A 135,636-nucleotide genomic window follows, 5' to 3' on the forward strand; every position below is an offset into this window, starting at 1 on the left:
AGTCCGAGTAGCTTTCACTCGGAAGGAGTTGACTCCCAGCTGGCGCCATTTCCGAGTCACATTTCATACTTTCCGAGTTATATTTGACTCCGCAGAAATAAGAGTGTAAGGCCTACTATTAAAGGAAAAATGAATGCAAAAGCTGCATAACAAGGTACTATGTGACATGATCAATTTAGATGCTTTTCGTTATTTCGAAGGTTGGTTCATCCGGAAAAAGAGAAAATGGTTCGTTATTCCAAAGATTTGCTATTACGATAATAACACACATATTCCGTATAATAGATGTTCGTTAATCCGAAGATTTTTTTCAAAAATTTGCTTCATTCCGATCATGCCAAAGGTTAGTTATTCCGTAAAATTATGTTGGTCCGAAAATGAAATAGACCTAAGGTTCGTTATTCCAAGGATTGGTTATATCTAAACATGTAAAAGGAGTCCAAATTATGTACTATATTTCATTTTCAGATAAGTGAACCTTCGGAATAACGGATCTTATTTCATTTTGGATGAACGAATCATCGGAATATCGAACTGTTACCATCAAATCTTATATCATTAAATCGATCACAAACGCGTAACATTCGGGATCATTAATGTGCACAGTTTTCCTGTCATTTTTTTTTTTCATATGAATTAGACCGAAAACGCAAAGCTGTTAACGCTTGGAAGAATGCCTCAAACAAAACAGTTTGTCAAAATAAAATAGAAATTTGAATTTTGAATTGTAATTTGGTTCCAGACGTTGCAACCACTGTTCATTCGAGTGATATCTAAATCCTACGTAAGCTCGTTTGTGAATGGCATAATCATGCAAGTGAATTGCAGTAAGATTTGTGCGTATTAGGCTTTTTTTTTCTCACAAATGCTAATGCGTTAACTGAAAATTGATCTAATGTCTGCATTATATCAATATTCTTGCAGTCTAATTTCTGCAAAACAGAGGTCATTAAATCGTTTACCTTTAAGTTTTGAGGCTTACTGAATCTCCAAAGATCGGGGAATTGCTGACCTTGGTCCTGCGGAAAAAGTCCGCCACCGCAGTCCTAAACCTCGGATGACGAAGAGTGTAGACAATGGGATTGATGCAGCAGTTGAAGAAGGCGACGGTGATCAAGACTCGATTGAGTGGACTCCGTAAGTAGGTCTTCGGGATGATGCCAAAGTTGGTCGCCAAGAAGGCCAGCTGCTGCGGGGCCCAACAGGCGACGTAAATCAGAACGATGGTGAGAGTGAGCTTGAGGATGCGGTTCCTGGCGACGTTGTGAAAGGACGCCGACGTCGCACTGTCGCCGCCCTCCGACTTGAAGCGCGAGGCCTCTCGACGGAGCGAGCGGGCGATGGCGAGCTGACTGGAGAGCATGATGGTTGTCGGGATGGCCACCCGGATGCAGAAGGTGTACAGGGCAAATACGATGAGGAAGCCCGACGACGGAATCAACACGGTGCACACGCCCTTTGCTCTATCCACTATATTCAGGACGAGATTTGGGCTCATCAGGATAGCCGAACCAATCCAGAGGCAAACGATGATGACGGAGACGCGTCTGCGCGTGACAGTCTTTTTGAAGCGAATCGGGTACACCACGGCAAAGAAGCGGTCGACGGAGACGGCCAAAAGACTGTAGATCGATGCGCTCACCGACGTCCACATCAGATAATCTCCTCGCACGATTTTACAGTAGAAGAGGCCGGCCCATGTGTACGGAACGCGACTTATGGCGGGGATGGGAATCAAGAACAGTGAAGTCAGAAAGTCCGCCACTGCCAGGTTCCCTACGAGTAAATCCGTTGAGCGACTCTGCATGCGACCACGGAATGTGACAATGATCACCAGCAGGTTCCCGAGTATTCCTACAATCGACGTCATCAGCTCGCACACCACGAACCAAGACCACGTAATCGCGTTCCACGACCACGCTGAGGATGAAATAACGGCAGACTGAGTAACATCGAAGCCTTCGTCGTTACCATTTGAAAGACCGTAGTCGACCACGAGTAGAGCTTCTGTACGCATACTGTCGAGAGCCATATCGCGTGTGTAATCTTTGCTCTGCCGCACGACCTGACGACTTGAGTAAGTATTAACGAAATAAATTTATTGAATAAGTACAATTGATTCAACAATCAATTTGATCAAATCATTACATGAATACCTTCACCTAAAGAGTTGAATAAGAATCAAAAGAAATTCAATTTATTGAATAAATACAATTAATTCAATAATCAATTTGACCACTTCATTACATGGATACCTTTATCTGATAAGCTGACTGAGAATAAAAAGAAATGCAAATTATTGAATAAGCACAATTGATTCAATAATCAATTTGACCACTTCAATAAATGAATACCTTTACCCGACGAGTTTACTAAGAATAACAAGAAATGTAATTTATTGAATAAGTAGAATTAATTTAATAATCAATTTTACATCTTCTTTGCACGTTCATGAGTATGATTATTTAACCTGCGTAGCATCGTTCGATTAAACAGAGAAGTTTCCTCCCTCCATTCAGGAATTGAAAGGCATGACGAACGGAAAAAAATACACACCGAGAGATTATACACCTGTAGATTAAGCTTTTAAGCATAACAACAATTTATTTCAGTATCTTTAATTGTATGGAATAACATTTTATCTCTTACCTTAAGTTCCAAAGCATAATGCAAGTTTTCTTAATGTTTTCACATCATGCACGATATTACACATAAATCATGGATTTGATTGCTATCCCTGCAATTATAGCCCTTTAAATATATAAAAACCAATATCCTAAGATTCTTCAGAATTACTGGAGAATAGTAGAAACAAGAAATTATGATAGGCTGGGTCTATAAACTACATGCCTTTTCTTTATCACCAACTAAATCCACAGTATAGATTTCTTTAAAAAATTTGTTGGTACTGTATTAAGTCACCTCTGTGAGTCTAAATGTGCAAAGTGACAAAGATAAGTGGCTATATTCTAAGCTACTTAAAGTGCTCTTTTCCCCGGAATAAACCTTCAGAAAAAACTGAACAAAATAACCTCTTTTGAAAGTGTCTAATGTCTCTTTAAAGGAAAGAAAAAGAACTCCCTAAGGAATAAGAATTCAGTGTTGCTTTTAAAGCAGTGATCAATGAGAATTAAGAGTCAAATACCCCCAAGGAAAGTTATTACCTCAGTAAGGATATAGGATGATAGCAGATGGAAAAATTTCCTCGAAAACAGGATGGTGCTCCAGTGACGACCATGTGTGAACGTACCTGTAACGACTGTTGTCTAGGACCTCCCAGGATGGTTGCATATTTATGCGATTCTCATCTTTTTTTCCCTCCAAGTTACGCAAAGCGTAATAAGATATCATTTTCACATATAGTTTCAGGTCGACTGCATCAACTTTCCCTATAGCGTCTCCCTTTGTTGCTGCGTAAATAATGCACGTATAAGGTTTACCTTGATCACTTGACGCTATTGGCTTGAACTCCATCCCTGCCTGGTATTGATTTCATGGTGAATGGGTAGGAATATCTTTGATTCTCACAAGGTGCGGGAATGATCCTAAACCACAAGAAACGTCAATATAATTTTTCCTTTTCTACATCTTGATGGAGGGGAAAATCAGCATGCTCAATGGATCGCGCTGCGCCTCGCTAATCGATGGGGGAACAAAAGAATGCTAGAAATGTAAAGAGAGGGCGATTCTCTCTGATTAATATCCGCAAGAGGTCACGTCAGAAATATGAGTGAGCAGTCAATTCATTGCGAATCAAAGTGCAATTGTAAGATCTGTTGAAGCATTGACTTCTATCAAAATAAAGTGATATAATGATAGACAAATACCGTATTGCAATATCGATTTCACCTCTTTTAATTCATGCGATGTATTTCCTTTAAAAAATGCTATACAAAAGGCTGGCGAACCTCAAAAAAAGCATGCAGTATACGACTCATTTCACCAGCTAGCAATAAGTTTAAAAAAGAAACACACACACACACACACACACACACAAGATGATAAGAATTATGATGGTCTTGGTAATTCGGAAGTTCTTATACTGGAGTTGCCCAACATCTTCTTCTTAACTACTGGCAATATAGCGTTTATTGTCTGTCCAAACGTGAAATTCATTGTTGAATAGTCTGACATTATGATTAATGCATTTTTTTTTTTTTTTTGTATTGAATGAAATCAAAATATCAAGAATCACGGAAAATGTATGTGTTGCTTGGCGGTGGTGGTGGTAAAGCGAGATGAGGAAAAGGCAATAGCGATTAGAAGAAATAGAATACAGAAACTTTTAGCAAAGTGGGAGGGTATTGAAACACAGCTAAAGGTAATGGTTACATTAATTATCTGTTTCTCTGATGTTATTTCTGATCTCACGTTTGAGTTATGTGAGATATGCTGCAAATGTGTGGTAATACACTGACTTTCTTTACGCATATAACGATAATGAGTAACTATGCCTACATCCTGGTTGAGTGAGGGTTTGTGCGTGTGTTTGTGTGTGTGTGTGTGTGTGTGTGGGGGGGGGGGGTGCAGATGTTTGGGTATTGGGGAGAAATGGAATATGCGAGTTTGTAGGTGCACAAGGTGAAGGTTGTTTTTTCCCCTCCCGGGGCGGGGTAGGGAATAAGGGTGGGATTAAGGAATAGGTGGGTTAAGGGGGATAAGAGAATGAAATGGTTATTAATGCATTAAGGGCAAATTAAGTTATTAAATGATAAAGAAAGATTATTGTTGTTGTATGTGATAAGGGGGATGGGAAGTTGGGGGTTTTATGCAAAATATTTTATTTGCGTTTCCTGTGTACTTATTGAGTGGGGATGTTATGCTTTGTATATTTGAAAACCGGTAGTAAATTTTGTTTACATGAATATCCAATTAGAATGATTCAAATGTACACCTTGACAGGAGGTATTATGTTGTACGCATATGTATATATATATATATATATATATATATATATATATATATATATATATTGTATATTTTGTATATGTGTCTATTTGAACACTCAAGTAGAAAGATTCATGTGCACTCCTTGACGGGAGATACTCTGTTTTTTATATTATACAATGTATTCATTTTTGTTTATCCACACATTCAGGCGGAATGTAGAGCAACGATTAAAATCAAAATAAAACAAAACTTTGGAGAGAAAAAAAGTCGTGGTGGTGATGATTAGTAGAGGGGAGGAGTGAAATGAGCTGACATTTGTTTGTTTAGTTGGGTTTTTTTTTTTGGCTTATTTTCTATCGTTTCTTTGCAGTGTAGGAATAAAGTAAACATATACAGAACGTTTCCCGCTCAAAGTGGTGAAACTGGTCGCGTGTTCTCCCAAAAGATTGTTTGTTTGTATTTTTTTTTTAAATCAATACCAGTGGAAATTCGAAAAATTCACACCAATAATCAAAGATCACAAGAGGAAGTTCGGACAAGATATTTGTTTGACAGGTTTAACCAGCTCTCTGGTCTTATCTTTCACGGTCACGTGACCCCCCCCCCCCCCGCCCCCCTTTTTTTTTCTTCCTTGAAGAATTGCTCACTAGCTATGTACGTATCCTGACTACTTGTATAGTGATTTTCAGAAATGAAAAAGAAACTACATTTCATAACGAAAATACAAATGGATATTGTGATAATGAACATTGTTTGCAATGCAGTGATTAAAAAATAACAGTAATCTTAACTACCTATGAAGAGAAAGACAAATAAACAAATAGATAAATAAAACAGATAGATAAAGAAATACATACATTAGCACACACACACACAAACATATATATATGTAATTGAGCAGAACTCAAGTTCAGGCTGTCAATATCAACAGTTTATTTCGATACAAAATTTTCGGGCGATTCGCCTTTTCTCAAGTATTCTTGTTCTTGAATCAAGAACACTTGGGAAAGGGCGAATCGTCGGAAAATTTGTATGTCACAATAAACTGTTTCTATTTCTTATATCATTGCCCGAACACACGGACTACAGTTACTCAATCGTATAATGCAGACAACAAACGCAAATAGGCCTACACATTAAACGTACAGCATCAGTACCTACATGTAGAATAATGTATGCATGCTCTACGCATGTACCTTCTTGTATCTTGATGTATAATAGAGGGCTGTATGTACACATGCTATCAAGTACATGTAGTATAAACGAGCATAACAACCCCTCACATACATTCATAAATGAAAGTAGAAACACCATACCACCACCTCTCCACCACCCCCCCCCCCATCTATGCACAGATAAATTGGTATGCATGTATAATATGTTGTGTGTACATACTTATCATATATAATAGACTTGCAAAATACACACATATACTAGTATACACACAAACACTTACACATATAAAATAATGGATGAACACTAATGCTTAATTGTAAATGTGCCCAAATACGTCATCTTAGTCTTGTCTCCTGTAGTAGCAATTCTTAACTAATGCCTTTACTTTCTGAAAACCGCGAATTATTCACTCAAAATTGAAGGAGCTTTCAAAAAGGCACACATTGCTCAATGTTCACGAATCATTTTATTGAGATTCAAAAATGTCACACCTCAAGTGCACATTGAAGATTTACACTTTTTAAGTACGAAAAGCCACTCAACAGCCACAGGTCACTCAACATAATCTAGAATATTTTGTAGACAGGAATTCAGTAAATATTTCAATAAATTACAAGCACACAAATGTACATCACACATGAAAATTACACAAATGATGGTGTTACGATTAGAGTACATGTACATGGGATATAGGTAGTGGTCTCAATGCAACTACACGGACATGTACCTGTATTTCAGTTAGGGTGGTATAGTCATATGTCATAATGTTAGGTGGTTTCATACACCATTTTGTACATGAAACAGACTCAAAGGGCCTGTGACAAAATTGTCTTTGTTCTTGTCTTCTTTTTATTTTCCTCATGCTTTGGACATATTATTTTGGTCAAATATTTCTGAAGCAGATTTTTTAGTTATTTATTCATTATTTAATATCATTATTATTATTTTTTGTCTCACGTAGTGATACATTGCATATGAATACTGTAACACAATACATGTATTACCAATACATGAAGGGGATTATCAGCTGTGGGTCTGGTATATGATTTGAATTGAGACACATAAATTTCAATATTACCAAACACGACTAGAGACCTACATCTTAGGTTGCACACAGAATACTGGAATTTCCCTATACACAAACTTGGGCCTGCCTTTATACAAACATAATTTTCATCATCTTTTTCCTTTTTTTTTCTGACATACATACCACATAAATAAACACATCCCACACTCGCGCTGTCGATCCCTGGACGGATAATTGAGAATCAATGCTAATTTGAATGCAAGGCAGATCTGCAACAGTTTCTATGTAATGCTGAAATAAATCAAGGTGATAGATGTACTGCAGTGCATACTGTACCAAAGTTTAAATACTTTTGTTTTTCGTTCCACCAGAGAACGGAGTCTGCATATTTCAGCAGTGAGAAAAGAATACATACATGTATACAACGTATGTACATACACTCAGTACCCAAATACGGAAGTATACACAAACTACCAGAATGAAACTACATCTCAATATCAACTGGTATGTCTGAACCTGCAGACATGACTCTGAAAGCTATTATGGTCTGCATTTAACTATTAAGCTATTAAAGGAGTCTGCATATGTCAGCAGTGAGAAAAGAATACATACTTGTATACAAGGCATGTACATACACTCAGTACCCAAATATGGAAGTACACACAAACTACCAGAATGAAACTACATCTTAATATTAACTGGTATGTCTGAACCTGCAGACATGACTCTGAAAGCTATTATGGTCTGCATTTAACTATTAAGCTATTAACCCTAAAGGGGCCGGGCTTTTTTGGCTATGCTCAGGCCGGGGGGGATGGATTCCGCCCCCCCGAGATCTCGGCCATCGGTGGCGCGATTGCGATGAAATTTTGCATGCGTGAGACCCGCGTCATAATCTACAAGATTGTGTCATAAGATTTTTTGAAACAATCAATTTCTAATTTTAATTAATTAATTACTTAGTATGCAAATTAAGCTCAAGATCATATTTTAGAATAATTAAAAGCATTGAGAGTCTAATTTTTGGTCTGTAAATCTGTTGCAGCATATTCAACGATTGTACATCACAAAAACTTCCAAAATTCATTTCAATTCTTATGTATTTTATTGTTTTCAGAATTTCTTATGTATTTCCTTGTTTTTCAACTTTTGTTTTTTCTTTGTTTTTTCATTGGAAATTGTCACACAATGTACATGTATACAAGGCATGTACATACACTCAGTACTCAAATACGGAAGTACACACAAACTACCAGAATGAAACTACATCTTAATATTAACTGGTACATCTGAACCTGCAGACATAACTCTGAAAGCCATTATGGTTCATGGGGTACAACACAACAAACAAGCATGTATACTGGTGGTTCGACACAAAATCTACCAACAAGAAAACAATGCTGATATTGACATGTAAAAAGACTATACTTAATGTAGTTCTCCCAAGCTCTAATAAACTTGCTTGCACTATGATTTACTCATTCACAGTAATAATTCCAAGTCTTGGAATTTCCAAACTGGACAGATGGGGTGGGACACTGCAGAGTACCCGGTAATTTATAGAATCACTCAAACACTGGTATTCTAAGGTAAGAGTGAGCAGCTATGTGCAAATGAACAAAGAAAAGTGCATGTAAACAAATACTTCTGAGTATAATGAACACTTTTGGAAATGGTACGTGTTCCGTAACACTACAAGTTGAGGGCACGCACTTCATTTGGCAGGATATATGTAGAAATGGGAATATTTCGCGCTCAGCTTGGTAAGATGAATTTCCAGCTGCTTGGGGTCTTTGGCAGCTCATACTACCATCAAAGGCAATTGGACTGCATTACAGCAACAAATTCACTCAAGGTACAGACGCAAACCCCAATACACATGCCTTGAAATAAGACAACAAAAAACAAAAATCATCACATGTAACAAGCAAAACGTGAACACACTTTTAAGTTGGTGCTAGCTTCATGTTGCACGGCATGCTGGAAAATGTCATCTAAGCGAATATGATCACTTTTACAGTAGGTGTCGGTGCTGAACAGGACACAAAGGTCGATGACCATGGTACATTATGCAAAACACCAAGGCACTTTGCAATTACAGTATGCTCTTTGACTGCACAGTTAATATTTAACAAATTCCTTATGTGACTACACCTCCATCTACAACAGTGCTGAAGATAATTAGAGTAAATATCTAAACCAAAGGAAACAAGTGAAAAATCAAGAGGAATCTCACTAAAGCAAATGGAACAAAGTGCCTGACATAACAGAGGCTTGTCCTTTGTCCTTGCGGGACAAAGGCGTGTGCTTTCCTATCACACAAACCATATCGCAAACACCATTTTATGCAATTGCACTTTAGTTTTCAATGTCTGCGATTCAATAATCTATCCTCATAGATTGTCAACACAAACACCTGTTTGTTTGTTACTCATCTGATAATTGCCCAGCATTGACTTTTCTCTCCAAAATACCACATACAATATACTGAGCCATTTTTTTGGGGTCATAATGACCTCTTCATACAGGATATGATGATTCCACCCCCCTTCCTTATAATGAGGTAGTCCCCTCTTCAATAGTACAGAGTACAGGGAATCTCCACAACCACAAGCTACCTCATAATGAGGTACTCCTTTTAACAAGGTGAATTTGGTGATTCCAATTTTCAATGATCGTATTTATCTGGGCTCTTTTTGGGTTTTTTTTTCTGTTGGTATGTTTACAATGAGATAGGGGAAGTGTGGGAGAGTTGAGCCACTGGGAGAGTTGATCCAGGCCACCTCACATCTTCATAGTAACTGACAGCAGTCAGCTGATGCCATTTCTTGTTCATGCCTATGATTAACTATATACCAGTGTATGAGGCAGCGATGTTGGACGAAGCATGACAAAATAGTCAAAGAAAAACCATTTTTGGTCACCAAAAGTGAATATCCACTTGTCAGATATGTGGTTTTCTCTCACACCTATGGTAGAGGATAAGGGCGAATCAGTTGGAGTAGCAGATAGTCTGTATATAATTTGTTTCTTTCAGCAAATTTCAACATGTTTGGAGTGGTCACTTTCGTAGGTTTTGAGGGTTAGTTTAAATGGCGACTGTGGGGAGAGTTGTGCCATGGCTAAACCCTGTATTCCAATGGCTCAGCCTTCAAGTGGCTCAACCCTCCCTTCAAGTGGCTCAATGAGTGTCATTTTTTGGTCAAAGAAACGGGTCTGCTATTGGATGAGGTGAGGAATATTGGAAAGGTATGTGGTGTTCTCGCCAGGGGTGACGCCCTACGGGCGGTTTCTTCTTCCTCACACCAACAGTTGACTTATTACGCAAATCCAATCACGGTGCATCTAGAAATCCTGATCATGTGATCGTAGGTGGACCCCAACAACATCCACATTATCCATCCGATGACCCGTAAGTCAAACAGACGCCCCGCCCCCTCCGTTACCATTACACCATCTTTCCTTAGATAGGTTTCCATAGTCATTTTCTTTTATAAGCCTGAACTTCATAATCTGATATGTAGGGCCTATAGCATAGTGGCTCAACTCTCCCAACCCCGTGGCTCAACTCTCACCACATCAAGGGAGACTTGAGCCATTTTGCAAAACATTTTTGTTGAAGTGTCACCCCCCAGTTGTTTGTGCTAGGTGTCTTATTGGGCTATCATATTATGCCTGAATAGTTGTAGTATATACCAGCGAACGAATAATCCATAAATTGTGTATAGTTATTGAACAATATCACTAAATGTAAAAAGTGGCTCAACTCTCCCACACTTCCCCTACTTATTATAATGAGGTAAAGTCGGCAGTCACGGCAGCCTCATTATAACACAGTGTCCTTATGAAAGAGACCAATACAGACTGCTGTTTGAAATCACTGTACTTCAAGCATGTGCATCTTCAGACGAGGGGAGCATCTCGTAAGATTGGAAACATAATGCCTCTTCCAATGGAGTGCTTTGAAGACCCCCTAGAGTAGCATGACAAGTGCAGAATCACTCTTTGATGGGTACCGATAGCTGAAGAACATCCAACTCCCGTCAGAGAGGTAAGTCCAGATTGTGAAGCCAAGCTCGGTGAAAGCCCCCTCTTTTCAGGACTGCAACATTCACTTCGCGAACACAGATGGGAATTGACCTGCTGGGCGTGAAGGCATTGTCGACTCTAGACTTAGACCTGGGATGAAATAAAAATTACAAATGGGCTTTCCAGCAGTGAATTATGCTTTGCATGAACTTGTGTCATCATCAAGATATCCTCCTATATGGCATACGGTAATGTTGAAAGGATTGCCTTTAACTCTCTTCTTCTTAAATGCTGCTTTTCTTAATACAATCATACATCTCTATAGATGTTACATGAAATCCTAGGCCCCGTCTTATAAAGACTTGTGATTGATTCAAATCAATTGCAACTTTACGATTGAATGCAAATCCATCTTTTAAAAAAGTTATGATTGAAATTAAGACGGAGAACTGCAATCAATCAATCACAGGTTGCGATTGATTGCAGCTATCAAGACATTTGTGATTGATTGATTTCTATCACAAGTTTTATAAGACAGGGCCCTAGATGAAAGAGACCTGCAAACTTTGAATGGAACATCTGTCTGTCTGTATATGTATCCATCGATCTATCCTTCTATGTATGTATGTATGTAGCTATGTATCTATCTATCTATCTATCCATCTATCTATCTATCTATCTATCTATCTACAATTGTATCTATCGATCTATCGATCTATCTATCTATCTATCTATTTATCTATCTATCTACAATTGTATCTATCGATCTATCTATCTATCTATCTATCTATCTAATCTATCTATCATCTACATGCATATAGATTTTTTTTTCCTGGGTGAAGAGGGTGCACAACAAACATTAGTATGTTCCTAAGAATGTTCCCAGAGAAAAACACTTGATTTTCAGGTGAGAGATTAAGTAACTACTTACAAACTTGTGAAAAACCTGAAATGATTATTGATTACAATAATTACGTAGTCTTGATATATAGACAATATCATTCTGTAAAAACAGACTTCTTAGAAGACAAAGTTCCAACAAATAAAGTTCCACGATGCCAAAGGACTTGCATATCTCCTTATAAAGTTGCTGGATGCATTTATGGAGGAAGATACGGGCGATCAAAGAACCGATGGGGTACACCTGATGTCGTGACACGACACTGTAATATCTACGAGTCAGCTCAGACATCCAAGGAAGGAACTTCAGGCCATCACGAGGACAGTAAAGTCCTTATGGTGGAAACTGCGAATGATTGGAATAAAAGTCATCATGGCTGACACACTGGGCTTAGCGCAGTGCCTTACAGGGCCATTTCAAATACCCGTAACCCCTTGAGGATGGGCTGATTTTGCTACAACACGCATTTCCCATAGACACTTGTCCGGGTATATTCGGGACTCGTCCTCACAGATTAATGCCAATAAAGCACCCGTAACAGTTGCACTTTGTACAAGTTTGTCTGGCGCTTTCATACAAACTCCATCCCTGAAAATATAAAGAGAGATGGACAGCTACAATTTCCACTTGAAAGTTAAGCTGTCAGCTAGGCTACACACATTGGTCTCTTTTTCTCTATGAGGTTGTATACCTACCCAAAGTACGAACAGAAACACAATAAAATGAAATGTGTGATCAGTAGCTAAAGAAAGAAAGAAAGAAATAGAACATGCACATGCATAGAGACAGAAAAAGTGTTTAAGAAAAAAAAAGATAAATATGAAAGTAATTACAAAGCATGAGTTCATGCCAAAACTAGCCATCAAAGGATTTGTTGGACCATAATATTTGGTTGTTTTATTACATATTTTTGTCAAACTTGTAGCAAAGGGAATACAACAGACAGACTCATTTCACTATTAAAAAAGCAAAGCATTTGATTATGAACGTCTTTAGATAAGATCTTGATGTATGGAGTTTCCGCATGACTAAAAATGTGAATGATTTATTGCCACTTGGTCTAAAATCAGATGGTCTACTTCGCAGTTTGTCTTTTACGCCACTATGGCTAAACTTGTTTGGTCTACCATCAATTTTGTCTAATGCCCGTTTGGTCTAATGCTCACTTGGTCCGATGCCCAATTTGGCTTACTATCATTTCGTCTAATGACCAGAAGGTCTAATCACAATTTTTTTCTCCTTGGATTTTTTTCTCATTTTGTCTAATAAACTGTGGGTACATGTATTAGACGAAATGGGCATAGCCCACGTGGAAGTAGACCAATTGGTAATGAGGTAAAGCGGCAATTGGACTAACTGGTCAAGAGACGATCTGGCTGTAGACTGACTGGGATTAGACCGTGTGGGTTGAGACTAAATGGCTATAAGATGAAATGGGAGTAGCCCAAGTGATAGATCACCATGTGAATTACCTCTCACACTTGCGATGTCATGTTTCCCATCTCAGCCTCCTGCTGCTCTTCCCACAGAGGTACGTCAGCATCGTGAAGGTGATCTGGAATGTGATATGGAGATTATGAAACTAACTTATTCCCTTTGAGACCCATAGTAGTAATGCAAAAAAAATAAAAAAATAAAAAATAATCTACATTTGGTGCCTTGGAGGAAGTAGTCCATTCTCGGATATTATGGATGATTCCTGTTAAAATTGAAATGGATCAAGTAGAAGTTAAAAATTGCCAAATGTCTATCTATTGTTATTTTCAGTCTTTTCTTACTTCACTTAATACCAACTATGCTGTCCCCCCCCCCCCCCCCCCCCCATTTTGGGCGTTAATCAGCCATCATTCTTTTCTGAGCTGAGATTTCGTGACCATTTTTCTCTCAAGTCTTGCGCTCAATTTGACACCATTTTGAAAAAAAAAAAATGGACGTATAGTTACGACATGACATTACGAAATGCCACGCAATAAATTGCCTTGCAAGTCTTTTTGTCCTGTTGCTATTACTCAGAAATGCGCTTTCTTACAAACTTTCGTCACATAATGTGAAATATCTACATGTATAGGGGTCAATCCACGTCAAATCATCCAATTTTCGGAAAAGTTGTCACCCGACCCCCTCCGATTTTCTTTAAAATCGCACCAAATGTTCCCCAAAGTGTCTGACGGAAAATCCCAAAATATTTTACCCCAAGGTCAATTGGTTGCTAAGATACAGCCTCACATAGCAACTGGTGCGCATTCAGAAAAATTAGTTAAAAGAAAATTAGGCATTTTTGATTGATTGTGGTGGCATGGATATTTATGCAAAAGTGTTCATTTTCAGGAAATTGAGAGAACTTTATAGTCTTTGCAAGAAAAACTGACTGTGACGTGAAATTGACTTTTCGTTAACGCGCACGAGGTCACCGAAAATGGTGTTAAATGTTAATTTCCCAAATTTTGATGCATATTTAGAGGCTAGTACTTCCACATTTTATCACCTTAGGTTCTAATATATTATGCTGTTGAAGGCTTTGACTTGCTCAGTAATTTTGAAAAAAATCGGCGCATTCATGCCCACCGTTTTTACGGAGAGCGCCCTCAAAGTTGACAAAAATGAAAAATGTGCCAAATTCAAGGTCACGGATCACCCTTCGTCCCACCTAGGAATGGCACCAATTTTTGTGTATTGATAGACATTTACCTATATTATCTTGGGTTACCAAAGAAATTTTGCTCCCGAAATGTTCAATGGCAAATTTACCCTACCGAAAATGGTCGTAAATGGCCAAATTCCCATGTAATATCACATATTGGGTTTAGAGGACATTTCAAATGTCCAGGCTTTCAAGATAAAAAGGCCTAGCCCTGTGATATTTGCAGTAGGGATAGTCTGTTATACATATTTTAGTAATATACACCACAAAACACTTTCATTACATAATAATGACCTTGAAATTTAATCCAAATTTTGATAAAAACAATAAATTGCTCCATTTCCCTCATTGCTCTGCATACAATATTATGTAATACGTGTTTTGTAACACTTTTCACAGAGCAATATTTCAAGAATTATGAAAGCTGACAGCCTACCACATTAAGGTTCTAAAGTATTTGTGCTCTTCTTTCAGATTTTGTGTCAATTTGATCATGAATGTTATACCCTTGACCTTGAAGCGCTTCTAAAAATAGCTGTAAATTTGTTAACTACAAACCTACACACAATCATGACAGGTGTATTATGGCATGCTATACTAAGCTGTGATTCTTTCACAAACACAAAAGCTTTTTATGGTGTAAATGTATATACTGGAATTAATCTATACATGCTTGCAAGATATGTTACAATGAATTACTTTGTTCTGACAATGACCCTCAATTTCAATCAAAAAAGGGGACAGTAATATTTTGTGATTTTGTGTGCATTTCCTATGGAAAACAGTGCTTTGTGGTGAAACTCATAAAAACTTGACCATTTTTACTATCTATCACTTTGATTGATTAATTCTATTGTAGTTATGTTAGAAAAGTGGGCTGTGACAATTTCCAATAAAAAAAAAACATGGTTATGATGTAGAAAACAGAAAAACAAAGAAATACATAAGAAATTCCAAAAACAAGAAAATACATAAGAATTGAAATGATTTTGGAAGTTTTCATATGGTACAGAACAAATCCCCCGAAAGAGAAGACTCTCAGTCCTTTTAATGTGCGTTTCACAGGCTAGAATAAGAGTCTCATTATGTTGGGCGCAATGTCCATAATTATCAACTATTATTACGTACTTAAATACAGGTCTTTATGGAGAGGAATAGGCATTTCTCATGATTTTGAAGGTCATAAATCGAGGGTCATTATCAGAACAAAGTAATAGACTGTAACATATCTTGCAAGCATGTATAGATTAATTCCAGTATATACATTTACACCATAAAAAGCTTTTGTGTTTGTGAAAGAATCACAGCTTAGTATAGCATGCCATAATACACCTGTCATGATTGTGTGTAGGTTTGTAGTTAACAAATTTACAGCTATTTTTAGAAGCACTTCAAGGTCAAGGGTATAACATTCATGATCAAATTGACACAAAATCTGAAAGAAGAGCACAAATACTTTAGAACCTTAATGTGGTAGGCTGTCAGCTTTCATAATTCTTGAAATATTGCTCTGTGAAAAGTGTTACAAAACACGTATTACATAATACTGTATACGCTATAATTTTCGCGTGCATAAATTTTCGCGAATTGCCGATGTCACACATTTTCGCGAGTGGTTAAATTCGCGATTGGGGGACCAGAGAAAATATGAAGTGGCAAAGAAAGTGTGAATCTTCAACTTACTAGCATATAAGAATGATACTAGTTATACACTGCATGAAAAAGACTTGCCAAACTCTGCGAACTAGTAAGTTAGAATTCAACATTTTTGAAGTGGTTAAGTCCATCGTGCTAGATTTCTGACGAGTGGTCCCCTTGCGATAATGGATTGGCTCTCTACAGTATTCGTAAGTAGACGTGGACGTGCGTAAACAAGCTTAGCCAGTATGGTCTGTTCGGTAAGCCGTGACATGGTATTCTAGTACTGAAATGTTCGTATCATCAAGGCAAGGGATTCATTTTGGAAGGTAATATTTTCGCGTGTTGTTAATTTCGCGAATAGCTCCCGACTCGCGAAATTCGCGAAAATAAAACCCCCGCGAAATATATAGCGTATACAGTATTGTATGCAGAGCAATGAGGGAAATGGAGCAATTTATTGTTTTTATCAAAATTTGGATTAAATTTCAAGGTCATTATTATGTAATGAAAGTGTTTTGTGGTGTATATTACTAAAATATGTATAACAGACTATCCCTACTGCAAATATCACAGGGCTAGGCCTTTTTATCTTGAAAGCCTGGACATTTGAAATGTCCTCTAAACCCAATATGTGATATTACATGGGAATTTGGCCATTTACGACCATTTTCGGTAGGGTAAATTTGCCATTGAACATTTCGGGAGCAAAATTTCTTTGGTAACCCAAGATAATATAGGTAAATGTCTATCAATACACAAAAATTGGTGCCATTCCTAGGTGGGACGAAGGGTGATCCGTGACCTTGAATTTGGCACATTTTTCATTTTTGTCAACTTTGAGGGCGCTCTCCGTAAAAACGGTGGGCATGAATGCGCCGATTTTTTTCAAAATTACTGAGCAAGTCAAAGCCTTCAACAGCATAATATATTAGAACATAAGGTGATAAAATGTGGAAGATACTAGCCTCTAAATATGCATCAAAATTTTGGAAATTAACATTTAACACCATTTTCGGTGACCTCGTGCGCGTTAACGAAAAGTCAATTTCACGTCACAGTCAGTTTTTCTTGCAAAGACTATAAAGTTCTCTCAATTTCCTGAAAATGAACACTTTTGCATAAATATCCATGCCACCACAATCAATCAAAAATGCCTCATTTTCTTTTAACTAATTTTTCTGAATGCGCACCGGTTGCTATGTGAGGCTGTATCTTAGCAACCAATTGACCTTGGGGCAAAATATTTTGGGATTTTCCGTCAGACACTTTGGGGAACATTTGGTGCGATTTTAAAGAAAATCGGAGGGGGTCGGGTGACAAGCACTGGATGATTTGACATGGATTGACCCATAGATAAACCTGATTTGCACATGTAGGGTTAAAGGGATGGTACAGTATTGATGGAGATGAGAATTGGGCTTTGAACGTTTTGTGACATACCAAGAAAAAATAGTACAGAGCATACCATTTTAAGAGGAATTTAAAGTTTATTTGACGAAATCGGGTTTAGAATGACTGAAACATCCAAAAACAAAGTAAAACAAAGCGATCGTAATAAAAGGTGGTTCCCACACTTTATTAGAATCGCTCTGTTTTGGATATCTCAGCCATTTCAAAACCAATTTTCATCAAATAAACGTTGAATTCCTCAGGGAATTACATGCTCTCTCATATTTCATAAGAGGTTTCTCATTACTTCACCAAAAAATGTTAGAAACCTGAAATTAGGTCTCAACCAGAACTATACGATCCCTTTAAGCAGACTATAATGTTATCATATAAAATGTAGTATGATGAAATTGTATCAAGTCATAATAGTTCTATATTTTAACAATCCATTTAAAGGACAAGTCCACCTTCATATACATAAGGATTGAGAGAATGCAGCAACATTAGTAGAACACATCAGTGAAAGTTTGAGGAAAATTGGACAATCCGTTCAAAAGTTACGAATATTTTAAGTATCTGCGCAGTCACTGCTGGAAGAGAAGACTACTACCGTGTATGATGTCACATGCGTACAACTATGTAAGGAAAATAAAAAGAGAATTTCACAAAACTTTACTTTTTGAATAAAGTGCACATTTCTTCGACTTGCTACTGACGTATGTTAAGGGTAATATTATTCCCCCTGCCTTCTGAAAGAAAGAAGTCTAGTGTTCTTTTGTTATGCGAGAAAAATGGAAATATGTTGAATTTTCTTTATTCTGTCTCTATAACGTTGTGCTCATGTGACATCACAAGCTATAGTAGTCTTTTCATCCAGCCGTGACTGAGCAGAAACTTCAAAAATTCATAACTTTTTAACGGATTGTCCGATTTTGCTCAAACTCTCACTGATGTGTTCTACTAATATTGCTGCATTCACTCAACACACATGTCTATGAAGGTGAACTTGTCCTTTAAAGTGTAGGAGTGATCTCTAAGTCTGCTGCCCAGAATTTTGTCCTCTGTCAAAGTAAAATTTAAATGCTACAAACCAAGAAAATACACAGCATTTATGAATTGATAATTATGTTTGGAGACTGATCAGGCTATTTACGTAATGTCAAGAAATACCCGCTACTTTCATTATGCAGTGGGATGGAGCAATGCTACCAGGGCCCTGTTTCATAAAGGTATTCGTAATGTTACGCATGACTTTACGAACAACTTTAACATGGCAAGCCAAGCACGTTTCCTAATCATTGGTAAGTTCAATAGCTAAAGTTGAAATTTGCAGATGATAAATGATTATTTTCAAAAGTTAACACACATTTTTTAGTTGAAAGTGTGTTTTTACCTCAATGTAGATGAAATATTGACATGCAGTTGTACTTTGTTATAAAAACAAGAGACCCGCGGGTCTAGCGCTCACCTGAGTATCGCAAGTTCACCTTTCACGCAGTCACTAATCTAAATTATTCACAGCTCTACCAAAATTTGACCAGGCATTCTGAAGTAGAAGATGAAAATGCACAATAAGGGCCCAAATTTTTAAAGATTCCTTAATTTGGGGAATTGGGGGCCCCCTGGGGCCCTCTGGGTGGGGCATGGTGCCCATTTTGATAAATTGAGATCCTGACCCCCTAAGGATGCTACCTGCCAAGTTTGACGAAAATCTATCATGAGGTTTTCAGGAAGAAGATGACAATGTACGATTCAGGCCCCCATTTGGACCTTCCTAACCAACCCCCCCCCCCCCCCCCCCCCCCCCCCTGCCCCCAAGAGGGGCACCCCTGGATCTCCTATGAACAAACTCGAAACTACAGTCATTAATGTACTCACTCATAGTATTATCTTAGCTGTATAACTTCTGATTCTAGAGAAATTTTTTTAACGATTCCTTCATTTGGGGGGTTTGGGCCCCCCTGGGGGCCCCCTGGGTGGGACATGGTGCCCATTTTAACAAATTGAGATCCTAACCCCTTAGGGATGCTACCTGCCAAGTTTGGTGAAAATGGGTCATGGGGTTCTAAAAAAGAAGATAAAAATGTACAATTTAGGCCCCATTAGGACCCCTCCTCACCTCCCTCCCCTGGGTCCCAAGGGGGGCACCCCTGATTCTGCCATGAACAAACTTGAAACTGCAGTCATCAATGTACTAACTCATAGTATTAACTTAGTTCCATCACTTCTGGTTCTAGAGAAGAAGATATTTAAAGATTCCTTAATTTTGGGGGATTTGGGCCCCCTGGGGGTCCCCTGGGGGCCCCCTGGGTGGGGCATGGTGCCCATTTTAACAAATTGAGTTCCTAACCCCCTAGGGATGCTACCTGCCAAGTTTGGTGAAAATGGGTCATGGGGTTCTCAAGAAGAAGATGAAAATGTACAATTTAGGCCCCATTAGAACCCCTCCCCACCCCCCTCCCCTGGGTCCCAAGGGGGGCATCCCTGATTCTGCCATGAACAAACTTGAAACTACAGTCATCAATGAACTAACTCATAGTATTAACTTAGCTCTATCACTTCTGGTTCTAGAGAAGAAGATTTTTAAAGATTCCTTAATTTTGGGGGGTTTGGGCCCCCCTGGGGGCCCCCTGGGTGGGTCATGGTGCCCATTTTAACAAATTGAGTTCCTAACCCCCTAGGGATGCTACCTGCCAAGTTTGATGAAAATCGGTCTTGGGGTTTTCAAGAAGAAGATGAAAATGTAAAAAGTTTACGCACGACGCACGACGGACGACGCACGACGGACGACGCACGACGCACGACGCACGACGGACGCCGGACGAAGGGCGATCGCAATAGCTCACTTGAGCCTTTGGCTCAGGTGAGCTAACAAAGTGAAAAAAAAAATGGGCACACGTATTTGCACTTCACATTCCAGTTGCTCATACGGTCATGCGTAACTTTACGAATAGCTTTATGAAACAGGGGCCCTGTTCCAGTTGATGTTACAATCCCAATGGTCGAATGAGTGCCTGCTGCCTGAGACGTTACAGAAAGTGACAGTCGAGACCTGCTCACCAGATGTGTAGTCTGTCGTCGGGGTGATGGCGATGATGACCCATCCCAGGACCGATCCGATGGCTCTGATGAGGTTGATGATCCGCCAGATGTTCAGTCGGGATGACGCCTCGTCGTCTGCCCACAGCTGACCGTCTTCGGGGCAATCTGTTTCACTGGAAAGGTCATATACACACAAATTATACACACACACACATACACACACATTAAATCAATTATTATTGTCTCCATACTATGGACAGTCACATATATCGGTGGAAATCTTAAATCAACAAAATCTAGACTAGTAAGTCGTGATAACTTTGCAACAAAGGGAAAGTATTTTACACAATGTACACCTTATTGTCTCTTTGCAAAACATGAAAACACATTTGCAAACCTCTCACATGTTGGCACACATTCAAATTGAAGCAACATGTCTAGAGTATACTTCGGTTACATCGAAAGAATCCCATGCACAGTTAATTTCGATCATCTAAAGAACATACACCTAATATTGATAAAATCCGGAATGATCTCTTTCTTCTGCTTTGGGATAGCTCTCAAGGAAACTTCCTACTTGCATGGATTCTCCTTCAAAGTTACACCACTGTAGAACCATCTACTGTTTCAATACTCGTGGCAAATATGTATCTGAAATCGATAAATCTTGTAATGAAAACAATCACCTGCATATATAGTTTTGTGTTTGCTTTTGTTTTGTTACTCCTTTCCTTTTATTTCCCCCCTGGTCTGAGCTCAGACATCCAAGGAAGGAACTTCAAGCCATCATGAGGACAGTGAAGTCCTTATGGTGGAAACTGCGAATGATTGGAATAAAAGTCATCATGGCTCAGACTGCCAAAGATGAATTTGACAGCAAACATCTGAAGCTATCTTTGGCACATTTTTCTGTAACTTGCAGAAGTGGAGCATTGCAGAGGAATATTGGTTGCCAAAACAGCCACTTCTACTGAAACATCTACAAATGAAAAGTTTTCACAAAATTATGTCTGTGAAATTCACATGTATGCCTTTTAAACAACAGGATCACTGCAACATTTGCTACAAAGTCATTAGAGTAGAAATATGAATCAAACCAAGGAACTCACCAGAATGGCATATCAGCTTTTAGATAAAGACTTATCCGGTCATCTATTGCAGCGATGCTCACAGAAAATATCAAGGATATGAGATAGACTAAAAGGGGGAAACAGAAGAAAAATATTCCATATGAAAAGTTGACTTCTTGTGTTGCAAAATTTACAGCGCATGACATCTAATCTGATCATACATCCTGTATAATAACTGCAAATTTATTTCTTAAAAATTTCAGGTCAGGCTTTTAGCATATGCCACGGATAATTTGCACTCAGTAGCATACGTACAAAGGGCTATCAGTTGTATATTCAAAGATACTTCTGGCCTGTTCAAAGATTTGGATTACTTTTAAAAGGGTGAAAAAAGGGGCACTCTGAGACACGAGTGGCATGTGAAAATCAATTATGTATGCATACCTTGCTCTAGAGCAAATTAAAGTATTTAAACAGCAATGCAGTTTGTGTGGGGAATGCTTTCCAATCTTGACAGCGGCACTCTTATCGTCTGAATTGAAAAATATTTCGGTGCAGTGCGGGGAAGTATAAACACAGTGCCAAAAAAACATGACAAACTAGATATATCGCTACGGCTACTGATATGCCTCTGCCATAATGCATGGTTCTCCTAATAGGTCTATAGTACAATGTCTTGACAATGTGTGATGACAGTTTCACACAATTGGCAAAATATTAAAATGACAGGTTTTACACAAATGTGCTGAATGTTCACTTTCCTAGAACTAGGTTCAATTGGATGAATGATTAAAATGTCAGAGTGCAGGTATTTGGGGAACTGATGATTTTTAGTTGACTTTTGACCCTTTTATAAGTTTATGCATTGAGTAATTTTCAAGGTATTGAGAAAAAGTATAATTTCAGTATCTAATGGGAAAACAGCATTATCTAAACCTGGCCTTTGACCTTTGACCTCACAGTTCCAAAGAGAATCACTGTTAGGTTGAACATGCATAAATATGTAAGTTTCATGATGATACCTTGAGTTACTTTCGAGATATGGAGGAAAAAGTGCAATTTAGCACTTTCACTTGACCTTTTACCTTTTGACCTTTGACCTTTTGGCAAGAAACTTCCCCCAAAATATATAATGGGTAATACATGCCTTACATCAAGTTTTAAAAAAAAAAACCTTCAGGCATACTGCATTTTAAGGAAAGTAGTGATATTTTGAGGAGTTGACCTTGACCTTTGACCCCTGACCTTTGACCCATGACCCCCAACTTCCCTAGATAATCACTGCCCATCGGTACAAGCATATATACTAAGTTCCATGAAGATACCTTGAACCATTTGCGAGATATGGAGAAACACATGAAATTTCAATTTTTTTTACACAAAATAACCTGTGACCTTTGACCTTTGACCCTGTGACCCTAAAATCCACACAAAGTATTATCCCCCAAGGATATACCCTCATACCAAGTTTGATGTAAAACCACCACACGGTTCTTGAGATATCGACAAAAACAAAACGGGACGGACGGACGGACGGACGACCCGAAAACATAATGCCTCCGGCCACTTCGTTGCGGAGGCATAAAAAGAAAGAAATCAAGATGACATGAGCACTTCGTCGGTTGAGAATGAGGAGGGCGTTAAGTTGTCTCAAACACTATGGGCTAGTGACAACTTCACGCCCTTCTCATTCTCACCTGACGACTTTATCCCTTCTCAATTCGGGATATACTACTACTGACTGCTTTTACTGCTATAAAGAACAATAATAACAGAAATGGCACTCAATGATGAGTATCTAATAAGTAAGCTAAAACATACAATGGCTCAAACTGTTTTTGTTTTTTTCCTCTCTCTATTAACTCAGCAAATGAAACAAACTGTTTGCATCACTGTGGGGGGTTACCTAGAATAGAGACTGCTCCAGACTGGAAGGTGAGTAATCCTCTGAAAAACTGCTTGTCGGGTCTGGCGATGTCAAATCTGTGGACGGCAGGTTATGGAAAACGGTGCAATTATAAAAAGTTAACAAAGTCATGAAAACAGGAATAAATACTTGATGGCGTATTAATCTTTTGCGTCCCACTAAATGGGATTACAGAGGAACACTACCAGGGATTAGTTTGGAAAGTAATCTTGGGCCATCAAAATGCTTCATTTGCTCTGAATAGAATTTTTCAATCACTGGCAAAACGCTAATCCTTCGGTGCCAGACTTTATTTGAAGACTTACATGTACGATGAAAGTGACACAAGTTGACTCCAGGAAACTACATACAGGCATACGTACATGCAAGACTGGAGTTCCTGAGACTAACAGAACACTGAATTCAGTCATGTGCTATACAAACCGAAGATGCTTAAGCATAGACCGGTACTTAACAGTGCACTCCTGTTATAACAATAAAGTGAAAATTTTGGTCCCAAAATTGTTGCCTATGTATCCTTGCATATAGTATTGTTTGGTTATCAGTATCACATTTTTTTTTTGATAAAACAAAAGAAAACAACCGGTCCCCAAGGAATTTGTTATAACAGGAATTGCCTGTATATCGTGATGACAGACACGAACACGGGACTACATCATATGCTTGTCGATATAAGCGTGACACTCCGTCAAAGGCATGTAAACGTGAGCACTGCGAGTTAAGAGTTAACGTGCCAGGAAAAGACAGTTTGTAACCCAAACACACACAAAAGCGTTCTCACCGATCGAAGGCAGAGACAGTGCAGAGGGCGAGAAGGAAATAGTAGACGGACGAGGCGGGCTGGGCCAGCCTGCTGTACTGCTCCAAGAACTGGTCCTGGCCCGTCTGGGCCTTGCCAGGGATCTGGGTCGCCAGGACGAATACCACCACACACTGCCAGAGGGCATAGCCTGCCAGCAGGCCATGACAGAAGAGGGTAAAAGTCAGGAACACCCTGTGAGTAGACTGGGGAGGACAGGAAAAAACCACGGAACAATCAAGTAAGTCCAGTATACACTTTCATTTTGGGTATGTATTAATGTTATGTACATACATGAGGATTGGTATAGAAGATCATAAGACATTGCACAAGCCTTTATATTATTCTTCTTCTTTTTTTTTAAACTGATAGGGTAAAATGAGTAAATGCTCCACACTTTAAGATTGCAATCATCCACCGTTTAGTGTTGGTGTTTGTAATCATTCACAGTTTAACTGTTATAATCTTTTGCCAGTATTCAGAAACAGGTTAGTTAGGTTATTGACACATCCTGATCTGCATGAAAAAGAAAAAAAGTCCCTTGACATTTGTGACCCGCTACAACAAAATGATCCTAAAGTCGGGCGAGGTCGATTATTTGAAAATTGCATGACACAATTCCCTAATCTTTCTGCTTTAAATTGATATATAACACATCTTATAGAAATAATCGGCTGCGGAGATATTGATGTTTAAAAGAGAGCATGTCAAGACGTCTGGGAAATCACTGTTTCGAGAAAAGCGCCCTAAAAGTTTTCCTTACAAGGGACATGCAAGTCAGTATTCACCTCCGGATAAAAGAAGGTAAACCCTAGCAACCCCAAAATGCTCATTCAAACACAGCGTCGGCGGTCTCCTCAACGACCAATCAGTGACCAGGATGCCAGGAGAAGCAGCTGGGCATAACGCACCCCGCCAGCACGCACCAGTCGACTGGGCAGTGTGCGAGCTTCACGCTTCGGGTAGCGGCAGGCAGCAAACTGACCAATGAGATCACTCTGGTCGTTGTTAGGGGCGGAGCCTATCTGTGGCACTCAATCCAAATGTTCAAAGCAGTTTCTGCTTCGTTGAAACGCCAAAAAACATGGCCCAGAAAAACGCTATTTTTGGTCTTTCCTTTCATCATTTTGCTTCAAAATTTCGACAGATGATAGAAGACATGTCATACTCTAATAATATGTCAAATTCAGAAAATCGTAAGTTTTGACCAATTTTGATGCTCTGACTTCAAACTCGATTTTCACGGCTTCGACCATTTTGTTGTAGCGGGTCACATTTCTTCTCATTTCAAGAATTCAAAACAGCCAAATTTTAGAATTATTCTGGAAAGTAATGACTTGCAGCAAACAGTGGAACCTACCCAGCTTCTCTCCTTATAGCTAACAGGAGAAATAACAAATTATGCACAAACAAAACCCATCCAACCAACAACAGATGGTATAGGTAAATCCTTAATTTGTTGTCTCTCCATTTTGATTTAATTCTATAAGTGACCCACTGCAACAAAAGGATACCAAAGTGGCTGCCGGACGAGCCAAGAAAATCGAGTTTGAAGTCAGATCATCAAAATCCATCAAAACGTTCGGATTTTTTATTCTGACATGATTTTGTAGTCTAATGTATCTTCTATCATCTGTCGAAATTTCGAAGCTAAATGATCAAAGGATAGGCAAGAAAATAGCATTTTTCTAGGCCATGATTTTCCAACTTTCAACAGAACAGAAACGTGTCCGAAGATTTGGATTTAGCGCCGCAGCTAGACTCCGCCCCTAGCAATGTGGGAGTGCTCTCATTGGTCAGTGTGTGGCATCCTGATTACTGATTGGTCGTGCGTAAACCACTGGCGCTAAGCTGGAATGAACATCGCGGAGGTTGCTAGGAGCGTACCTCATATTGTCAAATGGTGAAAACTGTCTCGCTTCCCCTTGATCACGATAGCATCGGAAGGAAAATTTTGAAGGCGGTTTTCTCGAAACGCTGATTTCTTAAACCACTCAGCATGCGCTAATGAAATCATCGATATCTCCACAACCGAGTACAGTACTTTTAGGAGTCATGTTTTATATACATGTATAACATTTACATTCAACTGTAAGTGAAAGAGTAAGGGAATAATGTCATGTCATTTTCAGAAATTGTCCTCCCCCGACTTTTGGAGCCTTTTGTTGCAGCAGGTCACATATTTCTCCTTTGAAAGGGCAATAACTGATATCAGTAACTATCATGCATTACAAAAATGCCGAGAACACAAGGTCTGAGCTCAGACATCCAAGGAAGGAACTTCAGGCCATCACGAGGACAGTGAAGTCCTTATGGTGGAAACTGCGAATGATTGGAATAAAAGTCATCACGGCTCAGTTACTCCGTTGAGGACGGACTGATTTTGCTGTAACACCCATTTCCCATAGACACCGGCCCGAGTATTCTCTGATATGCAGATACAAACACCTTGAAACACTATCTGCTTCAGATCTGAAAAGGCAGTGAACTGCTGGCGCAATTGCCGACACTTCTGCACATGACTGCAGTGGAAGTTGGCATGTTTCATAGTGGTCGCCCAAATTGTATGACCCGACAGTTTGATATAAAATCACACACACACACAAATGAAAGAGACTAATCATTCAAATTTAACTACTACATGTACAAGCACAATCCCCATAATCTGGAGCTTCGTGTATTTTACTATACCAAGCAGTGACATAAAAATGAATGTGCACTGTAATAACTCTGTGATAGCATTCAAGCCATCAGTTAAGTCAAATGCAACACAATGGAAGAAAACATTTAAAGACACTCGCTTTTTGTGCTATGCATTTCAAGCTGCATATGCTGCCAGAAAAGTGCTTACACAGATATGAATGTATGGGACTGTGTAAGGAGACCAACTCTCCAACTTAAGATTCTTGCCTTTCCGTTAAATCCCCCTCTCTCATATTTGACCAGAGTTAACCCGTTGGGGACGGTTTGATTTTTGCATTTCCCATGGACGCTTGCCCAAGTATATTCGGGATATACTCGGGACTCATCCTCAATGAGTTAATATATCCTTGTAACAATACTGTACATGTCTATCATCTTGTTCTAGGTATCTATTTCCTTGTAAAGAATATTTCATGAGTTACAACATTTACATTTCATCAGTCGGAACAATGCCACAATCTCCATGTTCCTTGCTATAAAACGGAAAATTGTTCACGGCTACAGGAGAAGCCCTAGAATTAAGCCTCACCAGAGCGCACTGGGTGGTGGTGAAGTTCACTTCTTCAGGAGCTTCTAACTGGAGTCTCCTCTCCCTGTCTCTCCTCTTAATCAGCTTGGTCTTATCCTCGCTGGCGAATCCTCCTGCCGGCAGTAAAGTCACATGAAGTGCATACATTTAGTTAATGTAACCGCGAGCTTAGCAAGTGAAAATCATGTTTCATATAAACTCTAAACTAAAACTTGCTACAGCAAGGATAGCATTTAACTCTTTATGTGCCATGGTGTAAACCCCCCCTGTGTGCCATATTATTCTGAGACTGCAACATAGTAGTGCTTTGGGAAAACATTCTGCTTTTTAAATCTACATAAGTTTTACAGAGTTTTGTTACCCTGGATGGGAAAGGAGCAAAGTGATAAAGAAACTTTGCTTTGATGTAAATTGTATGACAAATCTATGATTGCTTTTCTTTCAAGTGACCAGTAACTACATTATTGTAAAGAAATTACTCTTCCACACAAAACAGTGACAGAAAAACTAAGAATTTACTTGCAAATCCAGGAGGGAATATCCCTTGATAGCCAATCACCACATGTGACAGGAATGGAATCACGAGAAACGATTTCATTGTACTGGTGCATTTGGCGATTTATCGATCGGTTTGGGCGGGTTTGTGTGTTTGAGTAAAATATGCGAAGTTGGCACGCTGTCGATTTAGTCGGGCATGTGAACGCGGCACATAAAGAGTTAAAAGAGCTGATGCAACTGGAAATTTGGTACTTTATTTGTCAGAAAGGGGGAAGGGACATCACATGTTAAAACAGTTGACAAAACAGCACACAAACACTATGTAGTGGAAAAGGAAAGAAAGAAAAAATGTGACTGCCATCAGGAACATACAGAATACAATCAATCTTCCCATTTATTGATTGGCTGTGAAAATACACTGAATGGGACGCATACATTATAGAAGAGTTACCGAACTTCTGGACATGACTGATGCACATTTAAAGCATTTTCCAGCATGTGGAAAAAGCAGTTAAAGTTTGTGAGCTCAGACATCCAAGGAAGGAATTTCAAGCCATCATGAGGACAGTGAAGTCCTTATGGTGGAAACTGCGAATGATTGGAATAAAAGTCATCATGGCTCCATTAACCCTAAAGAGACTGGGGGGGGGGGGCCTAAAAGGCCCCCCCCTCGACATTTCGCGCGATTACTCTGCAACACGCAATGCTCTCGCCGCGATGCTCTATGACTTTTTTCTTTCGAGTTTCCCGCACATTTTGACACCAAATTTGTGACGCCCGGGGGTACGGTTCTGAAGTTACATAACTTTTTGTACATGCATGTGAGACCGAAAATGGCTCAAAAATGTGATTTTGTGTACAAAGTCAATACAAATTGAGTTTTATCACATGGTTCATATGAATATGCTTATTTTTACTCTCAATGGCTAAAATCAATTTGTTTTAGTAGTATTATGCTTCAAAAAGGGTCTGCCACAAATTTTGCTGAAAAAAACAACAAAAACAAAAGGTCGAAAAAACAAAGAAATACATAAGAAATTCATAAAACAATAAAATAAATAAGAAATCAATTTTGATACTGAATTTTTTTTCAAGTACATTTGCTAAGAATGCTACAAAGAATATCTAGACCAAAAATGAGCACTTTTGGAGCTTTATTTACTGATTTAGATAAAAAAGTCTGATTTCTCGCATAAATTAGTATAATTAATCAAAATAAAATAAAAGAAGACTATTTTGGAAAATTTAAATATACGATCTTGTAGATTACATCACACACTATCATTGTGCAAATTTCCGCGGCGATCGCGCGATCCACGGCCGAGATCTTAAGGGGGGGCCCTTTAGGCCCCCCCCCAGTCTTTCGAGCTACCAAAATAGCCCAGTCTTTTTAGGGTTAAACTACCTTCGGACTTTAACCCGTTGAAGACAGGCTGATTTTGTTACAACACCCATTTCCCATAGACACCTGCCCGAGTATACTCGGGACTCGTTTTCAACGGGTTAAGAAATGGGAAAATAATGTGACTGTCTTTCGAATAAATACGGACACTAATAGAAGGGGGAAAATTCCAATTCTGCACATGCAAAAACTCAACACTATTCTGCATACTTCATTTCAACTACGCAATATTTGATCAAATCTCCTAAATTAATCATTATTCATTTATCATTATAGCATTTAAGTATTTGCATTCAAGTCTGGTGGTACAATGCATGTTAATGACACATTAGTGAAGTCAGTGTTCTGTCAATCCTGGCAGGTGCCTAGTTGAATATTTTGACATTTGGTGTACAAGGAGAATTGCACTCTCCTCTAGTAACCAAAATAGTTTGTAGGCATACACTAGCTCTGCATGTTGGTATTTAGGTAATGAATGATTCTTTGCATATATTTGCTATAAAAAAAAACAAAAAACAAAACAAACAAAAAAAACCCCCAAAATCACTTGCCCACATTTTGAGGTACCAATGTGTATAAATCACACTCAATAATAAAAAGCCAAGCAGAAGTACACTCAGGGGGGTGTTTCATAAAGCTGTTTTTAAAGTTACGAACGACCCAAGAATGGCTGGAACGCGTTCTGACGTGCTATACTTACATCCTGTATCAGAATTTCAATAATTCAGCACAAGAACTGATCACCAGTCGTTCTTAAGTCGTTTGTAACTTTAAGAACAGCTTCATGAAACACTCCCAGGTCTGATATTGCAGAGAAATATAAATTTCCTGCAGTAGCTCTTGGACAGATCTACAGGCTCCCAGAAAAATGAATCCACAGCAGGTCTGCCAACATTCCCACATCCGTATCAGGGAGATTCCACACAGCAATTAGGGAAGATATCTGTGTGTTGCATGCATTTCAACGGGCAAAAATAATTCCCAAATCAGGGAGATCCTTATTCAGTCATGAACAGATTTTGGCATTGTCAGGGAGACTCCTGCAGAATCAGGGAGACTTGGCAGCTCTGCCACAGATGTTTACCTTTCCGTTCGGTGAAGAGCTTGGGCACTGGCTGGCTGGGGAGGACTGTAACCTGGGAGGCAGGGGGCTGCTGTGCTGTCTCAACCTGCACTTCGCCCGTCACCACATCGTCAGCAGAGAACAGCAGGTCTAAACCGGTTACGCAGTCGGGGGGGGGGGGGGGGGGGGGGGGAGGAGATAAAGATACAGGCATGATACAACAATCCTTACGTTCCTATTCTGCTGGAAGAGGCCAGTCAGGCAGTCTCCGAGGGGTGGAAGATAAAAAGTACAGGCACTATGCAATAATCTTTCTATAGTACCAGCAGGAACCGGTAAGGTGCCAGGTTGACACAAATAGGTACAGGAATGAAACACGCAACCAGAACATACAATATAATTCCTACCAGTTAAACTTAATCACTTCTTACCTAGTGCTCTCTTCTTTTTAAAGTCACTCATTAATGATTTGTTTGTTTGTGTGTGTGTGTGCATTTTTTTAATATTACTATACTGTAATTTGCACATGAAAAAATTTATTTGCTGGTAGAATCTACAAATTTATCAATGACTCAAACAATTTCTGAACAATGACAGTGGACGCTAGCATGCACAACATATATTTCAATCTATTGCACAGTCAAAATATTTTATCACCTTGTAGCATCTCCAATCCCATTGAACGAAGCTAACAATAGCCCAATTCATTTCAATATGGTCGACTGTCTCGATCCCAGATGGCAACTGAGGACTTTACAAGAATAGACACGGTGTCCATGGCATTTTGAGGAAGTGGTCCCGACAGGTATAAAAACATACGGAAACAAGAACTCACCTTCCCCATCTGCATGGTAGTTCTCATCGCCCGATGTCACCGGCCTAAAACATTATAAAGGAAGGGAACAAACAAATCAACAACAACAGGGAAATAAACACAGAGAAAGACAGAGACACAGAAAAGGTTCTACATTCTACAATCAAACATGAAGCATGAAAATATGAAATCAAACATACTGCAAGACATGAAGCTACAAAATGTACATGTAACATATCACTCAATGGCACAGACGTTGAAAAACTGGCACAAATGTTGAAAAACTGGCCCAAATAGCTGACTGGATTTGCTTCATGTGATGATGTCTGTTCGCGAGTTGTGGGTATCGGGGAAGGGGAGGGTTCTATGGACAATCAAAATATGAGCATACACTTCATTCAAATTGGATATATTTGGAACGTACACTGTATGTAATAACTTTGTCAGTTCTAACTTCTGAGGCACTGCAATTGTTCCACACCACCCCCCCCCCCCTTTCCTTCTTATTCTGGATTTTAATCCTCCCTGAAAGAAAGAAAGAAAAAAAAATATGGCATGGGTGCAGTATTACACATGCATCCATGCACAGAAATACATGTAGTCAAAAGAAATTAATGAAATGGCAAAATCTATCAATGACCCCTTTTTTGTCCCTAAAAATTGCTTTAATCATTACCTTTTCCCCCAACTACATGAAACTAAGCGCACGACTTAGCTCCCATACACAATTGATGACAAGAAATCAAATATGAGTGTACATGTTGTACGGCATGTACATGAAATATGCATCAGTTGGTATCAGCTCAGACATCCAAGGAAGGAACTTCAAGCCATCACGAGGACAGTGAAGTCCTTATGGTGGAAACTGCGAATGATTGGAATAAAAGTCATCATGGCTGACACCCGTGCTGCCTTTCGTATCAAAACCGAGATACTACTCAAAGGCTTACTGACAAAATATCACTAAAAATCTGCCTTTAGTTCATAATCAATGTGAAAAACAGCTCTTTTTATATTTTAAAGGTGCCAATTTGCGAGGACAAAATTAATGACAATTTTATGTTTGGATATGGGATATATGTAATTACTGACAAAACCTATGGATCAACAAGAATTATTTAGATCTTAACATAAATTTGTGCATCTAAAATTTAAGAGCACATGACCAACACAATATTAGTCTTGAATATCCTTACCAGAGGTTTAGCCAAAGTGTTTATCTGACAATGGGAAAATACAACTGAGCCATTCTTTCAACTCCTATTAGTTTGTAAATAGTTTATCAACATACAGAAATATTTCATGCCAGGGTTCCCAAACATCAAAGAATGATACAAATTGCCTTTAATCACCGTGGTGATAGATTAAATGACTGCAACAGATTGGCTGTCTTTGCACCAGCTGCCAGAGCACCTGCAATACTGTAATGTATAATTGATGTAATGTGCTCTATGAAATAGGTCCACCCAAAGTACCACAATCATTATCACAAGGGCAACATGTAGGCCATGGGGCCACCCACTCACCTCGCCTTCTTCTTCTTGGCCTTGGGCTTGCCCGCCGACGCTGGCCTGGAATGGGGCGACTTTGGACCCTCCTCTTCCCCATCGCCGCTGTCCTCTGAAATATGATTGTAAGTATAATCTCAAATTGAAGGGGATTACAGAGCACTCCCGTTATAACGAACAGGGTTACAACAAAAATTCCTGTTACAACGAAGTATAATTTCAGGTCGCAGCATTATCTGCTCTACGTTTTTTATTGTTTATTTGTTCGGTTATTACGAAATTCTAATATAACGAAAGAAAACTGCCGGTCTCGAGGACTTTGTTATAACGGGAGTCCAATGTACATAAAAAAAAAAATCTCAAGGTCAGATATATGGCACGAGAACACCATGATAAGGAAATCTTTGCTTTACATAATGCATGTATGACACAATTTTAACATTATAATTAAAAGAACTTATCTAGTACAGTTGCCCTCACTTGTATAATTTTCTATGATTTTCAATGACATCTCTTTCATCTGAAGTGTCCACCAAGGTTTGAAAAAGTAAAGTATCGATAATTTCCCTCCACATGAAAAAAGTGCCACGGTGAACACCTTTTCTCCGCTGTTAGCTCAGACATCCAAGGAAGGAACTTCAGGCCATCACGAGGATAGTGAAATCCTTATGGTGGAAACTGCGAATGATTGGAATAAAAGTCATCATGGCTAACGCAGCGAGAGGGTCACTATCACAGAAAATCCACCTGCCTTGACATGTCCACTCATATGAAAAATGCCAACGGTCAAGCTCTCTCACCTGGCAAGAACTTGGACCTGGGCCTCTTGGGCTTCGCTTTCGCCGTTCCGTTTGACTCCCTCAGCATTTCGTCGCTGACCGATCTCGGAATGTGAGACTTTCGGCTTTCTGTGAAAAAGTGAAAGGAGCCACGATTCAACAGGCTTAAATTGCAATATAATTTCATGCCTACTGCAATCATGGAGGTCAGCAGTGGACGGAGAAGTCAAAAAGTGTGCGCATCCATTCAGAAAGAAGGCATGCAAAGAATTAGAGGGCCTACTGGGGCCTACTTAACTGTATTAATCGTTTGGCATCTTGTTCATGTAATGTATACTGCACACCAACATGTATGTGCATGTCACATTCATGTTGGGATCAGGATTAATATTTTTATGTACTGTTAAAATTCATGAATTCAAGAATTTCCAAAAATAAAAACTATGCGAAATACATAGTGTATACAGTATACTATTTGACCTCATTTGGTTGCAATACCATGAAAGAAAGGCTTCTTTCATGGTTTAGACGAAACACGATTGATATTTTCCGTACAGTTACAGCACTGTCACCTCGTTTCCTTCTTGCAGCACCCGGCGAAGCTTTCAGATTTTCAATGGCTGGAGTTGAATTGTCTTCACCTGTTGTGAGAAAACAGAAAATATTGAAAGAGCATTGAAAGTGAGGAAGGGGGATTGAGACAACCATCTTGGAGCCGGCATAATTATTGGTATCAGCTCAGACATCCAAGGAAGGAACTTCAGGCCATCACGAGGACAGTGAAGTCCTTATGGTGGAAACTGCGAATGATTGGAATAAAAGTCATCATTGCTGACATCACTACATACAAAATTCCCACTAAGACAGGACCAGGGCCCCATAGCATAAGAAACTACGGTAACTTTATGATTAATGGTATCTCAGAAATCAATGGCAACTAGAAATGTCGCTAAGGCGACTGGTATGCCCCCACCATAATGCATGATTCTCCTAATAGGTCTAAAGTACATGTGGACAATGTGTGATTACATTTTCACAAAATTGGCAAAATATTAAAATGACAACTTTGTCACAAATGTGTTGAATGTTCACCTTCCTTGACCTAAGTTTAATTGGATGAATAGGAGAGCAGGTATTTTGGGATTTAAGGACTTTAATATAATAATAATAATAATAATAATAATAATAATAATAATAATAATAATAATAATAATAATAACAATAATAATAATAATAATAATAATAATAATAATAATAATAATAATAATAATGATAATAATAATAATAATAACCAATATTTACATAGCGCTTTTTCTAAACAGACACAAAGCGCTTCAACAATTGTAACAAAATACAAAAAATCTACAGTATTTACAAATCAAAACAGAGAAAGTACAAAGCAAAACAAATAAACAATGACTTTACACTTGTCAGATGTTGTCACCATTGCAACAGTTTCTGACACGTCGAAAAATATGCGTTGCACTTCTTCGCTCCAAGACCAATGAGTCACATACATGGTTTTAACTTTCAGGTCACCGGCTCAACAAATGTTCAAAATAATCATGAATTACCTTGTATTTGATGCATTACACAATCTCTACGTCAGATTGCTCATCTTTGCCAAATGTCAGTCGTATTTAGGGAAATAATTACATAAGTAACATGAGTCCATCCTATTGCAAAATGGGCATCTTAAATGTTTTCAGCACCCTTCATGTACAGGCACATGTAGGCCTTCATGAAAAAAAAAAAAAAAAAAATAGCCAGGAGGTATGTATTGAATCAATGTTCGCTTGTGAATTAAGTTTACGTAATTTTACCTTCTCCATCAACCATGTCAGGTGGTTTGCGCTTCTTTTTCTTCTTCTTGGTCCCGCCAGCAGCTGCATTGGCAATGTCTTCTGTGCTTGCTGTTGTTTGACCTCTGACCTCAGTACTCTCAGACATTGTCCCTTTTAGTTTACTGACATTGGAGACCTGTGAGTCACTAACGTCCACTGTGCCTTGTGTATGAAATGACAAGAAAACATAGGACGAACAGTATAACCACTGGGACACTATTTTAAGCCGTTCTAGAGATCAATATGTCTATGACACAAATGAACAATTCACACAGGTCAGAGCAGTGAAAACTTAGGAAAAATATATGATTTGATCTTGTTGGCCGAGTGTCAATTTGCACTTCCTCTTCCATGCATTATCATACCAAACACCAAATACTGTTTTCCACCTTTCACTTCAAAAAGGGTGGCTGTTGGCGGTCACTAATATAGTATGGAAAGAAACACACACACACACACACACACACACACACAAAGGAAATCTTACCCCTTCTGCCCCCCTCCCCCCCCCCCCCCCAAAAAAAAATAAATACCACTCAATAGTTTGTTCTGATTGCTAAAAATGAAAACTGTAGATGCCATAAGAACAATAGGTTGCTTACAGTCACAAATCACAATATAAACGAGTCAACTTTTCAGGTTAGAAACATTTTGAAACCATGTTTTGTGATTTACATTTTACCATAAGTGGTAGTTGTGATTACAAACATGACTTTGAAACATGGTTTTGAAACGCATTGTGGAAGTGTGATTCAAAACTGCGTTTCACTAGAAACGAGGCTTCAAAAGTCTTATAAATGTAACAACAATACCAAACACAGTTTCAGCACATTTCCCACAACTTTTTCTTTGAGACTGCTTGTCAAAGCTATGTACAATAACTGCAAAGTCAGTCCATGTCTTGAAGTCATTACGTTTCTACAGAGATATATTGTTAGATGAATTACAGCAAGCACACAAACCTTCAGTATTTTTCTTCTTCTTTGCTTTGGGCTTTTTAGGCAAGGCTGTTTCTGCAAAATAGAGGGAAAGGAATCATTAGAAACATGCATTTCACAGTTCAGTGATAGGTACATGCCTCATAGAATGTGTTAACCCATAGCATGCTACAATCAAAATGTACTAACTGTATGGCTGCTTGCACACTGAAGAGTGCAAGGTTCTGTTCATGATAACTCAAACAATAATCAGATTAAAACTCTCACACACATAGCTAGCTGGCAACAAGGAGCGTTTTCAGTGGCAAGTATTCAATGTAAACCCGGCACTAGGGATAGATAAATGTGGGGCAGTGATGTACACAGCACAGATACTAGAATAATAATAATAATGATAAAAAATGGCGTTTGCGCATTTCACACTACCATGGGTACTTTAAGTACCGTATCTCAATGTGCTTTACAGATTATTATTACCCTGGTCACTGGAAACATTATTTCTAACCAGTACTGGCAGTGCTCAATCTCCACTCCCTGGGGAGCATTCCAGCCAGTCGCAGCCAGTTTACAGGCGCGCACATGCTGATCAACCAACATAAGCTTTCTCATCCTACCGGACAAAGTGCCTTGCTGAAGGGCAAACGTGTCGGGCTTGGCATGGGCTCAAATCCATGAACCATACCACACTCATGTCGTTCACAGACGAGGGCTCTTATCAACTCAGCCACGACACCTCCACTTAATATTTGGAACTCAAAGTATCTAAGGGTAGAACAACTTTGATCATACCAAGCAAACTATCCAATGCTTTTTCTTTCTTTTTTTTGGGTTGGGGGGGGGGGGGGGGGGGTTGAAACTTGGCAGTTTTCTTCAATTCTTCCCAGATCTTGGTAAGTAAGCAAGCAAATTACCGAAATATTGTAGATCACAAATCACATGCCTCCAAATTCAATTATAATCTTTAATACCAGATTCATTGATCGCTGTGTTGAGCAGTGGAAGACTTCTTCTCTTTGTTGGTGTGTCCTGGGAAAAGAAAGAAAAATGAAACAAATACAAATTAAAACAAAAAATGGTGGGGGGTGGGATGGAAGGGCAAAATAAATGGGCTAGCTTTAATTTCTCGATACTGTCGACACCTTGCCATAAAAAGAAACAAGCTGCATTATAAAATTAATTTACACAAGATTCTACATTGTAGTATAGTGATACTCAGTACATCTTTTCTATCAGTTTTGACATTTAACCACAAATAACTCTCACTGATATGTATATAGCGAAAACTTTGAGCAAAGAAAATGGGTTTTCATCGGGATTCGAACCCGAGACCTCCCGATTACTAGACCGGTGCTCTACCGACTGAGCTATTGAAAGCCCTAGTGTTCGTCCCAAACCCTTAACTCTCTTTGCTCATGTGGTCAGAAGGCATAGTGTGTGTATGTGTGCCACACACACACACATTAACCTGACATAAACCCAAATTTGTTTGAAAAAAAAAAAAAATATATATATAGGGTTCCCTATATATATATATATATACACATTTTTTTTTTTTTTTTTTTGGGGGGGGGACATCTCAAGTGGGAGACACATTATAGGTAGAGGAAGAGAAATTCAAGCTCAAGCGGGACATTTTGAGAAAATGGCCTTAAAGCAAGAGGTCTCTCACCTAAAGCATGGTTTAATCTCTGTCTCTGGTGCTCCTAAACTGTGGGAAGACTCCAGCAATTCCCCAAAGTGCAGTGTACTCCTGGGTTGTTGTCTTTAAATAATTACTGAAGTTTATTTCCTTTTTTGTTCTCTCCCTCTAATGTCACTCTCACTATTAAGTATAAAGAGAGAGTGAATGATTGCACAAACAACACATACAAGGAAAATCTATAAATTTGTTCCATATTTGGTTCATAAGCATTTATTTGTACTAATGACACCAGTACTACTGCATCAGATGCCAGTTTACCCTGTTCCGGACAATTACTCATCACAGTGGCTGCGGTCGGCTAATTCCAATTTAGCAAGAGATGTGCACAAGCTAGACTGTACATGCACACAAGTTGAATTATATGGAAGTATCAAGCATGGAGGGGAGTTGGATTTAAATATGTACCAATACCTTTCTGTAACCTTAAAATGTTATCACTGAATATTAAATGACAATGAATGAGTGTCATGTTAAGCAAGATCATTTCACACAGAGCTACCAAGTCTCACGCATTCTGCGTGAGACTCAAGCATTTAGGGGCCACCTCACGATCTCGCGCATGACACCCATTTTTCTCACGCATTGGGCGAAGTCTGCAACTTGGGCCTATAATAATGGGCATAGCTCAAAAGATTAAAGTGATAGTTGCAATTGAAGGTATCTTTCCTTTTTGTCTTTCAAAATAACTATAAAATAGTCACTGAAGTATGCACCTGATCACACCATTAAGAGCTAAAAATTGAAAAAGCTCCCTACCGTGGGAGGCCACAGGGGGAAAAACACCTATGATAAGCATGCCTGATTACACTCCTCTCACGTCACAGATATGTAATTTCATGCATGTTGCCATGTGCAGCAAATCTCACGCATACTGTGCAGTTCTTCTTTCTGAACACTCACTTGTCTCTGGACTCTGCACTGGAGCTCCGGAGGCAAGCAATCAACCATCTCATTATCATATGCCTTGTATGAGGCTGGTGGCACTGGTGCATGGTGAAAAACTCACGTGAGCGCGCATGCAAGTAGATCTATATTAGTACCTTAGTCATCATATCTAGGGTACGACCTACCTACGTTGGCAGGTGTGAAAAATTCCATGCTTCCCACACGTACTGCACCACTCTGGCACTGGCACTGCCTGATACTGCATTAGTCCTACTACCCCTAGAATCTAGTGATAGTAGGCCCCAGCCAGCACTCAGCCCCACGAGACACGGCCACGTGATCGGTTTCGTATCGTGTAGACTACTGTTCGCTGTTTTTTGTGTATTCGCCTCGAATGCATTGATAGTAAGTTAGAACCAACTCCAGCACACTTGTATTTCTTACGTTCTACTTGTAATTTTCCAGAAGACTCGCCACGTACACGACGCTTAGAAATGCAATTCACATTTTTTGGAAACCAGCCTGTCTTTCGTGGTAACAAAGATAAAGACAAACGCCATTTTCACGAATCACTTCTTCTTCAGCGCAGGTGTACCGGCCAGCACGCACGAGGCGAGGGCGCGGCGAGGGCGACCCCCATGGCCAGCCTGTGGCTGGCCATACCATGCCGGAACCGCGTGTATGAGACCATTGGATTGCCAACATTCAAAATGCATGGTAGAATCTACTGTAGGTTCCAACACCTTGAAGAGTCAAGTAGAAAACGAGCAACTTGTTCCTTCCTTTCTCCTGATGAACTTGCTCTTTATATTATTAATAAAAAGAACCTGCAACAAGACAAGAAGAATCTAATACCTTAAAAAATATTCATATGGAAAAATAACTACCAGTTGGGAAAATTTTTAATCAAACTTACCATGTTTGAGAGACTGCCGGACACAGATCTGCGATTCATAAGGAAAGGAAAAATGTGAACAAAAATTAATGTATAGCGCCCTCAAGCGTTTGCGCTGGATGCAGTGTCTATGCAGCCGCGATTCCGTGGTCTGAACAAGGAGAGTAACTCCATGTTATTTAAACAATCCCAAGAAATGCCATCCTCCTACGTAAAGAAAACAAAAAGAAAAAAAGGTATTAATATGAATAAATAAATAAATAGATAATGAAGAGAAATGAATCAATGAATAAATGAATAGATAAATACATAAGCACATACATATACATATACATACATACATACATACATACATACATAACTACCTATACTTACCTAACTATTTAAACTGAATACTGTAGATAGATAGATGAATAAAAATTAATAAATAGAATTAACAACATCGAAAATACTGTAAAGAGTTATGCTCTTTCCTGATCGGTCTCCTTATTAATTAATTGAACAGCTTGTTTAATTTGGTCATCAGATTTGCAAAGATTTTTTTATTGTTATTATGTCTTGTTTTTTTTTTTTGTACTTGAAATTGGGGGAAATCGGGGGGGGGGGATCTCAGAATCCATGTCTCTCGGGAAGTTGCCTAAAAAAGGGAGAGGGAGTGAGGATAACATCCTTGGCCCGCAGCCTCCCTTTACTTTATAGAAAAAAACAAACAAACAAACAAACAAACAAACAAACAAGCAAACACGCAATCACAAAAAAAAAAACGTTCCTTGGTCCCTATCATACATTATAAATAAACGTAAATGCTCGGTAACACAACCAGCTGAATAGCGCTGCTAAGCATACATTACACGTGACGTACCTGGTTACATTTATGTCAGTTTGTAACAAGTGCGTCTGCAAGCGTCCCGAATTACTTTTTTTTTGGGGGGGGGGGGCGGGGGCGGGGGCAAAATCTCGACGGGGCACACTATGTTTGACGGACGCGTGAGATCCTCAGCGTGGGAGCGAAGCGACCGAGGCGGGGAGAGTACGACGTCGTGTAGGAGGGGGGGGGGGGAATACCCCCTCCCACGGTGGGAAGAGTGGGAAGAGTATATGAAAGTTACGTTTATAGAGCATGTAAAAACAAATGATTCTAGGCCAGTAAACATAGTAAAAAAAAAAAAACACTGCGCAGGACTATGATTATTACTTTTATGTGACGGTGTGAGATCCTCTGCGACAGAGCGAAATTGTAGCCCTCCAAAGTTGGATTGTCTTTTTTTTCTTCTTTTTTTTTTTTTTTGATACGCACTGTAGAGTAGCATGGTGGGCCTTGCATGGTCAGAGGTGTGCGCTGATTGCCTGAGCTGGCGATATGCTATAAAGAGACACAAAGAGAGAATGGGGAGGGTGGGGGGGGGGGGGGATGGGGGATAGGGATGGGGGATGGGGATGGGGAGGGGGGGGAACCAGGGAGGAAAGGGGGAGGGGGAGGGAATAGACCTAAACTGTTGAAATACTACAGTATTAAGAGATTTAGAGGAAGACAGAGAGAGAGAGAGAGAGGACGAGAGAAAAAAAAACACACACATTAATTTTGTGATGTTGAATTAACATCTCCGGATGTTACTTCATTTTTTTTTTAATTGATTATAGGTAATTAGTTCCTGTTCTTCTGTTGATTAAATAGGCCTACATGTATGCCTACTTAATTTTGAAAAAAAAATTGAACATATTTACACCAAAGTACCAATTGTTGTGGTCTCCTATTGACACCAATTAACCCAATTAATACCAGCAATGTAAAATCAACACCATGTAGTGTCATTGTTGAATTAACACTTAGGCGCAGTGGCTGGGCTCGCCCCCTCCCCACACTTTTTCTTTGCACCATACAAAGGAACACATAAGGTGTCACCACTTTGGGGCCCCCCAATTTTTTTTTTTTTTTTTTTTTTTTTTTTTTTTACCCCGAAAGTGCGTAAGTGGCACTATATAGAAAGAAATAGAAACCTTGAAGTGTGAGAAGTGTGAGGGCGGTAAGGCTTGTTTTTGCGCTGAAGACTTTTGTTGTTGTTGTTGTTGTTGTTGCTTGTCAGCTGAAGAAAACCGGAAGTAGCACCCTACAGAAGTTGCGGTGAAGACCTTTTTTTGTGTGTGTTTCTGTTTTTTGTTTTGCTTGTTAGCTGATGAAACCCGGAAGTGGCAGCAGAAGTCTGTGAAGTGGCCTCCCGCCCACTTTTGAAAACGTGGCACCGGCCATAGTATGTTATGCAATTCGATCATCACTCCCCTGAAGCCTTTTAGCCCTCGCTTGTATATCATTGGAAGAAGAATTTTTACCATCTCCATGAGGACAATCATAATACTGATTAATTCATCATGAACACTGCACGACCGTATAGATTTGACGTAGTTCTGCTATGGTGAGTAAATGATCGCACGTATGATTCATACGCAGACATTAAGAGAGTGTATCAGAAGATAGGGCGAAATCAAGATTATACATTAAAGGCATTTATAAGTTACCATTTTGCAGATGAAACAAGCACCCAGCATTACTACTGCTTTAAAATAGTCAGTTTTGAAATATGAGTTAGGGATAGAAACAACCACTGTAAAAATTTGAATCAGTAAAGTCGATGTCAAGTATTGTTAAATATACAAAATGTGAACAATAGCAAAAAAAAAAAATGTGTCAAGACTCAACCGTCTTCAGTTACGGTTTAGTTAGAAAATCAATACTGATATCTTCTTTTATTTTAGGCTTTATTGCGAAAATTTTATATGGTAGGATGTTTTGTGGTACAACAGACCTATGCATATGCATGAAATGTGATATCTTGATCATTTTTGAAATCACTGCTCCCAAAGGTAAACAGGACCTTTAATATTGCTTACATTACACCATGAGAATGCCCGGTTTGCTGCACTCTAAAATCGTTGGATTAAAAAATAATCTAATAAGACCATGAGGAGGGACAAATCCACATAAGATTACAATTTTTAGTCTAATTGATTTAGAAACTAAATTCATTAGGCTTAAAATTAATAATCTTATTTGGATTTGTCCCTCCTCATGGTCTATTAGATTACTTTTTAATCCAACGATGAATAGAACTTTATTTTGATTGGTCGAAAATTGGAAAATTGGTAGAAAATCTGTATAGAAGATACCAATTCCATCGTTTATCATTCCATTTTGATGACATCGTTATGTTAGTCGGGGTACATGTATACATCATAATTTCTCACCCTACATCTTACGGATTTGCGACTTGCGTTAAAATGTTCCCATTGCTTCTGAGTGAACCAGCACGATACGTGTACATTGGATGAAGAAATTGCACTGGTAAATAGACACACCCTCTGTTTTTATCTTCACCAAAAGGTACGGTTGCACCTCCTAATACAAGGTACACGACACAATCTGTTTCCTCCGTCGTGCAACATGAAATCAATCAAAAACAGTCATTGACACTCTTAGCATCAATAAAAGGTAGTCTTGTAATGATCTAGCAATGCTGAAATTTAAGTTGGAAGGGGTTTAAATTCTGGTTGCTGAATAATCGCCTCAAAACGTGACTTAGATTATTTATGGCCTTTTTTTCAGGACAAGCCGATGGAACAGTTGTGCGGTGATGACATCATCATTTCCTCTATAGATGAGTATTGCATGTGATTGTTCATAAAGTAGTAGTAATTCGAAAACGCATGAACATTAAAATGTCTCATTTGATGAAACATCTCCCGTTCACACATCTAATTTTGCTCTACTTATGAAATCCAACTTGAGCATGAAGGTACAATGGTGGATTGTAAACGGGAGGAAAGTTTGTTGCCCGACCCCTCCCGGTTACACGGGGGCCACTGTACGCTCAGTTTGGCAATCTGCCAATGCTGTGACGTTTTCCTTTTTTTCTGCACTATCATGCAAATTAAAGGAACATGCGCAAAGTTAGCGCATGCGCATTCACCTAGCAACAGCTCTGTAAAAATATCCATGATGATGTGACTCCTTGAGAATTTGAGTGACACCGAGTTTCGCAAGTCTTTACATCCCAAATGCACGCGTGGCAAAATGCACTTCTAATCTTATCTTGTTGCTCCACACAATGCGTCTCATTATTTGCATTCATATCTTAAGGGTAAATCATATAGTTTCCAAATGCCTCCAGAAACTGTCGATTTTTTCTCTAAAATAGACTCATATTATGAATAGGAAATTTATTGTGTGAAATAACGCTTTAAAGCTGTGGTAACACAGTTTTAATTGAGTATAACAAAAAACAAATGCGATATATTAGAAAAAAAAACCAACAACAACAAAAAAGAAATACCCGACAGCTATGGCCGACAGTAGCTATTGCAATCTCACAGAATGTCCGCATGCTAGGTATCGTTTTACAATCGAATACATGCAGATCAGGCCATGGCAGTGTCAATCGATCTTCTGCGCGAGAGTGAATCGCATGCAGCTTTACCTTTAAATTCGAACACAGTGATAACGCCCAAGAAGTAGATGATATGACTGTGAGAAGCGAGCCACATGGGATTTCTTTTGTTTTAATAAGTAAACATTAGTAGAATATTGAAAATCGTACGGTATAAGTAATCCATCTTCGAGAGAGTCAAGCACATCCTAACGCATCTATCACAGCAGACAGACAAGCGTAAGGAAAAGGTAAGCCAGCGACTTTATTATAAGTTCCTTGCAAATGAACTTTCCGATAGTAAGAAAAATTCCTATGTATCAGTATCTGTTATACTGTATCTATAACATTATCTTCAACTGAGTTAGGATTATTTTTTGCTGTGGTAGTATAATAAGATATGTGCTTTGTATACACTTTGTCCCCTTCAAAATGAATATATGTACATGTGCAATATTTTTTATTTCGTTGTGGTGTCTGTGAACTGTACCTTGTTTTTTTTCTTTCTTTTTTCAATCTTCTTTTATGTATTTATGTGTGTATGTACATAATTCTTTATCAATTATTCACACTGTTGATTATTGTATCAGGGCATCCCGACACAAGTTACCTGTTAGAGTAACTTCTCGGGACATGTCCTCATCAGATCTCTTTCTAGTTGTCGTGTTTCATGTAAATATATATAATGTCATGTCCCATTGTAAATCGAAAAGAAAATTTCAAAACCACTACGTATTTTTGCAAGGAATGTCTGCTATATGCTGGGTTCGGGAGATCAGGAAAACTGCTCGTTTCTATGTCTGCATTCAAATTTTCTTATGACATCACCAGACATTAATAGAATTTGCTTGTAGTTGAATATCGTATCAAATTTTGCAAGATATTTTTTTAAGGCATGCTGGAAACCTGCCAGTGAAGAAACAGTTGGCGGAAACCAGAGGAACATTTTCCCCTCAATGGTGAAGAGATGCTTAATTAAAGATCAATATATAAAAAGCGTTAACTTTGGCGGGTGTTTGTTATTGATGGTTTTTTTTTTCGGTTAGGCATCTTTTTGCTTCTAATAACAAACAAAAATAAAGATAAAGCCGGGAAAAAATTGGGAAAGAAAACACAACACTATGATTTTCTGAAGGTGCAACCGTCAGTCTGAAAAAAAAGAAAAAAAAAAAAACGTTCAGCGGCACCTGAAATACAATCTAATCTCACAAATGAATTCTTTGAAACGGAGTACTGTTTTAGGCGTTGTCAAATTGAGACATTTTCCTTTGGGGCTGCAGAGCCGGCATTCAGATCGGAACTTCAGTTAAAAGCCAAATATTTTCCTGAGTGTTTAACTTGGCTAAGTACTTCAATGTTTCAAATGCTAAGATGTCGATATGAGACCTAGCTTTAAACTTGGCGAAGATCGATGTCATTAGCAGAAAAATACCACTTTTGCTTATGACGTCACGATTTTTCTTTTTTTTCTTTCTTGTCTTGATAAGACGAAGGATCACCGCGACGAGTATACCAATTGGAATTACTTGTTTTATTGTTCATTGATTTGATAATGTCATGTCACAATAGTTATTTATTGAGAAGAAGTAGAGCGAGAGAGACTTACGGGTAAAATGATGATAAAAGAATTTAGAGGGGTACGGGGGCAGCCTATTAGCGATTTTTTTATAATTTCACATCATGACTATTACACGCGGTACATAAATCGACAGCTCCATGTTTAGATTTGTGGACTCTTTTGTGGTCCTTGAGCAGAGAAACCAAAACTCTGAAAAACCCATAACAACCGCCACTGCCTACAACAAAGGGATGTCACGGTAACCAGACTCAAGTACACGAGGTCGTAGATATATTATGCTGAGATGGAGAGTGTGCTCAAGTCCAAGTTTGGACAAATCGATAGTTTCAGATAATAAGGGGCAAGCCTGGAAATGCTTTGAAAATGATAAGGTGACGACATGGAAAATTGCGGCGAATTGTGGATATGATTATTAATTACTTGGTTTGACGGAAATTGTAAGATTACTTAATTTTCGTTTTAAACATCACCAATGCCAGGTATCACGTGTAAAGTTAAAGTAATGCAAAAAAAAGATAGATAAAATACATGAACTTATATTTATATGTTAATTTGAGATGTGATCTGTTGGCAATCAAAGAAAATAAGTAGATAAAGTAATTCTAATGATATCTTTAAAATATTTCTTATCTAACGAATGCTGTTTGTTGGAAAGATTTATTAATGATCTATTTGATGGTAACCTCACAATCACATTTGTCAATACTGTTTGTGATTAATTGATTGATTTTTTTCCGCAAAAAAAAAAATACAGTGTAATTTACAACATTGAAAAATAGAAATAAAATACATGAAAATGCGGTTGGGATGGCCCTACTGTTTTTGATATCTTGTCTATTTGGAGAGGAAGTTGTTAAACTACCAAAGCTTGCTCTCTTTTTAACAGCAACCCTTGATCAGGTTCTACCAATTGGTCTATGCAAGTTTTAAATTCATTCTCTTTATCAAAATTAGACAACCGATATCTTTGTAAAGAAATGTCGTGGAAATTGTTAATTTTTGCCATTTTTTAGTGCAAAACTTTTAGATTCGCTCAGCCATTAAGATATAATGGCCATCATGATAGATGTGATACTCGTAAAAATAAGTTATTTATTCATATTCAGTTATTTCCTACGATAGGGCAAATGGGCTTTTCAGCGCAGCTGACATTCAAACGTGTTCACTTGACATACAGCGTGTACATAAAAATTCACATACAACATTTTATTTAGTACGGACAAAAAAGAAGAAACAATTAAAAATATTATGAGTAACTTGTTAAATCAATCAATCTTGATCTAACTGCTAAACAGCTTCATATTTCTTTTTTATTGACTGCTCTCTTGCATTTTCGTTCTTCTCTTCCTATAAACTTTCTACTTGTTATCTATACGTGGGTCGGTTTGGGACAGAAAGTGCTATGGCTACTCCTTGTTGGAACCAAGATCGTGCTTGAAATATGAACATTTTAGGACTCTAACCCTTTCATGTGATATTCTTTTCAAATCCTACGTTAAATGGCTTCGCAGGGAACATGACTATTGTGCTGCTTGTGCAGCTGTGTTTGATTCTTTGTTTGTTTAATTGTCTTTTGTTTGTTCTGCCACGTTTCATTCAGCAGTATTCTGATGCAATTCGCTCTATTTTTTTTCGAACGAATAAACATGATAAAGTGCTGACAAGTTGGATATCGTAATGCAATCTAATTTATACGACAGCTAAAGAATACAAAGCGTGTCGACTTATTGAAAGCGAAAAACAGGAAGGTTCAAACGAAAACTTACTGACGACGAAGACGCACCGACAATTAGAAGAAAACAAGACACCAGACGAGCAATATATGAAAATTGCTTTCTTTGATTTGCATTTATAAAGAGTTTAATTGCAAAACAAGTTATCTCCGTTCTTGTCAATTTGAGATGATAAACATGCTTAAAAACCCAAAGAAAATAAAACAAAATACAGGATATTTTATTCATCAACTTCAAACACATTCTTGTGAAGCAACATCTGAAACATAATTGGAAAGGTTTTATTTGGCTCTATCTGACTAAGGACTCACTTCAGAGTGTTTTATATGTGGCGCTTAACTGTTTGATGATATATGATATGATATATGATATATATATATATAATATTATATATATGTATATATATATATATATATATATAATATATATATATATATACATATGAAATATATATTTATCTGTTTACCATAATCTTTATGTCCCCCCCCCCCCCCGAAAAAATACAATCGAAATTTCTGCAACGATAACCTTAAAGATAGTGAATCAATCAATATGCAATTAGAGTATGAAATTATGACTTATTACCTACATCCTGCAGAAAACCCTATTCGACTTGCTTCAGGTGTCACAGAGAAAATCGGGTTCTTTGTAAAGCATGTCAGAAGTCCCTTCCCAAGTCCCTCCCAAGTTTTGTAAGGAGATGCGTTGTCCATTGTGTTCACGCCTTACAAATACCAAGTTGTTCATTGTGTTCTCTGACAAAAATCTCTTTTGAAAAAGTGACTGCTTGTTTCTTTTCATTTTCAACTAGGGAAATGAAAAATGGATTACATCAAAAAGGATCTTTTTTGGCTTTCTGTTTTCTGTTTTCTTTTTTTTTTCCTCTCTCTTTTTTCATCAAGATGATCATGACAGCAATATTTACATTAAATTTGTATACTCACATATTGATCTAATGTTATGCACAAAATCTGAATTCATTTGTTGGTTGCCTTGTCAGTTGTGAGCAAAATATTTTCATTCATATGGATGCTAAGAGCATCCAAGTGCTAAACCTGGGAGAAATAGATCCATGACATGCATTACGAAGATCCACATTTCTCCGTGACCATTAAACCAAATTGAGTGGGGTATTTTGCAAGATGTAGGTAACAATTTATAGTTTTATACCCTGAATGAACATTTAGATTGTTTAATTATATTGAAAGTTATCAATGCGAAAAGTCCGATTGTATTTTTTTTTTTTTTTGGGGGGGGGGGAGGGATATATAAATATATATATATATATATATATATATTATAGAGAGAGTATACATGTATAATACACACATGTATAATACACACATAATGTATAACTTCACATCTTTTTGTTTTATTGTATATTCATTCTGTTTTTACAAGCTCATAAGTCCTTTCATAATGTTTTCCTCCAAATAGACATGAAAGGATTCATTATACTCCTGTTGGCCGCATTGGCCACGGCCGAACTCGCTCCTCTACATACCCACAAAGACCGTATCCCAGGACGGTATTTGGTCAAACTCAAGGTGAGAAATACGCTCAGAACGATGTAAGATGGAAGATCTTATCGCTGTGAGTTTGAAAGTAAAACATAATAATACAAAAAAGTATCAAGCCCTCTATGTCAAGGTGCTTTTAGCACCCGAGCGTATTAGTTATCAGAAAGCAATTATTATGGTCAAATAAGACTCGATGAAAGTGAGGCAAAAATCGTATTATTACGATATAATTGAACGATTGTTCAATCAAAACGTGTTTTTTTTTATGTGTGCATGTTTTTGGTTTTCGTTTCTGTGTGTGTGTGTGTGTGTGTGTGTGCGTGTGTGTGTTTATGACTTTGTGTATCTGTGTCATAATACGGGGTCTAAGAATATAAACACTTCCTGTAAGTCCTGTGCATTCCAAAACTTTTTTTTTTGCATAAAATTAATTTTTATATTAATTTTGGAGAATTCGAGAGACAACACAATTGCATGTTTCATAAAAATGTTTAATTGATATTTTGTGCTTTTTCTTCTCAAAATGTGAGGATGGTCAATATGTTACATCATTTTTATTGTTGTATTTAGTCTTTATCATGAGTACCGATTGACCGAATATACGAATTCAAGTGTGTGTCAGCTTATTTATTGTTTTACTGTTCTGAGAGAACTGAGCAGATTTGAATTGAAATGAGCTAAACTTATTGATTGGTTTATTACCATGAGTTGCAATGTTAGCTGTTCAATTACGCGTTGACCATGTTGAAATACATGCTTATTGACAATACGTCGAATTAATCCTGAAAAAGAATCAATGTTCAATTCAGACACTACCAGGGAAAACTTGGGGTACTAAGTAGAAATTAATAATCGTTTTCCTAGGTCAGCAAGGTCGAGCAATATCCTGGGTTCATTATTATTCGATCTTTCCGGATTTTTTTTTTGTAATGATTTATAGTGTTTAATATATATCATTACATAATCATTTATGATTTACCTACTGTTTATATAACGATTCTTTGTGGTGTTTTTTTTTTTTTTTGGTCAGTTCAAAAAAAAAAAAAAACAACAACAACCACATGAGCACCATTGTCCCACAAACCCCCAATTCTAACATATTATGTAAATAATGAACTATGATAAGGATTTATCATACTCAGTATTGCCCACACACCGTAATGTTGGCATAAGCTAATCGGTAAAAATGTTATGAGCATGATCAAATGAGATAAATGAGCGTTTGACAATGGTAGCATGCTATCTTCCAAAAAAAGAAAAAAAAAAAAACTGCTGTGCGATAGAGTATGTATGTAGTGTCCTTTTTTTTCTTGCATATAAACATCATTATTCCACTCAGTCAGTTTGAACATGTTTGAAATCGACCGACCACAATGTGTAACAGTGACTTTTTAATCGAAATTGTGTTGCATGGTACTCTGTATTTTGCTTTTCGTTTCTACCCCTGTTCAAATAAAGATTATCAGGTCCAATCATTATGACGAGATTGGAAGCAGTGTATCAAACAGGGCGAACTTAATACTTCCGCCTATATCTCGGATGTTGGGCCTAAATCCTTAATGTGCCCCTCGAACGTTTTAAGAAATGCTTAAAACATTAAAAATGTTTTCAGATCAAATTCAGATCAAATTTTTGTATTGTTCCACACGGCGTAGCATTGTCGCTGACGTTGCATCAAAACTGAAAATGAAGCTATTGGAAAAATAACAAGTTCAATGGGAAATGGCGGATTCAGTGCTTTCAAAGAGTGTGAAATCTTTGAGTTCGCACGGGATTTACTAAATTTTACAGTTCCCCCTTTTCCAGTAATGTAAATAAAAACGATTTATTTGTTTATTTATTATTTTACTTATTTATCTATTGATTCATTTTTGAGGTCTGTATTTCATTATCCATTATCAATAGAATATGAAAAACAAACAAATAAATAGAATGTTGGCGAAATATGACGCAAAAGGAATCCTATTTCATTCCTGAGTAAGGGAACATAATGTAAAGGTAAACATGCAAACTAATTTCATACTAAATGTACACTATAATTGAGAGAACACAATGAATGTAAAGTTTGAAAAATAATCTATGTTGGTGATATATCTTTATTGATATCCTTTGAAAGTAACAACATAAAGTGTTATTGGAAGTAGTACATATGCTTCATTGCCCCCACCCATCACTTGCCCATTATCATTTTCTTTAAATTATTGTGCAATTCTGTCAGCAAAGTTCAACAATTATTTCACTTGCAACCGCAGTGGTGTTCAATGTCGATTCCTTTTTATTTTATCTCGCAGGCCGGGAAAAGCCTGGAGTCTACCATCGCTTCACTCGGTGACGTCAGAATAATACACAAGTACAGAACAGTGTTTAACGGCTTTGCAGCGGAACTCACCAACGACATGGTTACATATGTAAGTGGATTACAATGCTTGAAAAAAAAAACAACCACATGTGTACAATGTCTCCGTCTAAAAAAAATAATAAACACAACAAAACACGATATGGTGTAACACTATTTCATTAATTTTGTTTCAAATCGTATGCAAGCAATACCATCACACACGACGAGTCTCCGAATATATCGATAATGTGTTTGTTACCTGCGCTTTATATTTGTTCCTTTTTTTTCATGAGAAGTCAACGTCTTTAAAGGGGAATTCAAGTGCAGTTGAAAGTTCTCTGAAAGAAGGAGTGTTTTTTTTTTCAGGAAACAGTTCTTGAACAGTCAATATGAATATTCAAGTAGTGAAGTGATGATATCATCCCCTCACTACTTGCCATATAGTTTGTACATAAACACTCTAAATTTCAAGTTTTTCATTCAAACGCAATTACGCTCCATCATGCCCATAGTCTCATTGCCTGATATATCTAACTGATCATTACTCTGAATTATTCAACCAGGAATGACATCATGTTTTAAGCTTCAATAACAATGAATAACAGAAACATTGAATTTTCGTCATTTTCTTTTTGTGTGTGTGTGTGCACATGATCAATGAAAAATTGTGAGGTGGTGACATCATCAGCTCACTCATTTGCATATTCAAATCAACTGCACGAGAAGTCACATAATTTTTATCCGATTTTGATCAAATTTTCACTGTTGTACACTCGTAAGATTTTACTCGTTCTTACCAGACTAACTTGTAACTGGACTGGAATTCCTCTTTATTACAATCAAGCTTTTTGGTGGATCCCTCCATTTCCATCCTTATTACCAACTCGTACCAAAGTTTATTTTTCCTTCTTTTTTTTGGGTCAAATTGCTCATTTTCAGTTCTAGGAAAAAAAAACATGGTATTTCGTTTGTCCTTTGCATATCGGTCTGTGATATATGTCTGTATGAAAGATGCATTTTGTGGATGGGAATGAAATAAATTCAGTTCAGTTCAACTCATTTCAAAAAGTTGACCGTATTAATTCATTGTCAAAGTTAAATTCTTAATTTCAAAGACGGACCTCTTTTATTGGCATTGCTTACGAATCACGATTTTCTCCCACTAAAACGAGGTAATGTTAACGAACGATGTCCAAGCAATATCACTGACGATGATTTAGCCCAGGTATGTGTGTGTGTGTGTGTGTGTGTGTGTGACGTAAGTGTCAAGCATGTGTTTCCCAACGTTAAATCACGAATTTGGGTCAGGAGCATGTTCTGATAGTGAAAAGCTTAAACGTCACGGAGAACGTCAATCCATTATCTTTGAGCAGCTGCGAAGCTCCGGCCTCGTAGAGTACATCGAAGAAGACGGAATCGTGCGAGCCTCCTCGGTCGCGTCGTGGGGTCTCGACCGTGTCGACCAAATCTCGCTCCCTCTCAACGACGAGTTCAATCCAATAGGTGATGGGTCTGACGTTGACGTGTACGTTATTGACACCGGAATCAACGCTGCCCACCAGGACTTCGGAGGACGAGCGCAAATCGGTTATGACGCTCTTGGTGGAGACGTAAGTAAAAGTAAAAGCACAACAAAACTTAATTTTGCCTGACACATTCTCCATTTATCATACCTATCTGAAAATCTACCTGTCAACCCCTCCTCCCTAAAGAGAGATAGAGATTTTTTTGTGATCATAAACGTATTGCAGGCTTACATAAAGCTACTCAAGGAGATCACGTTCCAAAGACATTCATTTGATTCTTCGATGGGTATCCCGAGAATTTGTAAATCGTCATACTCTTCATCGTTTTATATATCGGTGTGTGTGTGTGAATATTGTAGATAAATATTTGAATGAAAGATTTGCCTTTCAAAAGGTTATTAAACTCTATAATACGTCTAATTCTTCTATGATTAAAAAAACCCCCAGGTTTTCTCATTCTAAATCTCACTGAAATGCACATTGCTAATGATACAGAATCAACAAATTAAATGAAATCAAATCTATGTGCAGGGTGTCGACTGCAACGGACATGGAACCCACTGTTCCGGAACTGTCGGCGGAACTGTTTACGGCGTTGCGAGCGGCACGAGAATCTTTGGAGTCCGTGTTCTGAACTGTTACGGCTCTGGCTCGACTGCAGATGTAGTCGAGGGTTAGTTGACATGCAGTTCACGATAACTTTTCTCCAAACGAATTCTTGCTAGCTTTCCTTCTTTTTTTGACTGTTCGTCTATCTGGAGGAAGCCTTATATCCTGATATAAGCCTGATATCATTGGTACAGAGAGGTATTCCACCGCATACACCGACACTTGATCGTCACAAGCCACAATTGAGTACCCACGAATTATACCAACGTTATCAAAAATGTTGTTTTCTTCTCCGGCATTACAAGGTCCTTGCCCACAGGATTCACATTGTTATCTATGTTACCATTATTGTTATTATCGATATTTTATTAGTAGTAGTACTATCGTGGTAATTTATTAGCATTATTCGTGGTATTGTAGTAGTAGGCCTAATAGTAGTAATCTTTCTCTTTATTATTGCAATTGTGATTTCTACTTCAACTACAGTATACTATGATTATTGCTGACACCATAATCAAACACCTTGATCATCATTCTCATGATTTCTTTCTCCGCATACCCCCCCCCCCCCCACACACACACACACATTCGCAGGCTGTGAGTGGGTTGCGAACAACCATGTAAGAACATCGGTTGCCTCTCTCTCCCTCGGTGGTGGGGCGAGCCAGACTACGGACGACGCCATTGCCTACATGGTCGACGCGGGAATCACCGTAGCGGTCGCAGCCGGCAACGACGACGCTGATGCCTGTAACTACTCTCCAGCTAGAGCTGCACCGGTGACTTTTCAAGGACAAAATTTATGGCACTGATGATAACGATGATGATGATAACAATAACTATACAATACCAAGCAGGATAATGCTTTATCGAGGTTACAGAAAGGCTTGTTCAGCTCCGCGGGTATTCCACTGTAGCCCATAGGCGTTTAAACCGATATTTTTCTCTATATAACATCCGATTTAGACTCTTATTTTACATCCCCTCTAGCTGTTATGCCCTATACTATGTCTAAAGGTTGGACCTGGCATTAAACATAGCATACACGACGAGATGCTTCATAATGATGATGATAATAATAACAATAATAACAATAATGATAATCATCATCAACATCATAATCATAACAGCGACAATAATGGTAGTAATTATAATGATAATACTAATACTAACAACACTAATAATATTCAATGTTTATTATGATAATGATGATAGTGATGAAGATAATTCATTATGATTAAACATAATCATATGCCGATGATAGTGGCACCAATAACAAATGATCTAAGTTGTCTTCATTGTTCTTTTCACTCATATTATTGCTGTTTCTGTCATTGAAATTACTATTCCTGTGCAGGTCGTGAATTCTTGAAACACACTGATTACGTTTGAGTCACTTTTTTTTTTTAAGTGAAAGCCACTTCTTGTTCAAGTCGACTTAGATAGATAGCCTAAAATCCAAGAAAATGATGGTAGAAGTTTAATTGAGCTGGGACATAATGAGAGTGACGGATTCATTGAGGTACTTGTCCATTCTTTTCCCATTGATCTCTGTAGGAGGTATCTGGATACCTCATTTGGCCCATTCACGCTGTACAATCAATTGGAGTCGTTGCGACGCCATCTTACCAGGCAAACTCTATGGGTATTGCACACTTTTTCTGGCAGAGATTGTCACTGAGATCACAATACATATCTCGTGACTTCCGTACACAAAGGCCCGAATTCACGAAGGTGGTACGTGGCAAATGAAACCATGGTTTAAACCATGGACAAAAACCGTGGAGCGCCAAGTGTCGCACGGAATATTTGTTACGAAATCAATCATTTCGTCGATGAAATGATTATTTTGTAACGAAATAACAACATTCTGTAACTAAATGAACATTTCGTCCACGAAATGATAATTTTGTTAACAAAACGGTCGTTTTGTCGACGAAATATTCCGCGCGACACTTGACGCTCCATGGTTTTTGTCCATGGTTTAAACCATGGTTTCATTTGTACCACCTTCGTGAATTCGGGCCAAAATGTATGAGCGATGTGCGCGGAAAGATGGCGGGGCGCGTTCGCGATTAGCCTATGAAATATCCAGATACCACCCATAGAGATCAATGTCCGAGCCTGAAGAAAGGGTGGCAACGTTCACAATCACGTGATATTCATATTGGACGATGCAATGCTATCATTCTGTCGCAGGCCATCAGTGTTGGCGCCACAGACGCTGAGGACGTGCGCGCCTACTTTTCAAACTACGGATATTGCGTCGATATTTTTGCCCCCGGAGTCTCCATCACCTCCGCTTGGTATGACTCGGACACTGCTACCAATACCATCAGTGGCACTTCCATGGCATGCCCCCACGTGGCAGGTTAGCCAAGCCTAGATTCGTTGTTCTCCAACTCTCCTTCAACGATATGAAACTAATATAATCATGTCGTGCTTTCTTTTACTCTACCACAGAATACCACCTCTCCTCCCTCAGAAAGTTGATTTCGATATTGACATAACTGTATAGTCAAGTTAGAAAGGGACTTTGAATAGGTTAGAAGCAAAGAAAATGGAAGAGAGAGTTCTGGACAAAACAAATCGCAACGAAAGCAAACACGGTTTTATTTCGAGTCATTAAGACATTCTTGGGGATTTTTGGGAGCAATGTTTTATCCTTACATAGCTATCGAACTTTGCATTTTATCTAAATCTTTGAAAAAAAAGAGTTTGTCAAAAAAGGAAATTAATGAATCAGTTTAACTGATTATTCTTTTTGTGTTCTTTCGATCATATAATTACGCATACATACATACATACCACATAAAAATTGTACATACATCATAATTTATACCTATACGTAAATGTATCTATTTCCACATCTACTGTTGATAAGCCTTCAAATAATAAGAACATCGAGAAAAATATCTAGGCCCTAAAATGGTAAAACGCTTCTGTTTTTCAATTGGCCATTTGTATTAATTTTGAATAAGTGTACGTTTGCCAAAACCTTTTTATTCTGATCTCATAATCTTCAACTCTTGAATTCTTCTACACGTTTCTCTGCGCATTTCCCGTGTCATCATTTTGATATCCAAATCCATTTCAATGTACAGCAAAAAAAAAAAAAAAAAAAAAAAAAAATAAAAATAAAGGAAAAAAGAAAAACACCCAGCAATTTAATCAGGGCTCCATGGAATTATTAAGTGATCAACATTTTCCTTTTTTTTTCAGGCGCTGCTGCAGTTCTTCTTGGCATTGAACCCGAGTTGACCCCACAGGAAGTGAGAGAAAAGCTGCAGTTGAAGGCGAATGGCAACGCTGGAATCGGCGACTTGCAAACCGGCTCTCCAGATCTCCTCCTGTACATTGGCGAAGGGGACGCCGGGGGAGGATTCATTACTGATCCCTATGCCCCCATTCCAACCAATCCCCGTAAGAATCAGTAAACGCCGAACGATCGAGTTTCCAGTTTGTTTCAATGTGCGCCAAGTGGTATACGTTTGTTTATTTGTTTTAGTGTGATTTTTGTTTTGTCTTTTTTTTGGTGAATTTTGATGGCCTGTAAGCGTGTTAGTAAATGTGTGTGTGTGGGGGGGGGGGGAGGGAGGTTGTGGGCAGATAGTAGGGTCATTGTGGGCTACATTTACAGTCTATCCATGTTCATTCATTCATTCATTTCATTTATTTCATTCTTTCTTTCTTTTCGGCAAACATAACACGAAATGAATTAGAAGATATAACATGGGCATGTATTCGACTTTACATGGTAGATAATAGTTAACACATACAAAATTATACATGCATACCGGCAAAATACAAACTTATGTCTGGAGAAAAAAAAAGAGCAAAGAATTGAGAGGTCCACTGAAAAGCATACTTGTAAATTGTGGACCACTCAAAGGATTCTTCATGTGAACATATTAATTTTGTTTACAAAGACAGGACAGATTAAGACAGGAGAAACACACGACATTACATGACTTGACAGAAGGGTATACCATTGAAAGTAATAAAGCACAAAAGAATAATGGAAAGAAAGGAAAGAGAGAAAAAGAAACATGAAAGGAAGAGCCAACACGCTGAACATCGGGATCGAAAGAGGGAATTGAGGTGCTTCGAAGCTCGAGCAGCTGAGCAAAGTTTGTACAAATAAGATAATGTAAAAAAAAATACACAATGATGAATTCAATGATTGACGATGAACCCTTAGGTTGTAGAGACCAGCTAAGTAATGAATAGTATATATCTTAGTATGAATACAACAAAAAAAGTTTCAACTTACGCTTAAACGAATTCAAAGATAAAGAGTTTTTTATATCACAGCTTAAAGAATTCCAGAATCTAGGGCCAGTGTAAATAAATGTATTTTGCGCCAATAAGTTTCTCAGAAGGGGTAAATGAAAATCATTAGATCGCCTGGTGGGATAATTATGAAAGAATTGATTTCTTGGAAACATTGAATTAAAGATGCTGGGAAGTGCATTTGTGTTATAATTAAACATAAACTGACCCAGCTGAAAGAAAAGAAGAGCTTGTTCGCAAAAACCGATAATTCCATTTTTGCCAAATGGAGATATTTGCGATTAGAGGTCAAGAAAAATAAGGAGAATAATAAGAACAATTTTGCTTCTTTTGACCATAACTTCAAAAATGTACCTTTATATTTAGTGACCAATATATCATGTAAAAGGTATTATTTTGTACTTTATGACAGAGACTTATCGGTTTTTGCGAACAAAGTCGTCTTGCTCTTCACTAAAACAAATCTTTAATTTTTAAAATCTTATATTTCACGAATAATGGCTCTGCATGGGAACGTGCTGAAACGTTACAAATAATACGAAGTGCCTTTTTGTGTGTGTAATAACAATAGTTTATCTAATAAAGTTTGATGGGCACTACCCCATGCTAAAATTCCATAATTAAGATAAGGTAATATTAATGACAAATACAACGTCAACAAAGAAGACATTGGGATATAAGATTTAAGTGTATTGATAATACCAATATTATGCGAAATTATTTTACTAATATAAATAATAATCCTCATCTGGCAGACAAATTGAGCAATTGATAATGCTCTTATGATTGGCCTACTAGGCGATGACTTAGGATGAAAACAGAACAGTTTCTTTTTGTGTGTGTTTGTGTTTTGTGCTAACTTTCGGATTACTTTTCTTTCAAAGTCTTTTTTTTTTCAATTATTTTTATAAGATCCCGTGAACAAGAAAATGTGATTTAAATCAATAAAATCATTAATTTTGGAGTCGACCGGAAACAAGTTCAAGTATTATTTGCCACATTTTCTTTGTGATTCTCATTGTCTGCGGTGCGTATTATTTATTGCTACCCAAATCTATGCTACTAATTTGATACAAATGTGCCTGTTAGTCAAATGAACAGCTCCTTTCCAAAAGGTACGAAATCCACATGGTTAGGAGAAATATCTGGACTTTTATTTCACACGCTTCTGAGTGTTTTTGTGCAATGACTTTATGTCCCACAATAGTAACCCATATTTGGATAAAGAAAATGTGCCTCACAAAATCTTCGTATCTATACTGCTTTTTAAATAATTAATATTTCATTTGATTTTGTGAATTTAGCACCTTCTTGAACAAATATTTTAGCGCAGTGATGTAAAACACGTAAATTTTATTTTAGTGACTATATAGTTTCTGTGACTTTGTGTATTTTTTCAGGGATGATTTGATATCTCTACATATTCTTCTCTCCTGTTTTCTCTGCATATCTCTCCGAAGACTATGGATGCATAGAAGTGAACGTTTTTACAGCTAACAATGAAGTAATATGTGGGTCATCTGGAAAACTACATAGGCAGGAAAGCTATAGCCAGCCTGGCCTTAGTCTGGGGTCAAAGTGCGGCCAAGTATGCACGTTGGTTTTTGATTAGATCCTGCTGGATTTAGCACAGTTTGGAGCAAAACTCAGTTTTCATTGCCTGATTTCTCCATTTTCTCTCCAGAATTTCAATACCTTGACCAAAAGTTTGCCATAGGGGACTACGAAAGATGAATACATTTTTGTCAAAAAGTTCAATTTGATGAAAAATGGATTAAGCAGCGTGTGGAAGGAAACTCTTTAAATAGTGCACTGACTGTCATGTTTATGTTCATGTATTGAATTTGTACATTGGTTTGATAAGTGATATCTACTTTCTTGGGATCTATCAATGTGTTTTGAGGTGGTTTTTTTTTTTTTTTTTCCGGAAGGGTTCGTTAAAAAGTGTGAGCTGTCAGATTTTTATGCCAAGCGATCATTCCGTCTTATTTTCTCTTTTTGTTGTTGTTCTTAGTGAAATGTGTCTTTTCGTTCTCTTCATCCTAGTTTACGGTTTAATATACAATTATGTCTTTTTCGGATTTGAATAATGTTGAAACATATCTTGTACAGTATCTTGCCTGAGTCGCGTCATTTTGTTGCTTTCATGTTCTTACGATACATAGAAAGTTGATTTGTTCAATATTCAAAAGCAACAAAACAACAGAAAAAGAAAAGTAGCCCAACTTGACAAATATAGCTCAATTTGATTTCTCCCTTTTATCATTTTAACCTGTACTTTTGTTCCGTAGCACCAGCAGGATGCGGCGGATATTTCAACGAGTCATCGGGTTCCTTCACCAGCCCAAATTATCCCAACAACTACGAAAACAGTCTGACGTGCGACTACCTTGTTGTTACCGGTGACGGAAAGGCCGTTACAGTCACTTTCGACGATTTCAATCTCGAGAGCTCTTCATCCTGCTCATATGATTCACTCACGGTATGTCTCAAACAGACACATTTACACACAGCCACACACGCATAAACACAAACATGATAAATATTATGATATATTTACAGTTATGAAGAGTTTTAATGCAAAAACAGTATTGTACAAATTCATCAACCTTAGATATTTGAGAATGAATCTACTGAGCAACAAAGAAAACGATTTAAATATAAGTTTTCCTAGCAAATTTCATTGTATTGTCATTCAGTTTCATATTCAATTTCATATTCAACTACAGTACGTTCATGCATCGAAATACCGTCATTAACAATCGTTTTTCGTCATTCGGCAATTACCCCCTGGGCAGTTACCCCGGACCCTTCCCTGGCCCTACTCCTAATCCTAACCCTAACCGAAACTCCTAACCCTAACCCTAACCCTAACCCTAATCTTTACTCTAACTTTACCACTAACCAGTATTTAGCGGGGGGGGGGGGGGGGGGGGGTAATTGCCCTCTGGGGGTAATTGCCTGGATACGCTGTTTTACACGTACTGTATTTCAAATTGAATGTTAGGAACATCTATGTGGCTCACAAATGATGATGAAGATAGACATGTAACACGAAAATCACAAAAATAATGTGATGATAATAATTGAAATAAAAATTTAAAATGAAAATTATAAAAACAATATGGTGATCAAAAAAGGAGCTTAAAGATGAAAATTAAAGACCACAAAAACAATATGATGATCATGATGTAAAGAAGGATTTATACTGAGATAATAAAGGTGACAGTGAAACTAATGATGATAATATGCATGATGATGAGACTACTACTCCTAAAAGTAATGATGATTATGATGATTATGATAATAATGATGATATGAGTACAGGGGCGGATCCAGGAATTCCGTAAAGAGGGGGCGGGTTTACAAAATTAAAGGGGGCGCACGCACCCCTCCCCCATCTTTTTCTTTTTATTTCTTTTGTTTCAACAGAAAATAAAGGGGTGGGGGGGGGGCGTGCGCCGGTTGCGGTCCTCCCTGGATCCGCCCCTGTGAGTATGATTTCTATCATCCTTGATATCAGTATGATTATAATATATTATTTATTTAAGATCTATGACGGCGCTTCATCCTCGGACAATCTCCTTGGTGAGTGGTGCGGTACCAACAGTCCCGGGATTGTGACCGGGTACAGCCAGTCGATGCTCATTCGATTCAAGACCGATTCCTCGCTGACCTACTCTGGCTTCTCCGCATCCTACGTCACTGGTGAAGCTGGGACACCTCCTGAGACTGTGGGTGAGCTTCAGAAAAAAAAAAAAACATAACAACAATAACACTCACATAACAAAGAGAAAAACAAACGAACAAACGAAAACAGAAAAAATAAAGAAACAAACAAAATCCAAGTAAGTAATTCTGTATGTGTGGTTTGTGTGTGTGTGTGTGTGTGTGTGTGTGTGTGTGTGTAATCGAATTTCTAACGTTTACGAAGGCGCCCTCTCTCCATCTCCCGAGAAAGTCTTTTGAATCGTTGGGATTTCAAAATAATGACGTTTCGTCTAAACGTGTTTCATGTTTAATTTCAGTTATAAAATCTTATAAATTTTTGACGTTGACCGTGTGCAAACAATGTGATCGATATCAAAGGAAGATACAAACATCACTATCACATGACAAAAATCTAAACTTGTCCCTTCAAAAGATGATGACGTAACTATATGGGCGATACTTGGAATGAACAATAATTATGTAACACCATAAACAAGCATGACAATGCGAAAAGACGAACGGCAAGAGTTAAAGGGATGGTACATCCTAAAATTATATTGCTTTGTTTGAAAACAAAACAAACAATCAGAGATGTAGATATGTGAAAATTCTGGGGGAAAATCAGATACACAAAAAGTTATGAACTGATAAAGTTTAGAGAGTGGAAAGACGAGTTGGTAACTTTGTTAGACGTAGGTCGCGAGCAGCTCTCCATTTGTTTTGTACACAAAATTTCACTAATTTTCATTTCCTCAAATATTTTTGGCACAGACAGAACTTATCTGCTGAGAAGAACATGCAAAAACGGATTATTCTAATTGTGTACCAAGAACAGATCTGAAGAAAATTTGAAGATTTTGTTCGCAAAAACCGATAAGTCCATTTTTGAAGATTTTGAAGTACGGTCTTTGTCATAAAGTACAAAATAATACCTTTTAAATGATATATTGGTCACTACATATAAAGGTACATTTTTGAAGTTATGGTCAAAAGAAGCAAAAATTTTCTTATTATTCTCTTTATTTTTCTTGACCGTTAATCGCAAATATCTCCATTTGGCAAATGTAGACTTATCGGTTTTTGCGAACAAACTCTTCATTTTTTGTTCTCGTGAGAAAAATGAAAATTGGTGACATTTTGTGTTCAAAATAGAATGACGAGCTGCTCAACATCTATGTCACACAGAGTTGCAACTTTTTCTTGCTCTCTGAACTTTAACGGTTCAAAACTTTTGTGTGTGTGTGTGTGTGTGTTTGTGTGTGTGTGTGTGTGTCTAATTCTCACCTAAATTTTTACTGATCTACTTCTTTGATTTTTTAAAACAAAGCAGGATAATATCAGGATGGACCTACCCTATAAATGTCAATGCATTGTGTGTCATGATCGAAGATTAATATACATTTTATTTTGCTTTTAATAAAAGGCATCCGTGAAAGGAAAAAAAAAATCGTTTTCCGTCTTATGGCAGCGATACCAACGGACGAAATATATGTCTACCCTTGTTCTACAGAGACTTTTTGTCATAGGTCACTAATCGGAAGCAACGTTTCCTGCTTCCGGCCACCTACCGAAGTGTATCCGATTGCAGTGTGACGAATCCGACTTTGGTTGACTATTAGGTGTCAGACTTGATCTTCATCGGACGATCTTGCCTCATCGGATCACCGCTCGACACGTCTGACACTGACCTGATAGTCCACCATCACTAATCGGAATCGTCGGACTCTGATCCCGACACTTCGTTGAGTGGCTGGTTTACACGAAATGTACTGCAAGGCTGTACTCACCAATTAGTCAGCTGAACAGTTTATCTCACACACACACATTATACATATACATATATATATATATATATATATATATATATATATATATATATATATATATATATCATAATGTTAATCTTTTGCAGAATGCGGTCATGTTTTCACCGAGGCGACTGGACAGTTCACTTCGCCAAACTATCCCGGTAACTACGACAACAACGAGGACTGCTCTTTCACCATCCAGGCTGAAGCTGGCGAGACTGTGACACTCAGCTTCAGTGTGTTCAATGTGGAGAGTCATAGCTCGTGTGGCTACGATGCTGTCCAGGTACAGATTTTCATTTTTCTTCTCTTGCAGAGGAACTGAAGTAAATGATAAACTCGACCACTGCCGAAAGAGTATTTTACTATTCTAACGGACAAGTCACAATTGACATTTAATAAGATTTGAACAAAAAATATGAGCATGACGAAAATGCATATTTTCTTTCATATGGTTTCATTGAACATTGCTCTCGGCTGTAATCATATACATAACTTTTTGAGACGATGATGTCATAGCTGGAAGTATCTAAACTAAACTACATGATGTACTAGTAGTTTGTTTATTTTTTTTCTTTTTTGATCCTAAAGAGGAAAAGAACATGTATTTCCTAAAATCATACAGTTGTTGTGGCGTTATGTCAAATACTTTGTTCACGGTCTCTCTGAAAAACAGCCTCTTGGCTGATTAAGTGCTTTTAACCCCGTGATTAAATAAAACCAATGAACAAAAAAATAAACAAACACCAAGAATGGGTTGATTCATGAATGATTTGAATGGAATCAATAAATATCAAGGAAAAAGTTTTCGATAACACGCCCAAAATGGCATAGCACTTTGAGAGTACCTCTTGAAACCTCTAAAACTTCTGAACTTTAATGGTATATACAGTTTCGTGCGTGCGCGCACGCGTTGCTGCACAGGTACGCTAGTATACATTGCCTAACGGCATTTTTTTATTTCTATGCACCTTTTGCAGGTGAGTGACGGTGACAAGAACGTTCTGCAGAAGCTGTGTGGCTCGGAGATTCCGGATCCTATCATGTCGACCAATAACGGAATGTTGGTGGACTTCACGACCGACGGTTCGATCACCTATACTGGATTTGTGGCTTCCTTTGTCAAGGAGTAGTAGCTCGCATTTTTTTTTTCGCTCGCATTTCTGTTTTCAACGCATTGGCGAGCATTAGCCGATATTCTAGACAACAAGCGACGTAGATGAATTATTTTTGGGTGGGCTTTCATCAGGAAAGTTATCACATGTGGCAGAAAATTAAATTTTTCATGCTTACCTGGTAACAACTGAAATACTTTAACTGAAATTGAAGTAAACCTGAAATACTACTGTCTCTAGGAGAGATGCCGAAATTTTACATTTAGTGATGTTTCATTGCAAAAAGTCGGGTGTTCAATACGGAACACCGAGCTTGTGCTAAATTTCCGATGCGCATTTGCGGTGTTAAATTAACACACACTGGTATCACTTAAAAATATAAAACTTTTCAAATTAGGTAATCAATTCTGTTCTTCTTGTTGATTTTGAACTTCAACAAGACAAAAGATTAAAAACGATAAAGTACTTGATTTTTCACGTAGACACCAACGCAGTGTCACATTATTCCCAGCTGCAGTGTCAAATACACCACGACGAAATGCCAGGTGAACACTTTTCACCCCCATCACATCATACTTTCTATACCTGTCGGTGTGGTCCTGTATTGACATTGGTTTGTGTTAGTTTTTAACACCCGTGGTGTTAAATCTAACACTGATCTTTTGACTGCCATTTTAGTGCAATAAACGGAGAGTGAATACATTAACAGTTCCTTATGGTGTGTTTTTTCTATATTATTTATCTCTCTGCCTGTTTTTGTGATTTAAGAGCGTGGTCGTACGAGACTAATTGCAGATTTCAAAGCTACGTTTTTCCATGTTTGAACTAGAAAAACAGATGTATGATATCCCTTTAATAAAAACATAGGCTTTTCAATCTCACTCACAAACACGCACACAATTTGTGCAGTCAACCACTGTTCGTATCCACCATCACCACCAACAACAACAATGCCGATACAACAATAAACAATGACAACACAAATACATGTGTACATGCGCGAACACACACACACACACACAGACACGCACACTTGCACAGTAATCTAACTGAAATTTTGAATCCCAGCCCCTTTCATGTTTATTAACCGTGATGAAATATTGACTCATATGGATTTCATTTTTTTATCAAAGACTATGCGCTTAAATTTCTCCTTCTTAATATTACACAGATTTTACTAAAATGATGTTTGAAGAAAGTAAATTTTATCGCCAAAAATATGTCTAATTACCGATCATGTGTTGTTTTTTTTTCGATCGAAGGCTATGCGCTTAAATTTCTCCCTCTTCACATTACACAGATTTTACTAAAATAACATTTGAATTAATTAACTTTTATTACCAGAAATATGTCTCATTAAGCGTTCACTTTGAGTGGAATCAAAGACATTATTTCAGTGAGAGGGTTTTCGCAATGTGGAATTATGTGTTATGTTGTTTATATTTGCGAGAGAGAGAGAGAGAGAGAGAGAGAGTTTTGATATGTATATCATTATACATACATGTATGAAGAGCTTGCTTCCAAAAGGTGCTAAATCCATTGAAAATGATGGATTTAGCGCCTTTTGGAAGCAAGCTCTTCATATATAGGCCTATATGTATATACATCTTTGTATGTATATATATATATATATATATATATATATATATATATATTATATATATATATATATATATATATATATATATATATATATATATATATATATATATATATATATATATATATAATTATTTATACAGGGGCGGATCCAGGAATTCCGTAAAGATGGGCGCTGTTGCGACTGAAACTGGCGACAATTTATGATGAGGTCTGAGGGCAAAAATTATCGCCCGCCCTCGAAGCATATTTTGGGAGGTAATATCATTCTTGACATAGTCATTGAAATACCAAATCATAACTTTACATGGCTACATCCGTGCAAACAAACCATGTAAAAAGTCACGGTGAGGTTTCAAGGAAGTGTGTATGTTTGCGCGCATATGATGATTGAGTGTCCGTTCGTGCGTGTGTGTGTGTGCGTGTGTGCGTGTGTGTATGTGTGTTATTGTATATTATGGAAGAATTGTGTTTATTATGTGTTTTGGCTGCGCGTGGGGAGGGATAAGCTGTTGCTGGCATTAAATTTATATTGATTATTTATCAGCAGCTTTGAGTTTGATGAGTTTGTTTGACGGATTTGTATTTGAATTCGGAGTGGTGCTTGCGTGCGGGCGGATGCTGCTTTTATGCATACGGTCCATTATGTCTTACGTATCAACATTGGGAAGTCGTTTCATCAGGAAGGAAGGTGGTATCAGTTCGGGTGTGTGTGTGTGTGTGTGTGTGTGTGTGTGTGTGTGTGTGTAAGTGTGTGTGTGTGTGGGGGGGGGGTGGTGAATGTGGGTGTGGGATGATTTAGGTTTTGGTTAATCGGGGGTTGGTGGGATGGGGATTTGATTCGAAGAAGGATAGTTCTAAATGGTATGGCAGATATTGGTAGGATTTAGATGTAGATTTGTTTCGGTTGGGAGGGGAAGAGTTGGTTGGGTTTTTTATAAACAATTTCATTCTAGATTTGTATAATCTATTTGTTTGTTTGCTTCTGTTTTTGTTTTTGTTTTTGTTTTTGTTTTTATGTATATTCCCTTGTAAGTGAGAAGGAGTTACATGATCCAATATATTCAAGGGATATAGGTTTGGTACATGTCAAAACTTTCTCGTGAAGAAATTTTTAGTAGGGTTTATTCATTAATCGAGTTATCTACATGTATGTTGAAGTGAGATTTTGTTGTATACATTGACAAATGAATTTGTTTGCCTTTTGAATTGCATTTTTACCGTTTTTGTTCATGTTACACCCAGAATGGGTTGATTTATGAATGATTTGAATAAAATAAATAAATATCAAGGAAAAACACACAAAAAAGTGTTTTATAGGTGGTTTATAGGCCCCCCCATATGGCAGTTCGTTTGTGCTAAAATCAACTAACGATTGAGAAATTATTTACGGCGTGTCGAAATTATTCGTTCATGCATAAAGCATGCCAAACTTATTCTGGGACAAAGAATAGTGATATGGAAGTTGAAGTTTGAAGTTACGACTGATGGAAGAGTATGACTGCAGTGAAAAAAAAAAAATGAATACAGACAAATAACATTTAGGGAGGGTACCTTCCTCGTATGCCTTTTCTCTCGGTCTCTCTCTCCTAGCCCGCCTCACTGCTGAAATTGACACACCCATACTATTTTGAAATCAACGCCGCTGTGAACTCTAAACACGTGCTCATACACGTTGAAGGCATTTTCATTGCCACAGTAGTGCCTGCTCCTCACACAAACAGACACACGTACGCATACAGGCACACGTATACACACAGACAAACAAACCACTACCACTATACCAACCACCTCACATGCGCAGTTTCCACATACGGTGTATTGTATCATTATACACGTACTCCAAACACATACACACACACACGCACGCACACACACAGCTATGCGCAAACGCATACACATGTCACATACTACAGTAATACGCACCTACTACAATAATCATACACAGCACATACCATGCAGCCCCCCCCCCCCTCCTCACACACACACACACACACACACACACATAACTTACCAGTCATACCCACCCCACCAAAGCATAAAACGGAGCAACCACCCCAACTACACAATTCACAGTGCATGGCCGGCGACAATTTGTGCAGCTACGTTTCATTTTGCCATCACAAATTGTCGCCATCATGGTCAAAAATTGGGAACTGCACAAGCATCACAAATTGTCCCCAGACGATAATTTGAGACGGGGCGTCAATTTGTGCCGCCAACTGCGTCACAAATTAAACGTATGGTCAACCCGAGCCGGGGGTGACAATTTTTGACGGGGCGACAGTTTATGTCGCAACAATTGTTTTTTGCCATCACAAATTGTGCGCAACAGGGGCGCCTTTACCAAATTAAGGGGGGGGGGAGCGCACGCCCCCCCCCCCCACCATTTTGTTTTTATTATTTCTTTTGTTTTGGCAAAAAATAAAGGGGGTGGGGGTGCCCGGTACGCTCCCCCTGGATCCGCCACTAATACATGTACATGTTATGTATACTTGCTTTGTAGATTGAAAACGAGACAAAACCACACCCGCTTTGCGTTGTCAAAAAGGAAATTTGAAAACCAGAACTGTAAAGTACAGCACACATCTTGTTGCAAACTAGACAGCGCACACACTGTCAAAAGTTTTTTTTTTTTCCCTACAACACGGGGAGTATAAATCACGGGAAGACGTTACCCATTCAAGTTCGAAAAACACATGTAAGTTCATTTTCATTCTATTTATCTTGTTTGTCCTTATACGCCATGAGATGAGCTTCTCGTAAGTTTGCATATGCATCATCATGTCACTTCAAGCCTTTCAGGATTCAGGAAAGCTTTAGCATTGATAACCATTTCTGACATAAGCATAACATAATGATTTCACTGCTGAAGTGGGATGGTATTTCTCTGAAGGTTTCAAGTAAGTTGATCATTACATAGGGCTACTGCTTGGAGTATCCTTTCTTCTATTTCTCTAATTTCTTGGTTATGAAGACAAACTGAAAATTAATCAGAATAACAAATACAAAACAGCAAACTAAATTGACAAAATAACAAATGACATGGAATTGTTCAGGTATCTATAAGGAATGTAGAGAAATATGAGCCTCATGATTGATGCTATCAACAATGATTGATTGTAAATCCCATTGAATTCTTGGTATTATGAGATCAAGGAAATCGAACAATAGAGTAGAATGATCATCAAAGTAAGCATATTATCTGTATATACTATACCTTTGTAAATTCGTAAATTATCTGTATCATGCACGATTATTTCCTTAAAAACCTCAAGTTTCTTTTAAGTAATACCAAGAGCAACATAAGAGCATTCAAAATGACATGAGACAAGTGAATATAACGATTATTGAATACCCCTTTTTTGCAGAATCTGCATATTTTTAAGGATCCCCAAATGTTCATTCAATATACTATAATAACTGATTATCATTATTATTTCATTCATGTCCTTGACTGTTTCACTTTGTAATTTGAATCTTGTGCATGCTTCCGCCTAGACCATTTATTCATTAGATGCTGGATTAATTTGTATTATTGTTATTAGTGGTATTACTATTATAATCATGTATTACATAACATACTATATTACATATACAATGTGTCTTTAACGATTCCAAGATTTTTCATTTAAATACTCCAAATATTCCAATATTTCATACAATTTGTGTTCTCATTAAATATTTATGAATACAAGCTTCTTTTTTCAATTAATGTCCAAATACCAAACAACGAAGTTACGAAGATTTGAAAAAAAAAAAACAGAAAGAAAAACAAAAACAAAGCATGACTACATTTGTGTCTCTGAATAACATGGCACACATCTGCATGCACATCTGGGGGTGTTTCATCAACGTTTGTCGGCGCTGACAACTTGAATCACCATAGTAACAGTCAGTGACCAGAGCATCTCAGCCAATCAAAACCAAGGAATTTGCTGAAATTGGTCAGCGCCGACAACTGTCGGCGCTGACAAGCGTTGATGAAACACCCCCTGGTTTTCACCATGGCATATTAGGAATTTTTGATTCATCATATGGGCAATAAAAAGGCAACCAGATGACCGTATTTTTTTTTCTGTTTTAAGGTGTGGTCTAACACAATGACCACTTCCTTTCCTTCAAACTACTTGCATATTTTCGATATCTTTCTTCATCCTGCGGGACTACCCGCGCGATTATACTTGACGATAATGGGAAGCTGACGTGGCGTAAACGCTGAAGCCTCATTGGCTGAAGGAGAAAGTGTGATAAGGCCAGGCGTTTTCTCAGTCCGCTCTTATTGATGAAGTCCAAAGGTCACGTCCAGCTTGATGATATCTGCCTTTATGTCCGCGGTCTTCTTTTCTCTTTTCTTGTGCAGGCCAAAATTACGGATGCATGATCTCCATGAATATTGGTCTTGGTTGTTAATTGAGTATCCGTATCCTGTGTTGCTTTAACTCGATGATCTGCTGCTCTAAATTCGTCACTTGTTTTTGTTCTAAATCTCTCGATAGACTGACCGCGTCTTCCTAAAGAACTTTAAAATATACATAACAAGGATCAATGAGTGCGACCAGCACAAAAAGAAAAAAAAATACTTAGCTAGCAAATGCTTGCCTTATTCTAAATATTCCGTACAAAAATCTTAAAATGAAACATCCAGCACAGAAGTTGCAAAATTCTCACATGGTTTGACCTTCACTACGTTTAATTTAGAAAAAAAAAAAATGAATAAAATATTCTCTCTTGAAACAACACACAGCGACACATAATTCCTCCTTGCACAGCCTCACATGTCAGTGTAGGGTGATAAATCATTAGTGGCATTTGTAGATAGCCTTGAAATGGCCTAGCAATGCTGCTTTAGGTTGAAAGAGGACAATGTTGCTCAACCATATCTATTCATCATAACATTTGTGTGTGTGTATGTGTGTGTGTGTGTGTGTGTGTGTGTGTGTGTGTGTGTGTGTACGTACAGAAGAAGTGTTTCTGAAATAACATCGTTACCCTGTCTAGTTTGGGCTTATGGCTATTCTTAAAATGTCATATTTTTGTGAAAATGTAATGTGCAGTCTAATTTATGTCTCTTTTTTGTTTGTTTTAAACGTCTCATTTCATGAAACCTCTGATATACCACCAGTTGTCTGATTGAATCCAAGTGGTACATTACATTTAGAGTTTGTGAAGTTAAAATTCAAACTGGAAAAAAGTTTGTGGCCCCACCCCCCCCCCCCCCCCCCACACACACACACACTCAGTTTGGCAGAATGCCAGTGCTTTGACGGTTTGTCGTGCACCGTGGAATGGCTGGCAAAGCACTTGTGTATCAAAAGCATATTTTTCATATGCATGGTGATTAGATTTACAACACGCAATTTGCAGGCTCGAAAGTGAGACAGGTTTTTTATTTCTCCTTGAGAATTCGAGGGACACCGAACTGCGCAAGTCTTTTGGCCTACATTCCCACCTATATACACGGCCTTAGCAAGGTGATAATCTTATCATTTTTTTTTTTCTGTAAACAATACGTCTCCTCGTTTGCATTAATATGGAATGGCAACATTTGGGCGAGATGATAAGAGCCAAGAAGCAATTTATTTCACTGTGAGAATCAAGCCACATGGAATTTGTTTTCTCGTAAAGATTAAAGTGAACTGACCGACCGTTCTGAAATGTATGATATAAGATGTCCATTTTCAATGAGTTTTTCATATTCTTGAGCAGCTACCACGGCAGTCAGGCAGGTGAAAGGAAACGGTAAAGGTAAGCCGGCGACGAATTTATTATTCAGTATTGCGAGAGCTGACTGTTTTATTCTGGAAATAATCGAAATTGACATCTTCTGAGTTCAAGTTTACTCGCACATCATCAGTTGTTAATAGAATTTGCTTGTCGGTTTATTTTGAAATTACTCACGAAATTAGGCTTATTTTACTCTGACTTGATCCACGTTTTAAGACCTTGTCTTCAAAGTCAGAGCGTATATTACGGCTACGAGAAACCTACGCACTTCCTTTAAAAGATAAAGAGGGATAGATCAAAGCCTGTATAAAACTTATCTCTGGCGGATTTTTGTTGCCGGTATGGGTTTTGATTGAGAATATTGACAAAAAGATTATTACAATACAAGACTAAACGAGTGCAATATAATCTGATCTCGCAAATGTGTCTCTGTAAATGAAATAGGTACATAATTTTCAGCCTTCTTACCTGAAAAAAAACAACAACAACAACTACACCTTTTCCCCTTGCACTCCAAGGCGGGTATTCAAACCCGTGCTTAAGTATAACTATAAAAGTATTTGTTGAATGTTTAAGGCGCAACTATTGAGTTGTTTAAGAAGTTGAGTTGAGTAAGAAGAAAGGTACTCTAAACTTTTTGCGTGGTGTCTTGATCAGACAACAATCATTGTGGCAGCGATTTTTTTTTCTTTTGATAGGAAATCTTTGTTAAGGGAGTGGTAAAATTTTGGTTGCGATGGGACTTCAGGTTTTCAACTTTTTTGTGAGATAAACGAGAAACATCTGATAAAATATGATACGAGCATAGAAATGAATACAACTTATGAGAACTAAGAAACCTCTTGATTAACTGTTAAAGAGCACTCAATTCTATGAGGTTTATTTGAAGAAAATTATATACATTTATATATATATATATATATATATACATAATTATCTACATATCTACAAAATTACATATCTAATTATATATAATTAGATATGTAGATATGTTTTTGTAGATATGTCTTAGCTATCCAAAACTAAGCGATCCTTTCAAAGGGCGGACACATTTTTTATTGGAATCATTATGTTTTGGATATATCGGGTGTTTCAAAAAAAAAATCATCAAATAAACTTTGTATATAAAAGGTGTCTCACATAGAGTTTAAAGCTGAATCTTTATTTCATCTCTCTTCTTTCTTTCTTTGTTTCTATAAAACAACAACAACATTACTTCATCTAAGACGTTTACTATATATACCACCCGTTTACTGATTTATTTTTATGGGATTTTTTTTTGTCCTGAAAATGTAGAGCGAGAGAGGAAAGAAGAATTCAAAATAAATAGATTATTTAAAGGTTGAAGAGGGGGATCGTGAGATGGAAAGACAGTGTGATCACGATCAAGTTTGGACGAACAGTGAAAGGAGCAATGATAAGGTGACAACATGGAAAATTGGGGAAAATTGCGGCAAGGGCTATAAAATTACTTGATTTTCGTGCCTCGGATATTACATGAATATACATATTGCTCTTATAACGAAGAGATTTAAAATATGCTCAACTTTTGACTCTCCTCTTTTCTTCTGTTGGCAGTAATTTGTATGTGATGACCTGGCAAAGTGTATCAAACAATCGGTTTCTTTGAATAAAAATTTATTTCTGAATTATGAACTATACTTTCCAACAGTTAATGATTCTGATGGTGAACTACTGATTTCATCAATGTTTATCATTAACGTTTCAATTCATTATGATGCACTTATTTGCCATACTTTCATTTATATCTTCTTTACTTGGCGGGCAAGACACAGTAGTTAAACCAACATTTTTGTTTTATTTCAATTGACAAATTGTTGGAAACAATACAAGTTATGACCTTAATAAGGTTCTACCGATTGTTTTACTGAGCCATTGAAATAATCTCCCCTCATTCATATCAGGCAACCAGTATCTTTCCTATTAGGAGAGAGAGAGAGAGAGATGGGGGGGGGGGAGATACTCTGTGTGCATTTAATTACATTTAATATAATGCTAAACAATCAGTGTGTAATTGCATTTTAATTCATTTCCTTTCTAAAAGTTCATAAGTCCTTCCATAATATTGTCCTTACAGATATGAAAGGATTCCTCATACTCCTTTTGGCCGCGTTGGCCACGGCCGAACTCGCTCCTCTACACACCCACAGGGAGCGCATTCCAGGACAGTACTTGGTCAAACTCAAGGTGAGTTGACAGTAGCGGCATAATTTGAAAACTTTGATGGTAAAATTGGTTAAGCGCATTTTCAAAACGTTTTAAAATAAGTCTATCATCGGATAGAAACCTTTCTAATGATACTTTTCGATCCTTTTTAAAGAAAGAATAGTCTTCTTTGACTGCGTTCATATATCAGATTATAATGTTTTGTTTTACTACTTTCTTAAACTGAAAAGAACTAAATTGTATCAAACTGAGTGATCGGTTTATAAGTGAAATATGCTGATGGTTTTAAAATGTTTATAAATGGTATTTTTAGAACTCTATATCTATTTTGAAAGGTTGAAGGGACAAAGAGACTGTGTCAAAAATATTGACATCATTGACCAAATTACCATTATATGTTATATCAATTTTGATTTTTTTTTATATGTATTCTGCATTTCAAATGACTGTGCTCATATGTCAGCTTGTAACATTTTGTTGTACTATTCTTTTTTTAAACTGAAAAGAACTAAATTGAATCAAATTGAATGACTTGCTTATACGTGATATTACTGGTTTTTAAATGTCTTCATGAAGGCCAGAAATCTCTTCCGAGTTCATTAGGATTCTTTTCTCCTCAATGCAGGCATTCAGCCATTCATGTTTAAGATAGATTTACAACGTTTTATAATTTGTGTATACTTAGGTTCTAATTGGGGAAAAGGAGCTATTCTAAAGGTTATCGTGTAGCTTGAAAAAATACCAAGATTCTTTTAAACAGTACTGAAATGAAGCTGTGATTACACTAAAGCCGAAAAGTTCGCATATATATATATGAAACTAGCCAACCACAATCATGTTAAAAGTGTCTCTAACGCAATTGTGCCCTATAGATATTTTCATTTGTTTCCCCTTGTTGAGGGAAAAATAGCACATCATATCATTATGGAATTGGATGCAGCGTATCAAAACAGATCGCAAAATATTTTGGCTCCATTTTTTTTATAGCTTAACGTGCTAAAAGATAAAAGGAAAACAAATATGACATATTTACAATAATCATAATTCCTTGTTATAAGACCGGTGAGGTATCACTGGGATTGTTTAATTTTCTATAATTTATGATGGACTTTACCACTTCAACCGGTTTTGCGGTCGAACTATGAAACATTCCCCTATCTCGGATATCGAATCCACTTGCTGTGTGCTCACTTGAAAAAGTTATTGATGTGTCAGAGCAAATTCTACTTGCATGGTACAACATTGCAGCATTGTATCTGTCGCTGTATTGAATAATAATAATAATAATAATAAAAACACAATGAATTTAAAGAGTACAAAATGTAAGTTTGCCATGGGTAGTTTTTTATCCCCCGAAGACGATGAATAGCGCTGATAAAACGGTTGATGGGGATATCTTTTTATGCTTAAAAAAGTGAAGTTCACTTTTTATGCCTGTATTTCTGTATCAATTAAACGTAAGAAAATGTAACAAAGCGCCATCTTTTTATGCAAAGATTAATGATACATATCTTGAATACATAGTCAACATGGAAAGTAATTTCTAATCAAATCTTTTCCAACAGAGGATAACCATTGTACAAGAAAGTTCTGAAGAAAATAGTCAAAATGTTGGTGATATTTCTTTATGCATATTTCGTGATACACCTAATGACACCATATTACAGTGTCATTAATATGCGACTAGGTCATGACAGTTCGACCATCATTACATTATTACCATCCATTGGTCTTTAATGTCAGTTCCTATACATTACATCTCGCAGGCCGGGAAACACCTTGAGTCTGCCATAGCTTCCCTCGGTGACGTGAAAATAATACACAAGTACGGAACAGTGTTTAACGGCTTCGCAGCGGAGCTCACCAACGACGTGGTTACATATGTAAGTAGAATACGATGAATGAATGGCAAAAATATAATTTGCACAATGCCCTCGTGTACAAAAACAATTATACGCAATAACGTAGTAATGAGGACATTAATAGCTCTGAATATCAGTATCGCGGCATTAATGTACAACCCTCTTTTTGAATCTCTTTCTTCTTTTTTTTTTTCTTCAAACAAGCCAAGTGATAATCAGTTTGGCTTCCAGACCATCAATATGCTCCTCTTATTTTGCTATAAAGGATGATGACGCCCTCAACGTCGAAAACCGGAGTAGGTTTAGGTGGCTTTTGCCTTCTGCCTTCTGCCTTCTGACTTCGTTGCGGATAATGGATATCGTCATATCTTGAGCACCATCATTCTTATTTTATTTCCATAATAAACTTATATATAAACATGAGGCTGTTTTGAAATGTAGAAGAACGTATGATATCGTTTATCCATATACTTACGAGATGTAAAAAAGAAAAGAAAAAGAGATTTACTATGAACACACAATTGCAGATGTTTTAATAAGTTGTGACCTGGATCAAATCGTCGGTGATGGTGTATACGAACATATTCGTCGTTGGCAAATGATCTGGAAACCAGACTAAGTGATAATGGATATCGTCATGTCTTGAGGGCATCATCATTCTTTTCATTTCCGTAATAAATTTACATATAAACTTTAATGTTTTAAAATGCAAAAGAACGTATGATATCGTCTATCCATACTTACGAGACGGAAAAAAAAAGAAACGAAAAAAAAAAGAGAGAGACTTTGGCCAAAAAAAAAAAAAACCAAAACAATGTTGTATTGGCGTAACATGAGATTTTCAAATAGGGTCGGGCGGGCGGATTTTTTTTTTTTTTTTTTTTTTTTTTTTTTTTTTTTTTGGCTACCTGTATTTTACTGACAAATCGATTTTCCGAATAATATTAGATAAAATCTTCGAACCGGACTTGCCGGTCGCCGACACGCTGTACTGCGCGGCCATTTCCTGACACCAGCTGTTGTTGTTGTTGTTTTTGATAATTCGCAAACCCATATCGCGCCCTCTCTCGGTAAAAACGATGTATTTCCCCCTTTTTTTTTTTTGGGGTTGTTGTTGAAAAGTTCAGGGTCGGGTTTTTTTTTTTTTTAGGGTCGGGCGGGTTACGCCAATACAACGATTTTTTTTTTTTTTTTGCCTTATTATGAACACACAAATTGCAGTTTTAACAAGTTGTGACCTGGATCAAATCGTCAGTTATGGTGTATACGAACAGTTTCTTAGTTTTCCTGTTTGTTTAGTTTAATTTTGTTTTTGGAGGCATCTTCTCATACATAATCACTCGTCTGATTAAAAAAAAAGAATAGACCCCGCAATACAGCGCTCTCCTCTCCCTCTCCCACAGTCTCTCTCTGGCTATGTGTGTATATCTCTCATGCACAGTTCTGAAAGGTAGTCAACAATGTATACTTTGAGATATAGCGAATTTATGTATTTTCTTCCTTGATAAGAGAGGTTATTTGGTTTATTGTTCGTTATCTACGGGTATATATGCAGACCTACATAACATAATTGTAGGCAATTTTAAGTTATTGAAAATACCGTAGTAACGATGTAGCGTGAACGTTGTGAAATATAGTTACTGGATGACTATATTCACACAGTTTACGTGCGTTTGCGTGTGTGTATGTGAACATCAAGCTTTTATTTTCCACGTTCTAATAAATATTTGTAAATTCAATAGTCACATGTTCTGAATGTTATAAATTCAAACTTGAAGGCATGTTAAAATATATTTGAGCAGCTGCGAAGCTCCGGCCTCGTGGAGTACATCGAAGAGGATGGCATCGTACGAGCCTCTACGGTCGCGTCGTGGGGTCTCGACCGTGTCGACCAAGTCTCGCTCCCTCTCGACGACGTGTTCTATCCCATGGGTGATGGGTCTGGCGTCGACGTGTACGTAATCGACACAGGAATCAACGCTGATCACGTTGACTTCGGTGAACGAGGGTTTATCGGATATGACGCGCTTGGTGGGGACGTAAGTAGGACGTGTCATAAGACAAAAAATTGCACGAAAAAAATACAATACCGATTATTGTTATCATGCATTCTTTTTTTTCTTTTTTTTTTGTTTTGCAAAGAGTAAATTTGTAAGTTAAAGACGTAGGATTAAAGGTAGTTGTCTTGTATATAATTATGAGGAGGTCACTCCAAAGTCTTTGGTCCAAGTATGAAAGAGAAATCCGAGTCCTCGGTATTATTCGGAAATTATAAATATATATAGAGCCTATATAAGTGAGGATTTCATGATGGTTCATTATAGAAATTACTGGTATCCGTAAAGTAGGCCTTGATAAGCAGCGGCAAACACGGTAGACAAGGAAGAAGATCTTATTGAAGACTAGTCGCGACGATACCCTGACAGTGTCTATCGGAAATGTATATCAGAGGCTACAGCATTTATCAGCTACTGTATTTGTAATGCAAGGCAAAATCATACTGACATGTGTAGATTCATGATTCCCCCTATGTGATCGCTTATGAGGAAAAACGAATACTAAAGTTCGAGGCACTTGATAATTTACAATAAATATTAATAATAAACTATTTTTCGTCAGACAACCATTTGGACGCGTCAACAAAAACCTTACAAACAAAAAGATTTTGGTAATATAGTCCCATCTGTCCATCACTTGTAAACTACTTTTGATACAGGGCGGCCCAGAAAGAACTTATCACCTAAGATCTTGAATTTCAGCTATAATTATTGTTGCAAATATGTCATTATTTTGCGTAGTAATAGAAAGGCCACGGGCCTTTATTCCTAAACCACTCATGAACTCACGTCAATGCCAGTCATGCCTTTGAATAAACTTCGCTATTTTCCGGCTAAACTCAGCATCTCAGTGAGCCCAACAGGTCGTCTCACTCACCACGGTGTTCACTATGGTAACGGACAACATTCCACACATTGTGAATGCTATTGATCTATGGCAATCCAAATTCCCGCTGGTTTCGGTATCTCTGAGAGTGCAAACGCAAACATATTTTTAAAATTGCAAGGGTTGACAAAAACTGGTCTTAAAACCATAACTCATTAACCAAAATTAAAGAACTTGGTGTCATTCCATTGAAAATAAAATGTTCTTTTTAGTAGCATGCAATATAATGACATATTTGCAACAATGTAGCTGAAATTAAAGATATTAGGTGTTCCGTTCTTTTGGGGCCACCCTGTATAATGATTAACAACAGACATTCTTACGCACATTCTCCTATAATGAACATAGCTTGCATATTTCATGTACTGGACCCTAATCATTAACGGAAGACGTTGCAGGAAACCTGCAAGTTGTTGTCATATTTTTTCTCTAGTAACAGTTTTTTTCTTCTTCTAAATCTCACTAAAGAATGCTCAAAGCGGATAGTATAGAATCCATAAAAGAAATCAATTGAATCTTTGTGTAGGGTGTCGACTGCAACGGACATGGAACCCACTGTTCCGGAACTGTCGGCGGAACAGAGTACGGTGTTGCCGCTGGCACCAGAATCTTCGGAGTCCGCGTTCTGGGCTGCTTGGGCTTTGGCTCAACTGCAGATATAGTCGCGGGTTAGTCGACAGTTGACTTTATCATATGTCCAAAATAATTATCATTTGTTTTGAGTCATTAAAGGGTCCCTGAAATCCATATGCATGTTGATTTGTGTTGATTTATGATAACCTCAACATCACTTTTGCGGTGAAACGAATGTCTAGAAACATTCCATATATTTTTAACGATTTCTTTTCCTTCTATTTTTCTTCAGATTACTCTGGAACGCCCACAAAAAAAAAATCCTTCCAAACCAATATTCCTCAGATGACCTCATCTGTCAATCATTGCTAAAGTAGTGAAATGTTTAACAAAAGACATTGGAATGCACCTTCCCCTCGACTCAGCATAAATTACATGTTTCCTCGCCATGTATTTTGTTCGTCACATTGATATCACAGAAATATCATCCTCATCATATCTTAAGTTTTCATATTCATTTTTTTCATAAAAATCAAGTCTTCTTCTACATAATCGTAAAGTTTGGGATCATAACACGAACAGAAAATTGTGTTTTTGTCAGTTTTTCTAGAACACTTTTTGGTAGAATAGTGTAACTAGATGTGTCTCATACAATCCTCTGTTCATTTCTTAGAAACCCTGTCCATACCCTTCACTTTCAACTCTAATGACTTTAGAGAGAATACTGTTTCCGCTTTGAAAGTTGGCATTAATCATTTCCAGAATGTGTTGATAAATCATGCTCAATTTCAGCTTAATCGGAGGATTCCTTCACTCAGTCATTGTTGTTGCTCCGAAGGTTAACATCCTGTTTTTTGTTCCATTCATCGCACAGCTAGCACGGCTTGGTAAAGATTAAACTTCAATAGACCTTGTTTGTATACTACAGAGCCTCTTTTCTCAGTTCACTTTTCCAGAGAATGTATTTTCTTGCCAATATTGATTGTGAGGATCAGGTAGGAGAGTCCATTTGAGTTGAATTATTCATCATTTTAAAGCTTAAAGTTGGCTCTTTCAGAATCTGCTCTTACCTAAGAATCCGTGTCTGGCGACTTTTTGTTGGTTTCGTGATATAATTATGGTCACATAATATTCACTGGCCTTGTACTGTCACTGCCTGGCAATGTGTATTTATCTTTTCTCCTACGGTGACCATGGATGACATCTCATAGCCCTTTGTAGCCATGTGGAAAAGGCGCTCAAAAGATATCAATTGTTATTGTTATAACTTTCATTATTATCATTATCATGATTAGGATGTTTCCTTGTACCCTTTGTGACCGTGCATCACAAAACGAACAAAAAGTCGCACCCCTTGATTTTACATGAGGTCTCAAAACAGGTGAAATGGGTCAACCGAGTCAATCTTGAGTTTTTCATATTTTGTGAAAGAGCTATCCTTCTTCTACATTATCCTTTAGTTTGGGATCATAACATTAATGAGATAGTGTGTTTTCAGCAGTTTCTCTACAACCAATTTTTGAGGAGAATAGAATGATCAGGTATGTCTTAGATGAGAGTCCCCTTTTCCTTTCTTGAAGTCTTTTACACACTCTTCACTCTCAATTCTAATAACTTTTGAAAGAATAATTCTACTGCTTTGAAAGTTGGCGTTAATCATGGGCAGAATATGTTAATTGGGCATGCCAAATTGCAGGTTAATCTGATAATCCCTTCATTGATGTTGCTTCGGTAGGTTACATCCTGTGTTTTGTCCCTTTCACCATTGTTCACTGCACAGCTAGCAAGGCTTGGTAAAGATTAAGCGCTTGAATAGACCTTGTACTTCAGAGCCTCTTTTCTCAGTTCACACTTTTCCAGAGTGTGTGCTTTCTTTCTAGTATTTAGATAGGTTAGGAGAGTCCATTTGAATTGAGTTACACACCATTTTAAAGCTTAGAGTCTGCTCTTTAAGAATCTGCCCTCAACTAAAATTCCATGTCTGACGTATTACGAAATGAGGGAAATTCGTGACACGGAATAATTCACCATCACACGAAAACTTAAAGTTATAGCAACTTTATTCCTCCCTCTGGATTCCTCGGACGGCATGGTCCCAGCGTCACTCGAAATTGAGCCATCTTCTTTTCACCTGGGCCAAACAGGCCACACCTCCTTTGTATAAATACATATTCATGACGGACGACTTTTTGTTGGTTTTGTGATGCAGGGTCACCTTTATGTCCACGTCACAACTAAAGAGCTTATAGTGCTATTCTAAAATCTGAGACACTTATAAGAAGTGATTCATTCCAGCAGATACACCTAAACTTGATCGTCACAGACCACAACTGAGTACCCACAAATCAAAGCTATTAGCCCATATCATAAACCCATTATAATTATGTCAATACTCCTCTTTCCAGATACTTGCTCACAAAACCCAAATCTGTTATCTATGTTTTATCATTGTTATAATGAAAATAATAACAATGATGATTAGAGTATAAATTTTTATTTTTTCATTATTGTTACAATTATGTTTATTGATCATTATAGTGACAATTCAATTCGTAGTAAGTACTAGTAGTAGTGACAGTAGTACTCTTACCAGTACAGTATCATTACGAACCATTACTTTATCTATTTTCTACTATCATTCCTGTCATCACAGATAAATCAAACGTTATGATTAACATTTTCATGATTTCTTTCGCTCCCATATACACAAACATAACACACACGCGCGCGCGCAAACACACACAGGCTGTGAGTGGGTTGCAAACAACTTTGAAAGAACATCGGTAGCCTCTCTCTCCCTCGGTGGTGGGGCGAGCCAGACTACGGACGATGCCATCGACTACATGGTCGACGCGGGAATCAGCGTCGTGGTCGCAGCCGGCAACGACGACAGCGATGCCTGCGGATACTCTCCGGCTAGAGCTGCATCGGTGACTTTTTGATAGCAGAAGTTACATTGGCAATAATGGCAATAATAATGATGTCACTGATAACAATGATAACAATGGTAACAGTGTAATGACAGTACGAAAAGGTCACATTACGGCTTGCTTAATTAACTCCAACGTTATTCCATTTACCTTCAGACTCTAATTCTAGGTATATCTATTTTGTTATGCCTTCATGTTATCGGGCCATGACTTTATAGCAAAAGATAACAGCTGCATATACCTACAATTAAAAAAAAACCGTTTCATTAAGATATTGCGTATGACGATTGCATTGTTAAATATAATATCACTGACAACAGCATTAATTGGTAAAAGTAAAGGTTACTGTATATCAACGCACTTATGACAGTATGATACGGGGTATGATGATATAAATACGAATGATGTAGAAAAGTGATAGATACTATGGTATATACTTGTGACAGTGGCAACAATAATACATTCTCTTAGTTGGTATCATTATGCTATTCAATACCATTACACTTTTCGCTATAATTTAAATGATGATTCCGCCTTGGACACGCTTTCTTGTACAATGCACCCCAGAAGCTTTTGCCAAAGCTTTGAGAACTTTAAATGCACTTAGAAAACGATAGTGATTTAGATACTGAAAAAAGGTCGATTTATAACGTAACCTTTCGACTTACTATAATTTTCCAATGAACGCTTAAGAGTACTTACAAACAGGTGTTATTTATGTAAGATGACGCAATGATACAGAGTGTATCCTTTTGCTGTAGGCCATCAGTGTTGGCGCCACTGACAATGCGGACGTGCGCGCCTATTTTTCAAACTACGGAACTTGCGTCGATATCTTCGCACCCGGAGTTTCCATCACTTCCGCCTGGATCGGAGGCGACACCGCCACCAACACCATCAGTGGAACCTCCATGGCTTGCCCCCACGTGGCAGGTGAGTGCTCGTCACCTCTTAGCATAAACATAGCAATAACATAGCCATACTCTATTTGGCACCTTACACAAAAGTGGTGAAAGAGCGATTACTCATTCTCGTCTCCCTTTTAATTCGGAAGTCAATTTCGAAGTAAAATATGTAATTCAAGTTATATCAATACAAATGGAATAGGGCAGAAAGAAAGGGTTACGTGACATTTGCTCCTGTGACGATTGCTCCCATGAAATACCTGCACGCTTGTAGCTAAACATCAATTATATCCACAAACATTACCCTTACACAAATCCTAATCCTCACATCAAACCAAACCTAAAACCCAAATCACAACCCTAACCCTGTAACCCTAAGTCCAACAAACATAAGACCGGAACAATTGTCGCAGGAGCAAATGTCGTGTCACCGAAAGAAAGAGAGCAAGAAAAGCAATCGTGGTTTCATATTAAGTCATGAAAAAAATTCGTCGAGGATTTCAAAGAACACAATTTAATTTTTGCCTTTCTCAGTCCCTTCAATACATGTACTTCATGATGATGTCCCATGTAACTTTGATAAGCAGCAAAAAATATGTCATATTTTAAATACCATTTTATCAGGATACCTGCTCATTTATGTATTCATCTAATGACAAACTGATCAATTTTCTCCACAGGTGCTGCTGCAGTTCTTCTTGCCTCTGAACCCGAGTTGACCCCACAGGAGGTGAGAGAGAAGCTGCAGTTGAAGGCGAATGGCAACGCTGAAATCGGTGACTTGCAAACCGGCTCTCCTGATCTCCTCCTGTACATCGGCGAGGGGAACGCCGGGGGAGGGTTTATCACTGATCCCTATGCGCCCGTGATCCCAAGCAATCCTAGTAAGAATGGTTGAAACCATTTTTTATTTAAATCTGTGCTAAATAGTGTACACTTGTTTGTTTCTTTTAGTTGGGCATATTGATATGTTGTTTTTGTTTTGTTTTGTTTTGTTTTGCGTAGGTTTGTCTATCACACTTCTGTTATCTGTATATTAGTTTGGAACCGTCTTTGTGTATGGGGAGGGGGGGGGGGTTGGGGCACATGACAAATTTCACTAACAGTCAAGGTGGGAGATATTCCATCAACGCGTAACTGAGAATGCAAATCTTTATCTGGCAGACTCAAATTGAACATTAAGAAAATGTTCTTATGATATTAGTTGGTTGCTTTTAAAAGAGGCGTCCAACTTATTTTTTTTGTCTTTTTTTTCTTGCTAATTTGGTGGGATTGCACTTTTCTAGTACCACTCACAATCATACTCATGTCATTTTCTTGTAAGATCATATTGACCTGGTACCGTGGGTTTAGTCTATACTACCTCCCATATTTTGTTCCTTGTTATGTAAGTGTGCCTGTAGATCAAATGATATAGTGTATAAGTATTTATTGTCGTGTTCATATTCATGAATCAGAAATCTACACTTGTTAATTGCTGTTTACTATCGTTGAAAGTCATATTGTTCTTTGATATTTTTTTTCGGAAGGTTTGTTATTTTTTTTCCCATCAGAGTGTAGGCTGTCAAATTGGTATGCCGAGCGATCATTTCATCCCATTCCTTGTGGCTTCATCCCTTATTTCTCGGCTCATTTCATCATTTTCTTTTAATTCCTCCTGTTTGAGTTTCCTTACCCGCTTCTTCTTTGAATGATATTGAAACACACATTTCTGTACAGTATCTTGCCTGTAGCGCTGACACAGATTAGAGCAGGTTCTCTGCATGCTGGCATAATAGCAACACGAAAACAAACAGACAAACAAACAAACAAACAAACTAACTAACTAACTAACTAACTAACTAACTTAGCCTGACATGCAATCTTCTCTGTTGTGGTTTTGATCGTGTTCTTTTGTTCCGTAGGTTGCGGAGGTTATTTTAACGAGTCATCGGGCGCTTTTACCAGCCCAAATTATCCAAGCAACTACGACAACGATCTGACGTGCGATTACCTTTTCGTTGCCGGTGACGGAGAGGCCATTACAGTCACCTTCGACGATTTCAGCCTCGAGAGCTCTTCAACCTGTTCATTTGATTCAGTTTCCGTATGTCTCAAATACATACATATTCGACTCTCTCTTTCTCTTAATATATATATATATATATATATATATATATATATATATATATATGTAAATTTCTATATTCGTTTTTATGAAGAAATTTATTGCAAAAAGTGGTAAAAGACATTTTCACAGATTTTCTGAAGTATAGTTTTCACCAAACACAGATTTTTTTTTTCTTCAACAATGCTGCACTCGTTACATTACAAGAAATATCTGGGGAGATATAAAAACCATCACATGAAATCATACTATGAATATTTTATTTCCTTTTCGGCAGGTTAAAGATGGGCCTTCCCTTTTGCATTCCTTCCCGAATAGCAGAGAACATGATGTATTCCACCAGAATGACAAGACTATTGTAAAGCTATAACATTTCTGTGATATTTGAGGGTTGTTAGCCCTTATAATTCATATACTGTACCAAACGTTCACCGTAACGTATTCTGTGTACTCGGCACAGTTGCATACATTAATCCTCCTGTGGTTGTAATACAATACTTATACTTCGAACAAAAGATAATGCATGCTAAAGCTGTCAGAAAAGACGAACTCACTAGCTTCTCTTACTTTGATACGGATGAAACCGTTACTTTAAAAGAATGATAAGTATTTTCACAGTGATGATGTTGGTGATAGGTTAAATTACTGATATTATTGCTATCGGTTAAATTGTACTCAATAAAGATCTACGACGGAGCTTCCTCAGCTTACCCTCTCCTCGGTCAGTGGTGCGGCACGGACAGCCCCGGGGTTGTGGCCGGGGCCAGCCAGTCGATGCTCATACGATTCGAGAGCGACGTTTCCGTGACCTCATCCGGCTTCTCCGCATCCTACGTCATCACAGAACCTCCTGAGACTGGAGGTGAGATAAACAAATAAATGAATGAATGAATAGGTAAATGATATACATATATTTATATACAGGGTGTATAAAAAAGTTGCACTTTGGACAAAATTTTCTAAATTACATTTCAAAATATTTGGAAGATTTTTTTTTTTTTTATATTCATGGATGCCCAATAGTCTCATCTATCAAGTGCAATACACAAAACAAATTTTTGTTCACGCTTGGCTGGACACTGACGCTCTTTGTCCAGAGTGTGAAAATTACTTACGCCAAATTGAAAGAAGATGGAAAATTCGGCCAGCAGTCCAAATAAGTGTTATCATTCAAACAAATTGCTCTTTTGCTCATAGTTTTGATTATGTTCTGATAGTTTAGGAATTTTCTGACGATTTTCTGTACCGTATTAAATGATTCCATTGTGTTATGGAAAGTTGATTAACAACTTTAAGATCTTTTAAGTACAGGTATCACAAATCATGCACAGACATATCGAACCCACATGCCAGTCACTCGGTCAAGAAGAAAAGTACAAAATTAATGCATCCTCAGATCATTCAATCAATACAATTAATCCAATCAATCAATCAATCAATCAATCAATCAATCAATCAACCAATCATTTGTGACCCGCTACAACAAAAGGATCCTAAAGTCGCTGACGACTGAGCCGAGAAAATCGAGTTTGAAGTCACATAATCAAAATTGGTCAAAACACTCGGATTTCTGTTTTTGGCATAATTTTGTAGTCTAATGTTTTGTCTATGATCTGCTGAAATTTCGAAGCTAAATGATCAAAGGAAAGGCAAGAAGTCAGTGTTTTTCTGGGCCATGATTTTCCGACTTTCAACGTAACAGAAACGAGTCCGAAGATTTGGATTTAGCGCCGCAGCTAGACTCCGCCCCTAGCAACGAGGGAGTGATCTTATTGGTCAGTGCGTGGCATCCTGATTAGTGATTGGTCGTGCGTAGACAGCTGGCGCTAAGCTTGAATGAACATCGCGGAAGTCGCTAGGAGCATACCTTCTATGTCAAGTGGTGAAAACTGTATCGCCTCCCCTTGATCACGATAGCGTCGGAAGGAAAACTTTGAAGGCGTTTTTCTCGAAACTCTGATTTCCACAACCCCTTGTTACGCACTAATAAAATCATCGATATCACCGCAACCGAGTACTTTTATGAGTTGTGCTATATATGAAATTAGAGTAGAAGAGCATGAGAATAATGTCATGCCATTTTCAGAAAATTGTCCTCCCCGACTTTCGGATCCTTTTGTTGTAGCGGGTTATATTTGATCAATCAATCAAGCAAACAAGCAAGCAAGCAAGCAACCAATCATTCATTGAATCAATCAATTAATGTGTCCGTGTATTGTGAAAACTGTGCTTTAAAGATCTGAAATTCTCATCAATTCTCATCAATTAATATAGAAATGAAATTATTAGGGTTACAATGAAGCTGACAAAAAAAAAAATCTCAGACTATCATAACATAATCAAAGCTCTCAGCAAAAGAGCAATTTGTTTGAATGGGAGCACTTATTTGGTCTGCTGGCTGAATTTTCCATCTTCTTTCAATTTGGCGCAAGTCATTTTTCACACTCTGGACAAAGAACGTAAGTGTTTAGCCAAGCGTGAACAAAAATTTGTTTTGTTGATTGCACTTGATAGATGAGACTATTGGGTATCCATAAATATGAAAAAATCTTCCAAATATTTTGAAATGTTATTTAGACAATTTTTCAAAAGTGCAACGTTCTTATACGCCCTGTATAAGCGTTCATAGTCCAAATATAGGTCTGTAAACGAGGTATCTTAAGTGGAATTATTTCCAAAGGGGGAAATTTTCGTTCCCCTTTAAGGTTTTGACAATGTTTTTCAATGCCTTATCTGTGATCTGAGGACTACTCCGCAGTAGAAGACAGATGGCATGGTATGTGTAGAATTGGGACTGTACCATCAATCCAATTTAGGGGAAATTGACAGCTATGCAAAACAAAACAAAACGAAACAAAACAAACAAAACAAAACAAACAAAAAACGGGTGTACATTGGATGTATATGTACCGGTATAATCTGTTTTTTTCTTGAAAAAAAAGTGCTATGTCTTTAACATACGAAATTAGTGGTGTAAAATGCATTATAAACTTTTGTCAAGTCAATGCTGCATTGATCCTATGTCAAGGCATATTTATCAAAATGGGCAGGCAATTTTTGCATTTTCCGAAATTTATTATGCCTTTCATCAAAACTTTCCATTAATTATCATTTATTCTGTATTTCCCCTTATGCCTTTAGATAGCATTATATATGTTTTATATATGCGTATGTTCATGTTTCTTTATTCGATATTACATATTCATCGCTACTATTCTATTGCTACTGCTTCTTGTAATACAACCACTACAATTAGAACAACAATATTCCCCCCCAAAAAACACAAAAAACAACAAAAAAACAAAACAAAACAAAAACAAAAACAAAAACAAAAACAAAAACCACCGTTACTGTGACATGCAGTCTATAGATTCAACCTAACTTAAACTGTTTAAAAAGGTACCCTTCTCCCTCCTTTCATTTTGAGTTTGCTTCACATCTGTGAAGCTTTCGTCAAAAAGTCTGCCAGATCAATGTGTTCTTAAAGAGTTGAGATTTCGTCGTGTTTCATTTTATATCAGTTCTTGCGTTATGATGTCATGAACATTTTGACATTTCTTTTTGACGCTTACAAACCAATGCGATTGTTATCAACAAGTCAAAGGAAGATAGAGACAATAATATGAAGGCCAGTTTTATCAAAATGTAGTATTTTTTTCATTACAACTCATGGAAATCAATGATAACTGTCCTAACTGTGAACCAATCATAAGCGAAAGTCTTTTCGTAAAAGTAAACTTATTGTTGATTAAATTTCATAATCGGTTAAAATGGACCCGAGTAATCGTTGAATACGCCACCAATCCTGATAATCCAGATAACATATCTTACATTAACATTTTGACCTACAAGTGAGGTGATGCATATGCAATATTTAAAAAAAAAAGAGCAATAATGGCGGGGCTTACGGTAAGACTTAAATATGAATGGTGTGTCATATTCTATAAGATGCCTCACATTGGGATTATATCACTCAAAATGAAACAAATAACCGGAAGGAATCATTGTAAACATGGTGCGTTTATCACTTTTCCGATCGTTCCGGTTCCAGATTGCGGACATGTTTTCACTGAGGCAACTGGACAGTTCACCTCGCCAAACTTTCCAAGTAACTATGGCAACAACGAGATGTGCTCTTTCACCATCGAGGCTGAAGCTGGCGAGACTGTCACACTCAGTTTTGGCTCCTTTGACCTGGAGGTTCACACCTCGTGTGCCTACGATGCTGTCGAGGTACTGTCCACATTCCTTCTTTCTTGCGGAAGAACTTCCGGACCAGTTAAAAGTCTTGGAATAGACAAATGAATTTACATGCGTAGCAGGGAAAATTGTTATTAAACCATAATAGAAATCATTGCAGATATGAAATTATAAAGTTTGACTAACGTTCATGAAGCAGTTCTTGAAAATTCAAAATGAAAATACAAATGATAAATTGATGATATTATTGCTTTTAATCATGTCATATTGATTATACACGCCTGTACTAAAATCCGTCGAGAAATTTTCCGTTTTTTCAACGCCCCAGAAATAAGAATCAGATCCTGAGCTGAATATACTTTGACAGATTGTCAATTTAAGATTATGCATGCCATTAATGATATTTTCATTATATTTTAATGGAGAAATAGTTTCATTTGTTTATTTTTTCTCTTATCATATAACACTGATGGAGATCTTGAGTGAGGTGATGGAATCATTAGCATAGTCATTCTGCATAATTGTATTAACTGCTTGAGAATTGTTTTGCCAAAAGTATCAACTCTACAGAATCTATAGTTCTCTAACTTTTATTCAGAGTTAAGTCAAATTTTCGCAGTTGACATAAAATTTTGCTCGTCCTGATCCAGACTAGGTATTACTATGTCCGGTTAAGAGTAATGATTTCAAATATTCACACATCAATTGAATGAAGGCAAAAATATTGTATAGTAGAGCACATTAGTGAAGTTTTAGGAAAATGGGACAGCTCTGTCAAGAGTTATTAATCTTTATAATTCTGGTGCCTCAACAGCTGGATAAGAAAATTACAACAACTCATGATATCACAGTGGGAGAACGATATAAAAAATATAGGGACATATTAAGGTATTGTATATCTTTTAGTTTTATTGAAAGAGACCTAACACCTTTTTTAAAGGCAGGGTAAATAACATTTCCTTCAACTTTCTTGTTCCTTCTTTGTTCATATGTTTATCTGCAAGTATGTGTATGTGTGTGTGTGTGTGTGTGTGTGTGTGTGTGTGTGATATTCTGATATATGACCTTTCATCACAATACCAACAAAAAGTTGCAAGACATGGATTTTAGTGAGGTGGAGATTCTAAAAGAGAAGACCTAAAGCTTGAAAATGTTGTATAACTCAATTCACGACATGCAGACTCTCAGAAACCTAACTAAACATTGGAAAGACTCACGCTAGTAAAAAAGAGTGCATTAAAAAAAAAATGAGAAAAGAGCCTCTGAAGGGAACGGTCTATATTCAAGCGCGTACTGTTACCTTATAAAACCGTGCTTTGTGCAATGAAGGTGACAAAAAATCAGGATGTAAATCTCCTTAGAAACAACAATGAAGGAGTTATCAAATTATAAGCTGAAACTGAGGTTGATATATTAAAACATTTCTTTCCATGGCTATTGTCAATTTTCAAAGCATTAGCATGATCTTTTCAAATTTATTAGAGTTGAAAGTGAAGAGTGATGTGTAGATGAAAAGGGGCCTGTAATACCTACCTAAATCACACTATTCTGCACAAAAAAAAGTGTTCTAGAAAAAAATACTTAAAACAAAATTTTATATTTGGTTCATGATCCCAAACTTGAGAAGAAGAAGCAGAAGAAGAAGAAGAATTAGTCTTTCAGACTAGGTAAACCTGTTCAACTAGTCTGGGTCCCAGCATGAAATCAGGGCGTACAACTTATTGTTGGTTTTGTGATGCACGGTAACATATTGTTCACTCTGCTTACATGACATGTGTTCGAAAAAAAAAAAGATTTCAGTCATACGTTTATCACATACGTGTGAAATTGTCATAATTGGGAGGGAAGGGTTGTCATTATTGTAAATGCACACTTACCGGCAATTTTTCTTCATGCAACTCTTCCAGATCAAGGACGGCAACGGTAACCTCCTTCAAAAAGTGTGCGGCTCAGAAGTCCCGGATCCTATCATATCCACCAATAACGGAATGCTCGTCGAGTTTACGAGCGACAGTTCGGTCACCCGTGGCGGATTTGAAGCTTCCTATATCAAGCAGTAGATGAATGCTTTCTTGTTGTTTTTTTCCCTCGTGTTTCTGTTTCTCAAACATGGGTGAGCATACACAGATATTCCAGACAACCAAGGGCGTTAAATTGATAATGATGATTTTTGATTGAGCAGTCAAGAGAAAGGCAATCATAAGGCATGACATGCAATTTTCTGTGCTTACTTGGTAACGACTGAAATACATTAACTGAAATTGAAGTAACCTGAAATACTGTTGTCTCTAGGAGAGTTGGCGAAATTCTTCCGTTTGTGCTTGACATCCATTTCAGTGCAATAAACAGAAAGTGAATGCATCATCAGTTCCTTGTTGTGTTTTTTTATACTGTTTTGTTTGTCTTTCTATTGTTTATTTTTTGTGTTTAACGAGTGTGTTCATAGGAGACAGTTGCGGGTTAAAAAACAACGTTTCCCCATGTTAGGACAATTAGAAAAATGTTGTTTGTGTGTTTCTTTCAGTGCGAAGAAACATACGCTTTTCAATCCAATACACAAAGACGCACAGATTCGTGCATCAGCCACGATACGTACCATCACCTCCACCATCAACAATGATAACACGATCAAGGAAGTGAAACAATAACAACACCCATACATGTATACATGCGTGCGCGCACACACACGCAAACTTTCACTGCGTGGAATCCAACCGAAATTTTGAAACCCACATGCACCCCTTTCCTTTATATCAACGGTGGACGTGATTCACTAATACGAATTTCTATGTTGTTGGTTTTTTGTTCTTTATTAAAGACCAAGCGCTTATGTTTCTTCTTCTTCACAATACACAGATTTTACTAAAATGACGTTTGAATTAATTAACTTTCCAAATCTCCAAAACACGCCCCAAAACACAACCTAAAGCACACCCTAAAATACATCTAATAAAGAATTTACATTGAGTGGTGTAAAAGACATCATTACAGTGAGTGGGTTTTGACAATATAGGATTATGTGTGTATTGGTTGCATTGGCGAGAGAGTTTAGAGAACACACATACACACACTTATGTATATATATATATATATATATATATATATATATATACATATACATATAGATATATAGCAGCAGCAATGGACTGAACAAAAACATGGCGCGGCGGTGCAATATATATTTATATATATGTATATATATATATATATATATATATATATATATTCATTTCAATTCGATTCGTTTGTTTCCATTTCAAATCACAAAAGACAACATTAAGCATCCAGTGTAACAGATGAAACACAAAAACAATTACATACAAAAAAAAATCACAACAACGACATCAAAATAACAGTCATAAATTGTTACAGATTACAACAGGCAAAAGGTAAAAACATGGAAAATCGTGTACACATAAAAAGCCAATAAGGCCTGTAGGCGCGCGTATACCGTTGTAAAAAATTATGTAAAATTGGAATCTAAGTTATTTTCAGAGATCATAAATCAGTTTTATACAGAAGATTAACATGAACATAAAACTAAAACAAAAACCGAAACAAACATGAAAAAGATGGTTAATTACATCGATGTACTATAAATAAAATATTGCCAATACAAACAAAAACTTTTAGTATTTTCAATTTCTTTCCCATTAGTTACATTCTTATCAATCTTCAATGTTTCAATTTTCTTATCTTTCTTTATATCTTTATTCAAAAAGTTGTTCATCATAGTCCATAGTCATTTATACTTATCATCAAAATTCAACAAAAGTTTTATAATAATACTCACTTCAAGTCTTAGTTAAATTCTTACAAAGAGGCAATATTTGAAATATTACTTTCAATGACCAGCAGTTGCATTAAGCGATTTAACAACATAACTTATACCACTAGATATAAATATTTTTTTCAACGGAATTTTACAACTTCAATATAGCAATATATGCAATGTATGTATGTATGTATGTATATATATATATATATATATATATATATATATATATAGAGAGAGAGAGAGAGAGAGAGAGAGATGGTTGGGGGATAAACAACTCCTGTTACTTTTTACGAGTTCGAGTTTTTTGAAAAATTATAAAAAGAACACTTTGAAGTTGTTCATTAATAACAATTAAATAATCTCTTACCAATGACGGGATAACATGAATATATGTGGAAAAACAGACCTGTGCCATCGACTCTCTGTACCGGATTTTCTGTATTGGTTAAAAAAACAACAACTTTGGTAGAGTTTTTTTTTTCCTTCACGAGTAAGAGAAGGAACTGATAAAGACATATTATGCACATTATGGTAGACATTGAAACATTTACTTGTGACTTTTAAATATCCAAATGCAAATTGCAAATGAAGTATAACAGTAGAACGGGAACAATAAATATTAATGAAGAGCTGGATTGAGACATTGACATACAATTTTCATGAGATAGCAGGAGGTAATTGTTTACTGGCCACAAACTAATCTTACATGTGTATGAATGATGTTCATGGTGAGTTTACTTTATTCTCTAATATCTTCTTCACGGGAATCATTTTTTTGTTTTTGTTTATCTAATCCACCTGATGGGCCAAGAAGGGCGGTAAAACCGTCACCAGATAACTACGCTGATTTCACGTTTTGGGTAATGCCGGTCAGTGACAATTTTATTTTGTTTTGTTTTGTTTTTCGTTTTTTCTTAACGTGTGAGTCTAACACGATGAACATTCCGGTTCCTTTAAACTCCATGCAGTTTTCTATAATCTCTTTCTTCGTCATATAGCTGGTTTAATTAACGATTATGAAAAGCGGATGTGTTTTAAGTAATGGAGTCTTAGTGGCCGAACGAGAGAACGTAACAGGCAGGGCAGTCTCACGTGGCTTTCCAAGCACTATGTCCTTGACGGAGTCCAAAGGTCGCACCCGGCTTTGCCCTGATGATGGTGTCTGCCGCTAACATTCCCTGATCTTCTCTCATCTTTTCTCTTGGAAGCCGAGAATATGGATGCATGATCTGTGGGAACACTGTTCGTGGTATTAGTTCATGGGGGTTTCAAATCCGATGCTGCTTTGTTTAAAGTCTGATGACATCTTGCCCTAATTTCTTTACTCCTTTGTCATTATTGCTCTAAATTTTTCTTCAGATCAACAGAATCGATCAAATTCCACATGGAAGTATCTTTTTTCTTGTCCATGGCATTATTACGAACTATAAACTCGAGGAGGTCAACAAATTCTTTCTCAAATTCCTTCACAGGTCGGTCATCACCCTCCTGACTTCCTATATTGCATCTGAGACTGCCAAATGTCCAAAATTAGGGATGGTTCAGCCAATGGAGCGATAACAAAGGACTGCCAAATGCTGCTCCAGGCACACAGCTCCTGCCAATGCAACGAAATGTTAACAAAGAAATAAAAACAAATCATCGGGAAATATTGACACCACAAGGTTCAGTGAGTGTAAACAGCAAAAAAACAAAAACAAAAACAAAAACAAAAACAAAAAACAAAAAAAGAAAAGAAATGTGGTTAAAATATACAAACAAAACAGAACAAACAAATCTTACAATGCTTCAAGAGGGTAGTAGTAAGATCATCACAAGGATTTGACTGCGAGACTGATTGAGAGAGTTGAATTCAGAAGCAGTAAATTAAGAAAAAGCTCTCTTGCAGACAACACACAACAAGACGGACACTTCCACCTATGCAGTCCTACGTGTCAGTGCGGTGTGATAAATCACTGGTGACATCTTCCGAATCATAGCATGACTTCATTCAAAATCATATACGTACATACATAATGATGTATATTACGTTATTCGTTCATAGGCCTGCAGAGCAAGTGTTGTACATGACAGCGTCGCCTTTTCGAATTTGGGAAGGTGACTCAAAACGTGCATGATGTGCACTCAAATTATAGGCTCTCTACATGTAGGCCATATCTCTCTCTCTCTCTCTCTCTCTCTTTCTCTCTCTCTCTCTCCATATTATATGAATATATGATGCAATTAATTTGTTTGTGACAAAACCTCACCCATCTGTTATCTAATAAAAGCAAAGCAGCTGTACATAGCATGCATGGTCTGAAATTAGATTTCAAACTGGAGAAGAGTTTGTGGCCCGACCCCTTCCGGTTATGAACGAGGTCTGATGTACACTGACTTTGCTATGTCTGCCAGTGTTTTGACACTATTAGTCCTCGACACCGTCGTCGACGGAACGCTAGCGCATGCGCACTTGTCTAGCAACAACATTATATTTCAATATGCATGGTGATGTGATTGACGTCATTCATTTCGTAAGCTCCTTGAGAATTCGAAGAACACGGAGCTGGGCAAGTCCATCCCTATATACATGCACCATTGCAAGGCGTTAATCTTATCTTGTTGCTTCAAACAATACGTCTCCTTGTTTGCATTGATATACGTTAACAAAACTGGGACCAAGATGATAAGAACTAAGAAGCAGAGGAAATCTCTGTGAGAATCAAGCCACATGGTATTTCTTTTTTTATTACTAGAGAAATGGACTGGTTAGCTGTTATGTAATATTTGGTATAAGATGTCCATTTTCAACAGAGTCTAGCTTATTCTATAACGCAGCTACCACAGTAGGCAGGCAAGCAAAAGGACAAGGTAAGCCGGCGACAAATATTTCAGTTCTGTAAATTTCAAAGTAAAAAGAATAAAGCTTAAATGCCAAGGTACCTAAATAAGTCCTAGATTTTTGTTTCTAATTGTATATATATTTTTTTTTTTCAGTGTGTACGGTACAAAGTTTTCATATGTTTGTGTACAATATTTGCTTTTTCATTGTTGATACAAAGTAAGTTATTGTAGCCTTTCATGTTACCTTCTTGTCATCTTAAAAAGAAGTTCAGGCTTGAAAGGATGATATTCAATTGGGGTTATTAGTGTTTCATTGGCACCAGAAAAGGTTGGTAGCTCATTTTCAAAATCAACAGTTTTCCGAGGAATAACTGTTCTGTATACTTTTAAACTTCAAGAGACCAGCAAAACTGTTCGTTTCTGAGTTCAAAGAAGTTGTTTGTTGATTACGGTATGAAAAGATATAGGGGATCACTTTGGTTCTTCTTAGGCATTAGTCTTTAACCCAGGCTAAACTTTCTCTGTAATGCCACAGTAAATTTACAGTGGCGGAAACCTGCACTTAATTGGTTTACTTATTGTTATCCCATATCTTACTTGGATAACAAGTGCTTAAACCAACACTATTATGTATTCACTATCAAATCAACACTTTTATGTAGTTGTTGGAACTTGCCAATCAGGGTGTTACTACCGATTGATCATGTTGATCTAGCAATACTTTTACGCAGGTATTGAGGACGTTTGTTCTTGTTGTTGTTGTCTGTTTTTTTCTTGTTTGCTTGTTTGTTGTTTTTAACAAAATAGGTAGCCAGTACGATTCTTATAAGAATTGCCTTATTTGCCCTTAATATACAAAACTCAAAGATTGGCGCGATCTGTAGCTGGCAATACAAAGTTATGTAAGATTATTGGTTTCCTGCGATGAGGCGGATTTTCCTGACGTAAAAATTCACATAGAACATTAGCACAGCCAAGAAAGCACAAAACAAAACAACAAAAATGTCAACCAATACGAGAATTGCTCATTTAACATGCAGGTACGCTTATATAATAATGTTCATAATATGCATCCAACATACAGTTTCATTGCATTTTTTTTTCCAAGCTCATAAGTCCTTTCATAATGTTTTCCTTCATATAGACATGAAAGGATTCATTATACTCCTATTGGCCGCTTTGGCCACGGCCGAACTCGCTCCTCTACACACCCACAGGGAACGCATTCCAGGACGGTACTTGGTCAAACTCAAGGTGAGTGGACTATGGCGGTAGGATCTTTGTTTTTTTAACACTTTGATGCAGCAACATGGGTAAAGCACCAAATCCAGATATTTTAAAGTTAAAGAAGAAATTTAAAGGAAATAATATCATAGAAATTGACTGTTTTCCATCATTTAATGTTATTTGGATTAATTTCTTACATAAATCATGCAATAAAGTTGTCTCTTCTTTTAATATAAGAATCTCTATTTTTACCAGATTTGAGCACTGGAAAAAGTCCGCAAAAGTACGAAAATGCCAAATTTGCGACGTCAACAAATGTGTATGCAACCCAGTGGGATTTACGTATCTATAGGCAAACTGTGTGCACTTTTCAGGAAATTGACGTGTAATTTGTTGTCAATCTAGAATAAATCGTCCGCTAAAAGTATATATTTACGTCGTGAAATTGTTTGTTTGTTTGTGTTCATTTGAATCATTTTTTACACCCATAAATTTACGGAAAAACAAAATTTTAAAAGCACAAAACCTACCGTAATCAGCTCAAGATTCACGATCGCCGTGATCAGCTGTTCCTTCGTACAGCCACAATTTGCTGTTATTATAGACACAACAAATCGATCACTGTGGGGGAATTGCGTATAGCTGAGGTAATCTTACATACTCATGAAGGATGATAACTAAGTCAAAGAGCTGTAATTGATTGGAAATCATTTTTACACCCATAAATTCACGGAAATACGATGTTTGAAAAGCACAAAACCTGCCATAATCAGCTCAAGATTCACGATCGCCGTGATCAGCTGTTCCTTCGTACAGCCACAATTTGCTGTTATTATTGACACAACAAATCGATCACTGTGGGGGAATTGCGTATAGCTGAGGTAATCTTACATACTCATGAAGGATGATAACTAAGTCAAAGAGCTGTAATTGATTGGAAATCATTTTTACACCCTTAAATTTACGGAAATACGACGTTTGAAACTCACAAAACCTACCGTAATCAGCTCAAGATTCGCGATCGCTGTGATCAGGTGTACGCACAACAGTACCAGCAGAATCGGCAGTGAAGAGGTATTCCTTGATGCCGTGATTTCAGGTTGATTCTTCTTCGAAATGGCATGATGAAGGTTTGTTAGATAAATGTGACCTTCTTTTTCTCTTGTGTGTTGGTTTAAATTCTAATTTCTACCTCAACTTGCTAAAAAAACCCAGTCTAACAAAGCGGGAAACTGCAACATTTCCGTGCTGAGCAGCAGTCACGATACACGTGTTGCATGCAAACATGCACCGCTGCTGCAGCGATCCCCATAGTATAGCATGTAGGTTGCATGTATTTCGATCAAGTGTCTTGGTAACTAGGCTGTTTACGCGTCTGGGAGACGATTTGCATAAAATTACGCATGTTTCAGACGAATTTATGAATGAAAGTGAGTAGCATGACATCATGCCATGACCATATTTGGAATAAGCAGAGGTACAGCTTTCTGTAAGTACCAAATGTGTCAGGGTTCAACTCAGAATATCTAAGACACGATCGCCAAAAGAACAGTCATTTTCGCCGTAAGCGAGGGCGATTTGGTCTTTAGACGTAAGATTTTGGCCAACTTTTGAGATTGACATCCCACTTTTCTCTTCAAAATTCCACATTTTGTAGGTTGTATTTCGAAATGTTGTTGATATCAATCAGAAACTAGAAAATTTCCTCTACAACGTGATACCAAAATGTCAATTTGGTCCCTGAGGTAATTTTTTGACCTTTTTCGAGTGTAGCGCGAAATCACATTTGCCGAGAAGTTTCGGGTTTTGCCAGAGCGGGTCTCATATAGCCGTACGGCAAATCAGCTCATACACATTTGGTGACGTCGCTCAAATCCGATGTTTCTTGTAGCGAACGGAGCTACGTGGTCATGGAAATTGGGTGTTTTTTCAATCTCAAAAACAGTTTGGGGGTAAAGGTACATCGTCTAAAAGATATCCAGTTTTGTTAACTAGCTTCTTAGCTTTCCGTAGATATCAAACTTGTCATATTTCTAGATTCTCTATAAATTTCTGCTTTAAGTCCATCATTACATAGAGCAAACAAACAAAAAAACGAACAAAAAACAAAACAAAAAAAAAAAACCCAAAAAACACCTTTCCAATGATTCTTACTTGCTGCATAAGAAGGAATAGTCTGGAAGATAGGAGAAAATGTCCCATATTTTCATGATATATCATTTTCATTACTTTAAGTCGATTTGATATCTCTTATGGACTAAAATGAAGATTGTTTTACGAGGACACTGGTTTTCATGATAACAGCATCACACATCTTCATGATAATACAATGATGATAAAAAAGTGTATCATGAGACGATGATACATAACAACACCTAGATTTTCCTAAAAAAGTCCTAATATGAAGCTATGATTAAACTAGGTATGAAGAAGTTCGACAATATTTTTGAAATCAACCTACCGCAATGTTAAACATTGTCTCATATCATTATGGATTGTGCGCCGTTGCACACTGTGCTTGCTTTCCGTTTGTTTAAATAAAGATAACAGCTTACACCGTTATGAACTCGAGAATAGCGTATGCAAATAGAGTGAAAAGGAACTGTACAATATGATCGCAAAATGAGCTTACCCTATTTTTTGATTGACATACTTGACATACTTAATTGACATATGTGACCCTGCATCACAAAACGCACAGAAAGTCGCCAGACATGAAATTTTAGTTAAGAGCATAATCTAAAAGAGCAGATTTTAAGCTTTAAAATGATGTATGACGGCTCAAATTAAATGGGCTCTCCTAACCTATCTAAATATTGGAAAGAAAACACACACTCAGAAATCTTAACCAAGCCGCACTGGCTGTGCAACGAATGGGACAAAAACAGGATATGAACCACCAGAGTAACAACAATGAAGGAATTATCAGATTAAATTGAAATTAAGTGTGCCTTATTAACACATTCTGTTCATAATTGATGCTAACTTTCAAAGCAGTAGCATTATCTATTCAAGAGATATTAGAGTTGAAAGTGAAGAGTGTGTACACGGTTTAGAAGGGGACTCTACAAACACATCTAATCACACTATTCTACCAAAAAAAAAAAGTTCCAGATAAACCGCTAAAAAAAACACACTTTCCTACCCGTTTTATGATCCCAAATTTTAGCATAATGTAGAAGAAGACTTGCTCTTTCAGAAAATATGAAAAAGTCAAGATCGGTTAGGTTGACCCATTTCACCTATTTTCAGTCCTCACACAAAATCAGTGTGTGCGACTTTTTGTTCGTCTTGTGGTGCACAATCACATATAATTGTGACTTCACCTGCTAATAAAAGAAATATTATGGAATATGCTCTATCACCTTAACTCCGTGCTTTGAGACCGGTGAAGTATCACTGGAAAGGCTTAAGTCCTGTAACTAATGATCATTGAGTTACTTGAGAATATTGTCTTGAGATGACCCTATGTTAATACTTCCACCTATCTCGCATGTCAGCCCTAGCCCTTGTGTGCTTAAATGTATTATCCAATGATATAAAACGTTATTGATGTTTCAAGTCGTAATCTCCCCTGCATGATCATGGTCCTATCATTCATGCCAGCATTGTATCTGTCACTATATTGAATAAACAAACAAACCAAAAATATCTGAAAGAAGAAACGACGGCCTTTTAAGGGTACAACGTCTGAGTTTACCATGCCCAAATTTTACCGTAGACAGTGGACAGTGTTAATAAACGTAGATATAAAATACCTTATTATGCTCCGAGAACTTCTCTTTTTGTGGCTGTATTCCAAAATTAATACATCGTTAGAAAATGTAACAAAGTGCTAGCATGACATTAAGCACAATAAACATGCACTATGTTAAATACATACGTAAGAAAACATATCATGTAGTTTCGTACTGAATGCACTCTAATAGAGTATGATTGTACTTTTGAATTTTAAGAAAAAAATGTATATATTTGACAACATATCAACGTGGTATTATTGTGCCTCTTGGTGATGGTAGTTCGATCATTCGTGCTACCGCAGTGGTATTAAATGTCGATTCCTTTACATTGTATCTGACAGGCCGGGGGAAACCTTGAGTCTACCATAGCTTCACTCGGTGACGTCAGAATAATACACAAGTACAGAACTGTGTTTAACGGCTTCGCAGCGGAACTCACTGACGACATGGTTACACATGTAAGTGGATTACAACAAATGAAAGCAAAATAACGTGCACAGTGCCCTTGTCTACAAAAACACAGTAAACACTATAAGGTATTTTTTCGATAATGAGGACTTTATCTCTGATGTCATTCAGGCCCGTAGCCAGGGGGGGGGGGGGGGGGGGGGGTGCGTCGGGTGCGTACGCACCCCCCCCCCAAATTCTGAAAGGTCCACTTTTTCATAATAACGGTTTTTAGCAATTCTCAAGATAACAATCCAAATAAATATAAAGACACATTATATGCTACGTAAATATGGAAGAGTACGTTTAACAATGTTAAAAATAATTGTACGAAACCCTTTTGTTGTATGAACCATCGGATCGTCCCCATGCACACAAACACAAATGTTATGTATCAATTTGTGCGAGCTATTATTATATTGGCACTGCATGCCATGGCCCTTGGCGCGTGTGACCGGTGTTTTTTTTTCCACTGGCCGCCCGAGTACGTGCGATTCGTGGATGACATTGAGGTTGACACTTGCATTTTTTCACAGGAACAGAGGTAATTGGATGAAAATCTAATAGCCTCAAGTTTACATATATGATAAAAAATAAAGAAATTTCCTCGAAATTACTATAATCGAAAACCTGAGACATTTTATATCTACGTCTCACAAAGATATAGTACATGTATATATAAGTACATGTTGGCATGATAATGCCTGGGGATAGATTATTATGTCAACTATTTTCCATTATGAATGCATGCTCCAATCAAATTGTGAAAAGGTGGTCATGAATTAGCATTTCTTACGAACGATCACGAGAGACAAAACTAAATGAAAGGCCTGTCTTACTCCAGTTCTCTATTAGTTATACATTTTCTCATGTTGTGACAGTTCGATTGGTTCTCATTTTGAAGTGAGCCAAAACCTAAGAACATTCTCACTTATATTCCAAAGAGTATTATGCAGGCACGCAAACTCAATTTAGTTGTATTTCATTTAAATGTAATGGGCAAGAGGGTATGAGAGAGAATGCTGAGCTATGAAGTAAAATGGTAAAGTAAAAAGTTTGTCAGATAGTATTACAAAAGCCTGAATATTGCAAGAGCTCCGGAGTAAAAACAGTCAGGGAAAAACCCTATGCATCATAACATTGTGAGAGCGTTAGACTGCATTGTGACGCGTCGTTATTTAATTTACATTCTTTATTCATATTTTTCATTAAAAACACGGGTAATGAGCCGGATTGGGTTAAAATTCTCACTTACAGCTTTGTAGAAGTCTGAGTCAACAGTATCACGCAGTACTTCAAGACGTATTAGTACAAACGATTTCTTGAGCCTGCATCGTTTCAGGCTCTGTTCTGGATAAGGCGGTAGAAACTCATTCTTTTTTGTTGTTTATTTTATCATTATTTACTAATCTCTTTTCTAACTTACAGGTAGCGGATTTCTTTGCAGGCCAAATTCGGAAATGTAGTGTTGATTATTACTTATACATTTTCTCATGTTGTGACAGTTCTATTGGTTCTCATTTTAAAGTGAGCCAAAACCAAAGAACATTCTCACTTATAATTTCCAAAGAGTATTATGCAGGCACGCAAACTCATTTTAGTTGTATTTCATTTAAATGTGATGGGTAAGAGGGTATGAGAGAGAATGGAAAGTGCTGAGCTATGAAGTAAAATGGTAAAGTAAAAAGTTTGTCAGATAGTATTACAAAAGAAACTCATTCTTTTTTGTTTGTTTATTTTATCATTATTTACTTATCTCTCTTCTAACTTAAAGGTAGTGGATCTCTTTGCAGCCCAAATTCGAAAATGCCTAGAGACAGCTAGTAACCAAATATGCTACTATAATTTGATAAATAAGAAATAACCATTCCAGTATGTATCTTAGTGTGCACAGTAAGACAGATCAAATCAAATAGGAAAACATCTGAGCACTAAGCCTGATGTCTGAATTTGCACTCAACTTCTTCCAATGGCTAACGGATGTTTAATTTTTGAATTTCACTGACCTCCAAATTTCACAAAGAAAACCTTCTTCGCATGATGGTTAATATGACATTTGACTGATATTGGAGATGTTTGCGAATCGGATCTACTACCTTTAGTATTATTAAATCTAAAATGATTATTTGAAAGTTCGGAAATGCTGGAAATATCCTACCACAAGGAGGCAAAATATAAATGGTTCACATTTACAATTCATTTTGTTTTAAAACTTTTCTTATTTATTTTCGTTTTTGACAAACTCGCATACCAACGGCTGATATACTGTATAGTAAAGTGAATGTTTCATCTTCCAAACAGCATCCAATGGGATGGAAAACTCCAACTGAAAGGTGGACACCGTGACCATACTCGCTAAAGAAAACGCGTAATAGGGGTCGTTTTTTCTCACGGATTAGATGGAAAGTGTGATGTACGAGCGTATATAATCAAAGGGTATCAAAAAGGCCGAAATTTGGGAAAATGGTATATTGTTCAATCATGATGAAGTACTTCTTTAGGGTGCAGGAAACATTTAAGGAATACTTGTTTTTAAGGCCCGAAAAAATCATATGATCATTACTCGTTTAGGGGCCATTTTGAAAGTCCATGTATGAGCATGGTGTCCACCTTTTAATTGTCGCTACCCCTCCCGGGACAGTATCAAAGGACCGTTTTGTTAATTAACGCAATCCCCCATTCCTTTAAAAATCCTGGCTTCAGGCCTGCAAACGCGGGTATACAATAGAAAATATAAAAGTTAAAACAACACCAGGAAAATCACTATTCTCAATTTTGCGGCGCGCTACGCGCGCAGAGTCTCGAACACAATTAAACTTTGCAACTTCCTGGCAAAATGAGTTTTTACTATTTCCTAGATGAAATACCGTAACGCGATTGCATGCAACAGACAAAAATACAAATTTCCTCGAGACTTTAAAACGTCATTAAAACAGTCAAAATTCACAATTTGCGGCGCGCTTCGCGCGCAAATTCTTATATAACTTTTGTAGTTCGGTCGTCCAAAGAATATGTATATATATATATATATATATATATATAATTGTGTGTGTGTGTGTGTGTGTGTGTGTGTGTCATCATTGGTATTGGTACCGAAGGTCCGTTTTTTTAGTGACCGCACCCCCCCCCCCCCCCCTTGAAAAATCCTGGCTACGGGCCTGTCATTATAGTGGAATCATTGGGTAACCTTTCTTTTTTTTAGACTTTCTTTCATCTCTTTCAGACCAGCTGAGTGATGATGATTGTCATAATATCTTGCGCACGCTTGAAGAGCGTATAGCATTGTTTGTACATGAACGACGGGGGGGGGGGGGGGGGGGGAGGTGGTAATTATTCCGAAAACATTACTATTATGAATTAAAAGAGAGGAGTTAAAAATCTAAATATACGAACGAAAGAACGAACATAAAGATGATGATAGCGCGTACTAGCATGTTCTAATTAACTGTGTTTCCCGCGTTTAGATTTGTGAATTTAATAGCAACGTTTTCTGAATGAAATCATACTTGAAAGCATAAGTGTGACGGATAACGTGTTAAAATATCTTTGAGCAGCTGCGAAGCTCCGGCCTCGTGGAGTACATCGAAGAGGATGGCATCGTGCGAGCCTCTGCGGTCGCGTCATGGGGTCTCGACCGTGTCGACCAAGTCTCGCTCCCTCTCGATGACGTGTTCAATCCCATGGGCGATGGGTCTGGCGTCGACGTGTACGTAATCGACACCGGAATCAACGCTGTCCACCAGGACTTCGGTGGACGAGGATTTATCGGATATGACGCGCGTGATGGAGACGTAAGTACTGTGCACAGTAAAACAACAGTAAAACTGCATTTAGCCTGACACATCCCAATTGACCATAAGTATCTTATTAGATATCTTCCAAATACCCTTCTATTACTGCGAAAAAGCACATTGCAGCCATTCATACATCTAATTAAATGATCACGTACCAAAGAAATCCATTCCTTTGACTCTTCGACTGCTATTGTTCTATAAAGTTAATAATGAAAATGATACTGATACTGATACTGGCAGTGAATTGAATGATAACGATAACAGTAAAGATAGTGAACACGATAACAAGTATAATAGTATTAGAAGTTTTGATGAGGCAGGGTTTAAGATTAGATTAGAAAACGTTTTAAAGATCCTTGTCGAAGAGATATGAGGAAGTTTCGGGTCCACGTATGAAAGAGCAATCCAAGCCATTTGTATAATTAGGGGATTAAGACAGGCGAGGATGTCGCTATGATTCATAGAAATAAAGAGTATTTTAGAAGTAAGCATGGTCAAGCCCGTGTCAAACCAGAAGGTGGATCATTAAACAGTATTAAAAGATTAGTCCTATGAATAGATCTAGCAGGTGTTTATCAGAAATGTCTGTTTTAGCATTATCTGCTAATCTCTAACTTGAGTACCTATGCCATGCAAATTCATGTAGACTTGTGTTGATTAAAGACTCACCCTCAACATCATTTACATGGCATGGCAAAATGAATACCAATATTGATACCAAAAATGTTACAAAAATGTTCAACTGTTTTTCTTCAGACTACTTGGACACGCTCACACCCCCCATTCTGTCAAGAGTGTCATCTGTTAATCATTTGTAAAGTATGCCTACTGAATTTGATTAACAACAGACATTACATCATAAGGTATAATTCCCAATGATAAATGTAACTCGCATGTTTTCATGTTCGAGGCCCTACTGATTGAAGATGTTGCAGGGAACCTGCATGGTGTTGTTTTGGTGTTTATTTCTTATATATTTTTGATCTCTTGAAAAAGCTTTTTTTTTTTCCCCTCTCATTCTAGATCTTACTAAAGAACGCTCACATCTGGTAATACAGAATCAATAAAATATATCATATAAAATCTTTGGGCAGGGTGACGACTGCAACGGACATGGAACCCACTGTGCCGGAACTGTGGGTGGAACTACTTACGGTGTTGCCGCTGGCACCAGAATCTTTGGAGTCCGTGTTCTGGGCTGCTTGGGCTCTGGCTCGACTGCAGATGTAGTCGAGGGTAAGTTGACAGTTGATTCTTCTTCTTTTAAAAAAAATGAGAGTCATTATGCTTGCTTATTGTTTTTGTTTGTTTCTCGTCTATCGGTTGAAGGCTTTGTGCCATTACTTGCCATTCTAGACTCGGGGGTAGGCCATCCTGCAATTTTAGCGGGTATATCTCATTAGTAATTAAACCGTCAGTAACCACCCGTCTTGAATATTTCGAAAGTTGTCCAAACATGCCAAATGAGAGTCCTATTGCTGTACCTGCGAGGGAACATGGTCGGCGGAACCGTGGGGGCCGTGGGGGCTCGGGCCTCCACAATTTTTGTGCACCATACGAACGAGTACATGAGGTGTCATCACTTTGGGCCCCACACTTTATCTAAGTACGTAAGTGACATTTATAGATAGAGATCTTGAAGTGTGAGCGCCGTAAGGTTTTGTTGTTTTTGTTTTTGTTTTTGTTTTTGTTTTTGTTTTTGCTTGTCGGAAGTGGAAGGGGAGAGATGAGCTGGTCGAGGACTTTTTTTTTCTTTTACTTGTTAGCTCATGAAACCCGAAAGTGGGCCCCCACACTTTTGAAAACGCTCCGCCGGCCCTGGGGAACAATAGGCCATTTTAAATATACGGAATCTTCAATTGCTAACGTGATAATCTGATTAGGCATCCAAGGGGCCAGAAATGTACGTAATCTAATTAAGGTTGTGTCGATGTCATTAGTGAGTGTTTTTATTGTTGATGTTATGAATTCTGCAAATATCGCCTTTATTAAAGCATAATGATTATTAGGATGCCTCCTTATCCCCTTTGAGGCCAAGTCACAACTGATGAGCTAAGTGCACTCCTTGAATCTGAAGTCATCCCGGCAAATACACCTAAATTTGATCGTCGCAGACTACAATGAAGTATTTATGCACTGATGTACAAATTCAACAATAGCCTCCTGGCAAACCTATTTACTTTATGTTTCTGCTTGCAAACAGGATCAATTATCAATTATTGTTATGATAATTAATGACAATTTCAATGATAAAATGAACAATAATATTTTTCATCATAATGATAATATTATCAATACAATATTATTGTTGTTAATCAGTAATTACGCAAATCAATGAAATAACTACTATAGTACTAGTAGTACCACGAGTACTCTTACAAATTCAATATCTTTAAATGTAAATGTGATTACTACTACACTATCATCATCATTGTTGTCGCCATGATCAAACATGATTAAATTTTTCATGATTTCTCTCTCACATCCCTCCAATATACACAATAATGATATATCACACAATATTCTCATAGGCTGTGAGTGGGTTGCGGACAACTTTGTAGGACCATCAGTAGCCTCTCTCTCCCTCGGTGGTGGCGCTAGCCAGACAATGGATGACGCCATCGCCTACATGGTCGACGCGGGAGTCAGCGTCGTGGTCGCAGCCGGCAACGACAACAGCGATGCCTGTGAATACTCTCCGGCGAGAGCTGAACCGGTGATTTTTTTTTTTTTTTTTTTTTTTTTTTTTTTTTTTTTTTTTTTAGTGAAACAGATTACAATGATAATTAAGATGACACTGATGATAAAACTCTTGACCATGATAGCAATGATAATGGTATTATTGTAGATAGAAGTAAAGATGATATTAACACGCTAATGCTATGACATAGACATGTAAATGTAAATACTGCAATAGGAAGTTAATAAAATGAATATCGAATAATATATGTTTGTGACAATGGCAACGATAATAAATGTATTTAGTTGCCATTGGTAATATTATCCCTACCTTTATTGTTTACAGTTAACCCCTGAATCTTCTTTGGTACAAGCTTCAGAAAGTTGAATATTTAAACTTTGCCCATCCCCGTTTTGCAATACCTCTCGAATTCAAAGGATATCATGAGTGACTTTAGTTACGTTTAGGTCACTGTTTTAAAGAGGATGCAACTAATTGAACGTGTTACACATAATTGACTAAAGCATGTAGGCAAAAACAAAACAAAACAAAGGACAGGATGCATTAAGAAACTTTATATGGATTTATTACACAACTTTTCGACTATTATTCTTTTTTTTTTCAATGAACGAACATAGTGCTCCCAAATAATATGTGTTGTTCATGTAAGATGATGCAATGATACAAACTGTATCGTTTTGCTCTAGGCTATCAGTGTTGGCGCCACAGACAGAGAGGACGTGCGCGCCGTCTTCTCAAACTACGGAACTTGCGTCGATATCTTCGCCCCCGGAGTGTCCATCACTTCCGCCTGGATTCGGTCGGATACCGCTACAAATACCATCAGTGGAACCTCCATGGCATGCCCCCACGTTACAGGTTAGCCAAACCTTAATTGTTTGTTACCTCTTAGCTTTTAAATGACACACACAAAAATGCAAAACCTTCTTTTTTCCTCTTCCTCAAAAAACAAACAAACATACAAACAAACAACAAAAACAAAAACACACCAACGAACAAACAATTGGAAAAGCTCGGTACTCACTCTTCTTTCCTTAATTAGGAAGTTAATCTTGAAGTTAAAACGTTGGCAAGCTATGTTAAGGCAAATAGTAAAGAGCAGGGAGAAAACTAGCGGCAAGGAATGCAATTCTGTTTTTTTTTTTTCTTGAGTCATGAAACATTGGTCATAGATTTGTAAGGGCAAATCTTAATTTTTACAGTTCTCGGTTCCATCATGCTGTCATAATGATGCCCATCACCTCATTTTGATATGCAGCAAATAAAGTATGAATAAAAGAAAAAAAAAACTATCCAATTGTATCAGGATAGCAATCGATTATCATAAGAATTTTACTTGCGTCCTTTTGCCAAAATATTATTGATTTGTAGCAAACATTAAAAAATGGCAAAAGAAAGCAAGTAACAATCCTATCATAAGGATGTTACTTGCTCCCTTTTGCAAAAGTATTTTATATTGTGTATTTAATATAAATGATTTGACAAAGGGAAGCAAGTGACAATCATATCATGAGGTTGTTACTTGCTTTCTTTTGCCATTTTCTTTTCATACAATTTTGTGCACTTGCTTCCTTTTACCGCCCGAATATCTAAAACATGAGTCAGAATTGTAACGTTAGGATTTGTCAGTTAAATAGAGCATGCCTCAAATATGCCAAATCAACAAAAAAGTTAATCAGCATAAAAATGTCACTTGCTTCCTTTTGCCAAAGTAGGGCGCACCTGCTCATTCATGTATTCATTTAATGAAAAAAAAAAACGATTCCTCTTCTCCACAGGTGCTGCTGCAGTTCTTCTTGCCTCTGAACCCGAGTTGACCCCACAGGAGGTGAGAGAGAAGCTGCAGTTGAAGGCGAATGGCAATACTGGAATCACCGATCTGCCTGCCGGCTCTCCTGATCTCCTTCTCTATATTGGCGAGGGAAACGCCGGGGGAGGGTTCATCCCTGATCCCTCTGCCCCCGTGATTCCCCCAAGCGATCCCAGTAAGAATGGTTTGAACAAGGTTACTTTTATAAGTGCCAAATAGTGTACGTTTGTTGGTTGTTTTAATAGTAATATGTTTTTTTTTTTTTTTTGTCGTTGGTCCTGCGTAGATTTGTCTGTCATAGTTTGTTTATCTTTATATCGGTGTGAAACTGTGTTTGTTTGTGTGTGTGTGTTGGGGGGGGGGGGGTAGGCGGGGAATGGGGCGGATAACAAGTCCATTTGCAGTCAAGGATGAAGCTATATTCCATCCACGTCTGAGAATGAGAATCGTTATTTCCCAGATTCTTATGACACGTGGTAGCTCCTGTGGAAAGAGTCCAGCTTATTTTTTTTTATTCTGTTTTGTTTATTATGTGATGGGCTGGTCCCATTTCTACTATCTCTCAAAATGATACTACTGTCATTTTTTTGTATTGATTTTAAGATTATGTGTACATCAAAAGGTTTAATCTACTTCCTCCCATAATTTGTCTTTTATATCAATGCATGTAACCGTGCCTTTCGATTTTATTATAGTTTACTGTATATCATGCTCATAATATTGGAAATCTACACCTGATATGTACTGTTTATTTTCTTGGGATATACCGTACTTTAGGTCTATTGGAATGTTTTTTTTTTCTTAGTGTAGATTACCAAATTTGTATGCCTAACGACAATTTCATCCTTGTTGATTATCATTTTGCTTTCTTTCCTCTTCTTATCTTTTCCTTTAATTCATCCTGTTCGAGTTTTACTTCTACGCTTCTGTTTTCAATGATATTGAAACATATATTTCTCAACAGTATCTTGCGTTTAGTGTTCACAATAATTTGAGTAGGTTGCTGCATGTTATCATGATAGATTGCTTGGTATCAAAATCAACACGAAAGCAGAAAAAAAGAAAGTCATCCTAATATTCATCATTTTAAGATACACTAAAGTAACTACTTAAAGTGCATTTCACAGAGTGAAATATAAATCAAATCATTTTGATATAACTAATAGTCAGTATGCTGCTTAGAGAGTATTATAATTCACGTCGATCTCACCTCTCAATTATTGAGTCAATTTAGATGAGAACCGTGATTGTTTTGACCATATACTTTCGTTTCGTAGCATGCAGCGGATATTTCAACGAGTCATCGGGTACTTTCACCAGCCCAAATTATCCAAGCGACTACGACGACGATCTGACGTGCGATTACCTTGTCGTTGCCGGTGACGGAGAGGCCATTACAGTGACTTTCGACGATTTCAACCTCGAAAGCTCTTCAACCTGTGCTTATGATTCAGTTTCCGTATGTATTAAACACACAAGTACACACCACATTCACACACACACACATGACACACACAGAGACTTAAAAAATGTACATACAAACGTACATACATGTGAAGAGATAGATGGAAAACAGCGATTTTCAAAGATTTTCTGAAGCATAGTCATCATCAAAGAGAGTTTTTTTTTTTTCTCAGCAGTACTGTACTCGTCACATTACAAGATGTAAAGATACTAAAATTATCATTTATACTTCGGATATTTTCTTCGCTTCAATCCCGAATGAATGAAACCAATATAAATGGATATATCAGTTGCTGCATTTCAGTTTTTCTTGTGTGTGTGTGTGTGTGTGTGTGTGTGTGTCCTTCTCTTCGTGTAATGTATTACCTCACCTCGTCTCACACACGTTATCATGCACAGAGGATATCCTGCAATTTATTCATAACAATGTGTGTTTCATACTCACAATATCATATCATCTTATGATGATAATACAAGATGACAGCAGATCAAATATACCCAGAGAGTAATCAAGGCTTCGAAGCATTCACCTTTCGGTATGATTTGATTTGGTTCAAGTTTCCAGTGTTCCACTTCCAAAAAAACAGGCCGTTATCTCTTTCTCTACTCTTGATTTTGTCTATTCAATGTTATTTCCATCACTCTTGCATTTATTAGGGTTGGCGTTATTGATGATTTAAATTTCCTTCGTTTCCATTTACTTACACTAATTGTCATTCTAAATAATTCTCACCCCCCCCCCCAAAAAAAAAAAAAAAATCTAATTTGATGTCATCATTTCCTATTCGTGCAATAAGGATGAGAGATATGAATTTGGCCAAAGTAGAACGTCAACAAACTGACAAATATGAAAGCATAAAAAAACCCCAGTGTTCACGGATAGTCTAAATCTTGAGAAAAAATAAACTCGTATACCCGATTGCATTGAATTTGCTGCCCTAATTGTTTCATTATTATATAAAATCATCTTTCCTGACGAACTATGTAAGTAATGTTTATGATAATGACTCCAGGTGTTAGGAAAGACAGTGATACTGATGTTAATGTCATTTTTAAAACGATGGTGATGATGGGAATAGGTATGATTACTGTTATCATTGTTATTTGTTTGATTGTAGTCATTGTCTTTATCCCTCTAAGATCTACGACGGAGCATCAGTATCTGACCCTCTCCTTGGTCAGTGGTGCGGCACCAACAGTCCCGGGGTTGTGGCCGGGGCCAGCCAGTCGATGCTCATTCGATTCGAGAGCGACTTTTCCGTGACCTCATCCGGCTTCTCCGCATCCTACGTTACTGGAGTACCTCCCGAGACTGGAGGTGAGATAATTTAAAGCCATCCCATTTCCCACCCCGACTCCCCCCCCCCCCCCCCCCCCAACAAAAATGAATCAAACTTACAACATCTACGAAAACACTTTTCATTCCATTCTCCTTTCGTGATTAGTTTGTCCCATATCTGGAATGTTTGGGGAGAAAGTCTGCCGAATCGACGGGGTGTAAAAGTTATGTGACTACCTCACATAGGTTGCAATGTTTCATATATAGGTGCATAATATTTCCTTAAATATCTTGACTCTATTCCTTTTTTTTTTCTGACGCTAAGAAACCGGGCCGGTGCTATTGCCATCGACAGATAAAAGAAGGAAGATACGAACATTACCGAATGTCATATTCTACATTTGTTCTGCAAGACAGGTGACGCATGGGCAATATCCCTTAATAAAAGATAAAAAAAAAAACAATCTAAGTGCAACAATAATCGTAACCACTAATGACGAACAGTACGAGTTAAGTGTCTTATTATAGAAGATCCCGTAGGTTTGTATGAAATTACTCACGAGAATTAGCGAAAGGTATCACTGTAAACATCCCTTTTGCGACTGTTCCGGTTGCAGAATGCGGTCATGTTTTCACTAAGGCGACTGGACAGTTCACCTCGCCAAACTTTCCAAGTAACTATGGCAACAACGAGATGTGCTCATTCACCATCGAGGCTGAAGCTGGCGAGACCGTCACACTCAGCTTTGGCTCCTTTGACCTGGAGAGTCACACCTCGTGTGCCTACGATGCTGTCGAGGTACTGTCCACATTCCTCCTTTCTTGCGGAAGAACTTCGGACCAGTTAAAAGATTTTTTTTTTTCCACTGAGGAAAATATATATTACATACACATCAGTGAATTTTTTTAAAAATAAACTCTGACAAAAATCTTTGCAGTTATGAAATAGTTTTTCACATACGCACACAAAAAAAAAAATCAGGAAACAGTCCTTGGAAATTCAATATGAATAGTATGACGCGAATCGCGAGCTTATAACGTCATTGCCTTTAAAGTTAGGTTTAACCTTTGGGAGCAGTATTTTAAAAATGTTCAAGATATCACATTTGATGCATATAAGTAGGTCTGTTGTATCACAAATTACCCTACCATATAAAATTTTCACAATAGAACCTAAAATATAAGGAGATATCAGTATTTTTCACATTAAACCATAACTGTAGACGGTTTAGTCTGTTAACATTTTTATTATAACTATTGTTCACATTTTGTGTATTTCAAAATACTTAACATCGATTATATGGATGCAATTTTTTACATTGGATGTTTCTATCCCTAACTCACATTTTAGAACTATCTTAAAACACTAATGCTGGATTTTTGTTTCATCTGCAAATGGTAAATTATGCCTTTAAACTTGTGATTAATGATACTAAAATTAGTCAGAAAATTTTTCTGACCGATTTTAGGTTTTTTTTTTTTACGAATTTAATAGCCAGTATCAAATCCTAAGATGAATATTATTTGACAGATCGTCACTTTGAAGCTTGACAGGAATGATATTATCATACTTACTAGCTCTATCAAAAAATACAGGTGGGGATTTGTGAGGTGATGCCATAATCAGTTCAATCATTTTGTATATTCATATCGACTAACATCTAATTTCTGTTGCTGTGACGTAAAATTTTACTCATCTTTTACATCCTCACTAGGTATCCCAAGGTCCGGAAATTCCCCTTTTGGAAGAAAAATGAAATCCAAAACTACATATAAATCGACTGAATAGAAAATATTTCAGTTGTATGTTTCTCATAATACGATGTTAGTGATTTTAAAGATGCCTTTCACATTCCATAAGTGTATTCTTTGACAGTATGGGATGATTGTTTTTTATATTATTATATACTTGTTTTGAACATTTATACATAAATGATTGTGCATCGACGTGTGAAAACAGGAAAAAATCGTATATAAGTATGAATATTGGGAAAGGAAAAAAATGAATGTTGCATAGGCACACGTACCCATTAATGTCTCTTTGTGCAACTCTTCCAGATCATGGACGGCAATGGTAACCTCCTCCAAAGAGTGTGTGGCTCAGCAGTCCCGGCTCCAATCACATCGACCAATGACGGAATGGTCATCAAGTTTACGAGCGACAGTTCGGTCACCCGTGGTGGATTTGAGGCTTCCTATATCAAACAATAGTTGAACGCTTAAGGATTTGTTCTTTCCGGCTGGTATTTCTGTTGTTCAGACACGGGCGAGTAAAAACAAATATTCTGTACACCAACGGCACAGATTGACGATTTTTGATTGAGCAATAAATAGCTAAAGCAACTACACTGGCAAGAAGGACATTAACTATCTCCCTGCGTACTTTGCAACAACTTCAATTTTGTAACTCATGTGTTCTCTTCAGAAGCTGAAATATTGCTGTCTGTAGGAAAGTCAACAAGCGTCTGCATTTGATGTCTTGCTACCTTATCAGTACAATAAACAGAAAGTGAATACATAATCAGTGTTTCGTTTCATTCATTTTTGTATTTGCACACACAAACAACCACTACAACCACCATCATCAACATCAACGTGCAACAATAAAAACACAATGATGATAAAACAAAAAAGCACACAATACATGCAAATTTGCATGCACATAGCCATGGGCACACATGCACACACACATACAGGCACATACTTTAGTGAAATATCAATTCGTTTCTCTTTTTTCCCCTTATAACATGTATCTGCTTTATTCCTCGACTTTCAGCAGCAGAGGATTTACTATTTCATAGTTTTTTACGATTTCATAGATAACATATTTTATCGTCATAAAATGACACAATAATTCCAACTCATGGATCGTTATTTTGTTGAGGAATCATAGGCATTATTGCATTGAAATTGTTTCTGTCATATTTGAGGGAGTGTTTTTTTTTTAAGTTATCATTATTAGGTAAGGTAAATAGTGTATTTACCACAATTTGTGATCAGCGGAAATGGTATCATACAACAATCAGGGACTTCTTAATAGATGGTATTAATTCTTGGGAGGGAATATGAATAGTATGTTATAAATCAATATCATAAATCCATTCTACTTACGTTTTCAGATACCTGCATTTTACCATGATGTCTTTGATGTGGTGTACAATCTTATTGCTGGCAGTTTGTTATTTCAAAGGGTCGTTAATCCGAAAAAAAAAATCCGAAAAAGCTACGTTATTCCGAATGTTCTTTAATCCATAAATGAAATAAGTTCATTATTGCTTCGGCTCTTTAATCGGAAACTACAACAAGGTTCATTATTCCAAAGGTTCTTTAATCCAATATCAAAATAAGATACGTAATTCCAAGAGTTTGTTAATTCGAAGACGAAGTAAAGGACCCTTATGACTTACATTCATACATTTCATAAAATCAGGTTGACGGGAATGGCACACATAATAACATGAGAAAGATATATATATTTTTTTTTTTGCATGCGTGCGATACTACAAGATCTTAAATAAGAATTGTATTTTCTAGCAACATTTCATTTTCACTGGATTCCTATATTGGAATTCTTCAGATAAAACGATAAAGAGGGCATCTACTATCTATCTGTGTATATCACTTTTTAAATGAAAAAAAAATGCAAAAATATAGGGTAGCTTTGTAATTATCCGTCGATCAAGAGCGGCATCCGGATTTTCTCCATTCCACGATTTCTAAAAGATGCTGCCTAAGAAGCGGGTTTAAATATGATGTTGAAGTGCATAGGTGTCGAGGCATCTTAATTCATGTGGTCACTCTCCAAATTGACATTTTTTTAAATGGATAATCAATGCACTACAAAAGACTAGTACCTCGGTTAAAGAAAAAAAAACTAGAACTAAAAAAATCAAACAAAGAATAAAAGATATGAAGGGCTATTTGGTGATGTGTTCATGTTATTACGATGCAAAATCATATCTCTGTGTTCTTGATAATCTCCTTTCAAGCATTCACGACTTTAGAAAATTCTGCCCCGAAATTCATTGTCTTGCCCATAAAACTTCTGACACTGATGGACTTTACTGCATACCTTACATTGGACAAAGATTAGATGAAACTAAAATTTAGTTGAATTATTTGGATCTGTATCAAATCACAAGAGGATTCTTCTGATTTGCCAAATTAAGAGCGTAACAAAAATTCGCACCATTTAGAATAAAGTTTGCTCGATCGTTTATTATTCCGGAGATTTGTTAATCCGAAAATGGAATAAGGTTCACTACTCCGAAAGTTTGTTTCATATTGCAAAACACACACATTTTCTATACCTAGGTGTTCGCTACAGGTAACTGTAGACCTCGTCATAAAATAGGATGGCTTTCAAACGTTTGACCAATTTTGTTCCGCAACCAGCTGGGCAAATATTTTATCGTAGTTACAGACTGTAACAATAACATACCAATGAAACAAATTCTAAACTGCCAAAAAAAATATCAATGTTTAACCGTTCGTGATTGTGTCCTAAAAGGAAACAAACAAACAAACAAACAAACATATGTGCGCTTTATATAATGCTTATGATAATTACAATTGTGCACTTGGATTTGTAAAAAAAGAAACTCTTTATCTTGGCATTCTTCTAATAGGTGACAACACGTCCGACTATTGCAAACATAGAGTACGTTAAGCTATTTCCATCCTAGGATTACTTCTTTTCAGGTTTGTATTGTGACTCCACATCCTCAAATATTGTTGTATTTCCTTTGCTTGTGTTTCTGAAAACATCTTTAACGGCTTCACGGAATTTTGGGTGGCGAAGGGTGTACAGTATTGGGTTAACACAGGAGTTACAAATGGCGAGTGCAATGACTACGCGCGCCAAAGGGCTACGCAAAAACGAAGGAGCGAGTCCCAGGTTAAAAACAAAAAATGCTATCTGGTCTGGAGCCCAGCAGATGACGTAGATTAGGACAACCGTTAGCGTAAGTGTGAGGACTCGAAATCGTGCGATTTGGTGGAACGATGCCGTCGACTCATTCGTCGCGAAGCGGGCGGCCTCCCGTCGGAGCGAGCGCACAATGGCTGTCTGGGTCACCAGCATGAGGACGGTTGGGAGAACGAGTATGACGACGAAAATATAGGTCCCGTAGATGATTTGCTCGTTTTGCGGCGGTCGCTGATACACGCACTTTCCTACTATCATGTCCGTAGTGTTTGTCAACAGGATTCGCACCATTAAGACACACGATCCCGCCCAAATAAGGCAAACAATAATGTTCACCAGTCGTGGATTGGCAAAGCGCTTAAATTTAATGGGATAAACAACAGCGAAGAAGCGATCGAAGGACACTACGACCAGGCTGTAGATCGACGTCGTTATCGTGATCCACATCAAATATTCGCCTTCTAAAGCTTTACAATAAAATGCGCCCGTCCAAGAATTGGGGATAGATTTTACTCTTGGGTGTGGAATCAGAAGGATCGAAGTGAAGAAATCAGCTATTGCCAGATTTCCCACCAAGATATCCATCGAGCGACTTTTCACGTGGCTCTTCGAGCGACGGCCGAACACTACTGCAATGACGAGAGCGTTGCCGGTGATCCCAACAATTGCGATGACGAGCTCGCAGATCACATACCAAGACCACGTCATACCTTCCCAAGACCACGTGATCTGGCTTTGCCAAGCTTCGGACGAAAAATCATCATAATATTGATTTTCTGTTCCTAATTCGGAATCAGTTGTCTCCATTTCTGTCACTACCACATGCGAAGGTAGATTTGCCGACATTCCAGTAATCGTCGTAGTCACTGTGTTGGCAATCGATTCCTTGTATTCTGTGGTTCAACAGTGCAAGTAGAATGAGAAGTACAAAACTAAATCCTAACTATGCATTATCTGAAATCAAGACCATGCAGTTCACTGCAAATTCGCTTACTTGATGAATGCTACCGGCAATTGTTTTATTAAAAAAAAAACTTGTTGTCTTTATCATGCATAAATAACTATGATTATGATTACCTTAAGTTCGTTACTTGGTGACAATCTGCGTCCTTTATCTACGCACTTTATATTATTTCATCGCCAATGATGAGAACATTTGTGGGAAAAATCTTCAAGATTAAATTGCAATAGGCCTAGAATATTATGATAATAATTATCGCATTGGTTTCTAATTCTAATAGCTTCAAAACGTGCTATGTGACAAAAGATGTGTACTCTCTGATATGTTTTCGATCGAAAAAGGAAAAACTATGATAATCGGTGATACCAACCCATTAAACCAATCTCATGAATTGCACTACAATCATCAAATGGAATAAACAAATGGAACTTGCTGTTTTCTGCAATTGGCAATTTAAAAAATGTCTTAAAAACAAACAAAGAGTACATTGAACACGTTCCTCTTCGATACATATTTTTTTTGGTCTTCGATATATTTTTGCAGTTCTTTATAGACGAAAGTTACATGAATATATATATATATATATATATATATATATATATATATATACTTGTAATTAAAAAAAATAACAACCCACATTTCATTGATACATGTAGAATTAAACGACATAATCAACTTTTAGCATATGGTTTGCTTGACAAAAATAATCATTTGATAGAAAATTCAGATGGTGTGTACACGCAGTAATATGAAACGAGAGTGAAAAGATATCACATTCCGCGAAAATGGATTTTGGATTTTTAGTAAAAAAGGCTTTCTGAAGATGTTAACTAGAAGAAAGCTGTTCTTTTAATGGATTATTTTGTCACAGCATACTTTTAACACGCACTTACCTCATGCAGATGGCAGCTCAAAACAGATTGGTCTTCCAGTGAACGTCAAAAAAGACGCAGTGAAACTTAAGGCAACTTCGACATTACTTTTATATGAAGGCACATCGCGAGATTGAAAGGCGAGAGCACTCGATCTAAAAGTGATTGAATTTTACAAGTAAGAAAGAATTGAATGGAGTCTATGATATAACATTTAAGACAAGTTAGATATTTAGGTTGTCTAGGGATTTTTTTTTTTTTAATTCAGTATTATTCTTTACAAAGTGTCACTACTATAGACAATTTTTATCTCGAGAACTCCCCCTAACAACAACAACAACAACACCAACAACAAATGTGTGCACTTTTTTGACTATCTGCCTATAAAATGATAACGGTAACGGTAAAGTTATATCACGCAGTTTCTATAGAAATACACTCAACTCCTCCAAATAACAATATTAGAGTTAGATAAGGGAGAGAGAAGCTGTAAATACAACAGTCATATCAATAACGCATGAATTGCAGTTTCCTGTGCTAATGGTGGTGCGATGAAAATTTTGTCGAGGAATACGGAAATCTATTATTTCGTTTTTTTTCTCTTTGTCACGAAAAGGTCAATGGTGTGAAAGCGTTCCTCGATGCTTTCACTCACGTAAAGAATGCATCTCATTCTTCCTTTCTCTCTCTCTCTCTCTCCCGATGGCTCTTTCTCCGTCATACGTGATAAAAAAAAAAAATTGAATCCTTCTGCTGTAGGTCAATGCCAGATCTTATTGTTCTATATCCGTGCTGTCTCCACTGATCGTTGCTTGCGAGTCTCGTTACCTCAACACTTTTGTTATTATTATGTGTGTGTATATATATATATATATTTTTTTTTTTTCTGGAGGGGGGTACATTTCAGGCGGTTTGAAGTCGTTTCCTCTACTGACAGATCCGTGACTCCACCTAGGCGGTTAAAAATATCCATTGTACTCTCTGGACTTTAAAGGGATTTTATAGTATTGGTTAAAGTGACAATTCAGCTTTTAACATTTTGATGAGATACTTAGAAACCACTTTATGAAATGTTAGAGATCATTCAATTCTAAGAGGGATTAAAAGTTTATTTAGTGAAAATCAGTTTGAAATGGCTGAGATATAGAAAAACAAAGTAAAACAAAGCGATCCTAATAAATGGTGGATCCACATTTTATTAGGATCGCTTTGTTTTTGGTTATCTCAGCCATTTCAAAACCAATTTTTATCAAATAAAATTTGTTTTCCTCTTAAATCTATATGCTCTTTCATGTTCCGTAAGAGTTTTCTCATTTTCTCAAAAGAACGAATGTCATCATCATCATCATCAAAAAAAAAAAACAAACAAACAAAAACAAACAAACCGTTACAAACCTGAAACCCATCTCAACGAAAACTGTACCATCCCTCTAACTGTACCGTTCCTGTTTTCCATATTTAGAACAACAATGATGTTACCAAATAGAAAAAAAAAGAACAGAAAAAAGATGGAGAGTATATCGAAGAAGGAAAAAGAAGGAGAGCATAATAATGAAGAGGAGAGGACTCGATATATTATAACAGTAGGGAGCTTTAGATTTTCGACGAGGACGTTTAAGACGGTGATTGCGTTGGCCGTTTTCCTCTCTCCCGGCGTTGTGTTACAAAGTATACCTTTAGATTACGCGAGGACGCAATCTATGAAAAAAGAACGCCCACACTGTAAAAAATGCGACATGCGACATGTTTATGAACTAAACACAGTGTTAAAAATCTAAACACTTTGTTTAACATCTAAACACCCGGTGTGTATAGCACGTGTAAAGTATTGAGAGTTAAAGTGTTTAGCTTGGAGTGTTTAGATGGAGTGTTTATTCTGGTCACGCTATGTTAATCTCAATATGTCCATATATATATATGGAGAAGTGTTGGAAATGGCGTGTAAATTGCAATTTCTAGTTTCCTTTTATCACGAGAAAGTGGAAGATAGTGCATCAAGATGCACTATGAAATAATTCATGTTTTAGGCCTTTTATGGAAATGCCTAATCAATAAGGGAAAAGTATAACCTAAAAATATGTAATACAACTGTAACAAATTCATATTTTGGTTTCTCATGTACAGTCCTATATTTTAACTGCTAGAAAAAAATGGGAGTTGCCTTTGTTAATGATTTCATTCATGATTTAGGGCATTACCCAAATGTTTGTTGGTTAGGCCTAAACACTTCTACTGCCAGGGTAAACAGACGCGTTTACATTTAGAACGCCTCGTAAACACGTTCTAAACACCGCACATGTTTAACATAAACACTGTAATACTCGTACTCTACAAGTCAGCAGCGCATGTGACATGACGGCCGCGGCCACAACGCACGCAGTGGTGCCCTGTGCGTGCGCTTCTAGCGCACACTCGTGCTATGCATAATTATGACCATAATCAATGCACAATTGGCGGGAAAGGAGATGTGCGCGTACGTACCTATACGGATGGATCTGTCTGATTGGCTGACTGGTGCTGCCCTAGCAGTGTGATGTGCGTAGGCCTACAGTATTCGTTCTATCACTAGGCTTGGTATACTAGTACATCGTCCACTACACTGTACTTACGACTCGATCGACTGCGCTGACTGTGTACTGTTGTACTGCTGAGCTGCATAAAGCTAGCTAGCTAGCTAAGGAGCGGATCTAGCTAAGATGGCGTCGAAGCGAAGTTCTAGCCTGGCCGGCCTGCATGAAAGCGGTAAGTCTGCTGCGTCTGCTAGGTCGGTGAATAACAAGATTTATTGCAAAATTGCCCTCGTTTAATGTAAAACTGTAGTAGGCGTAGAAATAAGCTACGCCCTTAAAGATTTTGCTCGTTTGTTTTAGTTTTCTATTTCTAAATCTAACGTTAGAACGGGGGAACGCTCTACGGTAACTGTATTTATACGTGTTAACTGTTAGTGTTGTTAAAAACGTTTACAATAGGCCTACACTCTGCAGATCACCGGTACCGTAGTTTTAGGTAAACTCGGCCTAGCGGTAAACTCACTGTATCTTTAATTTTACGAAGTTATGAAGTATCTTTCATGTGAATGACGATGGGTGTGTGACTATATTTTGAGTGAAATTCAGTTTTATTCCCTGTAAATTCTTCATACTTCAACAGGTGGTGAAAATTGAATGTAAAGCCCATTAGGATGTCTTGGAAAGGGATGCCGATGGCACCAAAGTGGGTGACGATGATGTCCTGACGACTGTTTTAATTCTGCAAGACAATACCTCTGCTGGCAGAGAACGAGGCATGGTGCAGTCAGCAGAGTAAATCAACTGGGGATAGTACATCACTGTATACTACCCATGTGGAAAGTGGAAATCACGTAAGTACTCAAAATTGCAGAGCCAAATCAATGAATATTATGTACATAAAGGGCATGTAAATGAGTTTCTATAAAATGCAGATTTAGATGCTTTAAGTTCTTCATCTGTTTAATTGTTTGTTTGTTTGTTTGTTTGTATTTTTTTTTTTTTTGGGGGGGGGGATTATCTACTCCAGACTCCCGAATCCAATCCATTAGCTAAAATAAATATGGAAAATTGATTTATTGCAAATATTGTTGAACGTGTAAATTACAGATGTGAAAATCTTCACCCAAGAGACAAAGGATACAGTAATGGTCGTAACTCTGCTTGATAATGATGGTGAATAAGAAAGAAGCAACAACGAAAAAAAAAAAAGACGAATTATTTCCAGAAAATTCAGCAAAGTGCACTGTTTAAAGTAAAAACTGACGCAAGACACTAAGTCCTAATGTGGTGAAGGGATTCTGTCATTCCTTTTAATTTGAACTTGCTTATGGATTCAGTCAACTTCCTTGCTATCCATTCATTTTCAGAATCTATGGGAGCAGTTAAGTCCATTGTATTGCAAAGCCAACTGATTTGTTTTCCTTATGTAATCATTTCTTTTTACCAGCACCAGTACGTCATGGAAGAATTGATCAGGGATCACGCCAAACCTGTCTGGATTAGAATGAAAGATGCATGCCCTTACTTCTATACAACCCGTCTAAAAGTGCAAACATCTGAGGATTACAAGGACATCGCAAGATATACTGATATACAGTATATCTATAGGCCTACATGCCATGTGAAGGAAATGAACCATGGATAATAATTTTGAACGTTAATAATCTTTTTCCCGCTAGCAATGTGATGTCTCACATCGTCAAGATGCACTACAGACCTATTAGGAGGCATCCCACCTGTTAATGCAACCTTTTTACTTACGTAAAATTGTAATTTCATCTAATATGTAAAGACACTTGCTCGAAATCATTCTGCACTATTAAGAAAATCAGTTTTATTCACTTCATTTTATTCATCAACCAGTGTCCTTGTAATTCACTGTTAAGATATTGCTCAAGAACTTTGTTGGATTGGCTTTCTGTTATATTCTTGTGCAAAAAGGAATATTGAGAAATCAAAACAAATCAAATCAAAATATCAGCCATTTCATTTGTTTTCCCTCAGGTGCTTCCAATACAATCAGCAGATATTGGACGCAAATAAGAGGCCAGAAGTTGCATTTGTTTGGAATTCTTTGCAATTTTCTTGTAGACCTGATAGGAAATGCAGTATTCGGTAGTTAATATTTTCTTTCTGAGATATTCTTGAAATCGGTCACATGGAGAGAGGTATTAGAAATGTAGTACAACATGTATCGAGAATAGGGAGGAGTCTTGCAACTGATTGACAAGGGAGGAGTCTTGCTGATCACCTCGCGTGTTCATGACAGCCTTGCATACCCTCCCGCCTCCAGTTGTTAAATAATGCATTATTTTTTCTTTGTTCATATGCTCTTGTCTTTACCAAAAATTCTGCTGTGTCGAGATTGAAAGTAGCCCTCCTTACCATGATTATGTGGAGTATGATGAGACTGATTAGACTCTAATAGACTATTAATGTATACCCATTGAGTTTGACTTCTTTCTCCAAGGTTCTAGCAAGGTAGGAAGTTTTTTCTCACTCACCCCTTGAAATGCCCTAACATTGTAATATTTCTCTCAAAATAACAAAAGTGAAAAATCCATACAGTACTGTTAGCCTACATGTACTTTCAGTGATCGTCGCAGTGAAAAGAACAATATCATGGTTGTATTCAAGTTCCATTATTGGTACTGATCAGGGAGTGCAGATGTTCACCACAGGCTAAATACAGTGAAAACATTTTTTTTTTGTCTCTTTATGATGGAGTGCATCATCTACACTCTCTGATCAGTACCAATACGACCATAGCGTTGTGCATGGTATAATTCGCCGTGAGCCTAATCTGGTTCGAGTACACCCCAAAGCACTTTCCCAATAATTGATGCAATCTTCAAGGTCGGCATGGATTTGTTCACAGACTGCAGTTATGTTCCTTGAGGTGTTACATACATGTCAAGCTTCCGAAGCGTTGAACTGCAATTCACAATCAACCAGTTTATTAGTTTGTTTTACAATACTAAGAATTAGTTCTGAATACAGTTGAAAGACGGCAATTCTTGAAAGTAGACCAAGAATTACATGTGACTGAGAAGTAATTGTTAAATGCAATATTTTTTTTCCTCCAAAATGAGTTGTGTGCCATTTCCTGCATATATACAAACTTTACTGTGTGTATAGGAGAGAATTTCATTTACGTCTTCATGCACAGTCCAGTGACTCCCAGGTATCTTGCATTTAACTCAGTATGGTGTCGTATAGCAAAACATGGCAATATTGAAAGGGGAAATCCAGTCCAAATACAAGTTAGTCTGATAAGAAAGACTAAAATATTAAGAGTTCATTGGTAAAATTTGATCGAAATCGGATGTAAAATAAGGCAGTTATGACATTTTGAAGTTTCGCTAATTTTTGAGGAAACAGTTCTTGAATGGTTGATATAAATATGCAAATGTCAACGTGGGCATGTCATTCCCTCACAACTTACTTAATTTCAAGTTTTTCATTCAAACGCAATTATTCCCGAGGCTGAAGTCCTGATATATCTAACTGATCACTTTTCTGAAGTTATTCAACCAGCAATACCATAATGTTTCACATTTCATTAACATAAACATTGAATTTCATCATTTTTTTTTTTGTACACGATCAATGGAAAATTGTGAGGTTATGGCATGGTCAACTCACTCATTTGCATATTCATATCCACTTTTAACTGCTTTGCAGAAATTAGCAAAACTTCAAAATTTTATAACTTCCTTATTTTTCATCTGATTTCATTCAAATGTTTACTGTTAAACTTGTAAGATTTTACTCTTTTTTTATCAGACTATATCTTATTTATTGGACTCGATTTCCCCTTTCAAGGATTGTAACTTATTATTCATCAGATATCGCCCAAGCTCTGACTGATGTTTTGATAACTTGCATTCAGATAATTGCCTTTGACTCTTGTAGCCAAAATGTTTGTGAAAGCTAACCCAGGTCTTCCCTGGTATTATGCGATGTAAGTGTGCTGATGATTTGGTACATACTGGGTAAATTCTATATAATGTTATGCGTTTATCTCATTCCATGCAAAAAAAAAAAGTGGAAACAATCCACCTTACATTAATAAATACATGGGAATTAACATGCATGATGATATGTCTCATTTAAACACGTAGAAATTAGCATGTATGAATGTATGATGTGTAAACATGTCTCATATAAACGCGTGGAAATTTCCATGTATGATGTGTAAACATGTCTCATATAAACACTCAGCATGTATAAGGTGTAAACATGTATCATATAAACACTGAGAAATTGCGATGTTTAATATGTAAACATGTCACATGTTTAGTGTATGCAATTTTGTGATCGATCTAAAAATCAGACATGTGTTCTGAGAATAAACACTAAGATGGCAAATAAACATGTCGCAGTGTTTTTAATCTGTCACAGCGAATAAACATGTCGCAGTGTTTATATCGTAAACAGTGCGTCATGTTTATTTTTTGGTTCAGTGTTTAGATCTTAAACATTGTGGGTGATTATGTGACTGTGCGGTGTTTAGTATTTAAACACTGTGAGTGATTATGGTGTAAACGTTTGGTGTTTAGGCTATAAACAGAGCAAGTGTTTAGTTTTTAAACATCAGAACCGTTTAAAACATAAACATGTGTGTGTGATAAACACCTAGGGTGTGCTGAAAATAAACACAGCATGTGTTTAGTTCCTAAACATGTTTAATATATAAACACGTCGCAGTGTTTTTAAACTGTCACAGAAAAGTGTTTAGTTAGGTGTTTAGAAACTAAACAAATTTTTTACAGTGCAGAAAGCGTAGTGAAAACTCAGACGACGCGAGACGCGTGTGTGTGTCTTGAGCAGTGGTACTACATCGTGTTTATGTGATAAGGGTATTGACACCGTTACAAAAACAAACAAACAAACAAACAGACAGACAGACAAACAAACAAACAAACAAACAAACAAACAAATAAACAAACTCACACACAAACAAACACCGTAGTTCCTTCTTATTCTTTTTTTCAAGTTCATGTTTTTGCTTTTGTTTCCGTATGAAATTTTTGGGCAATTACCGGTATGTGAGCGAAATGCCGGAGAACACTTCTCAGATGTATTATTATGACATATATATATATATATATATATATATATATATATGTATAAGTAAACGAATCAGTAGAAAAAGAACGCCGTAAAAAATAATAATAAATCCTAGATCTTGAAGATCTTAAAAACGGAGCATAGCTCTCAAATACTGAAAGGCAAGGTCACACTCTTCATCAGTGCCCATGGTGTGACAAAAGATCTTAATCAAATCCGTTTCTGAAACAGACATGAAAACACGTCTGATCATGGGCAGACGGATTTTGAAACTCACCTTTCAAAGAAGTCACTGCGCTAAACAGATGGAGGTAGCGCGCACAGTGTCCATAGTGACGCATCCAATGACGCGTAGTCATGACTGCAAGATGACATGGCAAATCTCCGGCTCCAAAACAGTGAATCTGAAAAGGGCCTCATCGCCAACAGTCGGAAGAGTAGCAGAAAAAACGCCCAGAAGGAGAGCATAATAATGAAGAGGAGAGGACTTTCTGCTACTCTTCCGACTGTTGGCGATGAGGCCCTTTTCAGATTCACTGTTTTGGAGCCGGAGATTTGCCATGTCATCTTGCAGTCATGACTACGCGTCATTGGATGCGTCACTATGGACACTGTGCGCGCTACCTCCATCTGTTTAGCGCAGTGACTTCTTTGAAAGGTGAGTTTCAAAATCCGTCTGCCCATGATCAGACGTGTTTCCATGTCTGTTTCAGAAACGGATTTGATTAAGATCTTTTGTCACACCATGGGCACTGATGAAGAGTGTGACCTTGCCTTTCAGTATTTGAGAGCTATGCTCCGTTTTTAAGATCTTCAAGATCTAGGATTTATTATTATTTTTTACGGCGTTCTTTTTCTACTGATTCGTTTACTTATTATCTTCAAGATGCCGAGCAGACCAATTTTCTTATATATATATATATATATATATATATATATATATATATATATATGTAGAGAGAGAGAGAGAGAGAGAGAGAGAACTTTGAGCAAAGAAAATGGGTTTTCATCGGGATTCGAACCCGAGACATCCGGATTACTAGACCGGTGGTCTACCGAGAATTAAGGGTTTTGGACGGACAACGATCTGGGGCTTTCAATAGCTCAGTCGGTGGAGCACCGGTCTAGTAATCCCGAGGTCTCGGGTTCGAATCCCGATGAAAACCCATTTCCTTTGCTCAAAGTTTTCACTCATTATATTATTATTTGTTTCTGGTCGGTTTTCCCTTCCTTGTTTCATTTATATATATATATATATATATATATATATATATATATGTATATATATATATATATATATATATATATATGTATATATATATATATATGTATATATATATATATATATATATATATATATATATATATATGTATATATAGTTGAGACAATGTAGATAACAGAAGATGTCGCATGAAACCGGCAGAGTTGTGAAGCTTTCGACCGTGGTCTTCCTCAGCTTTAATGTCTGTTCGTGAAACGAAATATATGTTTTTGAGCATAACAAATCTGAAGTCATAAACACAATATTAAATATAAGTTGAGCATGAGTTAATAGTTACATGGCATACTTGGCAACATTTTTTGGCACTTTGCAACACATTCAACAATGTATAACAACAAAGTGCCAAAAAATGTTGCCAAGGTTCTTTTTGAGTGAACACCGAATGTCACAAATTCTCAATGAAACTCGAAGGCACCCCACGTGAGTCAACGATTTCTTCTCATCAAAATGATCTACGACAGTTGCTGATGGAGACATTATTATTCAATATTTCAAAATTCATTCCCCTTATTACGTCTCAGATTCAGTTCCTAGTTCTATAATATAGTTGTGTAATGTTGCTCAAAGTGATAATTCTGTTTATCCTTGCGACTGCCAGAAGGTATTAAGTCTATTTTTTTATGACAGTAGAGGGTACGCGTTTGTTATCTAATTATATGGATCATAATCAAATGATTACCAGAGAGCAGTCACGTGACCAGTCTTTAATTTTTGCCTAGCATGCCCAGGGGGTATACGTTACCGTTGACCGCGTACTGTACCACCGGTACTGACGATCACTCACAGCTCCCTGCTCAGAGATACGCGCATAACTTATGTTGCTTGCCGTAATCATGACATCAAAATTGCATACTTAAAGCGACTACCTGTTAAAATTTCTGAAATACGGCAAATCATACATGTAGGAGCATTAACAACCTCAATATGTCAGTTTAGATATCCGAAGGCTAACTGTAATATAATCCGACGGAATCAAAACGGTGTATTCTTTTTGCTTTCATGAGCAAAAGACAGTTACGATTTCTGCTCGCCTTTGGATGACGTCAGTATTTGAACGAAGTACAGTTAGTACTGACAGCCAAGCGGCGACCTGATGCTGGTCGGGACGCGTTTTTTTAAAGACGGCACAGATTGGGGCATGGCGCGTGTTAAACCTATGGGAAAAACGTTGGGTTAGGGTTTATGGTGAGGGTTAGGGTTAGGGTTAGGGTTGGGGTCAAGGTTAGGGTTAGGGTTAGGGTTTGATGGTTAGGGTTAGGATTAGGATTAGGGTTAGGTTTAGGGATAGGGTCCCCAATCTGTGCCGTCTATAAAAAAAAAAAACACACGCGGTCTCGACAGAGAGGTTCACGCCAAGGGCATGGGTGAACTTCATTAGAACGCGTCGTAAGTTTGATGTCATAGATGCAAGGTTTGTTTCTCTTTACCAGAGGCCTACGTGTGGTTTCTATCTTATATAAAACATGGTCTTGGTCTATCTGTTTCTACTCTTTGGGATTCTCATCGAACGTTAGTAGATGTAACAGAGCCTTGGTCAGCGCCGAGTAGGCCCTAGATCTACGTTAGTATAGTAGAGAGATCTTTAATTCTCGTATCTCGTGCTTTATCGTGTACATATCAGCGCCGATTCGTAAAATTGTCACCTAAGACGTCCTTAAAAGGCCATTTTATCTTCACTGAATCAGCTCCGTAATCTGTGTTTATCTTACCGATTTTATGAATAAATCCGAAAAGAAAATCCTGTTTTCTTTTCTTGCACAGATCTCACATCTGACTTCCAAAACACAGGGCTGTTCAAATCAGCTGCTGTGGCCGCAGTGCATGGTCCTACACATAGCCTATGCTCAATTTCCCCCTATACTCTTGAGTCGATTGAATAAGCAGTTGATTTGAACGGTGTTTTGGAAGGCAACTGCAAGATCTGTGCAAGAAGAAAGAAGAAGAAAAAACTTTCTTTTTTTTTTTTGCGGAATAATCATACAACTGGTAAGCCAAACATCAATTAGGTAGGCTTATATGTTCAAATAGAGCTTTTTTTTTCCTTTTTTTTTCTTTTTAGGGCGTTTTGGCCAGTTAGTTCTACATGGCAATAAATACGAAAAGTTCTGTCTCTATAGTTAGCTACTCGAGACTAACCATGTTTACTCCAGATAGGCCTACCATCGTAAAAAATAAGAAGCCCAACGAGAAGATACAGATATCATCCGTCTATTTACCATGTACTGAGATGACAAAATAAACAATTTTGTATTTCAAATACCAGTCGCGGTATCACTCACACAGTAAAACAGGTGTAATGTTAGAGATAGTCCTTGAAAATCGCTGTGTAGGTCTATGTTACAGTTTACAAATTACAATCAACAGGGACTATCCAAGTGGATAGATATGCTTATAGGGCCTATCTTAAAATTCCAGAAACCCGAATTTCACCATAATAACAGGATATGCAAACGTGTGTTGTTTATTCTAAATCATTCATGTAAATTTGTAGCATATCCTTCTTTGGGGAGCGTCGATATCCATTTGACTTTCATGTCGTCGCTCAATTTTCCCTCAAAACAACTCGTCCTTCCCGAGCAATTGCGACGTAGCCTACGACGTACGTTGCATGCAAAATATGAAATTGAAGTTAGCTGTCTAAATGCGAGAATGAGGGCTGAGAGGAAAACAAGTCGGCAGTTGAATGAAGTCGGATAAGAAATGCAGTTCCCAGATAGTACAAGACAGACGGACAGGCACACACACACACACACACACACGCCCGCACACAAACACACAAACACACACACACACACACACACAGACATTTCTCAATAACCGACTTAAATTTAGCTTTTTATAATCGTTGCACAATGAATTCTAGCTCTCGCGGTAAGTTCTCATTGATGTATTAGACAGCTAACTTCAGTTCTAGATTGTGCAGGCAGCATACGCCGGGATGTGTTGCGAAGATCGAGTTTGTATGGAGCGGCGCTTCCCCTCAACCGATTTCGTTCAAATTCACGTGAGTAATTGGAAAGAAGCTATTAAGTATACTTACTTTGTCAAGCTGTCCCATCCCAAGATGGGACGATCATCTTCCAACACCCCCCCCCCCCCCCCGGGTTGCCGTTGAGCAGGATGATGCTGATACAGCAGGGCTGGCTGCGGCACCGCATCCGGGCAATTACCCCCAGAGGGTAATTACCCCGGCTGAATAATGTTTACTGGTAAGGTTTGAGTAAAGATTAGGGTTAGGGTTAGGTTTAGGGTTAGGAGTTTGGGTTAGGGTTAGGATTAGGTTCAGGACTAGGATTAGGGCCAGGAGAAGGTCCGGGGTAATTGTCCAGGGGGTAATTGCCCTAGACCCCTATTCAAAGCCCGTATTTATATCATTGCACACACACATACTAAAAAAGAAAACCCACAAAGTCTTCGAAATAGTGGAAGGCCACTTTCTAGCATGTGTTAGCTTAATATCTGGCAGTTTAATCGGTACGAGTGTGCCCGTAATGTTGCCGGTTATACAATAAACTGCCTTGAACCGTGAACCGATCCCCTCAATGACAGTCATCAACAGTTTCCAATAACCGATTTAATTCATATTCATATTGCTTTTCGTGAATGAACTATGAAGCATTCCCTGTGATTTTGATGCAATGCTTTTATTTGAAAATTATACAACATATCTGCATAAGCCGGTATAATTGTATGCGAAAGTAGATTAGTAAATTATTTATTACACACCGAAAAAATCATCATTTTCTTTTGATCTGACGTGTTCTTGCTTGTAATTATCAGATTATAGTGGTAAGCTTCATGTGTCCTCCTTTTAATAGCGAATAATTTCCGTCTGTGCCCAAGTATGGTGAAAAACTAATATTTGCAAAATTATATGTAGATCCACAAAACACAATGAATGAGCCAACCAGATAACATGAATTTGCCAATATTTTAAAATCCTACCTTAAATTATATTGCTGTTATCACTTGAAATATATTATACACAATGATGCCTCTTTCGGCAACCTCGGGTGACTGCATTTGGTTGATGAAATTGCTACTTTGTTTAGCATTGGTACCTTGAGTTTAATCATGAACATTATAATAATTATTATTCCGGAAATATTCTCCACATATTGTATTCTTGCATGTTTTCATCATTTTTCGTCATTGACAAGTCTTTTTTCAAAAAGGAAAAAAAAAACTTGATGGGTCGTTGTTTTTGTTTTTGTTTTTTGTTTTTTCAGAGAATGGCTTCGGAACAGTTTGACCAATGAAATATTTCCCATGATGATACACAACGGCGTAGCCAGGATTTCATCTTAGGGGGGGGGGGCGGTTAGTCTGCGAGGGAGCGAAGCGACCGAGCCCGAGCGAGCGGAGCGAGCGAGGGGGGGGGGGGGGAGGGTGTGGGAGGGGGGTGTCCCCCCTCCCACGGTAAGAACTTTTTGCATTTTGATGTTGTAAATGGTGCAATTTGATGCATGTTTTTGCGCGTTTTATCGACGTGAAACAGTCCCACTTGTTTAAGGTAGCAGTATATTCTAGTGTAGATTATTATTGAACAATTTGCCTATAAAATGGTATCATTTAAATACACTCTAGTATCAATTCTTTTCACTGAATATCATGAACGCGACTGAACCCGAGCGACCGGAGCGAGCGAGGGGGAGGGGAGGGTGTCCCCCCTCCCACGGTAAGAACTTTTTGCATTTTGATGTTGCAAATGGTGCAATTTGATGCATGTTTTTGCGCGTTTTATCGACGTGAAACAGTCCCACTTGTTTAAGGTAGCAGTATATTTTAGTGTAGATTAACCGGTGTGGACCGATGTGTTGGCTCAGTGAGTAGAGCGGCTGCCCTCACAATCGGGAGGTCGTGGGTTCAAACCCCGGCCGCGTCATACCAAAAGACGTTAAAAGATGGGAGTTGCTGCTACCTTGTTTGCCGTTCAACAGTTGAAAAGGTTAGAGCAACGTCGATCTGGCGCTGCTCAGTGGCTGCCGGGCTCACGATCAATTGGGCAAAAAGAATTTCCTTTCTTGGACAATAAAATTTGGAGTTTATATCCAAAACAATTATTATTATTATTATTATTATTATTATTGAACAATTTGCCTATAAAATGGTATCATTTAAATACACTCTAGTATCAATTCTTTTCACTGAATATCATGAACGCGACTGAACCCGAGCGACCGGAGCGAGCGAAGGGGGAGGGGAGGGTGTGGGAGGGGGTGTCCCCCCTCCCACGGTAAGAACTTTTTGCGTTTTGATGTTGCAAATGATGCAATTTGATGCATGTTTTTGCGTGTTTTAACGAGTTGAAACAATCCCACTTTTTTAAGGTTGCAGTATACTTTACTGTAGATTATTATTGAACAATTTGCCTATAATATGGTATGATTTAAATACACTTCTTGTATTAATTCTTTTCACTGAATATCATGAACGCGACTGAACCCGAGCGACCGGAGCGAGCGAAGGGGGAGGGGAGGGTGTGGGAGGGGGTGTCCCCCTCCCACGGTAAGAACTTTTTGCGTTTTGATGTTGCAAATGATGCAATTTGATGCATGTTTTTGCGTGTTTCAACGAGTTGAAACAGTCCCACTTGTTTAAGGTTGCAGTATACTTTACTGTAGATTATCATTGAACAATTTGCCTATAATATGGTATGATTTAAATACACTTCTTGTATTAATTCTTTTCACTGAATATCATGAACGCGACTGAACCCGAGCGAACGGAGCGAGCGCGGGGGAGGGGAGGGTGTGGGAGAGGGGTGTCCCCCCTCCCACGGTAAGAACTTTTTGCATTTTGATGTTGCAAATGGTGCAATTTGATGCATGTTTTTGCGCGTTTTATCGACGTGAATCAGTCCCACTTGTTTAAGGTAGCAGTATATTTCGGTGTAGATTATTATTGAACAATTTGCCTATAAAATCGTATCATTTAAATACACTTCTAGTACTAATTCTTTTCACTGAATATCATGAACGCGACTGAACCCGAGCGAACGGAGCGAGCGAAGGGGAGGGGAGGGTGTGGGAGGGGGTGTCCCCCTCCCACGTTAGGAACTTTTTGCATTTTGATGTTGCAAATGGTGCAATTTGATGCATGTTTTTGCGTGTTTTAACGAGTTGAAACAGTCCCACTTGTTTAAGGTTGCAGTATATCTTGATGTAGATTATCATTGAACAATTTGCCTGTAATATGGCATGATTTAAATACACTTCTTGTATTAATTTTTTTCACTGAATATCATGAACGCGACTGAACCTGAACGAGCGGAGCGAGCGAGGGGAGAGGGGAAGGTGTGGGAGAACTTTTTGCATTTTGATGTTGCAAATGGTGCAATTTGATGCATGTTTTTGCGCGTTTTATCGACGTGAAACAGTAACATTTGTTTGGTAGCGGTGTATTTTGATGTAGATTATTATTGAACAATTTGCCTATAAAATGGTATCATTTAAATAATCTTCTTGTATTAATTCTTTTCACTGAATATCATGAACGCGACTGAACCCGAACAAGCGGAGCGAGCGAAGGGGGAAGGGAGGGTGTGGGAGGGGGTGTCCCCCCCTCCCACGGTAAGAACTTTTTGCGTTTTGATGTTGCAAATGGTGCAATTTGATTCATGTTTTGCGCGTTTTATCGACGTGAATCAGTCCCACTTGTTTAAGGTTGCAGTATATTTTAGTGTAGATTATTATTGAACAATTTGCCTATAAAATGGTATCATTTAAATAATCTTCTTGTATTAATTCTTACACTGAATATCATGAACGCTGTCTGTTCAGCAATCAAACAGAAAAAGCATGCACACGAGGGTGTAGATAGGGGCATATCCCCTCCCACACGAACGTGATTTTGCGTTTTCAGACCTGTAATTCAGCAATCTGGTGCACATTTTTTGGTGCAATACTTTTTCATCGAAGTGTTAAAATCACGGAATTTAGCTCTTATTCCGAATGTGCACCATCTGTGTATGTATAAAGTCTACTGAGGTAGAGCTTAGGGGAAGGGGGATTTCCCCTCCCGCTCGCGGAGCGTTTGCGTTTTTAGAATTGAAATAAAGCGATCTTGGTGTAGCCACAGTCTACTTCTATGCATGGCGGAAGGGGGGGGGGGAGGGGCGGGCGAGCAGGGAGAAGGCGTGGGCGAGTGTTATCTCCACCCTTCCCTTCCGA

At 37.6% G+C, this 135,636-nt stretch overlaps 5 protein-coding genes and 7 non-coding genes across 12 annotated transcripts; 3 read left to right on the forward strand and 9 right to left on the reverse strand.

Annotated features, from left to right (window-relative positions):
* Positions 1-964: 964 nt before the first annotated feature.
* LOC139723336 (galanin receptor 2a-like) lies at positions 965-2,032 on the reverse strand. Its single transcript, XM_071634593.1, has one exon. The coding sequence runs from the start codon at positions 2,030-2,032 to the stop codon at positions 965-967; it is 1,068 nt and encodes a 355-aa protein (XP_071490694.1).
* A 10,270-nt stretch (positions 2,033-12,302) lies between these two features.
* Positions 12,303-12,402, reverse strand: LOC139723371 (small nucleolar RNA SNORD14). The gene has a single exon (XR_011710343.1). It is a non-coding gene; the product is annotated as a small nucleolar RNA SNORD14 (small nucleolar RNA).
* Positions 12,403-21,488: 9,086 nt separating this feature from the next.
* LOC139723373 (small nucleolar RNA SNORD14) lies at positions 21,489-21,588 on the reverse strand. Its single transcript, XR_011710345.1, has one exon. It is a non-coding gene; the product is annotated as a small nucleolar RNA SNORD14 (small nucleolar RNA).
* A 2,107-nt stretch (positions 21,589-23,695) lies between these two features.
* On the reverse strand, positions 23,696-33,973 carry LOC139723338 (transmembrane protein 237-like). The gene is made up of 7 exons (XM_071634594.1): positions 33,850-33,973; positions 33,068-33,161; positions 31,563-31,606; positions 30,749-30,877; positions 27,765-27,877; positions 24,515-24,738; positions 23,696-23,789 (listed from the first exon to the last, which is right to left on the reverse strand). The coding sequence occupies exons 1-7, from the start codon at positions 33,914-33,916 to the stop codon at positions 23,696-23,698; spliced, it is 765 nt and encodes a 254-aa protein (XP_071490695.1). The 5' UTR covers positions 33,917-33,973.
* On the reverse strand, positions 26,789-26,888 carry LOC139723372 (small nucleolar RNA SNORD14). Its single transcript, XR_011710344.1, has one exon. It is a non-coding gene; the product is annotated as a small nucleolar RNA SNORD14 (small nucleolar RNA).
* Positions 28,785-28,884, reverse strand: LOC139723370 (small nucleolar RNA SNORD14). The gene has a single exon (XR_011710342.1). It is a non-coding gene; the product is annotated as a small nucleolar RNA SNORD14 (small nucleolar RNA).
* Positions 32,341-32,440, reverse strand: LOC139723374 (small nucleolar RNA SNORD14). Its single transcript, XR_011710346.1, has one exon. It is a non-coding gene; the product is annotated as a small nucleolar RNA SNORD14 (small nucleolar RNA).
* Positions 33,662-33,761, reverse strand: LOC139723376 (small nucleolar RNA SNORD14). The gene has a single exon (XR_011710348.1). It is a non-coding gene; the product is annotated as a small nucleolar RNA SNORD14 (small nucleolar RNA).
* A 589-nt stretch (positions 33,974-34,562) lies between the features above and the next one.
* On the reverse strand, positions 34,563-34,662 carry LOC139723375 (small nucleolar RNA SNORD14). Its single transcript, XR_011710347.1, has one exon. It is a non-coding gene; the product is annotated as a small nucleolar RNA SNORD14 (small nucleolar RNA).
* Positions 34,663-49,261: 14,599 nt separating this feature from the next.
* Positions 49,262-65,048, forward strand: LOC139723365 (extracellular serine proteinase-like). The gene is made up of 11 exons (XM_071634621.1): positions 49,262-49,369; positions 51,634-51,750; positions 53,054-53,290; positions 53,738-53,879; positions 54,410-54,594; positions 56,015-56,186; positions 57,038-57,238; positions 60,406-60,590; positions 61,660-61,846; positions 63,732-63,913; positions 64,608-65,048. The coding sequence occupies exons 1-11, from the start codon at positions 49,262-49,264 to the stop codon at positions 64,758-64,760; spliced, it is 1,869 nt and encodes a 622-aa protein (XP_071490722.1). The 3' UTR covers positions 64,761-65,048.
* Positions 65,049-74,168: 9,120 nt separating this feature from the next.
* LOC139723339 (extracellular serine proteinase-like) lies at positions 74,169-91,835 on the forward strand. Its single transcript, XM_071634595.1, has 11 exons — positions 74,169-74,276; positions 76,022-76,138; positions 77,920-78,156; positions 79,587-79,728; positions 82,379-82,563; positions 83,325-83,496; positions 84,149-84,361; positions 85,373-85,554; positions 86,260-86,437; positions 89,627-89,808; positions 91,683-91,835. Exons 1-11 carry the CDS (start codon positions 74,169-74,171, stop codon positions 91,833-91,835), a joined length of 1,869 nt encoding a protein of 622 aa, XP_071490696.1.
* Positions 91,836-97,522: 5,687 nt separating this feature from the next.
* On the forward strand, positions 97,523-115,049 carry LOC139723340 (extracellular serine proteinase-like). The gene is made up of 11 exons (XM_071634596.1): positions 97,523-97,630; positions 101,685-101,801; positions 105,345-105,581; positions 106,679-106,820; positions 108,116-108,300; positions 108,972-109,143; positions 110,064-110,270; positions 111,373-111,554; positions 112,700-112,877; positions 113,456-113,637; positions 114,897-115,049. Exons 1-11 carry the CDS (start codon positions 97,523-97,525, stop codon positions 115,047-115,049), a joined length of 1,863 nt encoding a protein of 620 aa, XP_071490697.1.
* The last annotated feature ends 20,587 nt before the right edge of the window (positions 115,050-135,636 follow it).

The sequence above is a fragment of the Diadema antillarum genome, unplaced genomic scaffold, assembly GCF_040938485.1.
Source record: "Diadema antillarum isolate AM-2024a unplaced genomic scaffold, OU_Dant_1.0 scf00000187, whole genome shotgun sequence".
NCBI lineage: Eukaryota > Metazoa > Echinodermata > Echinoidea > Diadematoida > Diadematidae > Diadema > Diadema antillarum.

What these genes read in the sequence shown, in the direction of transcription:
- LOC139723336 (XM_071634593.1), bottom strand. Translation starts at nt 2,032, where the DNA reads ATGGCTCTCGACAGTATGCGTACAGAAGCTCTACTCGTGGTCGACTAC.
- LOC139723338 (XM_071634594.1), bottom strand. Translation starts at nt 33,916, where the DNA reads ATGCTGAGGGAGTCAAACGGAACGGCGAAAGCGAAGCCCAAGAGGCCC. An exon ending in GCCAAGAAGAAGAAGGCGAG is followed by an intron (nt 31,607 to 33,067) that starts GTGAGTGGGTGG and finishes ATAATGTTTTAG; the next exon opens with GCCGGTGACATCGGGCGATG. An exon ending in CCACCACCCAGTGCGCTCTG is followed by an intron (nt 24,739 to 27,764) that starts GTGAGGCTTAAT and finishes TGTCCTCCCCAG; the next exon opens with TCTACTCACAGGGTGTTCCT.
- LOC139723365 (XM_071634621.1), top strand. Translation starts at nt 49,262, where the DNA reads ATGAAAGGATTCATTATACTCCTGTTGGCCGCATTGGCCACGGCCGAA. An exon ending in ATGACGCTCTTGGTGGAGAC is followed by an intron (nt 53,291 to 53,737) that starts GTAAGTAAAAGT and finishes ATCTATGTGCAG; the next exon opens with GGTGTCGACTGCAACGGACA. An exon ending in GTGGCTACGATGCTGTCCAG is followed by an intron (nt 63,914 to 64,607) that starts GTACAGATTTTC and finishes CACCTTTTGCAG; the next exon opens with GTGAGTGACGGTGACAAGAA.
- LOC139723339 (XM_071634595.1), top strand. Translation starts at nt 74,169, where the DNA reads ATGAAAGGATTCCTCATACTCCTTTTGGCCGCGTTGGCCACGGCCGAA. An exon ending in AGTACTTGGTCAAACTCAAG is followed by an intron (nt 74,277 to 76,021) that starts GTGAGTTGACAG and finishes TACATCTCGCAG; the next exon opens with GCCGGGAAACACCTTGAGTC. An exon ending in ATGACGCGCTTGGTGGGGAC is followed by an intron (nt 78,157 to 79,586) that starts GTAAGTAGGACG and finishes ATCTTTGTGTAG; the next exon opens with GGTGTCGACTGCAACGGACA.
- LOC139723340 (XM_071634596.1), top strand. Translation starts at nt 97,523, where the DNA reads ATGAAAGGATTCATTATACTCCTATTGGCCGCTTTGGCCACGGCCGAA. An exon ending in GGTACTTGGTCAAACTCAAG is followed by an intron (nt 97,631 to 101,684) that starts GTGAGTGGACTA and finishes TGTATCTGACAG; the next exon opens with GCCGGGGGAAACCTTGAGTC. An exon ending in ATGACGCGCGTGATGGAGAC is followed by an intron (nt 105,582 to 106,678) that starts GTAAGTACTGTG and finishes ATCTTTGGGCAG; the next exon opens with GGTGACGACTGCAACGGACA.